This window comes from Chlorocebus sabaeus, chromosome 2, assembly GCF_047675955.1.
Source record: "Chlorocebus sabaeus isolate Y175 chromosome 2, mChlSab1.0.hap1, whole genome shotgun sequence".
Classification (NCBI taxonomy): domain Eukaryota; kingdom Metazoa; phylum Chordata; class Mammalia; order Primates; family Cercopithecidae; genus Chlorocebus; species Chlorocebus sabaeus.
In genome coordinates, this window is record NC_132905.1 from 25,531,334 (window position 1) to 25,657,992 (window position 126,659).

Below are 126,659 nucleotides of genomic sequence, written 5' to 3' on the forward strand. Positions count from 1 at the left end.
GTTTCAAGTGGTCCATTCACTCCTCTATGTGTGATCTAGGCCTGAAGGCGCTCATCTGGCTCCAAGATGCTCTACACAAAGGGGGCAGTGGGCAGCAGGGGATGATCTCTGCATCTCCCCACTTTGCTGACTGTCTAGCCCTGGTAGGGCTCAAATTTTCTGCAAGCAGAGGGCACAGCCGGCACTTTCACTCCCATAACGTAAGTATCTATCTCCTCAGCAATTCCCAGCCTCTGAAAGGTGAGCCTCTATTGGCAGTGTTTTAATTATACAAGCTCCTTCCAGCAGAGAAGGCCAAATATTTTTCTTAAAATTAATCAAACTTTGAGTATTTCATGAAATACTCATTTAATGTTCAATTAAACTACAGATCTAAATTATAAAGGGCAACCAAAGCCAAGCAGACATCCCCTGGAAGGGTAAAATTCACAGCACCAGTGTAGGAGTAAACCCCCAGCCTGTATCCAAAAGCACACACAAAGTAATTAGATAAGAATCTCCTTAAAATTTAATTGACTAAATGTATTACATTCAATATTCCATGGGCTTCTGGACAACGGATCGGCATAAATACAAACAAACCTCTGGACCTTCTTCCCTAACCGACGAAGATGAAACACAGGAGGCAAGGGGCACGGGTACACCTTCATATTTACACTTTGCCTTTACTTTACAGTTCAGTGCCAGAAATATTTACAGAAAATACAATAAGAAAAAGAGCATGTCTTGGCAACATACTGAAATTCATACAAACTGTATATATGATTTCAAGCAAATAATGATACTGCTTATTTTTTAGCCACAACTGCCAATCCCTTCAGAGGAGAAAGATGTCTTGGTCACTGTAAGAGATGAGGACTTGGGAAACTTGGTTTGCTTCAACAAGTATTTATTGGGCGCCTACTATATGCAAGGCACTGTGGAATCCCAAATTACACCTTTTCCCTCATCATTAAAAAAAGAAAAGCATCTGAAGAACATGAATTGATATTCTGAGAAAAACACTGTAAGTACATGGCTTCTTTAGCTACTAAGAAACCCATCGTTTGATTCCACTTCGTACAGATGGACCACCTCCAATCTCTCCAATTCAGGAAAAGAGGCTGTCATGGAAATCTTTAAAACAGACCATCTGACTCCAATCAATCGTCATTTCATGTAAACACAGCAATCAGTTCTTTTCAGGAAGACAGAACCTGAATGGGCTTTAAAATGCTGAATAGAGAACTACAGCCAGCAGGAGTGTCAAATTACCTCCAATACGTGTTTCTTTCTTTCTTTCTTTCTTTTTCTTTTTTACCAACTACCACAAAACACATCTTTGAGCAAGGCTAACTTTCACTTTGGGTAAAGCTCCACCTTCCAGAAGAAATGACTCTGCCTCTCTAGAACCCAGTCTGAAGACTCTGACAAACACTTCCCTAGTGTATGGAGAAAGTAACTATTCATGAAGGCCTCATACACAGAACCTGCAGGTAACCAACAATACAGGTCAAAGGTGTGGGTATTTGTATTTATCAATGAATCCAGAGGAAAATGGGCTGCCCTGAAATAAAGGATATGGAAATGAAGGAAAATGTGCATGAGTATGCGTGTGTGTGTGTGTGTGTGTGTGTGTGTGTGTGTGTGTGTGTCTCATTAGTTCTTTCAAAGGCCCAATGGATGGAAGAGAGTCTCAGGAGGAAGCTCTAGACAAAAAGGAAGGCTAGCTAAATAAGGAAATGATTAACAAGGTAAAAGCCCTCCTCACTGTCCTCAGTGCTCCCAACCAGAGAGGAGCAGAAAAGCTCCCTCCTGCAACTTAAGAAGGCAGAAGGGCAACCTTACTTACCACCTTCCTCTTCACAGAATGCCACACTCATCCACCCCCTGGCACACCCAACAGATACAGCAACTGAACTGTTTAAGCCACAGACAAAAGTGGTCCTGGCTTTCCCCCAGAGGCTAGAACATATGCTGGCAAATTTATCAAATGGACTACAAAATATTAATATTAGGTGCTAAATATGTTCCTCTGGTGCTATTCTACTCAGTGACTTTTAACACAGGCAAGTGGGTGAACACAGTGACCATGAACTCAGATCCATACAGATGGGATAAAAATTACCCCCGGCATCGGTGTTGATATACCTGAAGTCACAGACCCCCTCCAGGAGCCAGCCGAGTCCCATTGACGAGCTAAGGGTTCTTAGCACACCCTCTTTGGGCAGATGTTATTTTGAGCAGAAGGAACCAGCGCCTGGTAAGATACGGTATGGTTATCCCATAGTCCACTGGCTCCATACACACTGGGAGTTTCATGCCTTCAGGGGCTGCACATCCCTCCTTCCCTGGAAGACCAGGGAGTCTCCCAGATCACAAATGCATTCAACATCATTGTTTATGTATCAAATACATTGGAATTACAAAGAGTTGCCAGAAATTAGAGCTAACTGAAGGATCAGCAAGTCCAACCCTCATACACACACAGCATATTTTTCTGAAATTAACTATGCCAAAGGTAAAAGTCTGATCTGAAGAATCATACTGAAGAAGTACATCTACATCAGTTATTTTTAACCTCTGCAATGTTGTAAGTTACATGTTAATTTATAGCCTTCTCTGCTCACTTCAACTAGAACAAGAGCCCATTTTCCCCTCAAAATGTCAATCTAGAATTACCTTGAAAGTTATCAAACCTCATCTTGTTCCTGTGAACCACTAGAACATTTTTTAGGGTAGAATTGGCTCATCTTTATCCCGTATGCCCTCTCCCATGCTACCATCTGGAAAAATCAATTTATTGCCCAGCTTAAAAAGAAAATCAACTATTGAATAATAATACTATAACCTGAATGGAAACTGGAGTCATAGAAAGAGGAGGTTATCTTTACCTGAGCTTAAAACAAACATGAAGAACAGGTTATGGCAAACTTTAAACCAAGAGCTGCTATGCCCATATTTCTTGCTTATAGATGGCAAAATGCATATTTCTGGAATAAGAGACCTTTGCACAGGGAATTAGGTCCCACTCTATCCCTGCCCCCTAAGTAACCCACCAAAACATCAAACCAAACAGATCGTCGCAGCTCTGACCCATAGTCTACTGACATCAGAGTTCAAGGGGGAAAACACCCCTTACACAACTGTGATCATTTCTCTTTGGACTTTAAATATCACTTATTTTCTTAACATAAAATAATCTTACTAAAGAAGAAAGCACATGAGAATAGGATAAATGAGCAGTGTATACTGTAGCACTGTAACAGGAATCCTTGTAAGGATGTTCTGGGTCTGGCCACCTCAAAAGTTTTATCCCTGCAGAAAAGTAGCAGCGAGGTAACAGAAGTATTTCCAAAACCTGGCAGGGATCTGTTGGCTGGCAAAGTCCAGAAAACATGACAACAACAGCCATTTCTAACAGTAGCCACCCAAAGAGATGGTCACTCATGTTTGTCAATCATGAGGAAATCCAGTAGTTCTCTGGGATATCTGAATTAGTAGCGCTGAGAGGCTATTCCTGAACCCCATTTTAGAATCCTTCATAAACTACTGCAGTTTGCTGCTTGGTCCTGAAATAAGAGACAATGGATGAAACCAAATAATTTTCAACCCTTATTGTGAATTTACATTTCTTTAAATGATATTTAATCAATGAATCACAAATGTTTAACCTGTCATTATGTCACCCCGCTGGACAACAATGGAGAGAGTGGGGGTATCACTGCTATCTTAAAACTTTTAACCCCACAAACTTTATTTGTATCCCCATTAAAGGACAAGGCCATGCTCCATTTCTGATCTGTTCCTGGGTGGCCCAGAAACTGAGGCTTTCAGACAGATCTGTGCAGTGATGAGAAGGACAACTTTTTGAAATGTGGAGAAAAAAATATGACATATTTTAATGTCAGGCTTCTTATCTGAGCAAAAAACATGTATCATCTTTTCTTTTTGTCAGTGTGACAGCTGGATGACAAGAAGACCTACAAGTGAGTAGAAGGCTGTGACTTCTTTCCTTCTCCTCCATGCTATCAACATGAGTCTTTAAATGTCCTGGAAGATTCTGAGAAAGATTTTAATTTTGAATACAACCTCCTAAAAAGTGAGGTATAAAACTATCTTCAACTTCTATATTGCAAATTTGTTGATACTACCAATGCACGTGTTTAACTGAGATGCATAAAAGCCTTTCTCCTCAAAAGGCTTATGTTTAAATAAAATTGTCACCTTTAAAAGAAAGTTTATGGCTAAAATGTATATCATCATGATCAGCAGGAATATGATTGTGTCTGGGAGCCCATTTCACTAGACAGCCCGAAGTCTTCTATCAAATGGGTTATAATGTGTTTCTTCTATTCTGGTGATTAAACAGTAAGCTCTTGGGAGTGATTTGTTTTTATTTTTACAGTGATCACCTATCAAACTGTTCTGCTGTGTTACAGTTCCCGAACTGGAGTTCAACAGTCTTAGAAATTCAGGGGTCTAAGAACTGCAGTTCTTGAGTCCAACCTCCTGGAAAAGTGAAGTATAAAACTCTGGCTCCAACTGTTTGTTCCGGTACTTGTTGACAATGTCGGTGATTTTCTGTTTCCGGCGGACATGGGGTGGACTGTAGGAGTCACTCTCCAGTCTCTTCCTTCTACAAATGTTAATTACAGTCTGCCTCACCAGAAAGCCTTGAAAATAGAGAGTTTTAAAATAAATGTTAAAAACTAGTCACTTAGGTAGGTGAACTATAAGTATTCAGGTGAACTACCCTCCGCATACTCAAACTATTTCATTCAATTTGCAAACTTCCCATCCCCAGAGAGATAGACATAGTGCCAAGATAAAACTGTCACAAGAAACACACAATGACAGGAAAAGGAGAATAAAAATCTAGTCTAACAACCTATTTTCCGTCCTGGATGACAAAGAGCTGTCTTCAATATTTTAATACTAGAAGTTGGTGAGGTTTTACTTACACTTACTAGATTAAGGACAGATTAAAAAAGAACAAAACATGCTCCATTTTTAACAAGAGCCAGACTATTTCCTACATGTGGAAACTATTAAGTAATTATCACCATTTCCTTATTTTGACTTCTTTTTGGTTTACAAAAACGATAAAGAGAAAGAAAATGTAACTCTTCAGCCACATATGAAGACCTTACCAAGAGCTCGCCTGCTGACAATCATCCCATCCACAAGAGGGATGACCATGTTAAATTTTCCAGTGGCTCCTTGAATTTTTATCCGGAATAATCCAGTGTTTAAAGGGTGGATGAAGATGACAGGAACTTCTTTTTCAAGAGTCGTAGATCTTAAGAAAAGAACATTTTTATCTCAGACACCCAAGAGTTGAAGTCCCCCACATACAGCCTAAGATTACTAAAGGGACCTGTTGCTTGGCAGTGGTATGAGAAAAGCCAAGGGGTCAGTCTGCTCAGAATCTGCTTTCTGGGAATCTATGCTGCTGCCCCCTATAACACCTAGTCCTAAAGGTTCATTACTGGCTCAGGCTTTCTAAGCTAACAGAAAGGGGTTGAAAAAATATATATACCTGGAAAACCACTAGGGACACTGGGTGGAAGGAGAGGCCAGAGAACTCTATTGCATGGAGTTAAGAATCCAGTAACCACCTATGGGACTTTCACTTTAGTTCCTCTTCTTGTAGGGAACAAAAATGTGGCCAGCCAGAGTACAGGGAATTCCAGCATAGTCAAGGCTGGTAATCCCAGAGCAGAAGCAGGAACACAGCTCTGGCCCATTACAGGAATCCCTGATATAATTTTTTTTCAGGGTGGGGAAGGAGGTTGGGAGAGCCATTAATCCAAGCCAGCTGCAAGTGTCCTTCTCAGCTATGGTGATAAATGGCCACATTGTGGCAGGGCCAAAGCCCTCACAGCCTCTGGCCAGGCAGCAGATGCTAAAGTCGGCAACTGCCTCTATGGAGGGGTGAGTTACTCATTACACACCACGGATCGGCCAACCCATCCAGTATTACATGTTATTTGTGATGCTACATGTTGGGGTCTTTTTGCAACCCAATGAGTTTTCTTTCTATATAGGTAAGGTGATTTTGGCCAAAGCAACACTGAATCAATGTTTCAAGACATTAAAAAAAAAAAAAGAAAAAGAAAAATCAATCCTCGAGTAATTCTGTCCCCAAGACAAATTATAAACTTTGCTAATCTACCAATAAAATATACATTTTACTGTCAAATTGTATTACAACCTTTGACCTAAAAAGATGCAAACTTGAGAGGCTGAGGTAGGAGGATCGCTTGAGCCCAGGAGTTTGAGACCAGCCTGGGTAACATGGTGAGACCTTGTGCCCAATTTTTTTTTTTTTTTAATTAAAAAAAAAAAAGGTGAAAACAACAAAGACAGTATATGATAAGTCTCTTCTAATTAGTTCTAGAAAAGTCTACTCATGACTATTCTATAGTCTCTTCTTTAGCAAGTTAGTGTCATAAAGAAAAAAGGACTGTTCCAGATTAAAAGAGATGGAAGGAATTAAAACCAGATATACAGTCCTGGAGTGAATTCTTTACCAATTGTGAAGAATATTTTAGTAAAAATGAAGAAATTTGAATGTTGCCTATTAGATAATATTAAGAAAGTATTACTAACTTTATTATTGTGATGTTATGTTTAGCTATCTGAAAGTGTTCTGACTTTTCAGATGCATACTGATGTATTTGGAACATAAAGATACCTGTAATTTGTTTTAAAACACCAAAGCATAAAAAACATGGAAGTTTTAAGAATGACTTGCCCTCTTTTAGAAATTTAAAATGATAATGCTAAAATAAATCATCTTGACTGACTTCATTTCAACAACAATCATCTAACAATACTAGAATAAATTCATCTTATATGCAATTTGAATCAGCTCACATAACTAAAAGGAACTTAAAAATATCAAGTTTGAGGGTATCTCTGTGATGAGAGAGATGCAGGGCCAATGCATTTGGGGTCAAAGGCCTGGATTCAGGAAACTTTCTCCTGCATTTACTGGATGTGTGATACTAAGGAATAACTTCTTTGAACCTATTTTATCCCACGAATAAAACAGGGAAAATAATTGTTAAACTCTTAGTTATAAACCAAAAACAAGCAAGCAAACTTTGAAAACTACAAAGCCTATACAACTACATTGTTACCATTCTTAGAATCAGATTATTCTTTTTATTCTTCTTGTGAATGGGCAGGTAAAACAGAAATTTTAACCCAATTATAAAGTTAGTATTACATTTTGCTTAGAAACATTTTTCCATTAATTAGCTCATATGATTTAGGATATTTTAGCTGCTATTTGGCCACATTGTTTTGGCCAATTTAACTCCATTATTTCAATCTAATATTGCTACCCTATTATTAAGGTCTTTATTAATATTTAATTGCCTCTACTTCTCCATTTTTCTTTTTGCTCTAGATAACTGTAAAATAGCAATTAATTTTACTATTAAAACTCTTGCTAAAGCACCCAACATCACTAATCATCAGGGAAATGCAAATCAAAATCATAATAAGATAGCACCTCACTCCAGGTAGGATGGTCATTTTCAAAAACACCAAAAGAAACAAGTGATGGCTAGAATGTGGAGAAAAGGGAATCCCCTTGTATGCTATTGGTGGAAATGTAAACTGGTGCAGCCACCGTGGAAAACAGTATGGTTCCTCAACAAATTAAAAATAGAATGTTCATATGATCCAGCAATCCCACTTCAGGGTATATATCCAGAGGAACTGAAACCAGGATCTCAAAGAGATAGCAGCACTCCCATTTTCACTGCAGCATTATTCCCAATAGCTAAGACATGGAGGCAACTTAAATATCCATCAACGGACGAATATATAAGGAAAATGTGGTGTACACATACAATGAAATATTACGCAGTCTTAAAATGGAAATCCTGCCATTTGTGACAACATGGGTGAATCTAGAGTACATTATGCTAAGTATAAGGCAGGCACAAAAAGACAAATTCCACATGGTATCACTTATATGACAAACCTAAAATAGTTAAACTCAGAGAAGCAGAGAGTAGAATGCTAGTTGTCAGGAATTGGAGGGAGGGAAAAAATGGGGAGGTATTGGCCAAAAGGTGGTACAAAGTCTCGGTTATGAAGGATAAGTCCTAAAGATCAACAGTACAGTGGCTATAGCTAATAATACAGTATTGTATACTTAAAAATTTGCTAAGAGGGCAGATCTTATGTTAAGTGGTTCTTATCACAAAATAATAATAATAATGAATTAAGTGGGCAGGAGAAAACTTCTGGATATGGTAGAAGTGCTCAGGAATAGATTGTTATGATGGTTTCATGGAGATATACTTATCTCCAAACTCATCAAGTTGTATACATTAAATATGTATAGCTTTTAACATGTCAGTCATACCTCAATAAAGTGGCTTTAAAAAAGTCCATGCTATAATAATTTGATAACCTTGTACATTGTATACAAACTTCTTTGATCTTTTTTCTCTATTTTTATTTCTAATTGTCCACAACTCTTTTGTTTCATAATTCTTTATTTATTGAGCTGCAATCAATATATTAAAAAAAGACATGCTGTTGAAATTCAAGCAAATAGAGTGTACCTCAGTGAAGTGCTACTATTTGCAGTAGTTTCCACACCAGTACTGATCTCTGTCATCAGCTCTGAGAGGGGAAAGTTTTCTGGAAGAAAATAATGGCATTATAATTAGTATCTCCCTCATTTTCCCAAAGAGATAAACAGGAAATCTAATTTTCTAATCTCGTCACATAAATGAGTGGTAAATATATGGATTGTGCTGTCCTGAAATATCATCTTAATTATTCTCTACAAATTAAAAAATCATCTCTCAAGACATTTTTTTAGCTAATTTCATCTAAAGCAAAGAGTTTTAGAAAATACATTCTGTGATCTTTGAGGGCTTGGTTGAAAAGTAACTATTACATTTTCCCAAAAACTCTGGGCTGGATGGGATTTTAGGCAAAGTATATAATTCTAATGCTCAATGTTGCTTATGTAAAAATCATGAGAAACTTACCCAGAGTACAACTCTTAAGGACAAACTAAGCTTTATACTAAAACGAGACAGTAGAGCATGTGGGTGGAGAGAGGGTAAGTGAAGCGCTTCCCCTTCCCCTTTCCAAAGGTCCTGGGATGACTGAGACCAACTGGCAACAAACCACTGACTGTGATGCCAACAGGAATAACTAAAAGCTTTGCATCTACTAGTCTCGTCAAATCTTCACAACTACAAAAAAAGTACCAGGATTTAACAGAGGAGTAATCTAAGGCTTAAAGAAACTGAGTAGTGGAGCTGGGGTGCAAACCCAGGCTTGCTGAACTCCAGGACTAGCTCCTGGCCACACCATGCTTATATACCCACTCCCTGTAGACATTTAGCAAGTCATTGTCATACACTGTCATTTTATTTATGGACAAAGTCCTCATACAGTACCTATATCATCATAGCGTTCCACCCAGACTACAGAAACTCTTGTCTCAGGTCCAAGGGGAGGAACAGGGCGACCCTGAGGCAGCTTCCTCATTCTGGAACTGGGACTGAGCTATATGAAGAAGACAGAGAGTGGGAAAAACAACAGCAACAAAAAACTGGCTTAATAAAACTACCCAGTCATTCATTTGTCAAGGTGCTCAGTGATATAAGTATCAGGTCATAGAAAATCACTTTAGGAAAACATGTATACATTTGCAACAAAGCTCTTCTTTGGCTCCTGTTCATCAGTCTTAACCTAGGACAAGAAAATGAAGGCTTAAAATTGTCAAAGAAAATACAAGGAAGGAATACTGAATAATAATAATTTGCATTAATAAAAACAAAATTTACACGCAGTATCTTAATGAGGGCTTAAAGGATTTGAGTCTATCTCTATTAGGGCCAGAAAGCAGTATGCTTCCCCATCAGAGCAACATCACCACTTGTCTGGGGATCCTCATCTCTAAAATATCCCATCAGCAAGTTATTCCCAGATCCCAGAACAAATGTCTCCTACTGCAATTTATGCTTAATTCCTTTTTCTCATCAGTAGAAAGAAAAACAAGTTGTCTGGGCCTTCATTATCATGCAGTGTGCTTCTGGCTTCCCGCCACCCTAATCAAGTCTAAGTTTCACTGCAAGGTTAACAGGACTGTGTGGCTCCCCTTTAGCAAACTGGTACCCTGAGTTGCACTTCTTTTGAGGCATACAGCAGAGCTAAGTTGTGCTAAAGCCCTAAACAAAGCTCATGTGGACAGAGGGGAGAATCTCATACTTGAGGTGAATTTTAAAATTAAAACGGCTTTATTAGCACAGAAATATACATGTCTTTACCAGATGACCAGAGTCCATGGCAAGTCCCCCGGATGCTTGTATCTACTCTGACATTCACAGAAAATGGCCAGACCAAGAGATTTCTCCCAAACTAGTGACAGATATCTGGCCATATTCACAGACTACTTTCTTAGCATCAAGGCCCCTAATTAGCTTTGACTCTGACTTCTTCCATGTCTGACGTCTAGCCCTAGATTTAAAGAGCTCCTGTGATTAGGTCAGGTCTACTTGGAAAATCTCCCTTTTGATTAACTCAAAGTAACGCAATTAAACCCACAAGATCCCTTTGCCAAATAATGTAACATAATCATGGTTATCCTATCATATTCACAGGTTCCACCCACATGCAAGGAGAAGACATTGTACACAGGCAAATGTTGCTGGGGGTTATCTTAAAATTTTGTCCAACACCCTGACGCTTTTCCTGCAGTCTTGCTAAACTCACTTCAAATAAGATTCCTCAGGGTTTTCTACTTACATGACCACGTCATCTGCAAATACATACTGTTTTACTTTTTTGTTTCTAATCTCTACGTACTGTGTTTCCTTTTGTCTTATTTCTCTATGTAAGTCCCTCCTCTACCACGTTGAATGTAAGCGGTGAGAATAGGCATCCTTGCCTTGTCCTCCATCTCAGAGGAAAAGCATTCAAGAATAATGTATAATGCATAAGTATAATGTTAGCTGTAGGTTTTTAGTAGATGCTCTGTATCAAGTTGAGAAAGTTCTATTCATAGTTTGCTGAGAACTTTTCTCATAATGAGTACTGAATTTTTGTCGACTGCGTTTTCTCCATGTATTGATATAACCATATGGTTTTGCTTTTTTGTTTGTTTGTTTGTTTAGCTTGTTAGTGTCTGCAAAGTAAACTATAAGTGAGAAACAAAAACATGGTGCATTATCTGGGTTCTAAGGAATAACTATGCTGGCATTCAGAAAATATGGGCAGCTCACCACTGAATTCTAGTTCTGTTCACAAATCTCAAACAAAAAATTTTTTTAAAGTATTAGATTTGGCTAAAATCTTGCATTGTCATGCAATACTGACTGCTCATCTCTAAATTGTATTCTGTAAAACCTTTAAAAAAACTCCTGATTTTCAAATCAGTCTACTCCAGGGACTATTACACCACCTGGCCTTTTTTTCCTAAATCAATTTTAAAGGTAAAAACCTCCCCATATTCTCTTTTAAGTATATACTTACATTAAAAGTAATTTTCACTGTGGAAGGAAGCCAACCTAAACTCCTGTACAATGGAGGAACGCCTTTAAGTCAAGCTGACACTTCTGTCTTTGCTATGATTTGTTCTAAGTCAATCTTCCTACACTTCTGACCTGATCACAGATAAAGAAGTAATATTCGCTGATAAGGTAAAAAAAAAAAAAAAAAAAAAAAAAAGATAAAAGCAAAAAGCTCCTCTTCTAGTAAGTGCTGTGTTCCTCACTCAGAATATTTATCCATCCACTCAGTTATTCTCCACAATGTTCCTATATTTATATGGTCAGACTTGTTTAAGATGAACATTGCAAGATTAAAGATAAAAAACATGTAGTTACTGCAGTAACTTTAGTGGATATTTCAGGGACAAAATTAAAACCTTGGTTTAAAAAGGAACAGATGAGAGAATCAAGTATGGGATCAGAATGGTGAAATCAAGAGAATCCACAAAGGCTGTCTCAGAATAAACTATCTGTTGCAGGCTGAAAAAGAGAAAATCATGAGAATTTTATTTTTAAAAATTAAGTTACTAAGGAATCAGTACTCTGATATAATTACTCTGTGGGTTAAAAGCTTTTCAGGCAGGATTCTATAATTACCCTGATTTCACTACAAAATTTTGGAGACCTATCAACAAAGTAACTTACCCTCTGTGAGGAATTAAGATTGTCTGTATGATTGGGGAAAAGCTCAAGTGTCAGGGATGGCTGTTTCAGAATTCCTGGCATAAGATCCATATTTGAATCACTATCTTGGTCCGAGATGTTACTTTCCAATGAATCAGCTATGGGGTAGAGGAAAACAAAGCAACTATAATACATACCACTTATTTGGAGCAAGACTGTTAAAACTAATTACGCTCACCAGTCTAACTGAAATCACTTAAAGCATCACTTCTAGAGCAAGGGCTGACGAACTTTTTCTGTAAAGGATCAAGTACTAAGTATTTTAGGCTTTGCTGGCTATACAGATCTCTCACATATTCCTCTTTGTATTTTATTTATAACCCTTTAGGAATGTAAAAACCATTCTTGGCGGCATTTGGCTTGTGCCACTGTGGTTTGCCAGCTCCTGCTCTAAAGGATAAACAAAATAAGACTAGAAAATATTTGACGTTTCAGATGTAGAATATAATACATGCCATTATTACTCTCTGAATCATTTTGATTATATATTCAATCATGTAGCATTGTGCCAAATAGGCACTGGGACATCCAGAAGCTACAGAAGATCTAGTCTCTATGATTAAGAGCAATGTGGTTAGACATAAGTACACAAAAAGTTATCCTCCACCCCATCTAAAAAAATCCCCAAATATCAGAAATAGGAGGAAGCTGAGTTGGAGTGGGCACAGTTGGCATAGGAGATGTTTCACAACAGAAGACAAAGACCCAACTGCAGGAGCTTTAGTGTAAGGACAAGGCTCTAGCTCTGGGAGGACTTGTCTGGTACTAACAGGCTGGGCCAGAGAAATTAGGCAGGTATGTCCCCAAAGAGGACGGACAGGTTCTGGCTTCTGGAATTAAAGTAGTAAACCAGAACCTTGACAGGAAGCCCAACAGCCGCTATAATTCAAACCTAAACCGTAGAAGGTCCAACCTTCCAGCGACACAGCTGGCCCCAGAGAGTAAGACAGGGAGGGGCCTAGAGTGGGAAATCAAGGGTCCAAGGACAAAGGTTAGGCAGCTACCAAGGTAGGGCACAACAAAAGTCGTTAGTCTGGAAATGAGACTGTGAACTCATGATGCATAGTATCCCATCCTAAAAATGATCTCAAAGAAGAAGGTGAAGTTTTCTATCTACTGCCTGACCACCTACTCGGTCAGGCTTGAACAAACAGGCTTAACTTGCAAAAACCAAAGGTTCTGGGCAAAATAAAACTGTGAGTTCAGACTAAGAAGTAATAATTACTCCCAATTCTTAAAAAGAAAAGTCTTGGACCATCATCTTTTCTAGGCTGCTTAAGTTTCTCTTGCTAAGAAGAATGGCCAGATGCTATCATGAGATCCTTCCCGTTGTAGGATTCTATGTGGTTCCATGCAAAGGCTCTCAAAAAGTAGGTGAGGGATCACTCGTAATTATAGAAAGAAATGAACTGGAAAATAAGCCTAGTATTGATTAATTAAATTAAAGAAAGCATATCAGTTGAAATGGGATTCCTTCACTTTTTAAAGATTATCAGAGGGTCAGTCTGCTTGTCTTTAACTACTTTCCTTAAAAAGTTGAGAAGATACCTTGTGCTTCTGCATATTCTGTTACAATGCCTTAGAAGCTAAAGAATGCCTTAGATCACTTCAAAATCTCTTCCAAAGCAGTAATATCACACAACCCAGGAATATAAATATAGATCCTAAAACAGGACCATGCAAAATGGTCTTACTTAAGGACTCCACAGGAGAAGGAACCACAAAAGCAATTTCCGTAAGGGCATCAGCATAATACAGCACCTTCTTCTGTCCATTGAAAATGCTAGCTCCAATATCTTCAGAGGAAATCACTTCTTCTGGGAAAAAGAAACACCACATTACTGCTTCAAAAAGTAGAAAAAAACCAGTATCATCTCGCTACACAAAATGTTAACTTGTTAATAAAGTGATAAATAGAATATATGTTTCCAGCAAGAACCAATTAGTATGAAAGAATAAAATATAATGCTTATTAGATGTCTTTATTTTTAAATCATAAAATCTTAATTTCATAATTTCTCAAACGACTGTATATCAGACCACTTCTGAGTAGCAGGGCTTTTATTTCATGTGTATGAAGCAGATTAAGGGAGCAGTCCTTTGGATCCGGTGAATAAATAATCAAAAGGAAGACCATCCCAGTACCTCAGAAGGGAGTTGGGCCAGAGAGACAGGCAGGCAGGCAGGCAGGCAGGCAGGCAGGCAGGCAGACAGACAGAGAGAGAGAGAGAGAGAGAGAGAGAGAGAGAGAGAGAGAGGAAGAAGAAGGAGGAGGAAAAGAAGAGGAGGAGGAGGAGGAGGGAGGAAGAGACAGAGAGAGAGAAGTTTTAGAGTACACATGTGCGTTATCTCTGGACTCTTGCTGTTAAGGCATTTCTATCCCTGGTCTCTCTATGGCTCCTCAAGTTGGCCTATGTTCCACCTTCCTCAATGGTCAGTGACACTGTATAAAAATGTACAGCCAGTTTTAGTAATAGCATCTGCTCTAAGCCAGGAAGACTGAATTAACAAAAGAAACACTCATGAGAGCTATATAGTTCTCAATTAAAATGAACTCAGTGTCCTACCAGCAGTACATAAAAGACCAACAATCTGACCAAAAATTGGACAGGGGAAATGAACAAGTACTTCTCAGGAAAGAAATAAAAATATGATAAGATATGCTCAAGCATTATTAAAAATGAAAAATTTCTCACCTAAAAAACTGGAAGATACCTAATGCTGGTGAAGATTTGGCAAATAGGGAGCTTTAGACAAGAGGTTAGCAAACTTTTTCTGTAAAGGACCAGACAGATAACATTTTCGGCCATAGGGTCTTTGCCACAACTACTCGATTCTGTTATTGTAGCATGAAAGCTATCACAGACAATGTGTAATCTAGAGTGTGACCGAGTTCCAATAAAACTTTATTTTCAAAAACTGGGCTTTCGTTTTCTGACTCCTGGTGTGGGCTCCAGGCAGGCACTTTGTATCTGCTGTAGTAGATGCTGTGGTTACTATCCCAACAGTCACTCTATCCACCCCTATTCTGCAGCAGGCAAAATGTGCATGTGGGACTGACCTCTGATACTAGTTCTATCTTGTCTGTATCTCTCTACCAGAGTCATTCTTTCTCGCCACAAGGACAGGCTTGGGATAGTCTAATCACCATATAGTTCCGCATTCGGGGAGTAGGGGCTTCTGAGATCTGGCTAATCTCTCCTCTTCAGGCTGCTGTGGTATGTGAACGTAAAGCCTGGAATTGCCTTTCTGCACTATTAGAGAAGCCAGGCTGGCGACAAAGCCAAAATATGGAGAGCAACACTAAAGGAAAATTGTAAAGAAATAAAACAGGAATGCTGATCAAATGACACCAAAGCTTAATCAACCTCTAGAATTTTCAGTTACATGGGCAATAAATTTTCCTCAAAATCTAAGGCAGTTTGGGTCACGTTTTCTGATACTTGCAACCATAAGTATCCAACTGATACATTTATCAAAATGAAAAATGTGCACTGGGCATAGGCATTATCCACTTTAGAGAGGTAATACTAACTTTCCAGTGACCTCAGAAGCCCAGGAACACAAAGCATTAGCCAGGTTGGGCAAAGGTCTTAAGTTTAAATTTATACTTGCTCTGGTACTTGTTATCCTGATTACAGTTCCTCAGAGGATCTGAGGGGATGGGCAAGAATCCTGAGAGATGGTCAGCTGTTTACTACAAAGGTTTTGGTATAATATCCCAAGAATCTAACCTTTAAGTATGACTCTTCTGATAGCCACAGTCGATAAAACACACTGGTTAATAGAAAACTACTTATCAGACAAAACATGCTTGTTAGGAAGCTGTCTTGTTTGTATGGATGACCTATATTTATTATACCATTTGTATAGAAAATTGAATCTTATGCATATTATAAAAAAGGAACTTATCAGCATTGTAATAAGCCAGTCATTTTGTATTAATTAACTCTATCATTATGTGTATATATTTCATATACACTGAAAATGTCTAGAAGAATATATAAACTAGTATTAAGTTACCCTGTCAGGACTGGGATTAGGGGAAGGATACTTTTCCTCTATATACCTCTGTTTTTTAGAGTCAGGGAGTTGCTCTGTCACTTAGGCTGGAATGCAGTGGCATGATCACAGCTCCAACTCCTGGCCTCAAGTGATCCTCCCACCTCAGCCTCCTGAGCAGGCAGGACTACAAATACGTGGCCCTCAAGCCTAGAAAATTTTTTCATCTTTTGTAGAGACGGTGTCTTGCTATGTTGCCCAGGTTGGTCTTGAACTCCTAGCCTCAGTCGATCCTCCCACCTGGCTTCTCAAAGGCAGGCATGCACCACTGCACCCAGCCTGGTTTTGTATTTTTAATCAGACTATAAATCACAGTAAAGGGGGAAAAAAAACAAGACTAACAAAACAAGCAACAACTGACATTTGAAACACTGTGAGTTTTACCTTGTTGAGATCCTTCACCATCATCACAACAATTAATAGACCAACTGGTAGAAACATGCCCAGTCCAACCAGGGTGTCTGCCCACATCTACTGACCAGCCAAGGGAAAGCAAAAATTCTAGGAAATGTGGCTGAACAGTTCTGGAAGACTCCACATTCTTCAAAATCTGAAATACATACCAATCATCAGCTATAATGAAGGAAGAAAAATAATGTATCAAAATAAATCTTCATAAAAATTGGTTAGCTTTGAAGCTTCTGACAAATAATGTCCAAGTTCAGAATACATTTGAGGATATATCACTATAGAGAAAATGCATTCTCCAGAGTTAGACAGATTTGGATTGGCTGAGCCTTGGGCAAATTTCTTAACCCCACTGCCTCAGTTTCTTAATCCATAAAGTAGAGATAATAACAATGGTTATGAAATAATGCAAGAAAAGCTATGAGCTCTCTTCCTAGCAAAACAATTACTGAACCAGGCATGTTTACTAAAAGATACTATGTCCTTACCTTCATGAAGTTTACTGTCTGGTTAATGAGAAACATTACATAGGGATGCAACTATTTAACTATAAATCTTGACAAAGGCTATAAAACCTACTAAAATTCAATAAACATTAGGTGTAATTAATAAATGAGTATGGAAATATCCTTTTCTTAGGCCAAAGAAGAGAATTTCAGGAAAAATGAAGTGGCCACAAAGTTCTCTCCTCTTCACTAAGCACTAAATGTAATGCGTGCGCTTTCTACTGGTCTCACAAAGAGTCCCTCACTCTAAAACAGTGCTTCTCATCTAGGGATGATTTTGCTTTTCGGCGGACATCCAACATTTGGAGACATTTTTGGTTGTCATAACTGGTGACACACACTACAAACATCTAGTAGTAGAGGCCAAAGATGCTGCTAAATGTTCTAAAATACATAGGACAGCCCTCATCACAAAGAACTTATCTGGCCCAAGATGGCAATAGTGCTACTCTTGAAAAACTCATTTCTAAAGGAAGGAAAATAAGAAATTCCTTTGCAAATGAAAAACGAAAAGGGGAGGGTGGAGAGCAGAGTGTATCAAAATCATCTGGGAAATCACGTAAAAATAAGGTTCTCTTCGCCTGCTCTAGATCTTCTACATTAAAATCAGCAAACGTGGAATCCTGGAATCACTATTTCTAAAAATTCCTCCAAATAACTATGATGCAGCCAGTCCACAGATCACTGATGTCATTCATACAATGCTAATCTATACCAAGATCATATAGAGGCCTGTGAAAGTCAAAATGTAAGAAGTTACATCCATTACATCTGACCAACTGCAAATCATCTCAAAGTCATTACCTCTTAAACACAAAACCAGTCTATTTTTTTTTTTTCCTTTAGAGACGTAGTCTTGCTCTGTCGCCCAGGCTGGAGTGCAGTGGCACAATCTCTGCTCACTGCAAGCTCCACCTCCCGGGTTCATGCCATTCTCCTGCCTCAGCCTCCTGAGTAGTTGGGACTACAGGCACCCGCCACCACACTTGGCTAATTTTTTGTATTTTTAGTAAAAACGGGTTTTACTGTGTTAGCCAGGATGGTCTCGATCTCCTGACCTCATGATCCGCCCACCTCAGCCTCCCAAAGTGCTGGGATTACAGGTGTGAGCCACCGTGCCCGGCCTAAAACCAGTCTCTTTAGAAGTGAACCTATTTAGTTTACCCATATCCCTTCACATTCTTATGGGTGCCAAGAAACTGACTTAACAACCATTTCTAGTTTTTGCAATTCAAATTTTTATCTAGAAGTAAAACTTTTAAATAAACAATTTTTGAAAATTTAGTCAAGAAGCAATAAGTGAATCCAATTCAACTTGCATGCCACTTCTGGCAGACAGAAATTAATCTTAATCTACCCTGTGGCTAGGGAAGACAGGTCTCAGACATTCCAAAGGAGGTCTCAGGAAATCTTCATTAATTCCTAGTTACCCTCAGCTTCTAAACAGCTAGGGAAACTGGACTGGGTTAGGAGGTGCCTCAAGGGTTTGTATCTTCTTGTACAGGTAGGAGAAAGTGGCTCCATTATTCTCAAACAAAGAATGCACTGACTTCCTTCAAAACAGATCCCCACCTCCAGAATTAATCAATTTTACTGAGGTTCTTCTAAAACACTTGAGTCCATTGGTCTCATCTCTGGCTACCACCAGCCCACTTTCTCTTAAGCTCCAAGTATATTAGACCCCATAATGAATTTTATGAAGATAAAATACTCTCTTTACCCTGAAGAATTTATACATTATTATTACTTTGTCAGTGACAATCTGCTTCTGCCTCCTTACCTACAGTTAATGCACACCTTAAATACCAGCTAGAGTATCTTTCCCTCCAGGCCACCTTCTTAAAACCAGATTAGGTTTTCCCGCTATTGCTCCTAGAACGTGCTTTAACGATCCTATTAGCACCCTTTACAACGGTTGGTTGCTTATTTAATCATCTGTCTTCGCCTCTATGCAGTTTTAGGGGGCCAGAAATCTTACAGATTTTGTTCACCTAACAACAGACACTTATTAACTTTATTGCCTCAGTAACAAAAAAATAACTTTCTCATAAATCAGCATTCTTTTCTAGGAGCTCACAAATCATTTGAAACAGTGCTTCTAAACATTTGGAAACTTTGGTAAATTTCTTTAGGCATGCTAATTTGATTAGCTGATGGTCTTAAAATGACTACTACAGTAAAATTCCAGGATCATGCAGTCACAGTGCCCTACACATCTGAATACTACATTTTACAAGTCTTCCTTCAGTTTTTTCCTATAGTCAGTAACTTCCTGCCTATTCTATATTTCAATTATTCCTTTTCAAAAAACACTTCAAGTCTCCTGCCATTTTGCTCTCAGTTTTCCATTCTCACCTATCTTACATTTTTCTTCATCCTTCTCCTAGTCTCTGTTACACATATCCAGGTATGTTTTACTTAGTCCCTCTGTTTTGTTTTGTTTCTGAAACGGAGTCTCGCTCTGTCGCCCAGGTTGGAGTGCAATGGTGCAATCTCGGCTCACTGCAACCTCCGCTTCCCGGGTTGAAGCAGTTCTCCTGCCTCAGCCTCCCAAGTAGCTGGGACTACAGGTGCCTGCCACCACACCAGCTAATTTTTGTATTTTTAGTAGAGACAGGGTTCTACCATGTTGGCCAGGCTTGTCTTGAACTCCTGACCTCAGGTGATCCACCCACCTCGGCCTCCCAAAGTGCTGGGATTACAGGTGTGAGCCACCGCACCCGGCCAGTTCTTCTGTTTTTCTCCTTTATTTCAGGTGTTATTTCCCCCACTGCACACCACGCACTCCTCAACTGAAATGATTTGTTTCTGAAATTACTAGGAAGGTGAGCTGCTTCTCAAAAGGGAAACTGTTACTCGTTTCTATATCCTGGCATGCTGAGCCACAGGGAAGATGTTCAATAAATATTTGTTGCTGTTGTTTTAGTCTTCTTGAGCCTTACTTTAACTTTTTATGACTACCCTTCTTTATTTCAGTTTATTTTGTCTTATGAATCTGAATTCCTTAAGGGGAAGAAAGATATCCTACAGCTCCTATTTAAATCACATTTCTTAAGGGTCAAAAGACTCAGGACTCCAAGTATCACAGTTTTGGTTAATTCTGTTTTCAAACTGGTTCATAGCAAGTCTTTAGGCATCGAGTATAAAACACTTCTTACCATAGACAAGTACATACCATGTAAAATTTTGTATATGAAAACGAAAGTTTTTAAGGAATGCGAGTCTCCCTCAAATTATCATGACCAGAAAGGCACTGAAATGTGATAGCAGTCGCATCTCACTCCTGCTGGAGCTAACTAATAATTTTGAAGCTGCGTGCTATATGGACTCTAGACTGCATGTCACCACCAATAGTTCATAAACAAACCTAACAGTGCTGGACACCACAGCTCATATCCTACAGTTCAATAATTTATATCCACTCACTAATCAATGTTATTTCTGTAAACCAATGAGCATTCCTGAAAAACAACTTTTGTAATCATCTGCTCTCCTGGCTCATCCTTTTTATCTTTAAAAACTTGAGACTCTCCTTTGTCCTTGGGAGAACTTTCCAGCATTTCCCATTTCCTCAACTCTGGCCCAAATAAACTCTCCATATTAATTTTGCCTCAATTTTTTTCTCTAGACGTGTATTTATAGTACAAAAATATACCAAAAAAAAATTCATAACTCTTACCTCTTGGTTCGTTTTCTGACCTGGCTTCATATAGAAAATAAAAACTGTGTCAAAAGGACGACATGGCAAGAGATCCAGATACCCTATGTCATCAAAAAATCCAGGTATCGTGGAATCAAGTGCAATAAGGTGAGGAGGTAGACGACTATTTGCAGGTTCCTGCCACCAAAAGAAGAAAGGAGCAATTATTACCTATTTTCTTGCATTGTTATAATTATAAAAACAATACTTGCTCATGGTTTAATAAAAATTAAATTTAAAAATGTAGAATAGTAGGAATAAACACAACCATAATCCTAAAGAAATTATTTAACATACTTCCTTTTAGTTCTTTTATTTGCCTCTTTTTAAATTAAAGACAACTGAGATTATATTGTGTATATAATTTTGGATCCTGTTTTCTCTACAATATTGTGCTTTCTAGAACTTACCTTTAATGTACTTTTTTTCTCATTCATTAATGGTGAAATGTGAAATGGTACAGCTACTTTGGAAGACAGTTTGGCAGTTTCTTACAAAGCCAAACATACTCTTACCATGCAATGCAGCAACTGCACACCTTGGTATTTTCCCACATAATCCACACAAAAGCCTGCATACAAATGTTTATAGCAGCTTTATTCATAATAACCAAAATGCGGAAGTAACCAAGATGTCTTTCAATAGATGAAGGGATAAATCAACTGTGGTACATCCATACAATGGAGTATTATTCGGCAATAAAAAGAAATAAACCATCAAGTCAAAAAGACACATTAAATGCATACTGAATGAAGAAACGTTAAACGCATATTGATAAAAGTGAAAAAAGCCAGTGAGACAGGACTATATACTGTATGATTCCAACTATATGACATTCTGAAAAAGGTAAAACTATAGAGAAACAGTACAAAGACCAGTGGCTGCTAGGTTTTGAGTGAGGAGTGAAGAGGGAGGAATGAATAAGTGGAGTACAGTGGATTTTTAGGGCAGTAAAACTATTTGTACAATTGTAATGGTGGACACATGTCATTATACACTTGTCAAACCCCAGAGACCTGTAGAGCACAGAGTGAACTCTATTGTAAATCACCAGCTTCGGTTAGTAATGCACCAATATAAGTTCATCAATCATAACAAATGCACCACATTAATGCAAGATGTTGATAACAGGGGAAACTGGGCTGTGGGGAAGGTATATGACAGCTCTCTACCCTTTCTGCTCAATTGTTCTGAAAACCTAAATCTTCTCTAAAAAATTTAAGTCTACAAATTTTTCAGAAATGCATGTTTGTTTTGTTTTCCTCTTAATCCCCTATCTTCTTTGAGATTTTGATCTTGCCAAACAAGGTTCTGCTAACCACAGCATATCTTTCAGGAAAGCATCCTCCAGAGAAAGCAAGAATGACTGTCTTTCACACTGGCAAGGATTGCGTCTAACCTTCTAGTCAATTATATAACATTCCTAGCAAGGTCTAGGGCAATATTCTATAATCAAAGACATTAATATTTCTGTAGTCAAACAGAACTGTATTCACACTAAGTGACATAAAACTACAAACAGCCTCATGTCAATTCAGGTCCAATTTTGTCACTAAATGAATTTACTACAAATATATAAAAAATTTTCCAGTTTTCAGTTTTTACTTTGAAATCATAGATAAGGAATTGTGGACCTGAAGCATGTTGTAATACACCTTGTAGACCAGAATGTCCTCATTCTTCTTTTTTTTTTTTTAAAGTAAGGTATTTCCTCAGCTTGTTCTTCTGTATGATCTTCTAATCTAGGAACATAACATTTACATATTTTATATCTCTTAATAATTTTTAAAAGTTTCTTCCTCTAGGTCTTGTACATACTTTGTTAGGGTAACTTTTGTCAATATCACGGCTGTAAATGGGGCATTTTTGCATTGTATTTTTAACTGAATATCATAGACATAATTACTAATTTTTGTACTTTTGTGTACAGCAATCTTAATTCTCATTTGTTTTAAACATTTTATTGATTTTCTTATGGTTGTCAAACTAGAAGTCATATTACCTACAAACTGTCTTCTCATTTCCAATGATTTTTACCTCTTAGTTTAACATTTCATTGACTTTCCTCATTTTTATACTGTACTGTAGTTACATAAGAATTTATCATTGCAGGAAGGTACTCATATCTTTAGTTTGCAATTTCCTGCTAATCTATAATTATTTAAAACTAGAAAGTTTAAAAAATGTCATTGACTAAAAAATTCTCGTTGTTAAATAGTAGTCAGGGTAGATAATTTTTACCTCTGATCTTAACAAAAGATTCCTCTAGTTTGCTCCTGGGTTGTCATTTAGATAAATCTTTTAAAATAAGAACCTACACTAGTAGTGCTGGCTTAGTTTGTTATTTTTTAAAAAATCAGAATATGGGCCGGGCGCGGTGGCTCAAGCCTGTAATCCCAGCACTTTGGGAGGCCGAGACGGGCGGATCACGAGGTCAGGAGATCGAGACCATCCTGGCTAACACGGTGAAACCCCGTCTCTACTAAAAAGTACAAAAAACTAGCCAGGCGAGGTGGTGGGCGCCTGTAGTCCCAGCTACTCCAGAGGCTGAGGCCGGAGAATGGCTTAAACCCGGGAGGCGGAGCTTGCAGTGAGCTGAGATCCGGCCACTGCACTCCAGCGTGGGCGACAGAGCCAGACTCCGTCTCAAAAAAAAAAAAAAAAAAAATTCAGAATATGATTCCAGTAAATACTGACTTACTGTTTCACTGACTGAACTGCTAATGGGACCAAATTATTTTCTTAATAGCTTTATTAATATTTCCTGATAATTAATTGCTAAGTTGCTGGGATAAACCTTACTTGATCATGGAAGACCATTTACTCAACATGCTATTAATTCAGAACTAAGTCTGCTAAGCATTCCCTTTAATACTTTTGTAAATATATTCATAAGTAAAACTGGTTTGTAGTTTTGTATGTATGAGTTGTCAAGTTTTAGTTATTAGAAATATTCTAAGGTTCATAAAATAAACCAGGTAACTTTATTTTTCCTATGTTCTCATACAGATGAGAAAGCATGAGAATTATTTTCTTAAAAGCTTAAAAGTTTCAGCTAGAACAGATAACAGAAGTGGAAAACTATAATCTCAGAGACAAGACTATTACGGCCTTTCTTGTGTCCCTGAAGTACATAGGAAGCATTAATTTTCTTCTAGTATATTTTTATTTACTGCTTCTACTCTGTTCAATTTTCTCCACTAGGAATATCACTAATGATTTGTAAGTTGCATCTTTTTTCCTTCCCTTCCATATTTACCACTATATTTCTTATAATTTTCCTCTCTCTGCTCTTCTATTTTGCATTTTAAGTTTTTATGTTCATACTGCTGCATCAAACTCAATTTTCTACCAAAAAAAAAATGCAAAAAACACTTTCCCTCTATATGCTGAAATACAAAATCAAATAGCAATGTCCCCATTACTTTCCTACAAAGCTAAATGGCCTACAACCAGGTAGTTCCCAGGGAGTAAGGGCAGGGGACAACTTATGCAATAAGCAACTTCTTGCTTGGCAATCTTCAGTTGTACTTTTCAAAACAAACAGGACTTAGAATAAATTCCAAGTCCACCTCCAGACAAGTTATTTCACATTTTTGAGCCTCTATGTCCACATCTATAAAACAGGAATAGCATCATTTGTCTTGTAAATTTTTTTTTTCCAAGAGACAGGGTCTCACTCTATCAACAAGGCTGGAGTATAGTGGAGTGACCATAATTCACTGTAACCTCGAACTCTCAGGCTCAAGCAATCCTTTTGCCTCAGACTCCTGAGAAGCTAGTATTATAGGCGTGCCATCACACCCAGCTAATCTTTAAAAACATTTTTTTGGAGAGATGGGGGTCTCACTATGTTGTCCAGGCTGGTCTCGAACTCCTGGCCTCATATGATCCTCCTGCCTTGGGCTCCCAAAGTGCTGGGACTATAGGCATGAGTCACCGCACCTGGCTGTAAAATTGTTTTAAGGCTAATGGAATTAAGAAGAATGGCAATATTTACCTTATAGGCTGGCTTACTTTGTGCTAAGTACTATACCAAGTATCTTCCACGAGTGAACACATTTAATCTTCACATGATCAATGAGATGGATACTTTTATCACCCTCACTTTATAGATGATGAGGAACTAAGACAAGATGAGAAACTCACCAAAGACCACATAGCTGGCAAGCAGTGATTCCAGGACATAAAGCCAGACAGTTTGATCTTACAAACTGGACAATATAAGAAGTGCTTGACTTACAAATACTACAGTATTAACTTCATTCTCTTCTAAAAGTGGCATGAAAGAGCAAAGCTAATTGTAGCTTATATTTTTAGTAATAATGCTTAGTAGGGGAAGATTTTTAACATTCTTTTTCTAATTATCTATAGATTTCATTAACATGGGTACTGCATTATCTAGGAAAATTCAGAGTTAGGTGTATTATCAAACCAGACCCTCAGACTCAGAACTCTGAATGCATTCATGGGGTGACCTGTCCTGGAGCACAAACTATAACCTACAGCAGCACAAAATTTCATTTATTTGTATGCAAGGTAAAATTTTAACCTGGTTTTTTTTTTTTTTTTTTAATTTGCTTATATCCTCATAAAAATATTTTAGCTATTGTCAGCTGAATGTTAACTTGTGAATATATTTATTCATAAAAGTTCATGAAAATTACCTTCAATGCTTCTAAGGACAAAAATCCAAAGTGTGAGAGGAAAAGGCGGGCTGTTTGGAATTCCTGGGCAGGAGGCGGGGGCTTGCAATCCGTAACTGGGTCAGGAAAGCTTTTCTTCTGCAATTCCTCCTCACTCTGTTGCTCAAGGTGTATTTCATAAGCAATCTGCTGGGCCATGCCACTCCTTAATTTTTCATGTCTCTCTTCTAACTGAAATAAACCAAATATTTCATTTTTTGAAAATGTTATGAAACTAATAAGGCCAATCTTAATTTTTTTTTTTTTTTTTTTTTTTTTTTGAGACTGAGGTCTATGTTGACCAAGCTGGTCTTGAACTCCTGGACTCAAGTGATCCTCCTGGCTTAGGTTCCCAAAGTGCTGGGATTACAGGCATGAGTCCCACTGTACCTGGCTAAGTTAATCTTAATTTTAAAATGAAAATAAAGCTATAAGCAACAAAGAAAATGAAGATAATTTTCAGTGATCAACACTGATTCAGTTCAATACAGAGTATGCCATTAAACAAACATGGTTCAAGGTTAAAACAAACACCAAAAAAACTTCCCTATACCTTCAACAATTGCTTCTTCATGTTCTCACTGTAAATGAAAACGTTCAGTCTCTGGTTCCCTTCAAATAGGCAAGAAAGGGGGTAGAGTTGTCACTCTCACCCCTCGCTTCCAGATCACTGTCCATCTTCACCCTGACGTGCTCCCTGTGTTTGGAATTCCTCATCCATATGGATGACATGACTGTACTCTTAGAAACTCCTCCCACCTTTTCTTCTGATCAATCCTTGTTTAAAAATTCCATCCCCTGGTGAGTGACAATCCTTCTAACAACCTGGCTCAGGATTCTACAAGCTCCTCAACCTTCACAACTTTGGCCATCCATGAAAACAAACTTGAACCTGAGATGTGCCCTGCTTTCCAGGGCTGTTAAGTCTGAAATTCCCTCTCCAATCATAAGCCCCTTGTGCAGCTCCTATCCCTTCACTTCCTGAGCTCGTGCTCTACTTTTGCTGTGGGGCACTCAACCCCTCCCCCTGCTTTCCCACTTCATTAGCATCCTTCTGGCTTTATCTGCTTCCCAACTAAGCTGAAGCCCCCACATCTAACAGCTAAATACCTTGTCCTTAAGCACATTAAACGGCTGTGTTGAACCTTCTCCTTCCAAATTTCCACACCTGTCAATCTCCACACCAGTCAAATTCTTATGCTTCCAGATCCCAAGGACTTTTGAAGAAAGTCAGCAGAGTGAGTTAAATAACTTCACTGTAGATAATGCTACTTAACCTCAGCTGGACCGCCTGGCAATTTTTAAGAACTGCCTTGGATCCCCTATTACACTGCCAAGAACCAGGATTGAAATTTTCATAAACTTCTTCAATTTCCCTCCTTTCCTCTCTAAATGTCTCTGAACCTTCACCTACTCTCTCCTTCTGTCTTAGAAGTATCTCTTTTCTAGACTATACTCTTGACCCTACTGCATCTATTACTTGTAAGTCCCACTGCCCATCTTACAGTGTTAGCCAGACCCCTCTCTCCTGGTTTCTTCCTTCAATCTATAAGCATGTTCATAATCCTCACATCCTTGAATGTAAAAAAATATTTTAAAATTAGCCTTTTCTGGCCGGGTGCAATGGCTCACGCCTGTAATTCCCAGCATTTTGGGAGGCAAAGGCAGGTGGATCACCTGAGGTCAGGAGCTCGAGACCGGCTTGGCCAAATGGTGAAACCCCGTCTCTACTAAAAATACAAAAATTGGCTGGGTGTGGTGGCGTGCACCTATAATCACAGCTACTCAGGAGGCTGAGGCAAGACAATCACTTGAACCCGGGAGGCAGAGATTACAGTGAGCTGAGAATGCGCAACTGCACTCCAGTCTGGGCAACAAGAGCAAAACTCCATCTCAAACAAAAAAAAACAAAAAACAACAAAAAAAACCTAGTCTTTTCTTTCCTTAATGAGGCCATTTCCTTATATAATATTACCCATTCTGTACCCTTCCCTTTACTGTTAACAGTGTGATTTCTATTCACTGCGTCTCCCTCAATACATTCACTCCCCAGCCCTTTGAACTCTCCCTCCTACTGTACACACCTGTTCTCAAAGGTCACCTAAATTTCATGCCAAAATCCAGGGAACTTTTTCTATTCTTTCTTCTCCCTGGTCTCTCCAGCACTGGCTAGTGTAGCTCTTCCTCCATTCCTGCTCTTCTGTTCTCTCATGTCTTGATATACTTCTGTCCCCGACTTCTTAAAATTCTTCTCCCTTCACCTAAGAGCCAGTTATCTTAATTAACTCTCTAAATTAATCTAAAGCCAAATACATTTTCCCCATCTTCTCAAACCTATCCTCTTCCTAATGTCTATATTTCTGTAAATGGCACTGATATTTGTCAATCAAGCTCAAAATCTAAAATTCTTTGGTTCTTTTCCTTCCCTCATCAATTCAAGACTGCTTGGATCTGCCTCCACAATACATTTTATATATTAAACTTCCATATCAGTGAAATAGTCCTCCCTTTCTTATGAGGACTTGGATTGTCGTAATAGTCTCTGAATTGGTCTTCCTTCTCCAAATAACTCTACTAACAGAGTCTGATCATGTCACTACACTACTGAAACCTACCATGAACAGCCAGGCAGCCCAGTGACAGCTCCAAGAGATGTGCAGTTCCTTTCGATCAGCCACAATCTATATTCGTCTTAAACATGGCAACCTCCTGGATGATGGAGACCCATGTCATCTTATAAATCATCTCCAACAACACTAAAAGCATTGGCTTGACCATGGAAGTTGTAAGAATGTTTCTATTCGTCCCCTTGACGACACCTAAAAATAATGTACTTACTTCTTCAGTGACTATTTCATGCAAATCTGGAATGCTGAGATCTGCTTTCACAAAAGGAATCTTGTCCACCTCTTCAGGAAATGGCCGATGTTTCACAGAATATTTAAATCCAACATCATTTTTAGGAACTGGGCGAGGTTCAGGCACAAAAAGCTGTTAAAACAAGTATCATTTTGTTTATTATATAGGGTCCAACATCCATCTGTAATGACATGGATTTCCCTGGTCTCTTAGATGGCTGTGTTTCCCTAGGATTACATGTCACAAAAACTCACCCAGAACCTGCAAACGCTACAGATAACAGTAAAGGGAAGTAGCCTGTGCCCCTATGTACTCTATTTTTCTAAAAATATTCACCGACTTCTTACAGATCTCATGACTGACAAATGGGCTGTGGACTTCTACTGCTGCAAGCCCGAATCTCCCACTTTCAGCGGTAATCCAGTGGGTAAAGCAGTTTGGAGCTTTAAGACTCAAACTTTCTTCCCCAGGGGCTCTCACATCATTCCATATAATTAAAGACAAGTTTGGCTTCACTGGGCATCTCTAGAAAGTGATTTTAACAAGAACCTTAATATGGCTTGAGAGTATGGGTACCAAATCTAGGTCTTCATAGCTCCAAATCCATGCTTTAATATATACACAGTGAACCCTAAACAAATTTTAGCTCCTTTCCTGGTCCCCTTCCTCTTCAGTCTTCAATGCTAACTTATTAAATTACAGAGTTGTTGACAGAATGTGATCTGTACCCCCAAGAAAAAATAGACAAGTGTTCCTTAGTGGGTGAAAAACACATCTCATCTAACAGAGACATCTAAGATATTAAATGATTTTAGGCACATGCTCCAATTTTGTGGTGTCTCTTAAATGCTGGTGAAATATTAAATCATATTTAAAATTTTTAGAAGCAGAAGTAAAAGCTTACAATGTTATAAGTGAAAAGAGCAGAACACAAAATTACTCAAATTCTATTCAAGTGTTATTGCTTATGAAAAGAAAAAAATGGGAATGAAATCCAGTAAAATATTAGCAGTGGTTATATTCCTCTGGGTAGTGAGTAAAGGTGATTTAAAATTTCTTCGTTATCTGAATTTTCCAACTTTTCAAGTATTATTCACATAATTACAAATGTAATAAAATAAACTGCACCCCAAAAGATTTCATTAAATTATACACAGCATATATGTGTGTGTCTGTGTGTGTGTGTGTATATATATATATTTTTTAAATTAGGCTGGGTGTGACAGCTCACATCTGTAATCCTAACACTTTGGGAAGCTGAGGTGGAAAGATCACTTGAAGACAGGAGTTTGGGATCAGCCTGGGCAACAAAGACCTTGTCTCTACAAAAAATTTTAAAAATGCGCTGGGTGCAACGGCATGTGCCTATAGTCTCAGCTACTCAGGAGGTTGAGGCAAGAGGATCACTGGAGCCCAGGAGTTTAGGCTGCAGTGAGCCATGATTACACCACTGCACTCCAGCCTGGACAACAAACAAGACCCTGACTCTTTGGGGAAAAAAAAAAAGTATACACTATATTACCGATTACTATATAAGAACAAATCATATAAAACAATGTGAAACTAAGTCCTGTTGCTGGACACATCAGAAGTCCCGCCAAATTTTTTTCACATATGGTATATACCTGACTTTTATTATATGTAAAATTACATGGAAAAAAACTGGGGCCATTGTCCACAACAGTAATTACTCCTAAGTAGATGCCAGAATGACCTGCAAAGCTTTTTGAAAAGATACCTGCCTTGAAGATGTCTTTAAAGAGTAATTGAGTAAATCTGGAATTCTAGGTTCCTAGATGATTCTGATATGAACCCACTGACTGAGAATCTGGCTAGGGATCAAAAATATTTATTTGATCTGTGTTTTCTGTTGGAATGTTATCTAACCTTTAAATTACAAAACACACACACACTTCCCTGTAACTTCTGATGATACCTTCTGATTTGCTTTTGCTCCTCTGGGTAAAAGACAAAGCTGTTGTGCCCAAGCAAGTCTTCCAGACATCCCCCGGACCAGCACAGTGACAGAGGGGAAAAAATCATCTAGAATAAAATATGTATATAAAAGTTTTAATTTCAGACAACAACCATTTAAAATAAACTTGTTATCAACTGCAGAGCTTCTCACAATCAAAGGCCCAACAGTGTTTCCTAAGCTTTGATCTTTTGTGTACCACCTCTGTGGTTTCTGCCATACCCATGTACTCTAAGTACTATTACTTTATATCAACCACTATTGTGCATCTCTAAATGGAAAATCATGAATTTTGGCATGCTAATTATATAATTTTAAAGCATATGCTTAAAAAAACATAAAATTACGTTCACTAATATATCAACTAAGATCATCTCACATACCTCCAGTGGTACATGTACACATTTGTGGGAAACACTGTTCCAGTAAATACTCTTAACCTCCCAATGTTGGGAACACTTTAAGTGCAGAAAGATAGACTGGATGTTTGCAGTGTTAGTGTTATATTTGCCCATGCCTTTGTGTACCACTGCCCACCATAGGCAGACACTGTTCCATCTCAGCAGAAGTTCAGGGGCATGGTGGGGGTTAAAAAACACTCAGAATGGACTTCCTGAGTGACCCAGATCCTTCTTTTTATTCTTCCGTCTCAGGTGTGGGAGTCAAACGTCTTCAAATTTCTCTACAATTTCTTATTATTACAATAAACTACTAAAATGTCCTTGTAAATCTATACAATTCCAACTGCTTATATTTTTGGTAAACTTCCTATGCAATGAAATTATTTGGAATGAAAGTAGGAGAGTCTTTAAAAAGCTGGAAAAAGGCCAGGAAGCCTGAAGGGGACACTGGGATTTTGCAGACTCCTCAGCAGATGGCTTGGGAGTACAGGGCTGGAGGAATCATGAATAGGCACAGGTTAGGAAAGAAACTCAAGCAAGCTCCAGGTCTAGGGTAGAAAAGGATGAAATGCCTGTAGAAAAGACTTGGGAGTAGCACTTCTGAAGTTAGGCAGTAATAAAACGCACCATTCTATTTGATATTAATGTCACGGCATCTCACCACAACACAACAGAAGGTTATGATGGTATTCTTTTCATCTCAAACTACAGGGAAATGTCTCACTTTCACTTTATGGATTTATGAGCTCCTACTCATATAATCAACAAAATTAGCACAGGACTCTTCACCTTTACAAAGGCAAGAAGGCAAATCTTTAATCACTGAGCAAGTCCTATCACTGCACAACAACAATAACAGAAAGGGACAATACAGGGTTTAGAAAATCTGGGCTCTAGTCCCAAGTAACCCTGGGCAAGTCATATACCCTCTGTAAGCCTTGAGTTTTTCACTCATAACTAAGGGAATTGTGTACCAAGTGATTCCATGGGTCACTTTATACCCACATATTCTGTAACCTTCACTCTCCTTCCCCTTCCCAGCAACAACGGTCTGAGAACATGCTTCTTTTACATACTGGCTGATGCCAATTACCATCAGAAAAAAAAAAAAATGTACTTGTGGATAGTTTGGGTCACAGTTTTTATCACATATTATGAGATGGCTTATAACTGAGGGGGAGGGAAAGGAGGAAAACAGTGCATGTTGTGTTGATGGAAAATCACTGCAGGGTTTTCAGTAGGGCACTGCATGGTCATTTGTAGTTGAGGATGAATACCATGGTGGCAGCAAGTAGGATGGAGGTAGGGAAAACACATGTTAGAACTGGCAAGGGGTTTGGGGGTTGGAGGAATCACAGTAGGTAGGAAACAACTGTAATAATCTAGGTGAGAAATATTAAGGACCTGCACTTGGATGTATCGGGAAAATACAGAGGAAAGGAAAGATCCAAGGGTCCCTGGGAAGATGGAAACTTAGAAACTAATTACATAAGTGAGTAACAGGAAGGAGCAGGTAAAGATAACTCCTCAAATTTCTAGCCTATGTAGGTGGCACCAACAATTGATATAGAACATGAGGAGTGAGAGGGAGGGGAGCAGAGGGGCAGGATCCAAAGTTTAAAGGGGAAGAAAAAGTGACAAAGATAAACAACACAATGGATCCCACTAAAACATCACCTATAAAACTACAGAGCTAGTTCAGATGCACATCAAGAGCCTTTAAAAGACTCTATCTAATATGTATATTCTATTTTTTGGCCTCCTATTTTTCAAGTGCTATCGTCCCACAGCTAGAAGTCCTTCTGACCTACTTTGAATCTGTAGGCTGTCCTTCCCAGAACCTGGAAACAGTTTCATGGTACTGGTAACACTGATTAAGCAGTAGAGAAGGCTCAAAGTACTAAAACTTACTCTGCTCATTTCCAAGAGGTTGTTCCAGCATTGCCAGGATGACACTGTTATCCAAGACAAAGTACCGGAAACTATGCTTGTTTATGGTTGGCAGCCTGGAGTATTTAATCAAAGTGGTCTCATTCACAAGACTACAAGGAGAGGCAGGACCACTAGGTGAAGGAAATGCGCCGAGCAACTGCATAATGCTACGGAGAATGGAAAAGATAACAGTTAATTCCCAAAGCAAAATCTTCAGTTTACCTTGTGCATCAATGTATCCCCTTTCACTCTTCTGAATTTTAATGGACCACAGCCATGCTTCTTGACAGGTCAGATTTACTCCTTGTAGTGAATGCCATGGCATACTGTCCAGATTCTCCCCTCCAAGATTAAAAAGCCCTTTACCCCAGATGCATATTTGTATGTCTATTTCAGAGACATTTAATCTGCCTTTCCAGTCTGGTCCATATCCAGAAGAGAAAATGCGGTTAAGCTGGTATAATTTGATCTCAGTGACCTACTCCCTTACAGGCAACCTATTTGATTTGACATCTTAGAATCTTGCATGGAATACAGCAAGCTCATATTCCACATGCTTTTTTTTTTTTTTTTTTTTTTTTTTTTTTTCTCTTTTTTGAGGCAGTCTCGCTCTGTCACCCAAGCTGGAGTGCAGTGGTGCGATCTTGGCTCACTGCAAGCTCCGCCCTGGGTTCATGCTATTCTCCTGCCTCAGCCTCCCGAGTAGCTGGGACTACAGGCGCCCGCCACTACGCCCGGCTAATTTTTTGTATTTTTAGTACAGACGGGGTTTCACCGTGTTAGCTAAGATGGTCTCGATCTCCTGACCTCGTGATCCGTCCACCTCAGCCTCCCAAAGTGCAGGGATTACAGGCGTGAGCCACCGCGCCTGACTCCATATGCTTTGCGACAACCATCTCTATCCCATTTTAGAAAACCAAAGCCATATTTTCTCATTATTGATCTCCTGGTGTTTAAAAGCCATATTTTCTCATTATTGATCTCCTGGTGTTTCTATTTTCTGAAAACCATTAGAGGCCTGAACTAATGCCAAGTTCTCCTGGTCCCTGAAGTTCTGCAGCAGTGTTCCTTTTAGGAGGAGAGGAAATGGAAGAAAAATAATCTGTTGAGCAATGTTCCTTTCCATTGTTAGAGATCTTTGGGTTCACACCTTAGAGTGAAAGAGGATAGGCCATTCAAGCTGAGATTTGAGATGACAAATGTGTTGTGGAATACTGGTTTTCCAAATGAGATGCATATGAAGGGGTGGATGATATTAGAACCACAAGATAAAATCTTTGTTTCAAGATACTTTGTTTCTGTGCTACAGTTCCTTCATTTCAAAATGGGAATAATAATGGTACCTATCTGATGGAATTGTTATAATATTATGTGATATAATATCATATCACAACAATTCACATAATATCCTAACAATCCTATTCTCACAGGTACCACTATTATTCCCATATACCATTATTACTCCCATGAACTTGTAGATAGATTTAAAAATCCCTGTGGACTTGAAGGAAATGTTCTGACAATGTGCTTTGGGAGTCTATCTGTTCAATATTTTTTCAATATTTTTATCAATGTATTTAGAACACACAGGGTATGCTCATTAAATGTGCAGTTGACCAAAAGCTGAGCTGCAGAGATAATATACCATAGAAACAGTTGAGATCCAAAAGAATCTTAAAGACTAAAAATAATGAGGTAAATCTTAGATGAAGAAATTTCAGGTTTAAATGTAAAGTTCTGTGCATTACTTTCAAACACTCCCAAACAAGTACAGGATGAGAAAAACAGATGAAAGGTAAACGTGTGAAAAAAAAACTCAAGGATTTTAGTTGACTTAATGCAAATCACCAAGTTCTCAAAAATGCAATGCAGTCTGAGTACATTTTAATGAAAACGTAATATTATACAGAGTTTAAAGATCATTAAAACATATCTAGAATATTGTACTCTGCTGGGTGCAAGTGGCTCACACCTATAATCCCAGCACTTTGGGACGCCGAGGCGGGTGGATCACCTGAGGTCAGGAGTTCGAGACCAGCTTGGCCAACATGGTGAAATCCCATCTCTACTAAAAATATAAAAATCAGCAGGGTGTGGTGGCACGCCCCTGTAGTCCCAGGTACTTGGGAAGCTGAGGCAGGAGAATTGCTTGACTCTGGGAGGCAGCAGTTGCAGTAAGCCAACATCATGACATTGCACTCCAGCCTGCATGACAGGGCGAGACTCTGTCTCAAAAAAAAAAAAAAAATAATAATAGAGTATTATACTCTGTAAACCACCTGTAAGAGGCGCATAGTCAAACCTATGCCAGTTGAGAATAACCAGGATGATAAAGGTACTTGAATCTTTGTAATATTTAAAAACAAACAAACAAACAAACAAAAAAACTGAAAGTAATGGCAGAAGCGAACCAGAGAGAACATGAGGACTGCTTTTGGATACTGCTACTGCCTGGACAAAAAGGATTTAATGATCAAAAGTATGAATCAGAACCAATGCATAGAAGTGGGAGAGATTTTAGCTCGATGTAAAGTATCAAGTTTTTAACAAAATGAAATAGGCAAGCTTGGGGGTTAGAAAATCTCCAAATTAGAGGCTAAATAACTTGGTACACATGTCTTAAAGGTGACAGGCAAAGGGACTGTTGAAATGACTTACAAGAGCCCTAATCCTGAATTTGTATTAAGTGTACACAGAGGGGAAAAAAAACCTAACCAGCTAATCTGTACTCCATAATTTTCTACTATGTGTTCAGCATTGTGTTGGCAAAGAGGCCAACGTGCTCTCTACCAAGACTGGGGAGACAACACTAGCACGCATCACACATAACCAGGTACAATCATGACAGTATAAAATTCCATGCTGTGCATTAGGGTCAGAGAGAATGAGCACAGAAGTGCAGAAAAGAGTCATCTTTAGAAGCGGAATAACCAAAGGCCCCATGGAGGTAGCTAGATTTGCTATAAGCACTGAACAGTGGAAGATGTAGCCAAAGGAAGAAAAAAGAGGTCCTGAAACCCAGGGGAAGAGCATAAACAGGTATAAGCACAGCCAGTTCATAGCCACAGTGCTCTGTCAGGCCTGACAACGGCAGAAGAGACAAGCTGCAAAGCAGTGGTGGAAAAGATCAGATGGTGCCCTTGGAAACTAAATTGAGGAGTTTAGACAACAAGGAAGGAAACAGATCTACTCAAGGTTTTCAATCATTCAAGCAGTAGAATCAAAATTGTGCTTAAGGATGATGAGTTTTGCAATAGAATAAAAGATGAACAAGAAGGGCTAAGAGATCAAAAATAGGGCAACTGGAGGTGAGGAGGGCCTGGACCAGGATGCTATCCAGGTTGGAGAGGATGGAGGAACTACTTTACAAAAATAAAATCTGTTTAACTCAGTCACTGGCTTTACATGGGGTATGACAGAAAGACAAATCAGACAAACAGCCAAAGTTCTGTGTTTGCATAACTGGCAAACAGCAATGATACTAACACAAAGCAGCAATTGTGAGAGAAATCTGGTTAGGGACACGTTTCATGACGACAGTTAAGACTGAAAACTGGAGATACCATTTGTCGAGTTGCTAGCAGAGACAAGACAGCTGAAGAGAAACAGGTAAGCCATCTAGCTTACTGGTGAGGTTGAGAAGAAGCATCCCAAGACTCTACTCACCCTGAGCACATATGCAATCCTCACTGCCAGTCATGCACTCATAGAACACCCCATCCAGGCTAGGACAGAGCAAGCTTATTTTTGCATAATGAGAAATGTCCCCTCCTTTCTCTCCATATCCTTCTTACTCTTCAAGACATACATCAAGTTTTAGTTCCATGACACCTTTTTTTTTTTTTTTTTTTCCTGAGATGCAAGCTCACTCTGTCATCAGGATGAAGTACAGTGGTGTGATCTTGGCTCACTGCAACCTCCGTGTCCTGGGTTCAAGCGATTCTCCTGCCTCAGCCTCCTGAATAGCTGGGACTACTACCACGCCCAGCTAATTTTTGTATTTTTAGTAGAGGCGGGGTTTCACCATGTTGGCCAGGATGGTCTCGATCTCTTGACCTTGTGATCCGCCCTCCTCGGCCTCCCAAAGTGCAGGGATTACAGGCATGAGCCACGGTGCCCGGGCCTATGACACTTTTAAGGCTCCCCTGGCCCACATATGGTCTTCTTTCTGAACTTGTATTACTTCTAGTATTCATCATCAGCATAAGCGCATGTTTCAGTAGCTGTATTCACATTTTTTTTATATTATTTTCTAGCTATTTGCCAAACCTCCATAAAGTCACCGAAAGTCCAGTATTTGCATAGTGAGCAGGACTAAATGACAGGAAGCACTCTTCTAAAACTTCACTGAATGACTTAAGCCCACAGGAACAGAAACAAATCCAACTTCATTGTGCATGTCCCAAGTAAGCAACGGGCCACTAAACTCGTAGAAGATGCTGGGATCTTGGTAAGGGCTGACTTACACACAAATTTTTAAGCGGTTTTGCCTGCTTTACTAAGACCAAGATGCCCCAGCCCAGACTGACTTGCCACTCCTCCTTTCTGCTTTTACATTTTCTGAGCCTTCATCTGCACATGTCCTTTCATGAGCCTCATCTTTCCCTGTGTACTATGGTTCCACCTAATCTTTACTAACTGTTCCATTCAGTCCACAAATGTGGCTAAGCTGCCTTCCTTCCCTCTTTCCACTATGCTCACTTACAAGCCAAACATAAACTCTCTCAACTTTCTCTGCTACTCTTTTTCAAGATACCAAACTCCCTGTTTTTACTCCTTTACTACACCAAAATGCTCAAAACAGCAGTCTTGGTGCCTTCTTACCCACCCTGTACTCTGGCTTGCGGCTCAAACTTGACCCATCCTCTCAGAGTCAGGTCCAATGTCATTTTCCCTAAGAATGTTACTCTGACTTCCCCTTATCTGGAAGTATTCATTTCTTCCTTCCAACTCCCTAGCATTTTATTTATACCTCTTCTCTTGGAGGACTTATTTTCCACCTAATATTATAGCTATTTGTGTTCATATTTTATCTTCCCTACCAGACAAGATGGTAGACATAATGGTGACTAAATCAGATTTATCTTTATGATCCTATTCTCAGTTCTTAGGAGAGTTCATAAGTCTTGGTTGAATGAACCTATACTATGTAATATAAATGGTATAGCAGAGAATACAGACCACCGAGCTGTAAAGCAGATCTAATAGTGTAACTACAGAGAGACAGACACCATCTCTGGACTTAGCATCAAAGTGAGGGGGTACAGTAAGTCTAGCTCTAACACGGTATGACTTGAATTAACATCAAATGGTATAGAAAAAGAAGAACTCAAACTCTCAATCCCAAGTTCCTAGTTTCTTTTGGTCTAAAAAACAGGTAAAAATATATATATAGATTTTCTTTCCATTTTATTTCTGGAGAAAAAGTATCCTAAAGGGGCTGCATAACGCAATGCTGAACAATCGGGAAGGAAAGGAAACAACATGGATCACTGCTAACCCCATCTAGTTCCTAGGCACAATCCCTGCACGGTCACTTCCATACCATGTTAGGGTGGCTTCAGCAGCATCCTTTACCCTCATAGATGCAGGGTTTGGCTCCTTATCTCCTTTGTACTTGACCTCTTGCTCGCTGTTCCTGGACTTACTTCCTGAGATACCCAGTTCCACAATCTCCAGTACTTCCTTAAGGCAGTCCTAAAAGCAGGAAAGGCAGATCAATTTTTGTAACACATCTTTCTCATGAGAAGACAAGGAAATCCATCCACATGCTAGCAGTGGTTGTGTTTTGGTAGAAGGGCTCCAGATTCTTGCTAATTTCTTTAATGAGTATATATTAACTTCATAGTAATACAATAAACTTTACACCCCCACCCCCCAATTTCTCTTTAAAGAACTAAATTTTGGTGTTTAGAGTGTTAGATAAATAAATTCAATTCAACTTTCTTGTTAAATTACCAAAGACTGCAAATCACAAAAGCACAAACCAAAGAGATTAAATAATAATTCAGTTAAGCCCGGGATAGTGTAACCACAGAGAGACAGACAGCATCTCTGGACTTAGCTATCAAAGTGAGGGGGATGGTTTAAGACATATTATTAATATCCAAAGGAAATCTTGTCATTGACATTTTTAGGTAATTTCTGTTATTATAACTTCAGAAGCCATAATGAAAATGACTAAGATTTAATCAACAATATTATTCCTTAAACTACATAAAGGTTTCCATAAATATCGAATGATCTCTCCTTTTATTTGCACTATAAATTCCTTATAACACCTGCTTCCCTATAAGGAAGACATTACGTGGAACAATGGTAGGGAACGTGGACTAGTTATCTGCGTCCACTTGAGAGTGAAGAAATGAGTATGGAGTAACATATTTCCATAGAAGCAACCTTTAAGACGAGCTGTGCTCTAGGTTTGCAGCCTGGCAATCATCTGCCCTTCTTTGTTTGGTGAAGGGTGACCAAAGTGCCTACTAGCTATCTCCAGGCTACCATCCTTTCAAGAAACAACAGTCTTGATAGTTCAGATAAATTAGTCAAGGTCCCATTTTTCTAAAGAATTTCTCTATGACTTAATTTGCAACCAAATGTAAGCAAAATGAACAGTTTTCAAGTTGTACCCAAAAGGACAAGTGTTTCACTGTAATCTAACAAGTATTTTCAGTTTATAAAGTGTATAATACTGTATTTAAATTTAGATATTCTCTTTCAAAAGGCATTTTGCTAGCACACATTTTGTTTTTACTTAAAGGTTTAAAATAAAATAAACTCACCTTTTCATCAAGCATATCAGGGTGCTCTGTCAGCCAGACACAGAGACACTGAAAAGCTGCCACTATCATGGAGTGCAGATCCCTAGAGTGAAAAGGAGCTGGCCGACTACACTGATACACAATGTAGCTGCACACAGAACTGATGGCTCGCTTCCGGTCTCCTGAGTCAACCATCACCTTTACCTAAGCATATTCATTTGGAGAACAAAAACAATCAGCCAGGAATTACTGTACCAATTTCAAAGCATTTGCACTGAAGCTTGACCTATTTGACAATGTGATACACTACAGGAAGCCTTGCTTTTTTATATTATGTATATATAGGAACAGATTATTTCAGATGTATTGTAATACTCCCCCAAAAATAGTGGCATTTTTCAAGTGCTGAAACAGTATTTCATTTTAGCATAGTTTTTCATGCCCTAAAACCCAAACCCATTGGGTACACCTGTCCATCATTGCCAGAGACTGAAAGAACATGGGCACATTTTTAAACCCCTAACCCAACCTCACAGTGATGCTCTAGGTTCTGCAGAAAGTTCTGTGCAGCTGCTCAGAGGCATAACTGTCATACAGTAAATTGCCCAATATTTCAAGTATACAATTGGTCAATTCTGACGTAAGTATGCACCTGTGAACTATCACCACAATCGACAGTGGATACATTTATCACCTCCAAATCTCTTCATGCACCTTTGTAATCCTTCCTCCTACTCCTCTTTGCCCCTCCCCCTAAGCAACTGCTGATCTGCTATCACTATAGATTAGCTTGCATTGTCTAGAGTTTAAAGAAATAAAATCATTTAAAAGTCATACAATATGTACCTTTTTTTGGTCTGGTTTCTTTCACTCAGCATGATTATTTTCAGATTTAGCTACACTTTTGGGTGTATCAATTGTTCATTCATTTATATTGCTGAATAGTAGTCCATTACATGGATATACCACAATTTATCTAGTTACCTATGAACGGACATTGGGTTATTTCCAGCTTCTGGATATTATAATTACAGCTGCTATAAACATTCATGTACAAGGTATTTGTATCAATATATGTTCTCTTATCTCCTAGGAGTGGAATTATTGGGTCATATGTAGGTGTATGCTTACCTTTTTAAGGAACAGCCAAGCTGTTTTCCAAAATGGTGGTTCCATTTAAAATTCCCATCAACAGTTCCTCCACATCCTCACCAACATTTGGTATGGCCAGTCTTTTATACTTCAGCCATTCTAAGAGATTTGCAGTGGTATCTCATCATGGTTTTAACTGCAATTCCCTAATAATTAATGATATTGAGTATTTTTTCATATGCTTATTTGTCATCTGTATATCGTCTCTGATAAAACATCTATTCAAATCTTTTGCCCAATTTTTAATTGGGTTGTTTGTTGTATTATTAAGGGCTTTTGTTGTTGTGTTTTGTCTTCTTAAAAGATTTGATTAAAAGTCTTTACAAGGCAACATCCAGACTCCAGATCCAGCTGCCAAGGAGACCCTATTACGCAGTTGGGGCTGGGTAGAGCATGGCTTCCTAATCTGTCCTGAGATGGGCATGGTGAATAGTATCTCATTTTTAGGGTCCACAGTGCTCATGTGGTCAGGCAGTGGATTCTTAAGGCCAATCTTACCACTTGGGCACAGAACGTATGAGCTTCACTCTGACGCCAAGCAAACCCTGTCTTATTAGCACATGGTGGATGGTGGTATCAAAGTAGCAGTTAACAGGGTCCCTGCTGTGGATCATCAGATGACACACAAAGTTCATGGATTCAGTTCTCTGTCCTTAGAGTTTCCCTGACACCATGAACTCGTAGCCCTTGCCCCACTCTCCATAATGAACCATAGCACACTACAGAAGGCTCTCCTCACAGCAAACCCTAATAGTGGTTTACAGCACAGACTCTGTCTGGGCAACGGCATAGAGAATTCTTTTAGGCCACCTTTTCAGCATAAAGCTTTACCTGCCCTCAAGGAAGCCAAACCTCTTCTGAACTACCTCGGCCAATTCACAGATCCGGTGGTTCTTTTCACGAAGAACATTCTGCATCCTGGAGGCTAAGGTAGTGATTTCTATCCTGGTTGTTACAACTTGGACCTTAACCCCAGAGTAGTCACCTTCTGCAAGCTTCTGAGTGAAGAACTCGCTCAGTTTATTTCTTAAGATGCTATCAAACTTCCTCTTCTTAGAAATTTTCACCGCCATATTGCTGCTGTGCACCACCAAAAGGAAAGGCTATTATTGAGTTCTGAGAGTTCTTTATGTAATCTGAATACAAATCTTTCATCAAATATATGCTTTGTAAACATTTCCTCCCAGCCTCTGATTTGTCATCTCATTCTTTTAACAGTGTTTACTAAAGAACAGCAGTTTTAAATTTTGAAGTCCAACATATCAGTTTGTTCTTCTACAGCGTAACATCTAAGAAATCTATCCCAAGGTCACAAAGATTTTCTCCTGTTTTCTTCTGAAAGTTTTGTAGTTTAGTTTACACATATTTATGTAATAGAGACAAAGTCTCACTATGTTGCCCAGACTGATCTCATCTTGCCTCAGCCTCCCAAAGTGCTGGGATTATAGGCATGAACCACCGTGCTCAGCCAGTCTGAGTTAATTTTTGTACATAGTGCAAGGTATGAATCAAAATTTTTTGTTTTTAGTATATGAATATCCAATTGTTTTATAGTACCTCTGGTTGAAAAGACTATCCTTTCTCTTTTGAATTACCTTTGCACCAAAAATCAGATGACCACTTATGTATGGATATACTATTTTCTTCCACCAATCAATTTGTCCACCCCTATGCCAATACCAGTCTGTTTTGATTTACTGTAGCCTTACAGTAAATCATGCAATCAGGAAGTGTTAGCCCTTTATGAATTGTTAGGCAGGTCCAGAGCAGTGCTCCGTCTAGGACTAATTATTCCTTACTACTGAGTGTACTAAAGGTCACAGGAAACAGTACCTTGCTCTCAAAGACAGCAGTGCGGTCCTGTGTGTCTCACAAATGGCTGTTTTTTATTTTCTGTACCAGTAAGTGCTTCTCGCAAAATTATGATGTCCATTCTGGAGGATCTTTGAGGTAAACTCTAAGTGGTGGTAAGAACACCTTAGGTTTTATCGCTTATTTTGTTTCATATGGCTTAGGTAAGTCACAGCCTCTGACACCTATTCCCACAACTAAAAAATGAGGATTTGAACCGTATCATCCCAGACAGTAGCACCTGTTCATCAGCTTTTTGTTCACAAAATATTTTCTATATTTCCTCAATTATATATTATATGTAAGATAATCCTGCTCATCTTACTGATAAGAAAACACTTAGACGTTAGAGAAAATGCAAAGAAAGTGAAACTCTCATACGTTGGGAATGTAAAATGATTCAGTCACTATGAAAAACAGTTTGGCAGTTCCTCAAAAAGTTAAACATAGGGTTACCATATGACCCAGTAATTCTGCTCCTAGGTGTACATTCGAAAAGAATTGAAAACTGGTATTCAAACAAATACATGTACATACATGTTCACAGCAGCACTACCTGACAACAGCCTAAAGATTAAAACAACCCAAATGTCCATCAACTGATAAACAGATAAACTGGGGTATATACACACAATGAAATATTATCCACTCATAAAAGGGAATACAGTTGTGACACATTCTACAACATAAATGAAACTTGAAAACATTATGCTTAGTGAAAGAAACCAGACAGAAAAGGTCACACATTGTATGATTCCATTTATATGAAATGTCCAGAATAGGTGGATCCATTGAGACGAAATGCAGACTGGTGGCTGTCAGAGGAGTGGGGTGGGTAGACTGAAGCAAAACTGCTTCATGGGTATGGGGTTTCCTTTAGGGATGATAAAAACATTTTAGACCTATAAGTAGAAGTTGCTCAACACTGTGAATGTGTCAAGTCACTGAATTGTTTTTAAATGGCTAATTTTATATTATACAAATTTCATCTCAAAAGAAAGAATACACTTAGAGAAGCACAAATGACCACCAAGTTCTAAGTTTCCACAAAACTGAAATAATGGCTATGAAAGAAATCTGAAAAGTGTAGCTAAGGCTGGGTGCAGTGGCTCACACCTGTAATCCTATTACTTTGGGAGGCCAAGGCGGGTGGATCACTTGAGGTCAGAAGTTCGAGATCAGTCTGACCAACATGGTGAAACTCCATTTCTACTAAAAGTACAAAAATTAGCTAGCTGTGATGGCGTATGCCTGTAATCCCAGCTAGTCAGGAGGCTGAGGCAGGGGAATTGCTTGGAAGCAGAGGCTGCAGTGAGCCGAGTTTGCACCATTGCACTACAGCCTGGGCGACAGAGTAAGACTCTGTCTCAAAAAAAAAAAAAAAAAAAAAAAAAAAAATGTAGCCAATTTTCACTTATCTCTGATAATGGAGGATGGCAGAGCCACAGGTAATCCCAAATGGTATACATTAGGATAACCATTTTTTACAAAATCAATATGTATTTTATTATCATATGCAAATAAATAAATGACAAGTATTAAAATGTTTCCTATAATTTAACAGTAAAAATCTCATTCATACTCTTTGAATCTATTTTAAAAAGTAAAGTTCATTTCATAGAATATCACTTGGAGGCTTAACTTTGCACACTTTGGATATAAACTATGTTTGAGTATGATCAACACTAAAATACCCACACAAGGGGTCAAGAGATACAGAAAAAAGAACCACGGCCCAAGGCTGTTGGGTTAAAACAAAAGGACTGTCTTCCTCACCTTTGCAAGGCCAGAGAGGAGCTCTAAAGCTGCCAGTGATATGCTCATGTCTTGGCGCCACTGGGAGTTGAGTCTTTGGGTGACGAGATGAATGCTGCGAATCAGGAGCCCAGCAGCTGAATCTGTATTAAGAGCTAGGATATAACCCCAATGCCACATCCCACAGGGAGGGAAAACAACTAAGCATTAGTAACGAGAAGCACAGCATCCACTAGGCACAGACCACAGCAGCCACAGTGAGAACGACGGGCACCCACACAGTGCTACGTTCCCCACCCCACTGGATTGAGTGCCAAGCCCAACTACACAGTGCACAGGCATATGTGCTAGACCAGAGCAGCTTCTAGCTCCTGGTTCATGCACTTTCACACAACTGTGGGATTTGGCAGTTTCACTGTCATTTTTATAACAACGTAAATCTTAAAGTTTCTAAATTATCAACTCATAGAGAGGTACATTTTCAAAAAGAGTGATGAAAAGGCTATCAATCATTTCCTTCAAACTTTATAGAGGAAAGAATTCTAATTTTACAGCCTCCTCAGATGCTGGGAAGTACTCTAAAGCAAGCATCTGTTGAAATTACTTACAGGGTTTAAGCCATCAAAACTCACATGCAATGCCTTTTCAAACACACTTTAACATTTAATTCTCCAGGATTACTTTAATACTTCTAAAAAAATTAAATAACCAAGCCACCGTATTTTTATTTGGGCTCCAATCTATATTTAAAAGCAATCACTAGTTAGCTAGTAGGAAATTAGGAAAAATTAAATAAGGACAAATTAAACTGAATTTATAAAGAAAGCTTTAGGGACATTATACCTGTCGATCCTATCAGAAAGAGGGCAGTGACAACAGAAAAAGGAATGATCATTAAAGAGAGACACTCATGCGACACTAACACAAATCAGGATTTCTTAGTAAAAAATAGTTTACGACATTACAAGCAGAGCTCACTAACACCAGTTCAAAATGCTAAAACAAACAATAATCACTTAAAACATTTATATTAGAACACATGCAGTAATGAAAAATTTCTCTTTTTCTTTGTTTTTGTTTTGTTTTGTTTTGAGATGGAGTCTTGCTCTGTTGCCCAGGCTGGAATACAGTGGCGCAATCTTGGCTCACGGCAACCTCTGCCTCCCGGGTTCAAGCGAGCCTCCTGCCCTGACCTCCCGAGTAACTGGGATTACAGTTGCCTGCCACCATCCCCAGCTAATTTTTGTATTTTTAGTAGAGACAGGGTTTCACAGGCTGGTCTCGAATCCCTGACCTCAGGTGATCCGCCCACCTTGGCCTCCCAAAGTGCTGGGATCACAGGCGTAAGCCACTGCGCCCAGCTAGTATTGAAAAATTTATTTAGCTTAAACATGTTTTAGAAAGCATGAAAAATAATTTTCAACCTATAGAATGCCCAAATCTACATACACAGTGAATAAGATAATTTAAATAACTTCTTCACAAATATAATATTTAAATGTGTCAAATATCCACATAATGGCTTTATATATCTGACATGTTCAAGGATACTTATTGCAAACTTAAACCATAGAAACATGCCTCATGAATTCATGAACTCACGAACATGGCTCATGACATGCCTCATGAACCTCATGAACATGGCTCATGAACTCTCCAGATGATTAAAAAATTAAACTCCCATCTAAGAATCTAGATATAACTCCAATCTAGTTGGATAAGTGCTCACAGATTCAATACACCGTTAGTACTTGTGCAGAAAAACATAAAGGTACCCACAAACTCACAGAACCCATAAAACAACTGCCCAAGGTAGGGGACAACCTTGTATAGGATGCTTGGCTGGCAAATGTTTTAGTTGGCAGGACAAAAAATAAAAATGTTTCAGGGCTAATGAATCTCGTGAGCTATAGTAGGGGGTACACAGGTTTTAACATGAAGACACGCTTTCCTCTGGGCTGCTATCTAATACATCCCCCATCACCCTCCTTGCCACACTGCAATAACTGCCTTATTGGACATCTCTGCCACTACACTGTGAGCTCTGAGGCAGAGCCCACATCTTATTTGGTTCTCTACCACCACACATAGTAGAGAATTCAGAAATGTTTCCTGATCACCCATTACCATCAATTATAAAATCTAATATACTACCCCAAATCTAATATACTACCCAAAAGCTATACAGTTAAATTAAAAAGATTTGTTTTCTTTTTCTTAGCTTCTTAAGACTGACATCCTCTCTACTAAACTAAGGTACATAAAAAACATGAACATTAAAATTTTTAATGTTTTTGTTTTATAAATGTAAGCATTAAAATCATTCTGTTAAACTTTGAATTTCAAAAGAAACATGACTAACCATAATCTCTTAAGAGAGCTTGAGCAGGTCTCTCACTATCGGGAGTCGTGGGCTCCGTGCTTCCACCACTTGTTGAACTAATACCACTATTGGTGCGACTATGACTCTTCAGGTTATTTTCTCCACCACCCTAGTCAAATGAAAATGAATCAAGTGTTTGAGGGTTACATCACAGTTTACGAGTATAAATAAAGGTCAATCATTAAAAACCATGCTGATAAAGCAGAATGTGCCAACTGAATAGTACAAACTGATAGTAATAGATAGAAACTGACAAGGGATTAAAACCACTGTGGTATTTTTTTACATAGATACATCTACTGGAGGGTATGAAGGGTTTGACTACTACAGGTGCCCATACTGGGGTCTTCTTTGCCACTATTTACAAAGGGCTGGCCCAGCTTTTTCATCTTTACTAGACTTCACTAGATTCCAGGTCCTTAAAAAAAATACCCTAGTGCCTCCCAAGCAAAACTTCAGAACAGAAATATAAGCTTAAAAAGCATGAATAAACAAACAGCAACTTTCAAATATAGTTATATCAGAAAACACAAACAATAAAATACCAGGGTTACTATTAACTCCCATATGTATAGGGGCTAATAAACCTATCTGTTAGACTTCCCTCATTTTTCCCCCATATGAACATAGTTCATTATACTAAGATCAGTAAATTATTATTAACCATCTACTGAGATACGAATGTAATTTCCTCAATAATAATTTGATCACCCACCCTACATCTACTCAGCTTACTACATATACCCAACTTACCCCAGTATACCCTATTAACCTCCCCATTCTCTTGCCTCTACTCTAAGTATAGGGATGATATATCTTGAAGACAAAGCAGAGAGCACTGGAAGTCTCTGAGAAGCATTTTTGATTTAGAAGCATTGGTGCTTTGAGGGACCTGCAAACTTAGGTCTAGAGGGGTTACAAAGAATTGATGGGAAAGAAAAAGTTAAAGTAGTTGCTTGCTGGCTAGGACTTTTCCTAGGTTATTCCACCAAGTTTGCCACCACAGCAAAACAAGTAAGAGTTTAAGTAGATACTGTTCAGAAATAAAGACTGGATTTAGCTGTAGTTTCTCTCATACAGAATCTCTTGGGAACCTGATGTACAGCTGATGAGGCACTGAAAAGTAAACCTCAAAATATATGTTATTTTTAAAAAGAATCCTTCTGAGCCAATGAGCAGGATTTACAAACTAAAGGCCTTTAAAATTCACAAAGATGGACGTTTTGGAATTTACATAAAATCCAAAAGTGATATTCTCTGACAGATTACATGTATGCTTCTTACCATCTCCATCTGGCAACCAATGGCTTCCAAAAGTGCTGAATCTTGAACAATATTTAACATTGCCCCTGCAATAACAACAAAACAGTATTTTATATAAAATACACAAGAACACTAAAATGGCTAAAACATTTTATATGATTAATAGTAGAGATAAGAATATAATTTTGGTTGAGCATTCCTGAAATACCCATGAAAGTACAGTTGGCTCTTAAACAACATGAGCTTGAACTGTACATATGCAGGTGTTTTTTTGTTTTTTGTTTTTTTTAATAGAGACAGGGTTTCATTGTGTTAGCCAGGATGGTCTTGATCTCCTGACCTCGTGATTCGCCCACCTTGGCCTCCCAAAGTGCTGGGATTACAGGCATGAGTCACTGCGCCTGGGCCATATGCAGATTTCTTCAATAAACATGTTAGAAAGCTTTCTGGAGATTTGTGACAATTTGAAAATACTCCCAAACTGCACAGCCTAGAAATATTAAGGAAAAAAAAAAAAAAAAAAAAAAAAAGGCCAGGCACAGTGGCTCATGCCTATAATCCCAGCACTTTGGGAGGCCAAGGTGGGGCAGGAGGTCAAGAGTTCGAGACTAGCCTGGTCAACATGGTGGAACCCCATCTCTACTAAAAATTACAAAAATTAGCCAGGTGTGGTGGTGTGCACCTGTAATCTCAGCTACACAGGAGGCTGAGGCAGAAGAATTGCTTGAACCTGGGAGGCGGAGGTTGCAGTGAGCCGAGACTGCACCACTGCACTCCAGCTTGGACAACAGAGTCAGACTTCATCCCAAAAAGAAAAAAAAAAAAAGAGAAAGAAAAGAAATATTTAAAAAATTAGAAAAAGTTAAAATTGGCTGGACATACTAGCTCACGCCTGTAATCCTAGCACTTTGGGAGGCCGAGTCAGGAGGATCGCCTGAAGTCCTAGGAGTTTGAAACCAGAGTGGGCAACAAAGCAAGACCCTGTCTCTAAAAATAAATAAAAAATAAAAAGCTAAAATTTATCAAAAACTTACGTACACAAACACTTACAGACCATACATGATGCCATTTGCAGTCCAGAGAAATGTAAACAAAGTTGCAGTATTAAATAACTGCATAAAATTAACTGTAGTACACACTGTACTACTGCAATCATTTTGTAGCCTCCTCCTGTTGTTACTGGGGTGAGCTCAAGTGTTAATGAGTATCCTGCTTAAAATATAATGTGATGTTAACCATCTCCATGTGAGTAGTTCATCTCTCTCATAGACTGAATACTGCAGTATCCATGGTTCTCACATATTTTCATCATGTTTACTGCAACACCATGAACCTTGACTAACACCATGGGACCCATAGGAAGTGCCACTAGTGATGTTGGAAGTGCTCCCAAGAAGCAGAGAAAAGTCATGACATTACAAGAAAAAGCTGAGTTGCTTGATATGTACTGTATATTGGGGTCTACAGCTGCAACTGTCCAACAATTGAGACGATTTATCTTATAAACAATTTATGGTATCAATAAATACAGTACTAAAAATATATTTTCTCTTCCTTATGATTTTCTTTTTTTTGAGACAGAGTCTCACTCTGTCACCCAGGCTGGAGTCCAGCGGCATGATCTCAGCGCACTACAACCTCCACCTCCCGGGTTCAAGCAAATCTCTGCCTCAGCCTCTGAGTAGCTGGGATTACAGGCACCTGACACCATGCCTGGCCTTTTTTTTTTTTTTTTTGGTATTTTTAGTAGAGACAGGGTTTCACCATCTTAGCCAGGCTGGTCTTGAACTCCTGACCTCATGATTCACCCACCTCCCACCGGCCTCCCACAGTGCTGGGATTATAGGCATGAACCACCACGCCCAGCCTTTTTTTTTTTTTTCCGGAGACGAAGTTTTGTTCTTATTGCCCAGGCTGGAGTGCAATGGCATGATCTCAGCTCACTGTAACCTCCGTCTCCCGGGTTCAAGCATTTTCCTACCTCAGTCTCCCAAGTAGCTGAGATTACAGGCATGTGCTACCACACCCTGTTAATTTTTGTATTTTTAGTAGAGATGGGGTTTTACCATGTTGGCCAGGGCGGTCTCGTGAGCCACCCGCCTCGGCTTCCCAAAGTGCTGGGATTACACCATGTATTTCTTAATAAAATATTCTTTTCTCCAGCATACTTTATTGTAAAAATTCAGTATATATTAATAATATTCAAAAATACAAAATATATGTTAATCAACTGTTATTAGTAAGGTTTCTGGTCAACAGTAGGCTGTTTTTAGGGAATCAAAAAGTTATATGTGGATCTCAACAGCTCAGGGTGTTGGCAAAAAACTCCATTTGTGAGTCTAGAAAATTGTGTCCACAATTAATGGCTTTTGAGACTTATGAAACCCTAAAAGCTTTTTGCCCAGATACAGACAATTCCAGTCACCTATTAATTAGGTGTCTCTGGATAAATATGGTTCTTGGCCACTGTGACCCATCTCTTCAGGATCTCTCTCTCTCAGTTTTAGAGGCCTTTTAGAAACCATTTCATGGACTGTGTTCCTGTTGGAAGGACATACACCCCACCTCCTCAGGGGCATGAGGGCTTAAACGGAATGTCTGATCCCACTTTTGAACAGGTAAAAATCTAAGATGCTAGGAAGAAGCCTAATTCTTGTCTTGCTAATGAAGAGAAGAAAGCAAGCCTCTCACCACTGCCAAGGTCAAAGCATTCTCAAAGATCAATTGCTCCATAAGTAGGGAGTTCTAACTGCCACCCAGGTTTGTGGGCTGGGATGGTATTTGCATTCACATAGTTCAGTGGGTACTCCTGTTATGTGGCTGAGGAAAGCCCTACTTTCCTAAGAGCTTCCACTGTCAAGGGTGGTGATCTCAATACCCAGGGTTGCACTTCAGTGGCACTGAGACACAGAAGCAACAATTGAAAACCCTTTGCTTGCAAATGTAATACATTGCTGTTTACCCAATTTGAACATCAGATTAGAGGAAGAAAAGAAGAATTCCTCTGTTCATCAGGGTCTCTCTGAAGATTTTCAGGGAGATAAGACTGTCTGTCCCTTAGTGCTAACAATAGATCTGTCAATCAACAAATACCTTATATTTTAAAAAACATGTAAAAAGGGGGGAGTTCAAGCATTTAAACAAACAAAATAATTTCAGGTTCTGTGCTGTGAAAAAAATTATGAAATAAGATCATCTTTAGCAAGGTCTGTTAGGGAAGCTCTCTCTAAGAAGATGATGAAGAAAAGCTAAACAAAAATCTAGGGAAAGAACATCCCAGCAGGAGGGATACAAAGTAAGGTTCTGAAGAAATCATGAGCTACTATGTTCAAGAGAAAAAGGACTAGGAGGAAAGTACAGACTGACGAGACCTGTAAGTAACGGGCAGGAGGAAGAGAAAGAGGCAGGAAGAAGAGGGGCAGGAGGAAGAGGAAGAGGCAGGAAGAAGAGGAAGAGGCAGGAGGAAGAGAAAGAGGCAGGAGAAAGGAGGGCAGGAAGAAAGGAGGAAAGAAGAGAGGGATGGGAAGGAGAGGCAAAGAGTGGAGAAAGGAGAGAAGGGAGAAGAGAAAGAAAAGCAAAAGCACAAATAAAATGGCCAACCAAGACAACTGTAACACTTTACTTCCCTCATCTCACCGCTTTAAATTTTCTTACATTAAAAAACTAACTGCCTCTGATTCAGAATAAGTAGAGCTACATTAGGTTTAGGCTCCAGTCACTGACTGCCGACTCCTCATCAGGCCTGCAGTCAACAGTACTGGGTTTCACTTACAACATAATGTGTGAATACAAACCTAATATCATTTGGGTATTGTTGGGGTCCGTTTCTGTTTGCAAGGCACCTATTAATATATTCACAAGTCTCAACTTCAGGGACAGAAAAGTTATTGGTTTATCATAAGTCGAGCTGTCATCATTACTAAACTTTCCTTCCAGGACCACCTATGGAAAAAGCAAATAATATTTAACATCAGCTGTTGCAGCTCATGAGCCCATGTGGGAACAGCCAGAGTGGAGGAACAGATCAGTCTAATGAGAAAGGCTTTCAGTCTAATATTAGCCACTGTGCTAACTCTGTCACTAACACTCAATATGTTAATAGATGTCCTCAGCCTGTAACTGCTTGAAAACTGGTAGAAAAACTGACAGAGGAAAAAAAAAAAAAATCACAAGTCAACTTTGTTAATTCACTTGAAATAACTTGAGTGAAATAACTTGAGTTGAAAAATAAAACATCCCCTGTTCCATTTTTAACATTCGATTTGACTTAAATTAGTACACAAAACAGAATATAGAATATAAAAAAACTTTAACAAAACATTACCTCAGATTTGACTGTGCCAAAATGATGAGGGAGGGGCAACAAAGAAAGTAGGATATTAATGGAGGATCTTCGCAATTCTGTTGGATTTACATAGCTTTTGAATTTTGAGAGCTCTCTGCCAAAAAATAAAAAGATATTAGTATTTTTGAACTAAAGTACATTAGCTACTGCCAAATACATATAATGCCAATTTTTCCAAATCCTAGCATTGTGTATATGTGTATTGTGTATTTCTAAGTTAAACTGTTACTGAATTAAACTAGAAGTTGATCGATTTCTTTATCTAAAATGTAAGGCCTACTCTACAAAGGTAAGACCTCTGTGATGGAGTTGTTCTCACCCTTCTACACCAGGCCAAAAACAATTCAACAAGCCCACGGACAAATCAGAACTGAAGGAGTTCAGGGATGAGGTGCGTTTGGACACACTACACTCATTAAATGTGGCCTGAGTTCTCTTGGACTATGAAGACGACTAGACAGGATACATTAGGAAACTGGGGAGGAAGCACCAACAGACCAGGCCAAATCAGACAGTTGATATAACAGCAGAGAATGATAGCTTACCTGTCAGGCAAAATGGTTTCAAGAGCTGAAATAAAGTAAGGAACCACAACATCAATCCCTTTCAAGTCACAGCAGAACAAAGGAGGAGAGTTTAGAATAACGCTGGCCAAGACAGGATGGCACACATAATCATTTATCTGCAAACCTTGAATTAAAAGCATGTAAAATCTAGGAAAGCAAGAAAAAAATTTTAAACAAACTGCTAATCAAAAGTTTTCATAATTATTATTTGCTACATAGTTATCTGAAAGTCTATTTCCACTCTTCACTATTTTTACCCTTTAAAGAAAGGGCATTATTGGAATTACTGGAATTTACTAGAATTTTACCCTTTAAAAGGTATTACTGGAATTACTGGAATTTTACCCTTTAAAGGGTATTACTGGAATTAAAACAATTCTGAATTATATACACTAAGACCCAAATCATCTTTCTTAATGAAGAAAAAAAACCATTCATGTCTATTGCACCTTCTCAAAGTTTAAGTCTTGCAACTCAAAGTTCCAGGGGCCTGCAAATAAGGCAACCAGAACAAAACAAAATAATAGGCTGCAGTACTTTTCAATAAACTGGGGGAATTGCTGAGTTAAATTCCATAACAGAAAAATGTTGCAACATTTAGTAATTCCTAGGGGGAAAAAGTATGTTTTCATTTTTGTCCCTTCCCCATTATTTTTGGGGGGACAATGAAAGAAAGAAACCTGCATTTGATCTTCTGTATTCATCATGAAGGTCACCTGAATAAGATTCCTTTTAGGAATATGCCTGAATATACCTTAGTTTTTAACTCCACCCCCAAACTCTAATCAACTTACTAAGCATTCAATCTCCCATTACTCAAGAGCAACTATACTGTTATACTCTTCTACTGTGAGGCGAGTTTCTCTTCTCTGCAAAACTCTTCAGAAACAACTTCATCACTTACTGGTTATTGCTTAACCCATTTCAATCTCTCTCCCTAGAACTCAACTAAAACCACACTAGCAAATAACCAATGGGCTCTTGATTGCTAAATCCAAGAGACATGATTAATTCTTAACTCACTCTGCCTTTTGAAAGCATTCAACCCTTTGACTACTCCCTTGTCTCCTTATGCTTCCCTGATTTCTATGACCATTTTCTTTCACAGGTCCTCTTACTCTACCTGCCTCTTAATGATGGTGTTCCTCAGTCTGACAACCTTAGTTCTGGAAGCTCTCTCTTTTACTAACCTGATTTTAAACACTTCTTAAGTCACTAAATATAATCAAATCATTCTAACCCACACCTCTCAACTGAACTCCAGATCTGTTAGCCAAAAGCTTACTGGATATCTGGATGTCTACTGATTACTATGGTACTTCTGTGCACAATATCTGGCACAAAGTAGGACTTAATAAACATTTGTTGACAAATATCCCATAGCCACTTCAAATTCAATCGATTCAAAACTAAACTGATCACTTGCCCTCTCATGAATCTATTGTTTTAGTTTGTCCTACTACCACCCATTCAGTCTTATGGCTCAGTCAGAAAGTTCATGGTGATAGCATTCTCCCCTACTACTAGAGTACCATTTAGGATATCTCCCCAGCCCAGAGTTCCTGAGAAACGTGCCCCCACAACAAGGGGGTGAGCTCTAACACCCTTATGTGACCCACCTACACAACTGTAGCTGACTAAACCAGAGACAGGCAGACTAATTAGATCCTCCTTCCCAGGAGTCTATAATTAAAATTCAGAGATACTAATTGGCCCTGATGGTCACCTAGACCAAGGTCATGAAAACTGGGTACTTTTTAATTATTTATTTATTTATTTTTGAGACAGAGTCTCACTCTGTCGCCCAGGATGGAGCGCAGTGGCACAATCTCGGCTCACTGCAACCTCTGCCTCCTGGGTTCAAGTGATTCTTCTGCCTCAGTTTCCTGAGTAGCTGGGACTACAGGGGAGTGCCACCACGCCCAGCTAATGAAAACTGGGAACTCAGAAGCACACTACAATATGAGAAAATGATCTGCAGAGATGAGAAGAATGAAGCAGTTCTGGGAGACTAGGAAGACAGAGAGAGAGGAATAAAGTTGTTTCGGTCCTTGAGTATCTGCTCTTCATGAGGTCATACTGCATTTTCTAACCTTAGAATTTAATAAATATAACTAGCTTCTCACAACTTACTCTCCTTTTACTTAAGTCAGATTGAGAAGGTTTCTGTTGCTTAAAGCCAAGTGCCTATAGTTAAGATAACCCTGCCTAGTTGCCTGTATATACCATTCTTTTTCATATTCATAAAATTCTGTACTTAGTTCCCTCTGATAGGGTCAGTTTAATTCTATCTCCTGAGAACCTAACAAGTATGCAGATATCTAAATACTCTGTTGATATTAACCTCACTTCTGCACCTGTGTGAATGATCAGTAAAGGAAGGCAAAACAGTGTCAAGATGAACGGGAGGCCATTATGAGTTAGTTTAGGAGAAAAGCGACAAAGTCTAAAGTATAATGGTGGATAGAGTGAAAACAGCAATCAGAAAGAGGGTTAAGGAGCAGAAAGGCAGGAGTTGGCTGATCAACTAAAGATACAGAAGAAGAGGATTCTAAAATGATTCTTCATTTCTGCCCTAAGCAACTGAATGGATGGCAGAGGCATTAACAAAGATGGCTGAAGCCATAGATTTGGAGAAGATGACCCTAACCAACTTCCTAACACAGTCTAAACACTAACCATCCTTTAAAATTCCAGCATAATCATTCAATCCTCCATAACTCTTTCCTGAATCCCCTTGGAGTAAATAAATGTGCACTGCTTCTTCCCCTGAATGCCCATAGCACATTATCTGTACCTCTCCCATCAACATCCTATTCCTGTTGATCATTGTCACGTGTGCACATGGCTTTGTTTGTGGCTCTGCCCAGAAAATAAGCTCCTTGGAAGCAGGATTTACAGCTGACTTATTTCTGGACTGCCTACATGCAAATACTTTGCTAAAAATTTGTTAACAAATTATTGTGGTCCTTCAAAATCTCTCCATATTAAAAAGATTCAAATAAGATGACATAAATAGCACTTCTAAAACAAAAAGGGTCTTAAGGGTCTTTACCAAATCAGATGAGACAGGTAAAATGAAAGATTTCAGGCAAATGTCGATCACTTACAGACATCTGTAGGTATTTCTGACCAACATTCACTCATCGGTTCAGTCGGCCAAGCAACGCAACAATGGCTTCACTATCAAAACTATATAAATGAAAAAACAAACAAAAATTCCAAGACCTGGATAAATAAGCTGGCAGAATCTCTTCTCCAGTCTTCTTGCTACAAAAAATCCTACACAGTGTCCCACAAGCCTCAGCTCTTCCTGCTTCATAGTTATCAGGAAATTCACTTGCATCAAACATAGGATTGGAAACCATGGTGTCTGTGGACATTTGTGACCCTTTCCGTCGAAACTCCATGCTAGCTTGTGTTGTAATGGCTGGGGAGAGAAAAGGAGGGTTTTATTATATTTGCAATATGCCGAGTAGGCTCATGGGACCCTGGACACAAAGATCAAATGTTGGTGTCATTAAATAGCTACTTGAATCCAATAAGTGCTTTTGTTTAGCAACTATGTCTTAATGTTTTTAAAAAGGGCTCTCTGAAATCTTCTTTGAAAATAGGTTACAATTAATTTACAGTGGCATTGTCAGTTTAACAGATTGTACAAGAAGCATTTTTCAACTGAATTTTTGATCAGCAGAGTACATTTGTATATATCTGTATCCATATACAGATATATAATACAGAATTTGGCTTTTCTATTATTTCTTTTCTGTTTTTTCTTCCCCCTACACAATGATGCTTAAACGTTAAGAAAAATAGCTACTGCAATTTACACATTACCCTAGATGGACATCCTAATTAAGTGGGCAACCCTATACCAGTCTGTATACTTTAGGGAGAGGGCAAAGTAAGGATGAGAAGTGGGCAGGGAGAAAAAGAGAGCATTCCCACAACCCACCCAACTCCAAAACACACACCAAAGAATCGCTCAACCAAGCAAAATGAGAATGAATTTTAACAACCACAGACAGCAGCTAACTTGAGGCTGATAAATCAGAAAATTGGATTGATAAAAAAGATTATCATGGTCATTCGTTATCACTGAAACAGAAGCCCTTTGAAAGTTGCTTTTATTTTTAAAAGATTTCACAGTGTATTGAAAATCACTCTGAAATCTTTTATTACTCTACATGAAATGCTTAAATTATTTTATAATAGATTTAATAGAATGCAGAGTCAAGCATAAATCTTTATGCAACTTCCCATGAGCCATTTTTAGTCCTGAATAAGCTATCCAGCAATAATACATTTGAAAAACACTACATGCAGAATGCATACAAATCAAACACTAAATCTGTATAAAAATAAGCTTAAAGCTTTAAAAAAAAAAAAAAAAAAAAAAGCCAAAACACAGTTAGTGCAAAGTCCTGGAATTCATGACATGACCAGACTAGTATACAGAAATAATGGGACTGATTCAGGCAGATTAATTTGCTTTTGCCAACAATCTTCCCCATTCAAAACACAGAAAAGTATTTTTCTTCCCAAGTGCAAGAACTACAAGAGACAATGACAATCAAATTTTTAATGGAATTATGAAAAAAATAAAAACATGACTGCAATTAAGGAGAAGCTTCTGGTTCCTACTTACAAGATTTATAAGAAAGAAGAATTTGGATAAAAGATGCTGCAAGATAATAGAAATAAATGGAAACAAATCAAAGGACAGTAGTAATTATAAAATACTTTAAAGATGGTGAAATTTTACAATAAATTAAGAAGCTTTTTAGCTTTTTAAAAGTTAAATTAAAAGCTTTACGATACCACAAGCTAGTTCAAAAACACAGGAAATTGTGCATTCAGGTCCAAAATTATGATTTTTGTATCATGCAAAACAATGAACGAAGAAAATTACACAACTACAAAGAATTGAGGTTTTGAAGTGCCCATAACGTGCATTAAAATTTTAGTTCATTAACCCTTCCCAGCTCAATGTTACTTTTACAAAGCACAGTGTACTGTCATGTAAATCTAAAGCTAACCAGTTCAAAGAAGCAAACACTTTAAGTTAGAGGTGAACTGCATGGCAGAATTCCTTGATGGCAGCCAGTACTTAAAAACAGTTAATATACCCAAGCCTCCCACCAGACTTGAGACCTCAAGATTGGCACCTAGCATTCTAACCCCTTTAACTATTTGGATACCTCATATCTCCTGGGTAATGTAACAGCCTTTATCATCTCTGAACACAATGAGGAGAAAAGGAGCTTCTATCCTCTCCCCAGCAAGGAAAAATTTTAAAGTAAGATGTTGTTCACATATGATTTGAAGTCTGGTTTTTATCTTCTGGTGCAAGAGGGTGAGCAAAGCTGTTACAAACTCCCTGGAGAGCAAAAAGATCTATAAGTTCCTTTTAAGCAAGCCCACCAACCAAGCAGCAGGTTGAGCCATTCTAGATTCATGGATTTCAGCGTCAACAGCTCTATACCCAAAAGTTACATTGTAAGAATTACATCTTAACAAAAATAAAAAAGAAAAACAGGACTGATTCATTCTAGAAAATGCAAATTAATAAATATAAACATGGTACAGAAAACTCAAAATATAAAGTAAACGAACATAAAGACAAGCATAACCCAAAAGTCGTCTTTTAAAAGTTTTCACTTATTGTAAGTAAGCACATTTACCTATCCCAGAAGCACTACTTTCAAACTGTGAATAAAATTATAATATGAAAATGGCAGAATATAAAGTGTCTGAATTTGAACAAAATAAAGCAAGCAAAGATATCCCTAAACTCAAACATGGCATTCTCAAATTATATTCCTAGAAATCTTAATATTCACAATTTTTCTAAATTAAAGATTTGTAAGAACATTCTAAATAATTACATGTGTATAATGTTCACAGACATAGACCCTGGTTCTGAGATGATAGTAATAATAGCTAAGAATTATAATAACAGCTAAGAAACCATTTCTAAGAGAAAGCAGAGACCCTTCTGGCCATTGTATTAGTTTTATCCTTGGAATTAACAGTCTCCCTAGAGATACATCAACTAATGTAAGTAGACGTCTTTTTGTCTTATTTCCAACCCCAGCAGAAGAGTGCTTTCTTACCAAACAACCAATACACTCATTAATGCATATATCACAGTACCTTGCCCATAGTAATAGCAGCTCAATAAATGTCAGCCATTGTCATTTTTTAGCTAAGACATATTATAAATATTCAAAACACTGTACTACCCCACCCATCCATCCTGCACCCTATGCCAAATATAATGGTTAAGATGACAAAAAAAAACCACCAGCTCTTCTTTAGACAGTTTCTTTTTTATAATAAAATCTAAATGAAGATATCAGGGTTGAGTTATTAATTCTCCACCAATCAATCTTATTAAGTTAAAGAGCAAGTAGTATTTTTGAAAGTGTGCCCTTGAAATAAAGTTCTCTAGACTACAAATCTGAGAGGTTACAGTATAGTGTGAAGCAAAAATTTTCTGATGTTTACATGTACTAATGAGTGAATGGCTGTCAAAATTGAAGAAAACACTTCCTGTAATGTAAATTTCCAGTTCGAATTTTTAATTCTTTATATAAATTGTATTATCCTGGCTGACATGAAGGGAACTTCCAGGTCACCTACTGAAAGAAATCTGATTCAACAAAATGTGGCTAACCTTAAGTATGTCTAAGAAAACCAGACAAAAGGCCAAACCTCATAGAACATAGACAAAAAGAACAGGGAGGAAATCTTCTAAAGTTCTGTTACTTCAGCTGGAAGGGGTTAAGCACAAGACACTGCTTGATCAGAAACAGAGAGCTTTTTAAGATACATATTAATCTTGCAGGTAGGAAAGACTAAAAAGAAAAAGAAAAAGGAAAAGGAAAAAAGTGGTAACATATTTCTTGAGTAATATTTACCAGTCATGCTGCTGTCTCTGTTTATCCCATTATGAAGTTTACAGTGAACAAATGCTGCATCAAATAACCACGATCCAAAGAGATTCAAGATGCTGTTAACCTTTGGTCTCCGAGGGGCAGGCAGTGGCCGGGGTTCTGAACTAGTCTGATTTGGACTTGACAGAGGAGAGGTGGAAGACGTCTGGTGCTGAACTTTAGAGGCATGAGCAGTACTAACCTATTAGACGAACACAGGAACACACCCATACCAATGAAAAGTTTGAGAAAATAGTAAGACTTTATAAAAAGAATGGCAGATTAAAAAGCCAACCTTATATAGCTTAACAATGGTGATATAAACTCTTACTGTGCTTGTCTTCATGGTGGCCTTATTCACAGTAACAGCCCGGTGCCTCCGGTTATGTGGTGGGGTGGTATTGACAGCAGCACTTTGAGGCATACTTAATCTATTCACGGGTGTTGGGGGAGCACTGTCTGATCGGGGTCTAGAAATACCTTAAAAAAAAAAAAAAGGCAAATGAAATTATTCTTCATAGGTCAAAATATGTGATAAGAAAATTTTTCCCAGCAACCTAGTGAAGGCTTGGGACACATAGACTATAGCAGAGATTGCTAGTTGCCTCTCTATCTATTCACTGTTTCTTCCTGAGTAACAGAACACAAACTTTAGCTGGACATGGCTACCCAGAAAAAAATGGCTCAATTTTAAAGCTCCCTTTGCACCTAGATGTGGCCATATTTTGACCATAAAGAAGTTGGTGACTGTTGGGTAGGTCTTCTAAGAGATCTTCTTAAAGGACCAATTATATGCAGACTCTCCTTCCTAATTCCTGGACAGGATGTATGGAACTCACTCAACCATCATGGCCCATGAGGCACTGTGCAAAGAATGGAGAGCCACCAGATGGAAGGGCCTTGGATCCCTGCTGGTGATGGAACCATTATACTGGCCCTGTACAGCCTAGCCCTGGATTTAACAGATGTGAAAATAAGCTATCTTGTTTGTATTAGGATTTTTGGTTGTTAAGTGGCAGCCAAACTTAAACAGAGCTAACATATTAACTGTACGTTAATAAGCACACATAAATATTTTAGAAAATGACAGATACTATAAATCACTGCCTTTCAACAGGTTAAAATTTTGACTTTTCATATATCTAAAATAAATGTGAAAAACAGCTTAAAAGTATGGCTCACTAAAGGTATAATTTTGCTTTTTAAAGATATATACGAGAATGGTCCCAAATGCATTTTCATCTGCATTTTCTTGGATAGCTAGTATGCATGAACACTCTTTTCTTTTGCAATCATTTACTCTTATCCTTTGTCCATTTATCTACTAGCCTAATTCTTGTTCTTAGCACCTTGTTTGATGTATCAGGTGGGTGCAAAAGTAATTGCAGTTTTGGCCACATTAAATGGCAAAAACTGCAATTACTTTTGCACCAACCTAAATATTTACATAAAAACGATAACCCTCTGGCTATTTTATTTGTTGCAAATAATTTTTCTTTGCTTGTTATTTGTCATCAAATCTGTTCATCTTTTCCTTTGGATGTTTTCTAATAACTCGTAGGGTTAGCCTCTAGAGTTATCTAAATGAAGCTCTTCATACATCTAGCAACATACACAAAATTCACCTAAGAATGCATCCACCAGACAGCTGATTCCACGCATGGCACGAAAAAATATTTGAGGCAGATGTTTAAGGCAGGGATACTGATTCAATTCTTGCGGCATTCCGCTCACATTCAAGAACTGTTCCTGAAATTTGGGAGTAGAGCTTATAATAGCTGGGTTACTCAAATCCACAGGATTACTATTAAAAGAGAGAAAAGAATTAATCACAAATTTAGAAATTTCTATAGCAATAAAATACATGTAATCTAATTTAAGAACAGGACTGTTTGTGCCTATTTCTTTGATTCAGAGAAGAGACTGATTTGTATTTAACGGGTTTAGTGATTCAAATATCAACACTTCTTTACAGAAGATCTGCAGTGTGGTTACATGAACATTGCCTATTCAGAGCATGAGAATCAAAGTAAGACTAGAAAAAGTTTTAATTTTTTAAGAGTATACATAGACACTTTTTCTAATATGTTTAGAATTAAGCAATAGAAGATGGACATGGTGGCACGTGCCTATGGTCCCAGCTACTCGGAAGGCATTGAGCCCAGGATTTCAAGGCCGAGGCTGCAGTGAGCTATGATCATGCCAATGCACTCCAGCCTGAGCAACACAGCAACACGCCATCTCAGGGAAAAAAAAAAAAAAAAAAAAAAAAAAAGAAAGAAAGAAAGAAAAAGAAAGAAAGAAAGAAAGAAAGAAAGAAAGAAAGAAAGAAAGAAAGAAAGAAAGAAAGAAAGAAAGAAAGAAAGAAAGGAAGGAAGAAAGAAAAAAAAAATTAAGCAACGGAATGGTAAAGCTATGTCAACAAGAACTCCAAGGAGAAAATTTTACTTTAATATTAACATTTCCAATTAAAAAAAAAAACAACTATATTTGAAAATCAGGATTAGTGTTATAGTTTTATGCTGTGTTCATGTGTATGTTCTAAAGCCATACATTTCAAAACAATGTATTTGTGTTTAATTACATTTTATGTACAGTTTGAAATATTTCCATTAAAAACACATTACAATTTTTCACTCAAATGGTTTGCTTAGCATTCCATTAAGAAGCCTCTCCAATTCAAAGTAATACTGATAATCTAAAGCCGGTAAACAGAATTTCCACTACCTACAAGGCAAAAGAACTAGTTGAGAAATAGGAATCAGTGATCTATACATGCTCTGCCTTTGAAAACCTCTTTTTCCACCCACCAAAAGAATTTCAAGTAACTGTAATTGGGGAAAGGGGAATGTGTATGCATGTAAGAAAAATGGGGTTCCAAGCATACTGTTTCCACAGAACTGTACTAGTCCATCCAGTAAGACAGAGGAGGGGAGATTCGTCTCTACCAGCAGTGCCTGCTGGGGGCTGTAGTTCAACTATTCAGAAATTAGAAGAACAAGGAGTAAAGCTGAAATGGAACTACACCTAAGTCCAGCAGAGCTTGGTTAAATTCGTGTCTACGACACATCCAAAACTGGAGAGAGAAAGGTTCATACCAGTTTCTCCAAAGGTAAACCAGGAATGATTTTATTGGCACCCAAATATTTAGAGAACAGATTCAAGAAAGTAAGTAAAACTTGAAATGAGAATGGGTAACAAAGGATATGAAAAACTAAAAGAAACTGCATTCTGGCAGTTCCAAATGCCCTGTGTACCTGATGCATTTGGGGAACCTGTTAAAAATCCAGATTTCACCTAAATGTACTGAAACAATCTCCAGATGGGGCCTAAAGGGCAGGTGGGCATACACAAGTCCAAAGACAAGCATTTGAGAACACTATGGGAAACAAAAATGAAAAATATTTTTTTGTTTTTCTGGAAAAAGATAAATCACTAACATACAACACAAAATATTGATGCCTATCTCCCCATCATATACAACCTTCATCCTAGGAAATTTGCCAACAATCACAAATAATCACAATCATAAATAATCCTCACGACCTGCCAGTCACAGCTTATTTAAGAAAGGAGGCAAAATTGTCCTAAAGGAGGTATCCAGATGTCTGCCATAGACCTAATTAATGAAGATAATTTGATCCAATTTTCCCTTTGGAGAAACTAAGCAAAGGGAAAGCCCCCATGAACTGAAAGGACAAGCACTGAAGTCAAGCAGTATCACAGCTATTTACACCACTGGGCAGTTATCAAGAGACTGCATGTCCCCCTCTCAAAGGCAGGAGGGAACAGGGACTCAGGAGGAAGCCTGCTGGAGAAAGCGAACAATGCGCATGCACAAGAGAATCAAAAGAGCAAAGAGAAGCAAATGACAGTGATTTGTCCCGAGGCTGCCTTGATTCCTCCCCAACATGAGAAAGGGTTGCTCGCTGCTTCATAGAGCCTGGTAAGACTGCTCTGTTTTCACGTAATCTCTTTTTCTCACCTGCATTTGCTTAAGTAAGCTCCTATTTTTGCCACTGAAAATAACTCTAAAGTACCACAGTCAGCTCAAGAAGAATATCTAAGAACTACCTCTAAAAAAGACTCTAGAACTAGAGTTTTGCTGTTCATTTATTTCAAACTTTTAAGGAACATAAAACTTTGACACAACAGACCATAAAAAAGGATAGGAAGTTTTCCTATCCAATTCATCAAAAGATAGAACTACAGACAATTCAGAAAAACACTAAAAGAAAAGCATTCCATCCATAACCAAGCAAAACTTTTCTTTCAGGAATGATAGATGGTTCAACATTGGGAAATTAATTAATATTTCACATCAACAGATGAAAGAAGAAAAATCACTTAATTGCTTAAATGGATCCAAAAATATTATTTGAAACAATTCAGTACTACTCCTGACTTTATTTATATTTTAATTTTATTTATTTATTTTTTGAGACAGTCTTGCTCTGTTGCCCAGGCTACAGTGCAGTGTGTATGATCTTGGCTCACTGCAAATCTGCCTCCCAGGTTCAAGCAATTCCTGTTCCTCAGCCTCCTGAGTAGCTAGGATTACAGGTGCACCACTATACTTGACTAATTTGTTTTTTGTTTGTTTGTTTTTGAGATGGAGTCTCGCTCTGTCGTCCGGGCTGGAGTGCAACCTCTGCTTCCCAGTTCAAGTGATTCTCCTGCCTCAGCCTCCCAAGTAGCAGGGATTACAGGCATGCGCCACCACACCCAGCTACTTTTTGTATTTTTAGTAGAGATAGGGTTTCACCAAGTTGGCCAGGCTGGTCTCGAACTCCTGACCTCAAGGGATTCGCCCACCTCAGCCTCCCAAAGTGCTGGGATTACAGGCATGAGCAACCATGCCCAGCCCGTTTTTTGTATTTTTAGTAGAGATGGGTTTCACCATGTTGCCCAGGCTGGTCTCGAACTCCTAAGCTTGCCACCCGCATTGGCCTCCCAAAGGGCTATTATTACAGGCGTGAGTCACCGTGCCCAGTCTTTATTTTCAAAAATTTTTAATTGCCTCCCAGCACTTTGGGAGGCCGAGGTAGGCGGATCACGAGGTCAGGAGATTGAGACCATCCTGACTAACACAGTGAAACCCCGTCTCTACTAAAAAATAAAAATTAGCTGAGCATGGTGGCAGGCGCCTGTAGTCCCAGCTACTCAGGAGGCTGAGGCAGGAGAATGGCGTGTATCTGAGAGGCGCAGCTTGCAGTGAGCAGAGATCGCACCACTGCACTCCAGCCTGGGCCACAAAGCGAGACTCTATCTCAAAAAAAAAATTAAATAATAAATAAATAAAATTTTTGATTGTTTAGCAAAGCAGGAGCATAAAAAAGAACATCTAGTATCGACAACCAACATCCTACTCAAAATTCCATATGTTAGAGGCATTCTGAAGAAAATCAGAACCAAAAAAGGTACCAAAACAGTATCACTTTAATTCAACAGTGTTCTAGAAGTTCTGATGGATGCAGTAAAATAATATACAGAAATAACTGTAATAATAGCAACTTTCAAGGACCTACTATGCACTAGGCATCATACCATTTTACATGCTTTTTCTTCTTCAATTCTTATAACGAGATGGTACAATCATTATTCCCATTATGTAGATTAAAAAGAAACTGAGGCACAGGGATAATAAATTGTTCAAGTTCACAAAGAAAAAACTAGCAGAATTTGAACTCAAGTCCAAGTCTTACTGCATCCAAAGTATTTTTAATTAGTCACCAAAACAAGTATGAATTATTAGAAAAGAGACACTTCTTATTTGCAGGTATGTGTCCATATCTCAGAAGAATCAGTGAAATACTCAGAGCTCTTTTAAATGCCATATATAATATACAAAATAACATGAAGTAAAAAATGTTCTTTACAGCAGTAATAACCATCTAGAAGACAGAATAGCAGAAAAGAGTTAGCTTTTCACAACAGCAGCAACAAATACCTAGAAATAATGGTAAAGAAAATATTTAAATATTTGTGAAGAAAACTGTAAAACATTTCAATAAGATATGCAAAATTCTGAAAAAAGAAAAAGACATGCTTTTAGAAAGGCGGACTCAATACCAGATATCAGCGTTTCCTAAATATAAATACAGACTTAATACCAGTCTCATCTTTGGCAGAGTCTGGCTAGCTGTTCACAACTTTCTCTTTTCTTCTCTGTTCTCTTGCAATTAAGTGTGATGTGTGTCTGAGTTCTGGCTAATGGAATATGAGTAACAGTGATTTATATTACTTCAAGGCCTGACACATAAAACCCTCCCACAAAATTTTCCTTGCTCTCTGTTCCCCATCTGCTAGCCAGATACGAAACTCCTGCTTATAACACTGAGGTCCTAATGGAGTCATCTGTTGAAGATGAAAGCGCCTCTGCCAGCTGGGTCCCTGAACAACTATGTGAACAGAGCCAGTCCTGATTCCAGACTTTATAAAAGATTTTCAGGTTCATTTGCTAAAGCAGAACATATTCCTTACCCTAATAAATACACAATCCAAACCCCAGAAGATTTCGTTGAGGTTTTTCCTTCTGTTTGCTTATGTTTTGTAACTTGAAAAATTGGTTCTAAAATTGATCTGAAATGTTACACAGGCAAGAAGAGATAAATACTCTAAGAGAAGGAAAAAGAGAAAAAGACATTAGACCTACTAAATATCAATAATATTATAAAGGTAAAATAATTAAGAGTGTGACTCTGACATAAAAATAAATGAAGAAATTAATGAAGTAATATGTGAACTAAAGATTAATTCCAGGCCAGGCACGGTGGCTCGATGCCTGCAATCCTAGCACTTTGGAAGGCTGAAGTGGGTGGACTGCTTAAGTCTAGGAGTTTGAGACCAGCCTGGGCAACGTAGGAAGACCCTATCTCTGCAAATTACGTGCGTGCGTGCGTGTGTGCATGCATGCGTGTGTCTGTGTGTGTATATATATATAAAGACAGATCCTGAGGTATACAAAAGAACTTACTATTACAAAGGAAACAACATTGGAAGAAATCATAGGTGACTATCTGATCAAAGAACACAAAAGAAATAGAAAATGATCACAGAAAGACATTTAAAAACTAAGATCAGTGACAGCTGAAAAACACAAACTAGAACTACAAAATGGGAAGAAATGATACAAAATGATTAACATACCTAACTTATAAAAAGGTCATAAAGAGTAATTCAGAATCACCGATACACAAATAGAAAAATTAGGCTAGTCAAACCAGAAAGAGAAGAGATGCAAGGAAAAACTTTAAGAATCAGTTTACAACAGAATAAATGTCCCACAGAGCACACGAATGGGGCTGGAAGAGGGACAAGGAAAAAGTGATGAAGCTGAACTGAAAAGAATTACTGTATAAAAGACAAGGACAGCAGGATGTAGCAGTATACCCCTCTGCAAAATTTTAGGGTGTATCTCCCACTGAAACTTTAAACAGTCGCTTGGAGGAGGGCTCTGAGAGGCAGACTGACCAGTCAGTGCTGGACACAGAGAGGAGCAAAGCAACCTCCAGTCCCCAAAGAATGTGACAAAATCCCAAGAGAAAGATCATCAGCCAGGCTGCAGCAACAGGCAAGAGAACAAGTGCGGGATCTACCACAGGGAACATGTTCCTAGAGAGTGTAAACCAAGAGTGGCTGAGGACAGCCTAACCCTGCTGGGACAGGGAGAGCAGGAGTCACAGGATAGAAACGTGCTTGTTGTCTAACAGGGTTCCATTTGATGAATGGTGCTTAGCATCCACATTCTGAATTCAAACAAGAGACTTACAGCATGGTTCCTGCCCTAAGACACTTACTGGGTAAACAGTACGTGAAATAATAAAATAACAATACCTTAGCATATGTAAAAAGCGAAACCATGTCTGTGCAACACACTCATTATCCATTTCTGGAGGGATCAGACTGGCATCTTCATCGGGAACTTTAAATGGAGGAAATGAAGGCCCATATGTAAAGCGTAGCAATCTAGAAAATAAATGCACACCACTGAGTCCATTTCTTAACAGATTGAAAAATACACTCAAGCACAGAAACATGAAAGAAAATAGATGAAACATGTGTACCTCACATAAGTGAACAACACATATGGAAACTCTCATTCATAAAACAGACAAACTGAAAGAGGATTTCTAGTTTTTTATGTTTGGGACGATGAATATGCTAATTACTCTGATCAATCACTATACATTTTTAATACATACATCAAAACATCACTATGTAATCCAAAAATATGTACAACTATTATGTGTTCATTTAAAAAAAAATTTCACATTGAAAACAAACTGGAGACTTCCAAGATGATTTCTAATGGAAAGAAGCTGGGAAGAAGAGAGTATATGCTGGTGTATATATTTTATATGTAATACACATGTGTTATTATTAGCATCTTCTTTACAAGATACACGAGTTTTTGGGGAAAATAAACAAGTATACCAAAAAAAGAATGTTTTAAATTATTTAAGATACTTGAAGTATTTATAGATAATAATAAATTTAATAATTTAAGATACTAATTTATAGAAAATTATTTAAGATACTTAAATTAATTATAAAATAAATATTATTAAAATACTGCTACTTCCTGCTATCCCTGTCTTTTATACAGTAATTCTTTTCAGTTCAGCTTCATCACTTTTTCCTTGTCCCTCTTCCAGCCCCATTCGTGTGCTCTGTGGGACATTTATTCTGTTGTAAACTGATTCTTAAAGTTTTTCCTTGCATCTCTTCTCTTTCTGGTTTGACTAGCCTAATTTTTCTATTTGTGTATCGGTGATTCTGAATTACTCTTTATGACTTTTTTATAAGTTAGGTATGTTAATCATTTTGTATCATTTCTTCCCATTTTGTAGTTCTAGTTTGTGTTTTTCAGCTGTCAGTGATCTTAGTTTTTAACTGTCTTTCTGTGACATATGTTTATATATGTGTTTCACATGTATGCATTACATATTACTTATAAATTATAGCTATTTATATACAATTATACTTATATAATTATATAATCATATAATATTTAAATTTTTAAAAAAGATTCACCTCACTGCAAATTTCTGCAATATAACTAAGTTATAATAGTTTTACATGAAGTTTAGAATTTCTGATATACCATAAAAATAACTCAACCACTCAATTACTTAATAGTAATATTCTAAATGTATTAAAACTATTCAAAGCCCTTTAACTCAATTATTCTCTATCTAGAGATAATATAATCAGAATACATATAAAGACTATGTATAAAGCATTCATATCACCAATATTTTTTAAATAAAATAATGGGAACAACATAAATATCAAAACAGCAGGGGAAGATGGGAGGATTGCTTGAGGTCAGGAGTTTGAGTCTGCAAAGAGCCATGACTGCACCACTGCACTCCACCCTGGGCAACAGAGCAAGACCATATTTCAAAAAAAAAGAAAAAAAGAAAAAAAAAAACAACGCTGGCACAGTGGCTCACGCCTGCAATCCCAGCACTCTGGGAGGCCAAGTCTAGTGGATCACTTGAGTCCAGGGGCTTGAGGCCTGCTTGACCAATATGCAAAACCTCATCTTTACAAAAAATTCAAAATTTATCTGGGCATGGTGGCATGCACCTGTAGCTCCCAGCTGCCCCAGGAGGCTGAGGTGAGAGGATCACTTGAGCCTAGGGAGGTTGAGGCTGCTATGAGTCCTGATCACACCACTGCACTCCAGCCTGGGCAACAGAGCAAGACCTTGCCTCAAAAAAACAAAAATAACAACAACAATAACAAGGCAATTATTAAATGAATTATATTCCAATTATATAATGGAAAACTACAAAACCATTAAAAATATGATCTCAACAGCTATTAATGAGAAAAAGTATGTGTAAATAAAAGTGACAAGAATCAGACATCAAATGAAACAAGCAGACAATATTATATAGAATAATTTCAAACTGGTATTTTTAAAAAGGGAACTAAATGGAAAAAATACATTAAAACGTTAACATGGGTTGGCTCTAAATGATAGGTATTTGTCCCTACAGTTTCCAAATTTTCTATTATAAGCATGTAATGTTATCACAATCAAGATAAAAGCATTACTTAAAAACAGATTCATAATTTTTTTAAAGCAATTGTCCTGCCTCAGCCTCCCAAAGTGCTGGGATTACAGATGTGAGCCACCACTCATGGCTAGATTCATAATATTGATGTTGTCTGTGATATATGAGAATCAACAAAATATTCCAAAGTTTCATTTTTTAGTTTAAATAATAATAAAGATCTAAACATTTTATTAACTCAGAAAAAGAGAAGTCTACCTTCTGATACATAATACTACCTACAAAGTTTTTGTTCCTGTCACCCCCTCTCTTTGCCCCCAGTCAAACTTGAATGAGATCAAGACTCTAGATCTAACTACCAGTTTACAGGAAATACAGCGGGGCAGAGGAATATGTTAAATTAACAATGTGGACGTAATTGGAAAAATACAGAATGTGAAACACTCTGTAAGACAACCCAGTTTCTTCAACAAAAAAAATGCAAAGAAAAATAAAGCAGAAACCTAGGCCTGGTGTGGTGGCTCAGGCCTGTAATACCAGCACTTTGGGAGGCCAAGGCAAGAGGACTGCTTGAGCCCAGGAGTTCAAGGCCAGCCTGGACAACATGGAGGAACCCCATCGTGATCAGAAATATAAAAATTAGCCAAGCATGGTGGTGTACGCCTGCAGTCCCAGGTACTCAGGTGGCTGAAGCAGGAGGATCACTTGAGCCTAGGAGATTATAAGGCTGCAGTAAGCTGTGATTGCACCATTGCATTCCAGCCTGGGTGACAGAGTAAGAAACTCTGTCAAAAAAAGAGAAAGAAAGACAGCAGAAACCTATACAGTTGTCCTTCAGTATTATGGGGAATTGATGCAGGACACCCCTCAGATGCCAAAATCCATGGATGCTCAAGTCCCCTTACATAAAATAATTTAGTATTTGCATATAACCTACACACACCACCTTATATACTTTAAATCATCTCAAGATTACTTATAATACCTAATACAATGCATACACATCCCTTCATTCGCACAGATTCAGTGCAGTACTCAGTGGAAGGCAAATTCAATTTTTACTCTTTGGAATTTTGTGAAATTTTTTGCCAAATATTTTTGATTTCTGATTGGCTGTGTCCATGGATACAGAACCCACAGAGGACCAACTGTACCTGAAAATTTGAACATCGATTGGCTAACTGATATTAAAGAATTGTCAACTTTTTTAGGTGTGATAAAGGTATTATATTTTTTAAAGAACCCTTATCTATATCTAGAGTTATACAGGTATACCTTGGAGATCTTGCAGGTTGTTTCACACTACCCTAATAAAACAAATATTGCAAAAAGCAAGTCATGCACGTTTTTTTGGTTTCTCAATGCATATAAAAGCTATGCTTGGACTATACTGTAGTCGATTAAGTATGCAATAGGATTATATCTTTAAAAATCAATGTACATCCTTAATTTTAAAATATTAATATTTTACTGCTGAAAGATGCTAATAATCATCTGTGCCTTCAGCAAGTCATAATCTTTTCCCTTTTTAAAACTTTCCAACTTTTATTTTAGATTCAGGAGGTACATGTGCAGATTATCTGGGTATACTGCATGATGCTGAGGCTTGGGGTACAAATAATCCCATCATCTGGGCTTTTCAACACTGCTCCTCTTCCCCCATCAGTAGTCCTCAGTTTCTAATGTTGTCATCTTTACGTCCATGAGTTTTACGTCCAATGTTTAGCTCCCACTTATAAGTGAGAACACGTGATACTTGGTTTTCTGTTCCTGTGTTAATTCACTTAGGATAATGGCTTCAAGCTGCATCCACGTTGCTGCAAAGGACATAATTAATTCTTTTTCATGGCTGCATAGTATGCCATGGTGCATATGTGCCACATTTTCTTTACCCAGTCTACAACCGACGGGCATCTACGTTGATTCCATGTCCTTGCTATTGTGAATCGTGCTGCAATATATAAGAGTGCATGTGTCTTTTTGGTAGAATCATTTGTTTTCTTTTGGATATATACCCAGCAATGGGATGGCTGGGTTGAGTGGTAGTCGTATTTTAAGTTCTTTGAGAAATCTTCCAATTGCTTTCCACAGTAGCTGGAACTAATTTACATTCCCACCAGCAGAGTTTATAAGCATTCCCTTTTCTCTGCAGTCTTGCCAGCATCTACTGTTTTTTTGACATTTTAATAATACCCATTCTGCCTAGTGTGAGATGGTATCTCACTGTGATTTTGATTTGCATTTGTTTGATGATTAGTAATATGGAGCATTTTTTCATATGTTTGTTGGCCACTTGTACGTCTTCTTTTGATAAGTGTCTGTTCAAGTCTTTTGCCTGTTTTTTAATGGGGTTGTTTTTTGCTTGTTCAATTGTTTTAAGTTCCTTATAGATTCTGGATATTAGATCTCTGTCAGATGTATAATTTGTGAATATTTTCTCCCATTCTGTAGGTTTTCCATTTACTCTGTTGACAGTTTCTTTTATGTGCAGAAACTCTTTTGTTTAATTAGGTACCACTTGTCAACTGTTTTTGTTACAATTACTTTTGAGGACTGAGTCATAAATTCCTTCCCAAGGCAAATGTCCAGAATAGTGTTTCCTAGGTTTTCTTCTAGTATTCTTATAGTTTGAGGCATTACATTTAAATCTTTAATCCATCTTGAGTTAATTTTTGTATATGGTAAAAGGTAGGAGTCCAGTTTCATTCTTCTGCATATGGTTAGCCAGCTAACCCTGCACTATTTTTATTGAATAGAGAGTCCTTTCCCCGTTGCTTGTTTTTATTGACTCTGTCAAAGATCAGACGGCTGTAGTTATGAAGCTTTACTTCTGGGTTCTCTATTCTGTTCCATTAGTTTATGTATGTTTTTGTACTAGTACCATGCTGTTTTGGGGATTGTAGCCCTGTAGTATAGTTTGAAGTTGGGTAATGTGATGCCTCCAGCTTTGTTCTTTTTGCTTTAGGATTGTTTTGACTATTAGAGCTCTTTTTTGGTTCCAATATGAATTTTAGAATAGGTTTTTTCCTAGTTATGTGAAAAAATGGCACTGGTAGTTTGATAGGAATAGTGTTGAATCTGTAGATTGCCATGGGCAGTATGGTCATTTTAATGATATTGATTCTTCTAAACCATGAACATGGAATGTTTTTCCATTTGTTTGTGTCATCTAGAGTCATCTTTTCACTGGTAGAGGGTATTGCCTCATTGATGGCTGCAGACTGATCAGGATGGTGATTGTTGACGGCTGGGATGGCTGTGGCAGTTTTAAAAACTAAAACAATGAAGTGTGCCACATGGACTGACTCTTCTTCTCACAAGAAAATTTATCTGTGGCATGCAATGCCATTTCATAGCATTTTACCCACAGTAGAACTTATTTCAAAATCAGAGTGAATCCTCTCAAACTCTGCCATTACTTTACCAATTAAGCTTATGTAATACTCTATATACTTTGCTGTCATTTCAACAATGTTCATGGCATCTATACCAGGAGTAGATTCCACCTCAGGAAACTACTTTCTTTTCTCATCCATAAGACTTCTCATCATTAGTTTTATCATGACATTGCAGCAATTAGTCATCTCTTTCGGCTATACTTCTAATTGTAGTTCTCTTGCTACTTCTCCACCTCATCTGCAGTGACTTCTTCCACTAAAGCTTTGAACCCCTCATAATAATTCATTAGGGTTGGAATCAACTTCTTCCAAAGTCCTTTTAATGATGATATGGCAGCTATAGCCTTACAAAACGTACAGTTGACCCTTGAACAACATAGGAACTAGAGGTGCTGGCCCCTCATACAGTTGAAAACTCTATGTATAATGTTTGAGTCCCCAAAAACTTAACTACTAATCTAATCAGAAGCCTTACCAATAACAATTAACACATATTTTGTATGTGTATTATATATGGTATTCTTACAATAAAGAAAGCTAAATAAAATGTTACGAAGAAAATCGTAAGAAAAATCAGACGCAGTGGCACACTCATAGTCCCAGCTACTTGGAAGGCTTGAGGCAGAAGATACTGTGTCGGTACAAAAGTAATTAAAATAGGGCAAAAGCTGCAATTACTTTTGAACTAACCTAAATAGCTTGAGCCCAGGACCTTAAGAGTGTAGTGCACTATGATCACACCTATGAACAGCCATTACACTCTAGCCTGGGCAACCCAGCAAGACCCCGTCTTTAAAAAATTATTAAAAAGGGCCATGTACAGTGGCTCATGCCTGTAATCCCAGCACTTTGGAAGGCAGAGGCGGGGAGGCTCACATGAGGCCTGGAGTTAGAGACCAGCCTGGCCAACATGGAGAAATCCTGACTCTACTAAAAATACTAAAAAATTAGCTGGGCATGGTGGCTCACACCTGTAATCCCAGCTACTCAGGAGGCTGAGGCACAAGAATCACTTGAGCCTGGGAGGCAGAGGCTGCAGTGAGGCGGAGGTTGCAGTGAGCTGAGATCATACCACTGCACTGCAGACTAGGTGACAAAGTGAGACTCTGTCTCAAAAAAAAAAAAGTCGTATAAAAGAGAAAATACATTTACTAACACTGTACTGTGTTTACTGACACCATAAGTTTACGTCATCTTTTCACAAAATCAATTGTCTGCCTGAAATGGCAGGTGACCACAGCTGCAGACCTCAAATGACAGAACACATCAAGCAATTCAACTTTTTCTTGTAATGTCATGAGTTTTCTCTGCTTCTTGGGAGCACTTCCAGCACCACTAACGGCACTTCGTATGGGTCCCATGGTATTATTTATTCCAGGTTTACAGTATTGTATTAAATATGATGAAAAATAAATGAAAACTGAGACATCACTTTTTACTGAGATACACTATTTACTGGAGAGATTAACTGCTCAAGCAGAGATGATTAGTGTCACATGGGGTTTTAGGTGAATATTCACACCACTTGAGCTCATTGCAATAGCAACAGGAAGTGGCTACAAAATTATTACAGTAGTATAGTATGTACCACAGTTAATTTTATGCAATTACGATTTATACTGTAGCTTTTATGTTTACATTTCTTTACCTGTTGTTTACATTACTGCAAATGGTATCATGTATAGTCCATAAGCATTTGTATGCATAAGTTTTAATAAATTTTAATTTAGTATAACACATTTGTGTATATTTTATGGTAGTAAACAATACAAGACTAACATGTACATATATTTTATGCACATAACATACCTTTTTTTTCTTTTTTCAATATATCTAGGCTACATGGTGCATATTTTTTCAAATTGTCTCAAATCTCAAAAAAAAGTTTCCACTACATATAAGTGGACCCATACAGTTCAAATACATGTTGTTCAAGGGTCAACTCTATTTCTTAAACAAGATTTGAAAGTCAGGCTGGGCGCAGTGGATCATGCCTGTAATCCAAGCACTTTGGGAGGCTGAGATGGGTGGACTGTTTTGAGGCCAGGAATTTGAGACCAACATGGTGAAACCCCATCTCTACTAAAAACACAATAACTAGCAGGGTGTGGTGGCACACCTCTGAAATCCCAGCTACTCGGGAGGCTAAGGCACAAGAATCACTTGAACCTTGGAGGCGGGTTCTACAGGCACAAGCCACCATACCTGGCTATTTTTTTATTTTTTGTAGAGACAGGGTTTTGTCAAGTTGCCCAGGGTGGTCTCAAACTCCTGAGCTCAAGTAATCTGCCCATCTCTTACTCCCAAAGTGTTGGGATTACAGGCATGAGCCATTGCACACAGCCAGAATAAATGTAACATCATTCTTAGTATATGGGCTGCCAAGGTGAGCACAAATTTAACATCATTCTTAAGGGCCCTAGGATTTTCCAAATGGTGAATGAGCACTGGCTTCAGCTTGCCAGGCACTGACTTCTCCTCTCTAGCTATAGAAGTCCTAGATAGTGTCTTCTTCCAATACAAGACTGTTCAATGCACACTGAAAATCTGTTGTTTGGTGACGCCACCTTCATCAATGATCTTAGCTAGATCATCCGGATCACTTGCTGCAGCTTCTCCATCACACTCGCTGCTTCAGCTTGCACTTTCACGTTATAGACATGGTTTCTTTCCTTAAACCTCATTAACCAACCTCAGCCTGTTCCTAAGCTTTCTTCTGCAGCTTCCTCACCTCTCACAGCCTTCACAGAACTGAAGACAGTTAGGCCTTGCTCTGAATTAGGCTTTGGGTTAAGAAAATGTTGTGACTGGTTTGATCTCCCATCTAGACCACTCAAACTTTCTCCATATCATAAATAAGCCTGTTTTGCTTTCTTATCATTCCTGTGTTCAGTGGTATAGCATGTTTAATTTCCTTCAAGAACTTTTCCTTTGCATTCACAACTTGGCTAAACATTTGGTGCAAGAGTCCTAGCTTTCAGCCTATTTCGGCTTCCAACACACCTTCCTAAATAAACTTAATCATTTCTAGTTTTTGATTTAAAGTGAGAGACATGCAACTATTCCTTTCACTCGAACACTTTGAGGCCATTATAGTTACTAATTGGCCTAATTTCAGTATTATTGTGTCTCAAGAGTGGGAAAGAGACGGGGAACAGCTGGTCAGTGGAGCTGTGAGAACACAAACAACATTGATCGATAAAGTTCACCATTTTATATAGCTGTAGTACGTGGCACTCTGTAACGACGACAATGGTAATATCAAAGATCACTGATCACAGGTCACCATAACAGATAATTGTAATTTAAAAGTCTGAAATACGCAAGAATTACCAACATATGACAGAGGCACAAAGTGAGCACATGCTATCGGAAAAATGGTGCCAAAAGACTTGCTTGATGTAGGGTTGCCACAACCCTTCAATTTGAAAAAAAAAAAACAACACATGGTACCTGTGAAGCTCAATACAGTGAAGTACAATAAAACAAGGTATGCCTGCATATTAAAATCAGGATTTAAATGAAAAAATAAGTGTGAAAAAAATGAACCTAAGAGTGTACTTACAAAACAGTGATGGCATTATATATAAATGGCAAAAAGGTAAAATTGTTATTATAAAAAAACTGCCTACCTTGGTTACAAAGTAGCATTTATAGTATGGTCCCATTTCTGTAAAATTATATATAAATATACATGATAGGATTTCAGGAGAACTTTTCTATTGTACCACTCTATGGTTATGTTTCTTTAAAATAATGATTATGCATATTTTAGTAATCAAAATAAAAGTGGATTTTTTTTTTGTGGGTGAAGTAGGGTATAACATTTATCTGTTTCTCAAGAATGCCTGATTATTCTGAAAGGTTTTAAACAGGCACTAGCCAAACTGTTATATCTATGTTTAAAAAGTGGCTCAATTCTGTATCTAAAGTACAGTAATAACAGACCCAGCCTTTGTTACAATGTATTCCATGAATGCCAGAAAGCTGCCTAAGGTCAGACAGGGGTTGAAGGAAGGTAGGGCAGTGACAATAACCTACCTGGAAGTGAGCGCACAAATGACCTTGCTCCACTGCTCCACCACTGCTGGGTGATGCCTCCAGTTAGCCACCATCTCCTTGGCTGTTTTCCAATAAGGAGGTGTTGGGAAGCACCGAGTGCAAGCTAGTAACCACACCTCAAAGAGAACACCAATCAACTTCTCTGCTAGATTCTCAGCAATGCCACCTTACCAACGAAAAGAAAACACATCTTTGGCAAACTTATTTTTAAAGTAGAATCTTTAAGTCACTGATGTGGGAGAACTGGTCAAAAAATTAAAATAAGTGCAATGTTAAGTTTCGACTTTCAAATAATCATTTAATAGTTAAAATGAGAAGTAATACTTAGGAGTTCCTGTGCCCAAAATCATAGATACATCAAAAAATTTCTACTTTGAAAGATTTCAAGTTGTCCTGTTCAATTCTTATTGAAGGTCTTAATCCTCCAGCAAAGGGGACAGGCGGACACAGGGGAGAAGGTAAAGGATGACTGACTATGATGACTGACTACTATGAGTCAGTTTCTATCTCAAATAGTTCATACAAATGACCTCATATAATCCTCACATTAATTCTGCAGGATAGGTATCTGTAATACCTAATACCAACTACTAATTATACCCATTTTGAAGATGAGAAAACTTGATTCAGAGAGTTTAAGCAACTTCTTCAACTTCATGCAGCCAGTAAGTGAAGGAATCACAACAAACACCCATGTCTTTTTACCTCCGAACTTTGCCATACAATGCTCCAAGTATTTGAAAGCCACCCTTCAAGGTGGGGGGAGAGAGAGAGAGAGACAAATAATGGAGCAAAAGGACTGGTGTTGGGAAGGACAGAGCCTTAACCATGAAAATGGGGCTGTTCCCCTGTTCTAAGTCCTGGAACCAGGTGGAAAAACAGCAGTGGTCTTCACACTGCACAGCTCCAGAAGGCAAAGTTGGGACTCACAGGAAAAGTTATAAGAATGTGTGTTTCAAATGAGCAAAACCAAAGTTTCAACAACAAAGAGCCCAAGAAGGGGATGAATTGTCTGCCTCATGCTGTTGAGATCCCTGGCATGAGGAGTAAGCAATAGAGAGCTGATGAATCAATGACTGGCCAGCTATTGTCAATACCAGACAGAGTATTCCTATCATCGCATCCCTTCCCACACTGAAATTCCATGCTTCCTTTTAGCTATTTCCCTGAACACTGCATCTGTGTGAGAACACAAACACAGTCACGTGTGTTAGTAAACAGAGTATACCGATGAATAAGCAACAAGAGAACTTGGAACTAGATGATCAACTTATAGTTTATATACATTGTGCTATATACAAAGCAGGGATTCTGAAATACACTGTAAAGTCATAAAACTGGAGGCATTTTAATGGCTAGCTAATGAATGGCAAACTGGCACACTTCCAAATAGAACAGTTAGAAGACTTTGGAAGTTTCATTTGCTGAGTAAAATATCTTCTGTCACTATCAAGTTTTCAGACTCTACTTTGATAACTACTTTGTAATACATTATCTATAGGCTCTAATTTAATTGGTTAGTTGTTTCTTTTTTTTTCTTTTGAGACGGTGTCTTACTCATGGCCCAGGCTGGAGTGCAGTGACACGATCTTGGCTCACTACAACCTCCACTTCCCAGGTTCAAGCAATTCTCCTGCCTCCGCCTCCTGAGTAGCTGGGATTACAGGCGCCCACCACCACACCTGGCTAATTTTTGTACTTTTAGAAGGGATGGGGTTTCACCATGTTGGCCAGGCTGGTCTCGAACTCATGACCTCAGGTGATCCGCCTGCCTCAGCCTCTCAAAGTTCTGGGATTACAGGTGTGAGTCACCATGCCCGGCTAGTTGTTTCTTATATAGGCTCTATCCTAACTTTTTTTTTTTTTTTTGAGACAGAGTTTTGCTCTGGTTGCCCAGGCTGGAGTACAATAGCATGATCTTGGCTCACTGCAACCTCTGCCTCCTGGGTTCAAGTGATTCTCCTGTCTCAGCCTCCCAAGTAGCTGGGATTACAGGCGTCCACCACCACGCCCGGCTACTTTTGGTATTTTTAGTAGAGATGAGGTTTCACTATGTTGGCCAGGCTGGTCTCAAACTCCTGACCTCAGGTGATCCACCCACCTTGGCCTCCCAAAGTGCTAGAATTATAGGCATGAGCCACTGTGTCCGGCCTATCCTATTAAACAAGCTACTGTTCCCATCATTATCAAACATGCATAATTCATTGAGTCCCTCCCTATATTAGCAAAATCATTACTGAAGGTAAAATAACTTCATTAGTGCTAAAGTTATATTGTGCCTGAGGGTTTCCATTCTAAGAACTGTTCATCTTCGTTTGTAAACCGTTATGCCAAAATTTAAATCCCAATGAGTCTACCACTCACTGAGTTTAAAGATGAACTGTATTTGGAGCTCGGAAATAAATCAGAAAAATAAATAAATAAATAAACAAACCTTGAACAGTTGGTGGGGCCAGAAGTATGTCATTAATCTGCAGAAGAAACAACAGTAAGACTTCCCAGGTTTCTCGGGCCATGAGAGATGACTCACGGGCCAGTTTCTGAATGGCTCTCAGGACCTGTAAGCATAGTCGAATCTGACTGGAACCCTGTTCCTGTCTGAAGAAGATAGACAGATATCACTGGCAAGCCTGGAGAAGAGACAGCAACAGCTTCAGGACAGGTGACTTATGGATGTGGCAAGCAGTGGTCCAATGAAGCTCCCTAATATTATCAGCAGAGAGGGCTAGGCATACCATCTTCAGTTTAAAGCTACTTCTTACTCATCGTAAAGTTCAGCACTCTGGGTTCTAAACCTACCACTCCTATGAGAACTGGAAAGCTTCTGGGAGGAAGGCGGGAATACTAGAACATAAACTTCACTTCTGGATTTTCTATGTCTAACACATGCCTAACACATAATAGCAGGCACTCAATAGGTTTTTGTTGAATTAACAAGTAAATACCCACAGCCACCCTTGCTGCTTACATTTAAGCAGAACGACCTTGGTATTCTTGTTTAATTTTTTAAAACATATATTTGCAAGAATTCTACATGTGATTTTACAGTGCTCATAGTCCCTCTGAAGCTAAGGTCTATTAGAGAAGGGCCTAAGGGCCAGAAGGAATAGCCTAATAGGTCCCCAAAATTGATGAGGTATGTAGGCATTGCTTCAGAAATAAATACCTGCTACTGCTGCTCTAATTTTAGAAAAAGACACGTAGCCAGAGACGGAGGCTCCAAGGTTCCCAGGATACCCTGGAACAACAGTTTTAAAACTCACTGCAGGACTGTTTTTTCCAAAGGAAATCTCATAAAGAAGAATTATCTATATAACAGATCAAAGTATTTTGGCTAGGATTGAGGATGAAGATAGAGGTCCAGGCCCGAGCCCTTACCCTCACTTTCCAAAGTAGAACAGTGAGAATTTGGGAATAGCAGGAAATCCACTGTATTAGCAAGTGGTAAGCTGGCCTCCAGATCTCTTATGGGAAACCCAAAAAAAGTATCTAATATTACTGAAATAAGTCTTGAGGCCAAGTTTCTACATATTGTCATTTGTCACAAAGAACTGATAGAAACGTATCTGAATCAGATTGGGGAGTTTCCTCAAGAAATTCCAGAAAATGAAGTGAGTTCCCTTAGAACTGTCAACCCAACCTTAGAATAGAGATGCTCAGATTCTGGGCTATGATGCGGAAAACCAGTCACTTACCCTAGAGTTGAAAGCAAATGACACCACTAAGTTTTCCCTAAAGAAGTCAGACCTAAAGCAAAATGATGAGAAAATTGCCTAGGAAGAGCCAAGCACCCTCAGAAGTGGGGAGATGTTCCACATTCAGCTAAAGGTGGATCTAGTCCAGGTAAAGCCCTAAGGTTTAAGCTTGTGTCTACTGCTCTGGCTTACTTGAAGAAGAATAAAAAACTAGGGCCAGGCGTGGTGGCTCAAGCCTGTAATCCCAGCACTTTGGGAGGCCCAGACGGGCAGATCACGAGGTCAGGAGATTGAGACTATCCTGGCTAACACGGTGAAACCCCATCTCTACTAAAAAATACAAAAAACTAGCTGGGCGAGGTGGCAGGCGCCTGTAGTCCCAGCTACTCGGGAAGCTGAGGCAGGAGAATGGCGTAAACCTGGGAGGCGGAGCTTGCAGTGAGCTGAGATCTGGCCACTGCACTCCAGCCTGGGCGACAGAGCGAGACTCCGTCTCAAAAAAAAAAAAAAAAAACAATATCATAGCCCCAAACCTAATCAAGTAATATAAGAGGAAGTCCAGAATAAGAAATAAAAATACCACTAATGGCCCTGGAACTGACACTCTTCCAAGAGTGCATGCCTCCTACATGGTAATTTAGGCCTACCTACCATTTCCAGGCCTACCTACCATTTCCTGTCCAATGACAGGAAAGGAAATACCTGTTCCTCAGGTACTGAGGCTCCTCCTCACTCAGAAGGCCTAAATTTAGATGCAGGGTCCAAAGTTCTAAAGCTAACAAGGTAACCTTTACATAAAAACAAACAGAAGATCTAAACACCAGAGATCTCCTTTTCAAAAATATCAAGTTACTTTTTAAAAAGTAACTTGTGATCTTCAGAAAAACTGCTTTAGAACAGTGGTGGTGAATGATGGCCAATGGGTCAAATCTGGCCTGCTATCTTTTATTGTAAATAGAGTTTACAAATCTGGCCTACTATCTATATTGTAAGTGAAGCTGTATTGGAACACAGTAATGATCATTCATTCACATACTGCCTATGGCTGCTTTCATGCCATACCAGCAGAACTGAGTAATTACATCACTATATGACCCACAAAACCTAAAATGCTATCTGGCTCTTTGTTAACCCTGCTTTAGAACAATAATATGTTTTTTTAAAGTACAGTATAGTATATGTGAGCAATTAAAACCTTAATCACCTTTAAAAGGTGATTTACTCTTCGCTCAATCATAAAAAAAAAAAATCAAACTGATGGGCAAAAGAGAAAGGTTACATTCATTCTGACATAATCTCTAGCAAAATGGTAAAGGCATTTCCCTCTATTTTGAGTGTCAGTTTTTATAAAAACAACTAATTAAGTAAACTTAGATGACAGTTTTGTGAACTATCAGAATCAAATAAACAACTAAAACTTCAAATAATGGGAGATGAGATCATAACACCAATACCTAGCACTGAAAATATTCAGCTAAGTTTCCTAAAACATTAGCCAGGAAGAGAACTCTAATTCTCAGTTGAGTAGCCTCTCAGAATTTACTAACACTTATGCATGCACACTTTTGAGAAAACAAGGTAATTACCAAATAGCAAAACCATTTATAAGGTAGTCATGTATCTCAAAAGAGAAAAAGCAAAGGCGCAAGCCTAATTAACTCAAATGCCATTAATTTTTTTTCATCAATACAAATTAGCTGAGCACTGAGAGGTACTAGGCTTACAAAGAAGAGACACAGTGACAATACTACTCATGAGACTATCCCAGGCATGAAGAAAAAGCCCAGTAGTCTCCTAAAAAGATAACAAGAAAGTATTAAAACTATTATATCATTTTAGAAGAACCTGCTTATAAACAATATTCTAAGTACTCTCAACTGTTTCCTGGTTTTTGTTGTTGTTGTTGTTGTTTGTTTTGTTTGAGACAAGAGTCTCGCTCTGTTGCCTAGGCTGGAGTGCAGTGGTGCGATCTTGGCTCACTGCAACCTCTGCCTCCCAGATTCAAGCGGTTCTCTTGCCTCAGCCTCCCATGTAGCTGGGATTATAGGCACATGCCACCACGCCCGGCTAAGTTTTGTATTTTTAGTAGAGACAGGGTTTTGCCATGTTGGCCAGGCTGGTCTTGAACTCCTGACCTCAGGTGATCCACCTGCCTCAGCCTCCAAACGTGCTGGGATTACAGGCATGAGCCACTGTGCCCAGCCTATTTCCTGTTTTTAATTCCATTTGAAATCAATAAATACAAGCAACACGCATTTAATTCACACCTAAGGTAAGTATTAAGTACTAAAATACCAGTACTGCACCAGATACTGTGGAAGCCTAAAATAGAGACAACACAGTTCCTGCCTTCAAGTTGGTTAGATGGGGAAAGGAGACACACATTTTAAAAGATAAGCAACAAAACAGCAAGAGATACAAGAGTGATACAGAAAGTATCACATAGGTTCAGAGAAGGTGTGAGCGCTGTGGGCCTGAGTGGTTAGGTAGGACTTCTCCTCACAAGGCGGAACTAAAGAACCAACAAGAATGAGATGTGGTGATGGAGAGGAGGAGGAGGAAGAAGACAAAAAGACATCATGATGGGGAAGATCTTTAAGAGGTCTTAGAGGAATGTCTGACTTATGAGTCTGACTAAAGAGCAGCATTCATGCAGAATTAAGAACAGCTAGTTTGGTTAGGGGCCAGACTACACCAGGCATTTCATGCATGGTATGCTGTTTACACCTGAGCCAACAGACCAGAGTTCCGGAGAGTTCTCTTTTTTAATCCAGATTTTCCAAAGTAATCTTCCTTCTATATTTAGAAAGTTAAAAATTTACAGAGCTGGTTTTCAAAATCCCTCACTGTATGACAGAGCAAAAGCTCTAACCAGAACTTTACCAAAGGGAGATTGCCCTACTGCTCCTTGAAGGTATCCTACATTATGATATTTAAGGCCCTTGCCTAAGAAGATGGAAAAAAAATTAGAAACAAACTATCAAGAGTAATCTTTTGGCTTACTACAAAGTTGCCCATAATTGTTTCAAGTGTCTTCATTCTCTCATAGGAAAGATGCCTCTTAAGGTAGATACATCTCCCTTAGTTGTGTTTAGCCTAAATGGAGACAAGAATTGTGATAGGCAAAAGTATATATTTTTTTGAGTAGAAGGGAAAGATGTTACAGTATTTTAATATCTAAGAGGTATGAGATTTTAGAAGCAAAGCCAAAAACTTGTAAAGAACACATACCTGTTAAAAACTCCTAGTAAACATTACATAAGCCCATCTTTCCTAACATTCACATTAATACAATCTTTAATTGAACACACAAAGTCACTGTTCAGAGGACTAACAATGAAATCAGCTCCTATACTACAGTAACATTTATGAATATTTTACTATGCCCCTGATAATGGGCCAGATAGACAGGTACAGCTTACCTTGGTACAAAAAGATTTTGTAGGTGTTTTAGTATACTTTGAACATATTGATTAGGCTCTTTAATAACTGGCAATGGAATAGAATCTTTCGGCAACACTAAAGCCATAATCCAGTCTGTATATACATCAACGCAATATTTTACAGTCTCTCCATCCAATGGAAGGGTCAGTCCATAGCAAATTACTTCCATGGTCCATTTTACCTAGACAAAAGAAAATATCCATACAGAATTATTATACATGCCTATCTCAGTAGACTGATTTCAAATGTCAATCTCTTTTATTGCCAAAAGCCTCTAAATTGATATTCATCTCAATGTAAGTATCAGATTTATTTTAGATAATGCATTTTTCACATATCAAACATACAATTTCCCAAGCAAAAGATTTAAGAAGAAAATAAATTACTTATTTTTGACTATCAAGCCTATGCTGGTTTTTGCCCTTTAGATATTATTATTATTTGCTCTGTGAATTAAAAAGTAAATACAGGTCACTTCAATTTTCCAGAGATTAGAGATGCAAAAATAGAACATTTTAGAGTTTTTTCTCCACTTAATTTATGTGTAGCATTTAGAAAATCACATAAAGTCAGTCACATTCCACCTCCAGATTATGCAAATGAACAAACAAGAAGATGAACTGTTTGACTCTTATTTTACAACTGTTTCCTCTGCCAAAAAAAAACAATACTTAAAATGAAGAACAAATACAGCTGAGAAAGGACTGAAGCTGGGTAAGATCTTAACAAGGCATTTAGCCACACTGAATGAGTCCCTGCCTCCTCACCTAGCTGAATCACATCCTAAGGACTGAGAGAACTTGCCTAAGAGACTGCTGAACCACTAGGCTGCCTGCAGTCATAATTGTAGAGATTAAATAATCTGGCCCAAGTCACTGGTTTATAAAAGGTAGAGCTGAAAACTTGAATCCTGGTCTTTCAACTAGAAGGTACCACTGGGCAACTTTTTCCAAAATGACTTTGGCACATTAGTCTACTATTATTCTGTCATGTGGTATCTGGACCAGTTATAAATCCAGCCATTCTACCATCATCTGAGCTATATGTCTCCATCTATGAGAAACCCCAATATACAAAAAAAAAAAAAAAAAAAAAAAAAGGAGGAAACTGTATTCCAGACATTGCAAACTGGAAAGTTTAAGTGAATTCCAGACAAAACTTTGAGACAAATTACTAAGCAATCAGTGAACACTTACAAAAGAGAAGCATGATTACCAAGACCCAGCCTGCTCAAAAAAATCAAGTCATGCCAAATGAGCTTCATTCCTTTATTAACAGGGTTACTATTTAGAGGGCTGACAATGGTGTAGTCCTTGCAGTTTACAAAGCACTTTCATAAATATCACCTAGCCATCACAATAACCCTGTGTAGACAGGGTAAACTATCCTTACTTTATACATAAGAAAACAGAAGCTTAGCAAGATTATGCAATTTGGCACCAGTCACTGGTTTATAAAAGGTGGAGCTGAAAACTTGAACCCTGATCTTCCAACTAGAAATTTGAAGCTATTCTCACCATGCCATTAACAGAGTTCTCCGGCAAATGGGTATCTGGGTGTTAGCAAGAAATTTGGGCAGACCCAGGATCTCCTTGTGGACAAGATGGAGACATATGGCCCAGAGGATGGTAGAATGGCTAGATTTACAACTGGTCAAGATACCACATTACAGAGTAACAATAGATTAATGTGCCAAGATCATTTTGGAAAAAGCTGCTCAGTGGCATGCCAAAGGCTCTGCCAAGATTTTAACTTAGGGGGAAAAAAAAGAAAAACAGTGTATGCTGATCATCTGTAGATATCACAAAGCTAAAAAGGATGGCCAACTTGCTGGACAGAAATTCAGGATTCAAAAAGACTTCAATGGCTTAAAACCAAAGTTAAATCTAACAAGATAAATATATATATTACATTTTTTAAGCTCAAAAGCAACTACAAAGGTTAAAGGTCGGAAATATATGGTTTAACTGCAATAAGTGCTAAAGAAGCCTATAACAGCACAGTGAAGCTGTGACAAATTTGGAGCAGGGTGTAGCAAGATTTAGCCACATAATAGAAGAGATTCTAAAAGACATTGCAGGTCCCTAATTATCAGATGAAAAACCAAGAAGATATCTTTGGTGGTATCTTCACACAATCGTTTAATTTTATAATTCTAGGCCGGGCGTAGTGGCTCACACCTGTAATCCCAGCACTTTGGGAGGCCGAGGCGGGTGGATCACCTGAGGTCAGGAGTTCAACACCAGCCTGGCCAACATGTCAAAACCCTGTCTCTACCAAAAATACAAAAATTGGCCAGGTGCAGTGGCTCACACCTGTAATCTCAGCACTTTGGGAGGCCAAGGTGGGCGGATCACCTGAGGTCGGGAGTTCAAGACCAGTTTGGTCAACACAGAGAAACCCCCGTCTCTACTAAAAAAAAATACAAAATTAGCCAGGCGTGGTGGCGCATGCCTGCAATCCCAACTACTCGGGTGGCTGAGGCAGGAGAACTGCTTGAACCTGGGAGGCAGAGGTTGCGGTAAGCCAAGATCACGCCTTTGCACTCCAGCCTGGGCAACAAGAGCAAGACTCTGTCTCAAAAAATAAATAAATAGGCCGGGCTCGGTGGCTCACGCCTGTAATCCCAGCACTTTGGGAGGCTGAGGTGGGCAGATAACAAGGTCAGGAGATCAAGACCATCCTGGATAACACGGTGAAACCCTGTCTCTACTAAAAATACAAAAAATTGCCAGGCATGGTAGCAGGGCGCCTGTAGTCCCAGCTACTTGGGAGACTGAGGCAGGAGAATAGTGTGAACCCAGGAGGCAGAGCTTGCAGTGAGCCGAGGTCATGCCACTGCACTCCCGCCTAGGTGACAGAGCAAGACTCTGTCTCAAAAAAACAAAACAAAAAAAGGTATAATTCTAGAGGACACAGGAATTCTCATCTCTCTTCAAGGGTGAGAAAGGAGAAAAACAAGGGCTACACCAGAGCACCTCCATCTACTCATGTACCATCTCATCCCAGGAGAAGGCAACAAGGGATCACAAACGCACCAGGAGGAGAAGCACTAGGGTCTGTGCTAGTCCTCAGGGATAAATCTAGGGTCCTCTGAAGAGAGAAAAATGTTCCTCAGACTGAAGACCTTTACTCTTCAGAGACCCATGGCTGAGGGAGGATAACTGCCCCTAGAGCTGCAAGTTTTAGTCATATCTAAGTCTAATCTCTCCTTCACAGGAAACCAAAAACCAAACAGAAAAAAAGGGTCTGAGACATAGGGTACAGGTTTTGCGAAACGTGAGGCCTGAAGGTTACATGAGCTTCTTCAAGACAAGGGACAAAGTTTTAATCCTGCGTCTTAGCCAGAATTTATACTAGCAAGCTCCTCTACCACTCCATTCTCAGGGCCCCTTCACGACTTCCCAAAAGCAACTTTTTAACTTCAGCCTAGGCTGCTGAACCCAAGAACAAAGGGCCAGCTTCAGGACAAGTCATTCCAAGACCCCCTATCTTTAGAAACAGTAAACACCCAGCCTGGGCAACACAGTAAGAACATCCCTATAAAAAAATTGTTTTTAATTAGCCTGGCGTGGTGGCACGTGTCTGTAATTCCAGCTACTTGGGACTCACTGGGATGGAAAAATCATTTGAGCCCAGAGAGACTGAGGCTGCAGCGAGCTGTGGTCATGCCACTGCACATCAGCCTGAGTAACAAAGCAAGACACTGTGTCAAAAAAAAAAAAAAACAGCAAACACAACCCCAATTGCAATCACCTAGGCTTAGACCAGAAGGGCTTGGCTTCTCTGCAGCACTCTTAAACCTGGAAGTCAGAAAGGGGTAGGTAGGTATGGGGACAAGGGAGAGCTTAAGCACAGCATATGCATAGCCTGAAAACTCGACATGAGTCTTCAGTCAGGGGCCATCTAGAGGTAGGGATGAGGTCTTCCAACCACACTCTAAATGGAAATCAGAAGACTAAGCCTAGAGCTTTGGGGAAAGGGTTTGACATTCAAGTCCCTGTCTTGGCCTTTAGCTCAAGTGGAGAATTCACCATAACTAGTAAAAAGTCCCAACAGCAAAACAGTACAACTCATTCCTTACAACCTCCACAAACTCCGAGTCCCAGCCCTCAACTCAAACAAGATCAAAATTGAGAAGTCATACTACGTTGGGCAGAAATCCATTAAAAAGCTGATGGTATTCTACTATAGCTCTTTTCAAAGAAAAAAGAACAAAAAAGTTAACATTAAACAAATTCTTCAAGAACAAATGTACATTTTCATATAAGAGAATGAAATTCAGAAACACTTACTTCTTTGTCAGTTTTTAACAAACTCTCACTACCAGCCACTGAAGGGGTACCTAACACCTGCCCAAGAGGACGGACTACAGCATTTGCCACCTCTCGTCCAACGCTCTCTGGATAGCTGTGCAGCACACTGGTATGGCCTTGATCATTCTGAATCACCAAATGCAGTGACCTCCACTCAGAGTACATCGTGCCACTAAAGTACAATCCAAATGGCACCTGAAAAGACAAAACAGAAATGCATGTCAAATTATACTACTGGAAATTAACAGAAATAAATAAAACAGATGTATAGACTTTCGGCATGATAAAGAATGCTGTAAACATCTTGCCTCTGAAGACAGAAAAAATATATCTAAATGTTTTGAGAATATCCCAGAACCTCAGGGTAAGATTAGGTAGGAAGGCAGAACCTGCAGCTCTCTGAGCACCTCCCCAAAAGAGCCCTCGGAAGCCCTGGGGCAGAGCTGGAGAAGATGGCCATTGGGCAGGGGAATAACATGATCAGATATGGGACATTCACAGCATGAGGGAACCCTCCACATGGTTCCAGGACAGAAAAACATGGGAGAATGGAATGTCCTAAGTAGGAAGGGGAGACAACAGAGAACTTACTAAGACCCAGGTTTTCAGTCAACAGTTTCAGAGTACCTACTATCTGCTGAATACATATCCCTACAATTTCTCAGCACTGTCCTCAAATTACACTTAAAAATTCTTTGAGACTGTTTCATTCTCTGAAACAGTGGTGCTGAAACTACCAGTACTGGAACACTGGGAAGTCACAGTGTTCTTTAGGAAACATATTAAAAGCTGCCACTTATTAAGCATTTAATACATACTTACATACTACTCATATAATCACTAAAACAATCCTATGAATATTCAGTAACACTATCCCTATTTCACAGATGAAAAACTGGAGCATAGAGAGGTTTGCTTCTTACCTGAAGCTTTAAAGTTATAACATGGTAGAGTTGAGTTTTTTTGTTTTTGTTTTTTTGAGACGGAGTCTTGCTCTGTTGCCCAGGCACACTGGAATGCAGTGGCGGCCATCTCAGCTCATTGCAACCTCCGCCTTCCAGGTTCAAGCAATTCTCCTGCCTCAGCCTCCCAAGTAGCTGGGATTACAGGTGCATGCCACCACGCGTGGCTAATTTTTGTATTTTTAGTAGAGAAGGGGTTTCACCATGTTGGCCAGGCTGGCCTCGAACTCCTGGCCTAAGGTGATCCACTGGCCTTGGCCTCCCAAAGTGCTGGGAATACAGGCGTGGGCCACCGCACCCAGCCAGAGCTAGGTTTTGAACCCACATCTGTTGGGCTCCAGGGCATATGCTCTTAGCCATGATATGTGCTGTCTCTCCCTATTCTAAACACTCTCCAACGCAGGTACTTCTACCTATTCTGTACACGCTCCATAAAACGATATCTAAGTCTACTGCACATAGGAGGGACATCAGTTGCAGAAAACATATCTGTATGTGCAATGTAAATATTACAACCATAAATCCCATACTCATAAAGAGGATAAATGATGGTTAGCCCTCTCCAATTCATTTCTGTTAACTTCTACTTTCTACTTGTGCTGAAATCTGCCCACCGAGCAGTTTAAGGAAATTCAAGGTTATAATTAATCTTTAAAAAGTTCTATCCCTAAAAGTTACCTTTTCCTCAAACTGGGAAGAGATTAGCATTGTTTAATTTTATCCTGAGAAACCTTATCCCAGCTCACCAAACATCAAGAGCTTATGACATTTTTCTAAGACTAACTCTATTTAAGTATAAAGAAAATTTTTAAAGAATTTTTTAAAAAAGAAGAGCATATGGCAGGGCACGCTGGCTCATGCCCGTAATCCAAGCACTTTGGGAGGCCAAGGCAGGCGGATCACAAGGTCAGGAGTTTGAGACCAGCCTGACCAATATGGTGAAACCCTGTCTCTACCAAAAATACAAAAATTAGCCGGGTGTGGTGGCGGGCGCCTGTAGTTCCAACTACTCAGGAGTCTGAGGTAGCAGAATGGCGTGAACCCGGGAGGCGGAGATTGCATTAAGCCAAGATTGTGCCATTGCTCTCCAGCCTAGGTGACAGAGCGAGACTCCGTCTCAAACAAACAACAACAACAAAAAGCATATGACATTTGAGAATCACAGAGCTACAGAATGAAAATCAAACTCTTTAGTATGAGAGTCAAAGTCATTCACAGTGTGGTCCCAAACTACCTTTCTTTCTCCTTTCCATACACAGGAATCCATATACTTTCCCTCTCATCCGATTCAATCTACTCAGCTTCCTCTGGAGTCTGAGGGACTCTGGGCCCGGGTACCCTTCAGCGACCCTATAAGGATCTTGTAATCTCCTCCCTTCCCTTCCTCCTCCTCTGGATCTTTCTCTGAAAACGGGAAGGCAGGAGGAATGGGCCATCATCTAGTAAGGCACCCACAATTCAAAGGAAGAACAGATGCATCTGACTACTAAAATTGCCTCAGTTGCCTCATGATGTATAAGGAATTCTCCCAAGGATATCCCGGTGTCCCCCTGAAATAAGCACTCTCAACAATATAAGGGGGGAAAGGGAAAGTTCTGATAGAGAGCCATCACCATCAAAAGACAACTGATTCCCACACGTTTTTTCCTTGCTTTTTAAAATTAACATATATACACATAAATACTTATGTGTATACTACATATATATACATATAGTATACTTATGTGTATACTACATATATATACATATAGTATAAATATATACACACTGTATAGTCTCTTACACAAATGTGTAAGAATATTATACTACAGGGGTTTTAGTTTTAGTGTGGTTTTGCACCCTTTTCATTTTTTGTTAGGTGTCATTCCAAATAATTTACTTCATGAACAGACAATCCTGTTAACATCTTAACATTCCCTCCTGTATTTTGTGCCACTCAAAACTGTAATTTTTTTTTTTTTTTTTGAGACAGAGTCTCGCTGTCACCCAGGCTAGAGTGCAGTGGCACGATCTTGGCTTACTGCAACCTCTGCCTCCCGGGTGCAAGGGATTCTCCTGACTCTGACTTCCAAGTAGCTGAGATTACAGGAGCATGTCACCACGCCCAGCCAATTTTTGTATTTTAGTAGAGATGGGGTTTCGCCATGTTGGCCAAGCTAGTTTCAGGCTCCTGACCTCAAGTGATCCACCCATCTTGGCCTCCCAAACTGCTGGGATTTCAGGCGTGGGCCACTGCACCCGGCCTCAATCATATTAAAATAACTTACATACATGGATAGCTAGAGATTGTACAGGTACCTCATGAACATCCTTCTAACTAATAACAGATTCGTTTTAATGGCTGGATAATATTCCATGGCATTTGTGTGGCCTAATTTACTCAACCAGTCTCCTAATGATATGCATTCACTTCATTCCCCATTTTTTTGTCACCAGGAAATAATGATGCAATAAACACACTTGTTAACATACCCTTAAGAAGCAGCAGCCTTTTTACTTCTGTGGAATAAGCTCTCAAGTTAAACTGCTAGATAAAACGGTACATGTATTTTTAATGTTATTAGGTCTTACCAGATTGCTTCCCAAAAAAACCCATAACAATTCCCGTTTACATTAGGAACAGATAAGAGCCATTCTCTCATTTCACCCCCTCCCTGCTAGAAATCAGCATTATTTATTTATTTGCCAACTTGATAGGTATAAAATAAAATTTCATTGTTCTAGCCAAAGATTTATTTTACAGCTTCCGGTCTTGAGTCTGGCTTAGAAGGTTTTACCCTCCCATCCCCTCCATCAATGTTTTTCAAACTGTGGGTCACAAAACTATCAATGTTTTTCAAACATGAAATAAATGTTTGATAATAAATAAATGTTTTTCAAACATGAAATAAATGTGAGTCATGAAATAAATGTTATGGATAACATTTATTTTAATTAGATGGTATACGATGTATGATAAAGGCATCACACAGAATAAAGGTAAGCAATGTTTCTGTGAAACTTGATTCCTTTGTAATATATGCATATGTTCTGGATCACAATGGAAAATGCATTTTTTGTTATTTTTTTCTTTTTGTTTTTTTGAGACGAAGTTTCGCTCTTGTTGCCCAGGCTGGAGTGCAACGGTGCGATCTTGGCTCACCACAACCTCTGCCTCCCGGGTTCAAGTGATTCTCCTGCCTCAGCGTCCTGAGTAGCTGGGATTACAGGCATGCACCACCACAACCGGCTAATGTTGTATTTTTAGTAAGGCGGGGTTTCTCTGTGTTGGTCAGGCTGGTCTCAAACTCCTGACCTCAGGTGATCCGCCCGCCTCAGCCTCCCAAAGTGTTGGGATTACAGGTGTGAGCCACCACGCCGAGCAGAAAATACATTTCTTACACGTCTTAGTCCAAATATTTGAAAACATAACCCTAACGTGAATATGTAGTCTCCTAGATTTTCCTGCAAGATAACTGCATAATTTTTCACACTTAACTTGTATATTCGTCTGGAATTTACTTCTATAAGTGGTGTACAAAAGGTCCGATTTTACTTTCTTCTAAATGTATGGTCAGTTGTGTCAGCATCACCTCTTAAAAATACATCCTTTATGCACTAAACTGAAATACTAATTCTGTCATATATTAAATTTTCATTTATTCTAGAATCTATGAGACTTCTGTTCTATTCAACTATTTGTCTATTCCCATGCCAACCCATAATGATTTAAGTTCAGTGGTTTTATAGAATGTTTTTTCCAAAACTTTACTGTCTTTTCTAGACATTTATTCTTCAGTATACAATTTATTATTTTATCCAAATCAAAAAATCAACAATAAAGCCTTGCTAGAATTCTAATGGGAACTGCACATACCACCTTGCCAGCCTCGTCTTCTACTGCCACTTTCCCACAAACATCCCAAACAATGGCCACAAAGAACTACTGATTGCGCAAGCCCAGCAAATTCTTTCTTACCCTAGGTCACTGGTTATGCTGCTCCCACTGACTGAACTGCCATTCCCTGCCTTGAACCACCTTATGAAGTACTCAGCCTTCAAAGCCCAACTCAAATGTCCTCTCTTTGGTAAAACCTTTCTTGACTCCTTAGACCAACTCCTCTCAGCTGAGTGCCTATTACCGGATGTTCATATAAAGCTGCCCATTAGCTCATTTGTTAGTGGTGTAGAGACACATTCACCACAAAAGTGTCAGCCTTTTTTGAGTGGGGACCTCACCTCCTGAACCTCTGAGTGCCTGGCACACAGTGGACATTGAACATGTGTTTGAAAGTGCCGAGGTTCACCAATGGGAAAAAGGAAGATATCAGAAGGTATTCCCTCTATTCCACTAAAGTGTGTCCAAAATTTTGTATGTTATATTCAAATAAAAATTGAAAAATGTTCATTTGTTTGAAGCTAACTACTAGTAAAAATAAAAGTTGGATGGTTTTCAAATATTAAATAAATATTTAATATTCAGGGTCCATCACAGCACATTATTGGAAGAAAATAGGTTTTAAGAAGGAAGAAAAAAAGGACAAACTAGCTCTCAAACTCTACTGTACACTTAAGAATCATTGGGGGAGGAAAGGGTCTAGCTGAAAATGCAGATTCCTAGGTCCCATTCAGAGAAACCTCAATTCTGCAGGTCTGAGCTGGGGCCTGAGAATCTGCATTTTTAAGAAATTGCCACTACCCTCCCAATTCTGAAGAGAGGAATATACATTATGAAAGACCAACTGAAATAGGTTTAATAGCTCTTAAATCCTTCTGACAAACTTTTTTAAGTTTTTAAATTAAGAAAGTTTCATTCTCTAAATGTATTAATGTTTAGATGATTAAATGAAAACAAAAAATGCTTTCAAGAAACATGTAAAATAGAAAGATATAGGCCAGGCGTGGTGGCTCACACCTGTAATCCCAGCACTCTGGGAGGCTCAGGTGGGTGGATCACCTAAGGTCAGGAGTTTGAGACCAGCCTGGACAACATCATGGTGAAACCCCATCTCTACTAAAAATACAAAAATTGGCTGGGCATGGTGTCACACACCTGTAACCCCAGCTACTTGGGAGGCTGAGGCAGGAGAATCACATGAAACCGGGAGGGGTAGGTTGCAGTGAGCAGAGATGGCGCCACAGCACTCCAGCCTGGGCCACAAAAGCAAAACTCCATCTCAAAAAAAAACAAAGATATAGAAAGGATACAATGAAAAAGCTGAACTAAAACATCAAAATGTATGTAACAGAGAAAAAGCTAAACTTTAACAAAATGCAGACAGACAAAAAACATTCAGACAAAAAAATGCATTATAATTACAGATATATTAAGTAAAACAATGAAGAGAACATAAACATTAGAAACAAACATGGAAGAAACACAAAGGCAACTAAAGTATTATTTTGTACCTATTAAACTAACAAAACAAGTGATAAAACTCACCTCTGGCTCACACCTGTAATCCCAGCACTTTGGGAGACCGAGGCGGGCAGATCACCTGGGGTCAGGAGTTCAAGAATGGCCTGGCCAACATGGCGAAACCCGTCTCTACTAAAAGTACAAAAATTATCCGGGCATGGTGGTGGGCGCCTGTAATTCCCGGCTACTCAGGAAGCTGAGGCAGGAGAGGCTTAAACCTGGGCGGCAGAGGTTGCAGTAAGCTGAGGTCGCGTGCTGCACTCCAGCCTTGATGACAAGAGAGAGACTCCGTCTCAAAAAAAGAAAAAACAAAAAACTCAACTCTGATGAGGAGGTAAGGACCCAATTGAGAACTTAGGGCAATGATCTTTAATAGAAAAACCTGTTACCTAGAGGCACTGTGGAAATATTAAGTGTACTTTTGGTTAGCACAACGATTGGGGCAGGCTCCTGGCATTACAGGCAGAGTCAGGAAATCTAGAAATCCTGTACTGCATGAGACAGTCCTGCACAATGAACAATTATGCTACATCTCACATGACTTTTGAACATCTGCTAGAAAATCACTGTCTAAGACTAAAAATTAACTTTATTTACATATAAATACAAAATATATTGTGATATTTTAATAGACTGAATTTTCCAATAATGCAATTAATCACGTAAATTGAGGAAGACTAAGCTTCATTATCTTTAGAACCAAGAACTGTTCACAACCCTAGAAAAATCACATCACCAGGCCAGGTGCAGTGGCTCACGCCTGTAATCCCAGCACTTTGGGAGGCCAAGGCGGGCAGATCACCTGAGGTAGGGAGTTCAAGACTAGCCTGACCAACATGGAAAAACCTCATCTCTACTAAAAATACAAAATTAGCCAGGCGTGGTGGTGCATGCCTGTAATCCCAGCTACTTAGCAGGCTAAGGCAGGAGGATCACTTGAACGCGGGAGGTGGAGGTTGCTGTGAGCCGAGATCACGCCATCGCACTCCAGCCTGGGCAAAAAGAGCGAAACTCAGTCTCAAAAAAAAAAAAAAAAAAAAAAAGGAAAAGAAAAGAAAAATCATATCACCAATGGCCAAGCCACTTGTAGCATTTGAACTGCTAATATCCACATTTGTGTCAGAAACACAATAGCAGGGACTACATATATACTTATTTAGCCCTTATTTCAAGATGTCAAACATAAAGAAAAAGTGTCATATTAGTGTCTTACTTCTCAACTTATAAGCAGACAAAAGAACCTGCCTACTTCATTGTGCCCTCTAGGCATAGTTGTACATATTTTTATTGAAATCCTAATTATGACAGTAATTTATGTTTTTCCTTCATTAGAGTTAGAAAGTTTCATTGATTTTTTATAAAAATCTGTGTGTTGGTAAGCTTTATATATATATATATAAAATTTTTTTTTTTTTTGAGACAGGGTTTCACCCTATCACCCAGGCTGGAATCCACTGGCACAATCACGGCTCACTGTAGCCTCGACATTCCAGGCTCAAGTGATCCTCCCTCCTCATGCCTAGCTAATTTTTCGTATTTTGGGGAGTTTCACCACGTTGCCCAGGCTAGTCTCAAACTCCTGGACTCAAGCAATCTGCCCATCTTGGCCTCTCAAAATCCTGAGATTACAGGTGTGAGCCACCATGCTTGGCTAGTAGGTTATATATTATCTGTTAATTTCAGGATACAAAGGTATTTAATTACCACATAAAATCTGAAAAGATTGAAAACGACCAATGTAGGAAAGTAACATATTAAGTAGTGAAGTGGGTAGAGTGAGTGCTATGGCAAAGGAGAATATACAAGCTCTGTTTACAGCTATTACTCAGTTCTAGCTGTCACCTGGAAGGAATGCAGAGCCAGACTCACCAGATAATCCAATTTTTGAAGAGACACAGAAAATCTGGACATTTCTAAAAGTCTCCTACTCTTTTTTATTTTTTATTTTTTGAGATGGAGTCTCGCTCTGTCGCCCAGGCTGGAGTGCAGTGGCGTGATCTTGGCTCACTGCAAGCTCCGCCTCCCAGGTTCACACCATTCTCCTGCCTCAGCCTCCTGAGTAGCTGGGACTACAGGCGTCCACCACCACACCCGGCTAATTTTTTGTATTTTCGGTAGAGACGAGGTTTCACCATGTTAGCCAGGATGGTCTCGATCTCCTGACCTCGTGATCCGCCCGCCTCGGCCTCCCAAAGTGCTGGGATTACAGGCGTGAGCCACCACACCCGGCCGAAGTCGCCTACTCTTTAAATGTTATCAACTAAACTCAAGATAAAAGATAAATTTTTTTTTAAAAAGTGGGCTAAAAAAGAACTTATCTATGGTCCAATTTATGCCTCTGATCACAGATAAAGGCATACACTAGTTGTGGTAACTAAATTAGCAAAATCCTTGTGGAAAGAGGATAGTGAAGTGTATACTCTGTGTATAAGCTGTTGGTACCCCAGAAGTCACCCCAACCCACTTTTGCTGCAGGGGCTGGGCTTATAACCCAACTATGGAGGTCCTACAACTTCACTTTACTTCATGGTGGTTGCTGTTAGAGAAAAAAAGGATGAAGGCAAAGTGCAGTGATAGATTTGGTAGAGGGAGTTCCATTAGGCCCAGTATCGTCAGTGGCCAGCCTACTCTTTTTTTTACCTTTTCTTTTTTTTTTTAGATGGAGTCTCACTCTGTAACCCAGGCTGGAGTGCAGTAGCGCCATCTTGGCACACTGCAACCTCCGCCTCCTGGATTCAAGCAATTCTCCTGCCTCAGACTCCCAAGTAGCTGGGACTACAGGCACCTACCACCACACCTGGCTAATTTCAATATTTTTAGTAGAGACGGGGTTTCACCATATTGGCCAGGCTGGTCTCAAATTCCTGACCTTGTGATCCACCTGCCTCGGCTTCCCAAAGTGCTGGGATTACAGGCATGAGCCACTGTGCCCACCCAGCCTACCTTAAACGCACACAAATAAGAACCTCCTCCTGCTGTTGCGGCTCAGGTTATCCAAAGCAACAAACCTCAGAGATCTTGGAGAACATTACTTTCAGGAGCCAGAACTGCCGCACCACCTAGGCCCTCCTAGGCAAGAATGTTCATAACTGCATCAACCTCTCAGGATAGCACCATGGCAGAACCCTCATGAGTCTTGATCACACTTGCCATGTCTTAGTCCACTTGCCATGGGGCTGTTTGTAGTTCCCTCCTGTTAATAAGTTGGCACGCTTGTAAGGCAGCTCAGGCTGATATGTCATTTTCCTAAACATTCACCCAAGGATAGCATGAATGTTTTGCCAGTACAAAGCAGAAGACACAGAATGCCTTGACATGGTAATCTGACTTAAGTTTATCCTTACAAAACAGCTCAATTTTAAAAAACGTACAAGATGCTCACTGTAGTATTATATATAAGATGGGGAAGAGGGTGTAATTTAACTTCCATCAATAATGGGAAAATTTCATAATTAGGGCATATTAATTCTATATACTATTATGTAGCCATTAAACACTGAGATTACATAGAAGCATAAAAACATACATGAGAGTGGTTAAGAGCCAGTGCTCTGGAACTAAGCTTCATAGATTCAAATCCCAGCTCTACCTGCAAGCTGGGTAATGTTGCAAAAGTTACTCTACTTCTGTGTTGGAACATCCTCGTCTGTAAAACGGGGATAATAGTAGAATAAGGTATGGTGGCTCACGTCTATAATTCCAGCACCATGGGAGGCAGAGGTGGGCAGATTGCTTGAGTCTAAGAGTTTGAGACCAGCCTAGGCAACATGGAGAAAACCCATCTCCACAAAAAACACAAAAAAGTTAGCCAGGCATGGTGGTACACACCTGTTGTGTACACATCTGTTGTCCCAGCTACCCTGAAGGCTGAGGTAGAAGGATCACTTGGGTACTGGTGTTGGGGCTGCAGTGAGTCATGACTGTGCCACTTCACTCCAGCCTGGGCTATACAGCGAGACTCTATCTCAAAAAAAAAAAAAAAAAAGCAAATAGATTAGGAGCCTACACATTTTGTTGTGGTGGCGATTAAAGAATCACATATGTAATCTGTTTGAAACATGCCCTTGTCCATGTAAGCAATCAATAAATATTAAATAGAGGAAGAAAAACATATATATTATAATTACAACTAGATAAACACAAAGGCCAGATGTGGTGGCTCACGCTTGTAATCCCAGGACTTTGGGAGGCCAAGGTGGATGGATCACCTGAGGTCAGGAGTTCGAGACTGGCCTGACCAACATGGTAAAACCCTGTCTCTACTAAAAATACAAAAATTAGCTAGGCGTGGTGGTGCGTGCCTGTAATCCCAGCTACTTGGGAGGCTGAGGCAGTAGAATGTCTTGAACCTGGGAGGCTGAGGTTGCAGTGAGCCGAAATGGTGCCACTGCACTCCAGCCTAGGCGACAGAGCAAGACTCCGTCTCAAAAAATAATAATAATAATAAAAGTAAACATATAGCTGTGACTAAAGATTAGAAGGATGGTAGAGAAATGCAAGTACAGTTGACCCTTGAACAACATGGGTTTCAACTGCTCAGGTCCACTTACATATGGATTTTCTTCCATTTCTGCCATCCCTGAGACAGCAAAACTAATTCCTCTGCTTCCTCCTCAGCCTATTCAACATGCAGATGATGAAGATGAAGACCTTTATGATCCACTACCATGTAATGAATAGTAAATATATTTTCTCTTCCTCATAATTCTTAATAACATTTTATTTTCTCTTACTTTAAAAATATGGCATATATATACAAAATATGTATTATTTGACAGTTTATGTTATTGGCCAGACTCCTGGTCAACAGAAGACGATTAGTAGTTTTGGGAGAGTCAAAAGTTACATGTAAATTTTTGACTGCACAGAGTCAGTGCTCCTAACCCCTATGATGTTCAAAAGTCATGTAGTTTTAACTTAGTGGTAGAAATGTTGGTACAACTTAATGTAATATGTTTTCATTACATCTTCATGTCATAGAATTGGAAGTATATGTCAGCATCCTGACTATACATGTGAACATTCAGAGACACTGGCAGGGACCATCAAGTAGACTTATCCAATAAACAGCTATTAACCATCTATTTTGTCCAATGCAGTGTTAAAACCATGAAGAAGAAAGATTAATAGGACTTGGTTCCTGTTTTCAATGAGTTTATGGCTTAAGTAAGGAGATTAACATTTATACATTGATATGGTTTAGCTCTGTGTCCCCACTCAAATCTCATCTTGCATTGTAACTCCCACAATTTCCATCTGTCATGGGAGGAACCCCGTGGGAGGTGACTGAACTATGGGGGCAGGTCTTTACTGTGCTGTTCTCATGACAGTGAATGAATCTCACGAGATCTGGTGGCTTTTTAAAAACCAGAGTTTGCCTGCACAAGTTCTCTCTTTGCCTGCTGTCATCCACATAAGATGTAACTCGCTCTTCCTTGCCTTCCGCCATGATTGTGAGGCTTCCCCAGCCACAGGGAACTAGGATTTCTCCATTAAACCTCTTTCCTTTGTAAATTGTTCAGTCTCGGGTATGTCTTTACCAGCAGTGTAAAAACAGACTAATACATACCATAAATAACTACAACATAAGTTAGAACATGAAAATGTTGAATGTGATATTTTTTAAAACTATAGGCAAGATATCATGGAAGTTCAAAGGAAAAAGACTACTTTTGATTGAAAGATAGGCTGAGCTGGAAAACAACAGGGTAACATCAGGGAAGACTACAGATACAGACCATATGAACTGTGCATTGAAGGAAGGGTATAATTGAGGTGGTAAGACTGAGGGTAAAAAGGGGTAGATAACGCTGGGCTCAGTGACTCACTCCAGTAATCCCAGCACTTTGGGAGGCCAAGGAGGGTGGATCACAAGGTCAGGAGATTGAGACCATCATGGCTAACACGGTGAAACCCTGTCTCTACTAAGAACACACAAAATAAATTAGCTGGGCGTGGTGGCATGTGCCTGTAGTCCCATCTATCAGGGAGGCTGAGGCAGGAGAATGGTGTGAACCTGGGAGACAGAGCTTGCAGTGAGCCAAGATTGCGCCACTGCACTCCAGCCTGGGTGACAGAGCAAGACTCCGTCTCAAAAAGGAAAAAAAAAAAAAGAGAGGGGGCAGATAAAAGAGAAAATAAAATACATAAAAGAGCCAGGCACATTGGCTCACACCGGTAATCCCAACACTTTGGGAGGCTGAGGCGGGTCAGGAGTTCAAGACCAGGCTGACCAACATGGTGAAACCCTATCTCTACTAAAAATACAAAAACTAGCAAGGTGTGGTGGTGTGCGCCTGTAATCCCAGCTACTCAGGAGGCTGAGTCAGGAGAATCACTTGGATCCAAGAGGCGGGGGTTACAGTGAGCCAAGACTGCGCCACTGCACTACAGCCTGGGTGACAGAGCCAGACTCCGTCTCAAAAAAAAAAAGAAAAGAAAAGAAAAGAAAATACACAAAAGAAAGGACACTTGCTTCAGGTAGCCAAAAAAAAAAAAAAAGCACCAGAAACTGAAAACCCAGAGTGAAAGGAAAGAAAGCTATATGTAGAAGGTGGTAAAGTTTCAAAGGTAAGCAGTGACCAATTTTGAAGGACTCTGAATGCTAGGATTGAATAGTCGTAATTAATTCAGTAAAACTGGAAGCAGAAAATGAGCAAAAGTTTAACCTTATCTTAGCCGGGCATGGGGGCACACGCCTGTAATCCCAGCTACTCAGGAGCCTGAGGCATGAGAATTGTCTGAACCCAGGAGGTAAAGGTTGCAGTGAGCTGAGATCGCACCACTGCACTCCAGCCTGAGCAATAGAGCAAGACCCTGTCTCAAAAAAAAAAAAAAAAAAGAAGAAGAAGAAGAAGAAGAAAGTTTAACCTTATCACAGGCATGACACATCAGAAACTAAATTTCCATTAAAGCAATTTGATGGACGTGCAAAAGATACACTGAAGGGATAGTAGAAGGGCAAACTCCAATGTGGCTACCATATAGGCTAAGGTTGAGGGCAGTCAGGGGGATAACGGTGAAGTGTCAGGCACTGTAGTGAGATATGATAATATAACTGAAGTTAGATGATTAAGGACTTTAACTGCTATATTAGGGATCCTGAGTCTCCTCCCCAGTTGGCTGTCTGCTATCAACCTGAGCTGCTAGCAGAGAAATCTCTACCTTCAATGCTCCAGAAGTAAATATGATGAGAACGGGAAGAAGTCAACAGTGCTCGCCTGCAGATCCCTTAATTTCCTTCCCAACTCTATATATGTACTCATTTTCTAGGTATTCTCTCTGGAGGTTCTGTGTGCTGGGTAACAACTTATGGCTTGTAAGCACCACCGCAAAATAACATGCAAGTTTGGTCTAAATGACAAATTACCAAAATAATCAATACAATGGTGAACACTCTAAGACCACAGCCTGACATTAATTACATCAGTTGATTCAACCAATATTTATTACATGCCTTCTATGCAACCAGCACAGAAAATAAACAAGATCCCTGTTCTCAAGGAGCTTCAAGTCTCATTACAAAGAACAATTCTTTAAAACTTTGTAAAGTACATCCAGACATCAGTTATTTCATTAAACAAACATTAAACACCAGCTACATGTCAAATTTGTCCTAGGATTTAGGGATGCAACTATAAACAAGACATGATGGCTGCCCAAAAGAAAGTTTCATAGTGAGGAAGACAAGAGAAATCAAAGATGACACCATGGTACAGTAGTATTCAATATGGTAACTGATGAGTTATGACAGCAGCATAATACAACAAAACAAACTACTCGAGGCTGGGCGTGGTGGCTCACGCCTGTAACCCCAGCACTTTGGGAGGCCGAGGCAGGTGGATCACTTGAGGTCAGGAGTTTGAGACCACCCTGGCCAACATGCGAAGCCTCATCTCTACTAAAAATACAAAAATTGGCCGGGTGTGGTGGTTCATGCCTGTAATCCAGGACTTTTGGAGGCCAAGGCGGGCGGATCACCTGAGGTCAGGAGTTCAAGACTAGCCTGACCAACATAGAGAAACCCCGTTTCTACTAAAAATACAAAATTAGCTGGGCACGGTGGCATGTGTCTGTAATACCAGCTACTCAGGAGCCTGAGGGAGGAGAATCACTTGAATCCAGGAGGCAGAGGTTGCGGTGAGCCAAGGTGGCATCATTGCACTTCAGCCTGGGCAACAAGAGTGAAACTCTGTCTCAAAAAATAAAATAAAATAATGATAATAATACAAAAATTAGCCGGGTGCAGTGGCGGCTACCTGTAATCCCAGCTACTCAGGAGGCTAAGGCGGGAGAATTGCTTGAACCCGGGAGGCGAAGGTTGCAGTGAGCTGAGATCACGCCATTGCACTCTAGCCTGGGTGACAGAGCGAGACTCCATCTCAAAAAAAAAAGAAAAACTACTTTAGATCCTGCTTGAGCACAATGTACCTTTGCATAATTGATCACTTTCAAAGAGCTTTCACATGTTACTTCATTTTATTCCAATAACAACCCTAGAAGGTTAGCTAAGACATACGTCACTAACCACTAGGTAAGGAAACAAAGCAAAGCTATGACTTGCTCAGGATCACATCAAGCAACAGCAGATCTGGGACAAGAAACTCCACCTCTTGCCTCAAAGTACAATGCTGCTTCCCTTTGTTCTGACTCCATACCTCACCATATGACCTTGGACAAGTCAACTGGCATTTCTCTTTTTGAGACAAGGTCTCACTCTGTTGCCCAGACTGGAGTGCAGTGGCACGATCTCGGCTCACAGCAGCCTCTGCCTCCCAGGCTTAAGTAATTCTCCCACTCAGCCTCCCAAGTAACTGAGACCACAGGATTGTGTCACCACGCTCCACTAATTTTTTAAAAAATTTTTACAGAGACAAAGTCTCATTATGCTGCCCAGGCTGGTCTCAAACTCCTGAGCTCAAGCAATCCTCCCACCTCAGCCTCCCAAAGTGTTAGGATTACAGGTCAGCCACCGTACCCGGCCACCTGGCATTTCTTTGTCACAGTTTCCTCATCTGTAAAACAGGGAGAATACCTGCAGTGCCTATCTAGAGTGACCTGGGAGAAGGATCAAATAAAGCAACCTAAGTTGACATCCTTTGAAATGTACCAATGGAAGGTATACATTATAAGACATGCCCATTTCGCTTGAGAAAAAGAGGATACAGGGTGCTAAAACACTGGGCAAATAAATAAACTGTGCTGGATTTTAAGGTGCACCAAATTAATCCATATTAACCTCATGACTAATAAAGGCAAAGGGACTATACTTCATATTTCTGTTGTAGTCCGATTGACCCCATAAGGCAAACATCAATAAAGCTGGCAAAAAAGGAATGTATTCGCCTATGTACCAGATGCTATTAGAGATCCTAGTAAACACCTGAATTACAGGAAAGAAAGACATGTTCTGCCTGCATCTCTCCTAAAACATGGAAAATGGTAGTTTTTGGTAATCTACCCAAAGAATATTTGAATACCCTGTCTGCCCCCTACCAGCACCACCACAGTTCTCATCGTTTATGCCTCAGATCTTCTCTGTCCAATACAGCAGCTATCTCATGTAACTATTTAAATTTTAAAAACGTTTAATTTTAATAGTTTTAAGTTTAAACTATTCGAATCAAACACCACTTCCTTAGTTTTTAAAGTGCTTACGAGTCACATGTGGCCAGTGGCTACCATATTAGAGCAGATAAGATTTAGTTCCATGATTGCAGAAAATTCTATTTGACAGAGCTGCTTCAGATGCTACACTATTATTTTTATTATAACTTTGATTACACTCGTAGAGGACAGAGGCCATGTCTTATTTATCTTTGTATTCCCAGTTTATATAGCTAAGTGCATTTCACACACTAAGTACTCACTATACAGACAATCCTCAACTTATGATTTTCAACTGACCAGGGTGTGAAAGCAATATGCATTCAGTAAAAACTGTACTTTGAATTATCCACATAACCATTTTGTTTTTCACTTTCAGTACAGTATTCAATCAATTACATGAAATGTTCAACACTTTATTATAAAATAGGCTATGTGCTAGATAATTTTGCCCAACTGTAGGCTAATGTAAATGTTCTGAGCATGTTTAAGGTAGATGAGGCTAAGCTATTCTGTTCCGTAGGTATATTAAATGCATTTTTGGCTTACGATCCTCTCAACTTTGATAGGTTTATTGGGAAGTAATCCCATAGTAAGTCGAGGGGCTTCTAGATATCTGAGTTTCTCAAACACAGCAGATCACTCTCTCCCCTTCCCTATCCCATGCACACACACAGACATGCAAACACAACAATACACAAGACAAACTTTCTCATGGGGCAGGGGTCTGGGGTGAAAGGGGACACTGTCCGGAGGAAGGAGGCCTGCTTTCTAGCCCTGGAGGTGTTAGAAGCTAACCATGTAGCCTTGGCCAAGTTACTTTCCCCATCTATAATAAAATGAAACTCCATGTGCCTTAATTTTAAAACTTAAATCATCTCACACCAAAGAAAATCAAGTATTCTGCCCAAAAAGTATTTGCACATGTCAGGAAACACATCTGCTAACACTGATAAGTACCTTGTATTAAACAGAATCCATTTCTAGGTCCCAAACTATCATGATTAGAGTCACTTTTGTTCTCTAAGCATGTGGAATTGTTTACCTTTACTTTGGGGCACAACTACAGACTTAAACCTTCAGCCTTAAAGATTGAGTTTCTTCCATGTGCTAAAGCAAGAACTGGATACTGTGTCCATATCTGATCAGAGACACAAGGACAAGTTTCTTGAGTATCTCAATTTAACATACATTGTCCCATCAGTTTCTATTAGTGCTAAGCCTAAAAACTGAGCAAATAATACAAAATGGAACCAAGAAAATTTCTCTATAACAATCCTTATAAAGAATATTTTACGGGCCAGAGACAGTGGCTCATGCCTGTAATCCCAACGCTTTGGGAGGCCTAGGCAGGCGGATCACTTAAGGTCAGGAGTTCGACACGAACCTGGCCAACATGGCAAAACCCTCTCTCAACTAAAAATACAAAAAAATTAGCTGGGTGTGGTGGTGGGCCCCTATAGTCCCAGCTACTCAGAAGGCTAAGGCAGGAGAATCACTTGGACCCAGGAGGCGGAGGTTGTAGTGAGTCAAGATTGTGCCACTGCACTCCAGCCTGGGGGACAGAGCGAGACTGCATCTCAAAAAAAAAAAAAAAGAAAAAAGAATATTTTGTTAAATGTGTTTTTAATTCAGTCTACATACTTCGTCATGTTTAACCGCTATAAAAAAAAACCTTTATTGTCCAAAAACCTCTTCATAATGACCTTCACACACATATTCACTAACTTTTGCAAACCCTTACATGGTTTTAAGACCAACCAAGAACAAATCCAATCTGAACTGTCAGCCTGCCTTCCTTTAAAACTTGTAAATATAGCAAATGGGCAATGGCAGTTCAGTCATTCTGCAATAAATATGTGCTAAATTTGTCAATTCCTGTGACATCATTATTTTACTCTTCATTAAGTACTTATGTCATCTCTCCTGGTGAACAGGACCAACCAATACCAATGGCGATCCCATCTACTTGTATTTACCAAATACCAACAAGGCAGTGGCATTTAGTGGATGACAATTAAACACTTTTTTGGACAATGAAGTAAGGAACACATGCAAAGGTCTAATAGTAATAAAAAGACTTTCCCTACAGACTTGATTGCATCTGATTGTGATAGAATCAGACATTAAAAATCAAACAATGTTGATTGCACATGGTTAGTTACAGAGTGCCTTGCAATTGGTAAGAACTCAATGTGTGTGTTCCACTGCTGGACAAATTACTGAATATTCATTCGTAAGCAAAAAGAACAAAACTCTATAAGTTAGGAACTATCAAACATCTTTTACAAAAATGGAAATAGAGAAGAATCTGTTTGTAACATGATCTATCTATGACATAAAAGGACCCAAACATTCCACTGAGTAAAAGCTTTGTGAGTCTGTATGTCAAAGCACTGGAAGGAATACAGAGATGAAGAAAACATGGTCCCTGCCATAAAGCTTCTCATAATAGAGAAGTAGGGATAGAACTACAACTCAGAAAAATAACTGGTAAGTTTCACTACGATGTTCCTGAAGAGCAAATTGGAAGGACTCAAGGTGGGTGGGGGTCAGGGACAGAGGTATCTTGAAGGGAATGCTTAAAGCTAATGTAGCCAGAGACAGGAAGAAAAGGGTATGTAGGCCTGGCACAGTGGCTCACATCTGTAATTCCACCACTATGTCAGGCCGTAGTGGGTGGACTGCTTCAGTCCAGGAGTTTGAGACCAGCCTGGGCAACATGGAGAAACCCCATCTCTACAAAAAAAATTCAAAAATTAGCCTGGTGTGGTAGTCCCAGCTACTTGGGAGGCTGAGGTGGGAGGATTGCTTGAGCTCAGGAGACAGAGGCTGCAGTGAGCCAAGATCATGCCACTGCATTCTAGCCTGGGCAACGCAGAAAGACTCCGTCTAAAAAAAAAAAAAGGGGGTGTGTATATGTATATAGGAGAGAGCAGAAGTGTGTGCGTTTGGGTGGGGTGGCCAGAAAGTTCAGAGGACGGTCTAGGCAGACGAATAGCATATGTAAAAACGACACAGAGGTTAGAGACGCTACACCTGTAAGTATTGTATATTTAGTAAAATTCCAAAGAGTAGTTTGCATAAGATGCATACATTTTAAATGTTCCAGATGACTCAGAATCCCTGCAGAGAAAGTTACGTCCCACCCCTAAAGTCTTTCACAAGGTGTAGTGGTCAGTGAACCTAAAGATCTCTGCGGGTGGAACTTGCATGTTTAACAAACTCCCAGACAATTCTCCTGCACACTTAAGCTGGAGAAACAGAGATGCTTTTTGAGATGCAGAATTATCAAATTACATGTGGTTCCCAAACTTTGCTGCACGCTGGAATCACTTGGACATCTTTAAAAAACATATTGAAGTCTGGCTTTCACCTCCAGATATTCTGACTGTTTTGGTCTGGGATGCCACATGGGCATCAGAAACCTTTACAAGAGTCCCCAGGTGATTTTACCGTGTAGCAAAGTTGGAGAGCCACTGCCCTAATTGTTAAGCACCTGGGTCTCTGGAGTTGGATGCTTCGGTTCAAATTACTAGCTATGTGACCTTGGGTAATTAAGTCACCCAACCACCCAGGGACTCAGCTGCCTCGTCAGTAAAATGGGGACAATAATCCTACCTCATAGGGTTGCTATGAAGTTAGACGTGGTGAACGTAATGGCCTGGCATGATGCCTGGCGGATAAGAAGCGCTTAATGGGGGTTAGCTGTTTACTCTCATCATCAACTCTTCCTCATCAAAGTGTCACTGTGCAATGGGCAGCATCGTCCCCACTGGGCGGCAGCAACTCGCCTAACCTTTCTGCTGGACCAAATTCTTTGCGGGAGTTGTCTCGCTCCGCTCCAGACCCGCCCCCTCCCCCAGGTTGCCAGGAGAGCTTCGCCCGGCCGGGGAAGCTCCCAAGGATTAGACCGGGTTTACAGACTCGACAGCAACCGCCCACTCCAGGGCCAAGCTTTCCCCGCCCCAGTGGGTCTCCCAAACATTTGCAGATGCGCTTCCAAAGGCCGGGCCCCTGGAGCACCCAGAGCCAAGAAACAAGCTTCAGCCGTCCCTGGACCGCCGGGAGGGGAAGAGAGGGGAAGGAAAGGTGAGGGTCCGGCCGCGGCGGGGCCGACTGCCCGGTTACCTGAGGCGACGGGCGGGGCCCGCATCGCCGGGGCGGGCGCCGCCGCCGGCCGTACTCGGCCTTCCGCCTCACGCGACCCGTGCCATAGGGCCGGCGCTTTCACCGCCCTGGCCGGCCGTCTTCAGACGGTCCGTCAGTCCACCCGTCAGCGACTGTCCCAGGGCGCCAAGGGACGACGAAGGCCAGTCGGGCCAGCCGGCTGGGCTCTGCTCAGGCAACTTCCGACTGCCAGGGGCGGCGGCGTCAAATAACTCCCCTGCCAAGTGGGCCACTGCGCGTGCGCGGTGTGCCTAATCAGCGCTTTCTGCGGGGCTGAACCGGTGGCGTCAAATAATTCCCGAGACACAGAGCCGGAAGCTGCGCCTGCGCAGCTATCCCAGCTCGCCGCGCGGGACGCATTCCGTCCTTCCTTTCCGGATCAAGTGGAGAGGGAGGAGTGAAGTGACGAATGCGCCTACCTCATCGCAGCACAGAGGCGGCGCTCCACCTGGGTCCTTAGGAATCTTACGACATCCTCTCTACCTGCTTTTGGTACAGACGGAGTAAGGGGCTTCTCTGCAAGATTCTGGCTCCCACCCAGGTTCTAGGAATTTCTCCCATTCCACCATTACAGCACCCTTCCTCTGACATGATGTTCTTTACTCGCCGCACTCTTATTACACGGGCACAGCATTAATTATGAGCAGTACTCTATTCCAGGCTTGGTGTGGGTTACAAAGGTGAATCGAACATAAGATTTAGAGCCTCTCATTAAAGAACTGAATCTCATAGAGATAAGACAGTAATAATAATAGGAAGAGATACTACTTCGAGCACCTGCAATGCGCCAGGCATTTTGTAAACAGTACCACTTTCAATAATTTGCTTTCACTTCAACGAAGAAACTAATACCATTGGAGAGGTACAGCTTAAGTGCTTTGAGAGTGTAAAGGAGGAAACTTGAACTGAGAGAGAAGAGGAGGGAGGGATGGTGGAATTTTCACGGAGGACCTGGCCTTGAGGCTGACCTTGGGTATTCAGAGAGGGAGGGGTCAGGGTGTTGAGTAGAGGTGAAGGCACGGTTGTCTGAAAAGCAGAAAGGAGCAAAGAAGATTCTGACTCCTCACCTCAGTTAGAAGAGACTATGGAGGAATGAGTGATAAGGGAACTAGTATCCTCACAGAAAGGGTAAAACTGAAGAGTGTTTCCTCAGGACCACACCTCATCCCCCAGGAAAATAGCTACAGGAAGGAAGAGGGAAAAGAAGGGTAAGAATGTGCTAGGGCAGGAACGAGGCTATGTCCAGGACACTGGGGATCCAAGCAATACATTTCAATTAAACACAGTGTGACAAATTAGGTAGTAGGCTAACTCAAGATCTATTTCAACCACTCCCTTGCCTTTCTATACTACAGGGGCTGAAAAGCAAAGCACACAGCTCTCAGCCTCCCTTGCTGCTAAGGGTGGCAGTGAAACAAAGTCCTGACCAATAAGATGTAGGCAGAAGTATCAAAGGAAACCTTCCCTTCTTTCTTCCCTTGGAGAAGTTTGTGTCCTTCACTTTTCCCCTGCTTCATACTTGGAACTGGGTAACACCTGGGGGCACAGCAGCCTAGAGGCCATGAGGAGGACTGTGCTAAGGAAGGTGGAGGAGAAAGACAGGAGCCTGCTTGTTTAGGTCATACTCAAGCAGTTACACAAACCCTGTACTACCTTCCTGTCTTATGGGGGTGAGGGATCTTATGTATACCAGAGTGTGTTGAGTTTTCTGTTACTTGCAACCAGATGCATTCTAACACAATACTGAACACCTGTAACAGACAAGGGAGGGGTGACTAATTGGAAGAACAACGGGTGATGGGAATTGGAAAAGTGACAGGCACAGAGGATGGGAAAGCTGTCCAAAAGCCCTTGAGGAGATGATTAAAATATAGCTATCACCCTCCTAGTGGTTTCAATTCATTCCTGAAATTCTGCTTCTAAGTGGAAAGCTATTAAATTTTTCCCATTAATTAAAATGGGCGGCCGGGCGCGGTGGCTCACGCCTGTAATCCCAGCACTTTGGGAGGCCGAGGTGGGCGGATCACGAGGTCAGGAGATCGAGACCATCCTGGCTAACACGGTGAAACCCGTCTCTACTAAAAATACAAAAAATTAGCCGGGCGTGGTTGCGGGCGCCTGTAGTCCCAGCTACTGGGAGGCTGAGGCAGTAGAATGGCGTGAACCCGGGAGGCGGAGCTTGCAGTGAGCCGATATCACCACCGCCCTCCAGCCTGGGCGACAGAGCGAGACTCCGTCTCAAAATAATAATAATAATAATAATAATAATAAAATGGGCAAAATTGTGTTCAATTCCAACCTAAGGCGCCTAAGTATTGTTAACAGAAAAAATGTATTGATGCAACAGAAAATTATACGAACAATAAATTTGCTTAAAATATGTTTTTTACATAAAATGTAATGCATTAAGACTTACTGCTCTGGACAGAAGACAAGATTTAATATTAGGTGCAAGTTGATGGAGGAGAGATGCAAATGAGTCATTCTCTAAATGATGGTTTTTTTTTTTTAAGAGACAGGGTCTCGCTATGTTGCCTAGGCTGGCTTCAAACTCCCAGGCCCAAGCGATCCACCTGCCTCAACCTCTCAAGTAACTGGTACTAAAGGCACATATCACTGTGTCTGGCATAAAAGATATGTTTTTCCTGCACTCTTTGCTAATTTTTTAAAACTTTTGAGAGCTTCACTTAAACAACCTTAAAAATAAAACACACATACACACATATACCTCGAGGGAAAATTAAAGACTAAACATTAGAACACTTTGAAACATTTGAGAAAAGCACACATGTGTAATAAACCTAAAAGACACATGAGATGCTAGACATAGTAAAACATTTTGGATTCTCCAAACACAGTACACAATTCAAATTTGTTCCTCGGCATGATCTCTGACTAGAAACACCGACTAAATTGGGGAATGTCTTCGTCTGAAACTGTAATGTCAAAATATCATTTTGTATAGTACATTTGGAAAGGCACAGAATTGGAAAAAAGAGGAGCAGTGGTATAAGCTTTTGTGACACACTTTTTTCCAAAGATGACTTCACCAATCTCTTTTGTTGTATTTACCCTGAAAGCATCATCCTGGGAGATGCCATACCAATCTATATGACCCACCCCGTGGTTCTCCTTATGATGTAACTGACACTCCTCCCACTAAGAAGTGGAATCAATGTTCCTTCTCCTTGAGTCTGGCTGAGCCTGTGACCATTCCAACCCAATACGGCAAAAGTGATGCTATGTGATTTCTGGGGCTAGGTCATAAAGAAGACACAACTTCTACCTGGCTTGCTGCCTATCACAATACTCACTCTTGGACCCCAGCCACCATGTTGGGTGGAAGCCCAAGCCACATAAAGAAAACATGAAGACATGTTCCAGCTACCAGCCCTAGCTAAGTTTCTGGTGTCAGTCAGCATCAATAGCCAGATTGAGGAAGCCTTCAGATGATTCCAGTCCCCAGGCTTCAAGCCTCCACCCCCACCTAACACCAAGCTGAGCAGGGACAAACTAACCCTATTGAGAGCACCCATAAGAGATGTGGATCTATGAAAAATATTGAGCAGTCCATATAGCAGATTCATGAGTAAAATAAATATTGTCATTTACCCCAACCACTAAGTTTTGGGGTAAATTGTATGTAGTCACAGTAACTGGAACACTTTTCAAGAACCATAATTGAGAAAAGTTTGTAACTGAACAGCTGTATGTGAGATACGTCTGTGGCCATTTTTTTTCCTGGTTTTATTTTTCCTTCTTTTTTAATTGTGCAGTACCAGCTTGGGGCAGAAACAGTTGGTCAGACCCATTGCTGTTTCTCCTGAACCTAACACAATACTGGCATGGTGTAAGTGCTCAATGAACATGTGTTGGATGGACGGATGGATGGATGGATGGATGGATGGATGGATGGATGGATGAGGGGATGGACAGAAGCTTCATTGGCTCAGTGCTGAACCCACCTTCTTGCTCCTACTGTTAAGTCTTAGTGGATGGTATCCAGTGGTTGATGGTAGTAACACCATTAGAGTCAAGCAAGTGGGGCCCCTTGTGCCAGACCCTGTGCCTTAAAAGGGTCCTGCACTTTGGACTGTATTCCTCAAAAGTTTTTAAGTGCCCTCTGGGGCTAGCAATGCCATTTAGGAAGGGTGTCTCTGTCTAGACGAGATCCCACATGACTCTTGTTGACCACAGTTTTCTACCTTGAAATTTTTCAAGTCTCTTTCCAGTGGTTGGGACTGGCCAGGGTAAGTGGTGCCATCTAGGCAGGGCAACCAAGCTCCAGACCAAGTCTGTTCCCTGTGGGTGCCATTTGCCATTTCTCCTCTTCAGGGTGCTCTCCAACCCTCTCTCTTACCCCTACCCATCTCTCACACATACGTAGGCTCGACCAGATGCCCTGAGAAGCTCCAGAACTCATGTTTATGGAGTCATCATAGCCAGATCTGGTTCTGAGAGCAGCCTTGCAAGCAGCTCACTCCTGCTGACTGGCGTAGAATTTCTTTCATCAGATTATATGAGATTAAGCTATCAGAAATGGTGTTGACATGCTGATTGGGGGTAACTCACACTCACTTGGACACAGCACGAGTTCAAGGGTCTGAGCTCTGCAAATGCTTATGCTTGAGCTGCCTGAGTGGATATGTGCCTTGGCTTGTACCTCTGTCTTCAGGCCAGAGTGCCACCTCTGGCTTACGCAGCCAGGGTGATCTTGGGGAGGGGGATACACGTGGCAGGCATCCTTTACCTGTGCACCCCTTCCCCAGCTGGTTCCAGGGCAGTTACCTCACCGCTTTAGCAGACTCTGGATCACCTGTCAGTCTGTCCTCCAGGATTAGCCATGCCTATCTCCTCTGTCTTAGTCTGCTCGGGTTGCTATAACAAAATACCACAGCCTGGGTACCACAGCCTAAACAACAGATGTTTATTTCTCACAGTTCTGGAGGCTGGAAAGTCCAAGATCAAGGTGCTGGCCTATTTGGTTCCTGGTGAGGGCCCTCTTCCCTGCTTGCCTTCTTGCTATGTCCTCACGTGTTAGAGAGAGGAAACTTTGGTGTCTCTTCTGCCTCTTATAAAGGCATTAAACCCAGCCGGGCACAGTGGCTCACGCCTGTAATCCCAGCACTTTGGGAGGGCCAGGCAGGCGGATCATTTGAGGTGAGGAATTCGAGATGAGCCTGGGCAACCGGCAAAACCTTGTCTCTATTAAAAATACAAAAATTAGCCAGGCGTGGGGGCACACACCTGTAATCCCAGCTACTAGGGAGGCTGAGACAGGAGAATTGCTTGAACCCAGGAGGCGGAGGTTGCAGTGAGCTGAGATTGTGCCACTGCACTCCAGCCTGGGCGATAGAGCAAGCAAGACTCCATCTCAATAAATAAATAAATAAACAAACAAACAAACAAACAAACAAACCTATCATGGGGGTTCCACCCTCACGACCTTATCTAAACCTAATTACCTCCCAAAGCCCCACCTCCTAATACCATCACATTAGAGATTAGGGCTTCAGTGTATGAATTTGGGGCCGGGAGGTGGGGGGAACACATATTCAGTCTGTAACATCCACCAAGGATTTTTGAGATGTTGCTCCCCAACACCAACATACACTTCCTATTGATGTACTTTCACGCTCCAGTTGATGTGGTGACATTATTCTTTCATTGGTCTTAAGTCGTGGAGAATAAGAGATGGAAGTATCTTCCTTAAACAAGCTTGCTCGTCTCACTCTGCTCACAGGCCCCTTGCTCTGCTCCCTGCTAATGGTGGCATGTGGAAGGCAGGGGTGCAGCCATCATTGAAAGCAACCACATTATAGGAATGCAACGATTTGGACCTAAAGAGATCAAGATACGGTTGGAAGAGGTATTGTCCTACATTGAAGAAAAAAATTCCCAATGGTAAATTTAACATGACCAGAAAATAAATTATCATTCACCTTTTCCTGCATACTCTGGGCAGTATTTATATTTGTAGTTCTCATCAGGAAGGCACAGTAACTATCTTTGAGAACAAGTCAGCCACCCATGGATGATATAGCATCATACATAATGATATATCCAACATTAAATAAGTGTATTAGGGAACTGCTAAAGCAAGATCTTCAATAGTAACAGGTTCCAAACAGTGTACCTTTTTTGTGATGACAACATAAGAGTAAGCAGGAATGGCACATTTTACATTTAAAAAAAAAAAAAAAAGATGAAGAGATGGTTCCTGGACTAGAACAGAAAAGGCAGGGGCCATGCAAAAATCTTGGTCCTGGGCCTTGCACACTCCAGGACTGCCTTGGCTGGTGTCCTGCACTTCCCCCATAGCCTCCTCAAGCTCCTTTGAGCCCACTTCCTCCACTCTTGAGAACACCATTTTCCAGGTAGTTCCTGATTGTCAGCCTGAGCCCTCACTGGGCCCTCACTCGTACCCCAGAACACCCCCTCCAGTAGAAAAGGACCAATTTACACACACACTTCTCCTTCTTGGAGGGAGCATGCCTGCTGTTTTATTTTTAATGCCAGGAAACACATTTAGGGACCAAAAAATAAGGGCAAGCCACTGATAATGGATTGTTTTCTGAATACTGTGTGCAAAGGCTGCCATACATGTTTATTTTGAGAGCTCAGCATACCACCCTGTTTGCTGGAATCCCTCATTAGGCAGGCCAGTGTCACAGATGGGAAAGTCAACCTGGATAAGAAAATACCCTCAGTGCCTCATCCAACAGCCAAACCCCCAGTAGAATTCCATAGTAACTGGCCATTTGGGGCAAGTTAAGGAAGAGACTCAGGCTTTTAGCCAGAATGTGTTCATGACAAAAACCTAACTTATGCTAAAAATAAATAAATAAAGAATGATACTGATTGGAAAGCTCACATAATCAAATGAGGGGGAGGGCAGAGATCAAGGCCGACTTGCAAGACAACACCAGGGACTAGAATTCCATTGGGACTCCCCGTCCTGTGTCTCTGCCTCTCTCCATATACGAACTTCTAATCTTACACTCACTCAGCTTTCTTGCATATGTGAGGAATGCATCCCAGGTTTACCTCAGAACAAATTCCCATCCATCTTCCACTGAGGGTAGGCAGAACTGCCACCCTGCACAACTGCCACATATGTCTGTGCAGGTTGTGTACTGCACAACTCATGGGAGCACCACTCATCTATGGTTGAAAAGTAGAAATGCTAGGGATGCTTGGCTGAGCCAATGACACTGAAAATGCTTAATTTAAAGGAAATAAAATGATAGGTTTTCCTGGAACCAAAGGTAGTCCTTGGTGAGCCCATTCCAAGAGAGTTCAAGGAATCCCACCGTAGCCCATAATGACTGGCCTCCCTAATCAAGCTTTCAGGGAATAATTCAAAGGCATTGGCTCTGCAAAGCTTTATATCCCCAGGCTGAACTCACATCAAGGAGAAGACAGTTAAAACTGAGACAGCAGAGCCCATACAGGGCCTATTAGAGATGGAGAGAGGTTTCCAAGGAAAGTGGGGCCTTCTGAAAAAGGTAGCACACATGGCAATGCCTATGACACAGGAGCCGACTAACCTTAAAGTTACTTAGATATTTGCCAGGGAAAATGGTCACAATTATATTCCTGTGTGACTCATTTCACTATAGAAAAGCTGTCTGGCCTGGGCACGGTGGCTCATGCCTGTAATCTCAGCACTTTGGGAGGCCAAGGCAGGCAGATCACTCGAGGCCAGGAGTTTGAGACCAGCCTGGTCAACATGGTGAAACCACATCTCTACTAAAAATACAAAACTTAGTTGGGCATGGTGGCAGTTGGCTGTAATCCCAGCTACTCAGGAGGTTGAGGCACGAGAATCACTTGAACTAGGGAGGTAGAGGTTGCAGCAAGCTGAGATCATGCCACTGCACTCCAGCCTGGGCGACAGAGCAAGACTCTGTCTCAAAAAAAAAAGAAAAAAAAAAAAGAGAAAAGAAAAAGGAAAAGAAAAGTTGTCTGTCTTAGATTTGGCAGGGACGGTATTTTTTTCTTTTTTGAGACAGGGTTTCACTCTGTCACCCAGACTGGAGTGCAGTGGTGCAATCTTGGCTCACTGCAACCTCATCCTCCCGGGCTCAAGCAATCCTCCCACCTCAGCCTCCCAAGTAGCTGCAGATACAGGCACATGCACCATAATGCCTGGCTTTTTTTTTTTTTTTTTTTTTTTGAGACGGAGTTTCACTCTGTTGACCAGGCTGGAGTGCAGTGGTGCGATTTTGGCTCACTGCAACCTTTGCCTCCTGGGTTCAAGCTATTCTCCTGCCTCAGCTTCCTGAGTAGCTGGAATTACAGGTGTGCGCCATCATGCCCAGGCTAATGTGTTGTATTTTTAGTAGAGATGGGGTTTCACCATGCTGGCCAGGATAGTCTCGAACTACTGACCTCGTGATCTGCCCATCTCAGCCTCCCAAAGTGCTGGGGGATTACAGATGGGAGCCACTGTTCCCGGCCTTTTTGTATTTTTTTTTAGAGATGGGATCTCACTATGTTGCCTAGGCTGGTCTTGAACTTCTGAGCTCAAGCCATCAGCCTGGCCTCCCAAAGTGCTGGGATTAGAGTTGTGCACCACCACATACAGCCAGTATGTATGTGTATGTGTGTGTGTGTGTGTGTGTATGTAATATATATATATATAAAATGTTAAAATCCTTGCCCCAAACAAAACGGGCCGGGCACAGTGGCTCACGCCTGTAATCCCAACACTTTGGGAGGCCGAGGTGGGTCTAACACTTGATCCCAGGCATTCGAGATCAGCCTGGACAACATGGTGAAACCGTTAGCTGGGCATGGTGGCAGGTGCCTGTGATCCCAGCTACTTGGAAGGCTGAAGCAGGAGGATTGCCTGAGTGGAGGTTGAGGCTGCAGTGAGTTGTGATTGCACCACTGCACTCCAGCCTGGGTGACAGAGGAGACCCTGTCTCAAAAACAACCAACCAAAAAAAAAAAAAAAAAAAAAGAAAAACAAAACACAGTATCTCTAGCAGATCTAAATAAAACATAACATAAAACCTGATTTCCTTCAGCATCTCCAATGGAAATGGAACTTATTTCACAAAGCTAAAGTGGGAAAAGACCTCATTCCTTTTCTTTGTGGAATCAAATATAATCTGTTCTGTGTCTGCATTTTACTGCACTAGTGGCTCATTCAATGTCAGTAGTTACTGGGGCTCTGATTCCTCGGAGTGCTGCAAAAGTCCTGGAGAAATGCCAAACACACTGGGAAGAACTCTCTGAACTTCCATCTAACCTGTGTAATGAGTCACACCCTCCTTTACTGGTGGGAAATTCTTTCCCAATGAAAGCATTTGAGGCTATAAATTTCTCCTTTCTACTGTTTCAGCTATACATAGTACAAGTTTTGATAATATAGTATTTTCATTATCCTTCAGGTCTGAGTATTTTTAATGTTTGTTTTGTTTTTATTTAGACTTTATATTGTAGTGACATATTGCGGACATTTATTCTTTTTTTTTTTTTTTTTTTTTTTGAGATGGAGTCTTGCTCTGTTGACCAGGCTGGAGTGCAGTGGCAAAGTGGCAAGATCTCAGCTTACTGCAACCTCCACCTCCGGGGTTCAAGTGATTCTCCTGCCTCAGCCTCCTGAGGAGCTGGGACTACAGGCACACGCCACCACGCCTGGCAAATTTTTATAGTTTTAGTAGAGACAGGGTTTTACTGTGTCGGCCAGGCTGGTCTCAAACTCCTGACCTCAGGTGATCTGCCCAACTCAGCCTCTCAAAGTGCTGGGATTAAAGGCGTGAGCCACCACGCCCAGCCCATTTATTCCTAATACTGATGTGCTGGTATTAATATTTGAGACTTGCTTTGCAGCATAAAAGTTACCACATTCTATGCTGTAGACGATATTTGTAAATATTGTAAATATGCATACCCCAAAGGTGCTTGAGAAAAATATATACTCTTTCAGTGTGGGTATAGATTTCTAAATATATATTTTTAGAATAGCTATTAAAATCAAATCTATGTTCCAAATATTATGGTATGGAAAGGGAAAAATAAGAATTTCACAGCAGAGAAGTCTGGCAGTCACCACCTTCACCAAGTGATCAAGGTTAATGTCACTGATGATGAGTCACGTTGATACCATGTACCCCCGATATGATGTGATGAGAAGGGCACTTCACCTCTGGGGTGTTCTTCCCAGAAACCCATAGCCTCCAGTCTAATCATGAGAAAATGTTAGAAACACCTAAATTGAGGGCCGGGTGCGGTGGCTCACGCCTGTAATCCCAGAACTTTGGAAGGCCAAGGTAGGCAGATCCCCTGAGGCCAGGAGTATGAGACCAGCCTGGCCAACATGGTGAAAACCCATCTTTACTAAAAATACAAAGATTAGGCCGGGTGTGTTGGCTCACACCTGCAATCTTAGCATTTTGGAAGACTGAGCGGGGGGTGGATCACCTGAGGTCAGGAGTTCGAGACCAGCCTGGCCAACATAGTGAAGCCCCATCTTTACTAAAAACACAAAAATTAGCCAGATATGGTGGCACATGCCTGTAATCCCAGCTACCCAGGAGGTTGAGACAGGAGAATCGCTGGAAATCAGGAGGCAGAGGCTGCAGGGAGCCGAGATCACACCACTGCACTCCAGTCTGCATGACAGAAGTTGACTCCATCTCAAAACAAAACAAAACAAAACAAAATACAAAAATTAGCTGGGCATGGTGGCACACACCTGTAGTCCCAACTACTCGAGAGGCTAAAGCATGATAATCGTTTGAACTTGAGAAGTGGAGGCTGCAGTGAGCTGAGATTGTGCCACTGCACACCAGCCTGGGCAACAGAGCAAGACTCCGTCTCAAAAAAACGAAAAGAAAAAGAAAAATCCAAATTGAGAAACATTCTACAAAATATCTTACCAACACTTTAAAACTGTCAAGGTCATGAAAAACAAAGGAAGACTGAGAAACCATTCCAGATGGAGGAGATTAAGGACACATAACTAAATGTAATGTGCTATTCTGTATGGCAGAGAAAATGGACATCAATGGGAAAACTGGCAAAATCCAGATAGAGTCTGTGGTTCAGTTAATGGTAATGTACCAGTGTTAATTCCTTAGTTTTGACAAATGTGTCATGGTTACATAAGATGCTAATATTAGGGGAAGCTGGGTGAAGGGCATATGGGAACTTTTTGTACTAGGTTTTAAATTTTTCTGTAAATCTAAAATTATTCCAAAATCAAAGGTTTATTTAAAAAAAAAAAAAAAAAAAAGCTGCTCATGGCAGGGCGTGGTGGCTCATGCCTGTAATCCCAGCACTTTGGGAGGCCAAGGCGAGTGGATCACTTGAGGTCAGGAGTTTGAGACCATCTTGGTGAAACATAGTGAAACCCCATCTCTACTAAAAATACAAAAATTAGCCAGGTGTGGTGGTGCATGCCTGTAATCTCAGCTACTCGGGAGGCTGAGGCAGGAGAATCGCTTGAACCCGGGAAGCGGAGGTTGCAGTGAGTGGAGATTGCACCACTGCACTCCAGCCTGGGTGACAGAGCAAGACTCCGTCTTAAAAAAACAAACATCAATCTGTTTAATCTTCACCACATCCCTCTAAAGGAGATCACTGAGGTGCACAGAGTTTAAATCTTGTCATCAAAGTCACCCAGTTAAGTTGGACCAGATCTGTGACTCCAAAGCCAGTGCTCACACCACTCTGGGCTGCATGCCAGCCACACCAACCACCATTGAGCTCCTCCCTGCATCCTCCATGCTGCTTTTGCATGTGGACCACTCTCCTCCTTTGCTCAGTTAAGTCTACTTCCCTGAGTCCCAAGAGGTCAGGTGCCCTATTTACTCCTGCAGCACCTTTCCCTCTTCCTCCATAGAATTTCTCATAGTTTTTCAACAATTTATTCATTGTATCTTGTTTATCTTGATGAGATTATGAGCTAACAAATGTCTGTGTTCACTGGCGTGCATTCACAGTGCTTAGCACAGAGGCCAGCACTTTGTAAATAGGTAGTGACTGACTGGGCACACTAAAGTTAACTCCAGTAGGATCTGTGCTAGAGAAGCACACCCAGGACTCGGTGTCCTGCCTCCAAAAGGCTCTAGAACATGAGGTAGGATTCCATCAAGAATGTCTGATATATACCTGGCCCTGCTCTGCCAAGATGGGGGAGAGGGGATACCAGAGAATGGGGGATCCCAGCTGGAACAGCTTCATTAAGCCCCCACAAGATGCAGCAGCCTTCCTGTGAAGGAGGCATCCTTGAACCCTTTATTGTCTAAAGCTATGATGTCCAGTAAGATAGCTACTCGCCATATGTGGCTACTGAGCACTCTAAATGTGGCTAGTCTAAACTGAGATGTGCTGTATGTATAAAATATATACCAGATTTCAAAGATTTCATTTGGGGAAAAATCGTATTAATAATTTTTAATATTGGCCAGGCAAGGTAGCTCACGCCTATAATCTGAGCACTTTGGGAGGCCAAGGCGGGTAGATCATTTAAGGCCAGGAGTTCGAGACCAGCCTGGCCAACATGGCAAAACCCCGTATCTACTAAAAATACAGAAATTAGGTATGGTGGCACATGCCTGTAGTCCCAGCTGCTTCGGAAACTGAGGTGGAAGGATCACTTGAACCCGGGAGGCAGAGGTTGCAGTGAGCCAAGATCACACCACTGCACTCCAGCCTGGGTGACAGAGAGAGACTCTTATCTCAAAATCATAATAATGATAATTTTTAATATTAATTACATGTTGAAATAACAATATTCTTTGCTGTAATGGGCTAAATGAAATATATAAATATTACCAAAATTTATTTCACCTGCTTCTTTTTATTTAATGAGGTTACCAGGAAAAGTTTATGTATGTGCTCACATTATATTTCTAACTGGACAGCATTGTCCTACACTATAAGCTCCTTCATCTGCTTTGTTCAGACCCAAATGCCCATCTGAGAGCAAGGCCCAGCACATAGTGATTGTTCATACGTATCTGGAATGTGAATTCATATAACTTATTATCTATATACATTTATGCGATCCTCTTGAGGGCAACAACTTTCTTGTTCATCCTGGTATCTCTATTCCCAGCACAGTGCCTGAAAAATATTTTTCGGATGGACAAATGAACCTTCATTCTGTCCAGCTCTTCATTCTCCCGGCTCAATTCAGCCATGGAATCTCCCAGCCACTGTGTCACAGGTGCTCTGGTGCCAGGCAACAATTGCCTGGTAGGATTATGGCTCTTCTTGGTGCTAATCCTGGTTATTGGGCCACATTGGTGATACCCTTCTCAAGTTTCCTCAAGTTCTGGGGGTCTGGGATGACTCTTGCTTCAGACACAACAACAGTGGGAAGGACACTTGATATTTTGGTGTTGGCTAAAACATGGCTATTGTCCCTGTACGTGTCAGGTTCGTAAGTTCGATCTGCAAAACCATTGATTTAGATGGGGACTATTTCAACAAGTCTAAATAATAGGCAATAATTTGAAGCAGATGGAACAAATAGTAAAATATCCTAATTTCCAGTTTTCCAGTATAAACAAGCATCTGACAAGCTTGGTATGCTTATGCTGTTTATGAAATCAGCCTGAAACACTTTTCACTATTTAATACAGCAGGAAATGGAAAACTAGCTGAGCCACTCATTAGGTGTGAGACAGGTCTCTTCCGTTTCTTTGAGCCTTGGTTTCCTTATTTGTAAAATGGAAGATAATTAAATCTACCTCGCTGGGTTGTTGTGAAGATTAAGTGAGGTAATTATATATACAGGCTAAATACAGTGCATGGGATTTAACAGAATTTCAATCAATGGTAGCAGTGATTAACACCAACCCTGCTGGGATGTGTGCAAATTAGCAAACGAGAAAGAAGAAAGTATTTGTGGTGCCTTAACAGATGAGCCTGTCATAATGACATTTTATATTTGTTCTTCATTTTAACTATCAACAAGCTATATGTGCTCATCAGATAAAAACAGCAGACATTTATCAAGCACTCCATGCAAGGCAGTTACTATGTTATGCATTTAACATGCATCATCTTAATCATTGCTATTTGGGGGTAAATGCTGTGTTGATGGTCAAATCAGAGAGCCAGAAGCTGAGGGTCAGGGAGGGAAATAATGTGCTCCAGGCCCCATAGCAATTAAGTGACCACATCAGGTTTTTTTTGTTCATTTGTTTGTTTTGAGACAGGGTCTCACTCATGCTGGTAGCTGGGACTCCAGGCACGTGCCATCACACCCAGCTAATTTTTGTATTTTTTTTGTAGAGATGGGGTTTCACCATGTTGCCTAGGCTGGTCTCAAACTCCTGGGCTCAAGTAATCCCCCTACCTCAGCCTCCCAGTTTCGGGATTACAGGCATGGGCCACCTGCCTGGGTCTTTTGTTTTTTCTTTAAGAGACAGGGTCTTGCTCTGTTGCCCAGACTGGAGTGCAGTGGTGTGATCATAACTCACTGGAGCCTCGAACTGGGCTCAAGGAATCCTCCCTCCTCAGTCTCCCAAGTAGCTGGGACTACATGCATGTGCCAATGTGCCCAGCTAATTTAAAAAAATTCTTTTTTTAGAGACAGGGTCTCGCTGTATTGCCCAGGTTGGTCTCAAACTCCTGGACTCAGGTGATCCTTCCACCTCAGCCTCCTGGGTAGCTGGGATTCCAAGTACAAGCCACCTTGCCCAGCCACATCAGATTCTTAATGACTTCACCAGGCCCACCTGTCATCAGTTGTACCCACAGAGGCAGAGGGGCCTGCATGAGTCATTCCTGGTGCACACTATCAAGGCATCTGCGGCCTCATTCCTTATCCCAAAATGTTGACTGAGCACCTGCCACTTGTCAGGCATTATGTTGGTAAGTTTTTTGACTATAATGAGAAAAGACTCATTCTGCTGCCTTTAGTAATGGACACAGTAGTAGTGAATGTAAGGACTCTCAAAAAAAAAAAAAAAAAAAAAAAAGGGCTATGTGTGGTGGCTCACGCCTGTACCACCACCACTTTGGGAGGCCAATTTGGGAGGATCACTTGAGACTGGGATTTCAAGAGCAGCCTGGGAAACATTGCAAAATCCTATCTCTACAAAAAAAAAAAAAAAAAAAAAAAAAACAAAAACTAGCCTGGCCTGATGGCACACACCTATAGCTACTCAGGAGGGTGAGGCAGGAGGATTGCTTGAGCCCAAGAAGTTGAAGCTGTAGTGAGCCCAGATTGCGCCACTGCACTCCAGACTGGGTGATAGAGTAAAACCCTGTCTTAAAATAAAAAAATAATTAAAAACAGGCTGGGCATGGTGGCTTATGCCTGTAATCCCAACACTGTGGGAGGCTGAGGTGGGAGGATCACTTGAAGTCAGAAGTTTGAGACCAGCCTGGCCAATATGGTGAAACCCCATCTCTACTAAAATTACAAAAAATTAGCTGGGTGTGGGGGTGCACGCCTATAATCCCAGCCACTTGGGAGGCTGAGGCAGAAGAATCATTTGAACCCAGGAGGTGGAGGTTGCAGTGAGCCGAGATCACACCACTGCACTCCAGCCTAGGTGACAGAGCAAGACTCTGTCTCAAAAAATAAACAAAAAATTTTTTTAGAAAAGGAAGAGGAATCTTGGTCACATGGCCACACCTTGTAAAAATTCAGAAAAAACTGACCCCCAGGCCTCATGGCAAGTCAGAATACTGCTGACAGTCATGCCTGGAGGAGCACGAACGTGGTTCGGAAACTGAAATTTCACTCTCCATCTATGAGTTCTAGAAACTTGCAACAGGAGCTCACTTGCAACAGGAGCTCGATGTTCTGTGCTCCTAGGCTGCTGTTAAGACTTAGTTACTCTGTCTCTTCCTGTTTCTGCAACCAATTACTCAGTCTCTTGACATGCAGAACTCTCCCAGCAGAAACACTGCAGGGCTCGGTGATCACTGCTATGGTTCCTGGACCAAGGTGATGGGTTAGGCCTATCAAGGCTGTCCTTGGGTGACTGAGCTTACCTAGACCACTGAGCTGCAGTTGGAGGTGTGGGGGATGGGGAGCTGACAGGTGCAGAGCCTGGACTCTAGACACACCCTTCCAGGTGCTGACCAGTTAATCCTGGCTTGATTCAGCTGCCACCTTCACAACATGGTGAAACGTCCATAATCAGAAGCAGCATTGCAGTGGCCTCAGATGCCTGTTGTCTCCCCACTTCACTGAGCCTGGTATCTGAAGGAAAAGCTTCCTATTGTCCATGGTCCATGCGGTGTTGGCGGCTTGCACAGGCTGCAGTGAACGCCCAGCAGCGAGAGCTCCTCACTTTAGTCAAATCGCACCTCCTTGGGGAAGCCTTCCCATCTAGTCAATTTAAAATGCCACTCCCTCTGCTGGTCCCCAAACTTCCTATCTTGTTTCCCTGCTTTATAACTTTTTTCCTTAACATTTCTCAAACATTCTACCCATTTTAGTACTTTATGATATGCCCTTGTCCTCCAAAATGTAAGTACAAAGCAGGGATTTGCTCTTTTGCCTGTTTTGTTTACCAGTTCCTAGAATTGTGCCTGCACAGAACTGATATTTCACATGAATGGAAGGAGGGGCGGGGAATCCAGTCTGGGTGGAGGTTCCGCCGGCAAAGACTTCCTGAAGAAAGTGACACAAGCTGAGTCAGCTGAGCTTGAAGCGAATGATGCATTCCAGGCACATAGGCTGGAAAAATAACATGTGCAGGGACCTTAAGCAGAAGGGTGGCTGAGCCCTAGGGTGCTTGTGTGAGAAAAGGGTGGACAGGCAGGCCACAGGCAGAGTGAGGAGAGCCTCGCTGTCTCCTCTGGAGAATAGGAAGTCTAGGCTAGAGGCCAAGGGTAGGGTCGGGCGAGGGTGGCAGAGGGCAGGAGAAGAAAGACCTAAGAGGCTGGGCCAGCGATGAGGACGACATACAATTGGAAAGGAAGTTCCAGTGATTGAGAGGAACTGTCCTTTATTGAGCACTTCCTGTGTGCCAAGTGCTATGCTAAGAGCTTCTAACATATTAGTTCACTGACCTTCACATCCAGCCTGCAACCACTAGGATGCATGAAAATAGGGTGATAAATGAGGGAACCCTCCACAAACCAACCAGTCTGGGTTAGTAAGGAAATTTTTATGCTGGGGGCCAGGTCACGGTAAGTGATCTATCTCTATAGCTGACACTCTTCCCCCACTGCATGGCAGTCTCGCCTCTTCCCGTGTTTTTCAGTACTCCATCACTGTTGCCTCCTATAGAACAAACTAAACAGGGTGTAAGGGACCCCCGGGTTGCAGGATTGAGATAGTGGGTCAAGAAGACCATGAAAGAAAGACAACGAGAGATTAAAGGAGAAGGGAGTGGGGTGTAGACACTGGTCCTATTAGCGGACGGGAACCTGCTTAGCAATGAGACGGGGTAGTTTGCTAATGAAAGACAGGTCTACCAATTCAAGATACTAACCAGTGTAAAACTTCACTAAAAATAGTGGACTCAGAAAAGGGGAGAACTTTGACTCCCTTTCTTTGGTGGGGGAAATGTGGTCATTTCTCACTAAAGGACAAGAGCCACAGTTGGATAAAACTGGCCACAGAGAGGGGTTGCAGCAGGTGGGGGAATCTTCAAGAGAGCAAATCAGAGGTGTCAGGTGGTTCTCGGGTAGGAATAAGGAGGGGGACAATGCAGAAATAAGGCCCTTACCAGAAATCGCTGGCAGAGTGGACTCTTCAGCCCCCAAGAATGTCTCCTGCTGGCAGAGGTCATCAGAGATGCCTGAAAGCCTGGTTTCCCTCAACCCTAGTCACAGTGATTTCTTTTTTTTGTTTTTTTGTTTTTTTTTTCTTTTTGAGACAGAGTCTCACTGTTGCCTAGGCTGGAG

The 126,659-nt window shown here is 40.1% G+C and overlaps 1 protein-coding gene across 3 annotated transcripts; it reads right to left on the reverse strand.

Moving 5' to 3' along the window:
• Positions 1-485: 485 nt before the first annotated feature.
• On the reverse strand, positions 486-109,030 carry RALGAPB (Ral GTPase activating protein non-catalytic subunit beta). 3 transcript variants are annotated; one of them, XM_008017676.3, is made up of 30 exons: positions 108,783-109,030; positions 88,665-88,880; positions 84,348-84,550; positions 79,665-79,828; positions 77,210-77,396; positions 67,579-67,710; positions 61,368-61,546; positions 60,074-60,222; positions 59,728-59,944; positions 56,033-56,234; positions 52,784-52,951; positions 52,218-52,332; positions 51,688-51,835; positions 47,915-47,979; positions 46,610-46,739; positions 44,269-44,390; positions 39,511-39,693; positions 38,274-38,425; positions 32,708-32,895; positions 30,357-30,463; positions 28,400-28,552; positions 25,544-25,753; positions 20,856-21,014; positions 16,647-16,812; positions 13,895-14,017; positions 12,162-12,298; positions 9,423-9,531; positions 8,571-8,649; positions 5,133-5,281; positions 486-4,655 (listed from the first exon to the last, which is right to left on the reverse strand). In XM_008017676.3, the coding sequence occupies exons 2-30, from the start codon at positions 88,848-88,850 to the stop codon at positions 4,462-4,464; spliced, it is 4,476 nt and encodes a 1,491-aa protein (XP_008015867.3). In that variant the 5' UTR covers positions 88,851-88,880; positions 108,783-109,030; the 3' UTR covers positions 486-4,461. The 3 variants fall into 3 exon arrangements, with proteins under 3 accessions (XP_008015867.3, XP_008015857.3, XP_008015849.3); XM_008017666.3 differs by having other exon boundaries at positions 13,895-14,014; positions 44,269-44,402; XM_008017658.3 differs by having other exon boundaries at positions 44,269-44,402.
• Positions 109,031-126,659: the final 17,629 nt, after the last annotated feature.

Coding starts and splice junctions, on each gene's coding strand:
- RALGAPB (XM_008017658.3), bottom strand. CDS start 88,850: ATGTACTCTGAGTGGAGGTCACTGCATTTGGTGATTCAGAATGATCAA. Junction 38,426..39,510: donor CTGATATGCTTGATGAAAAG/GTGAGTTTATTT, acceptor TCCTGCTTTTAG/GACTGCCTTAAGGAAGTACT. Junction 8,650..9,422: donor GGAACGCTATGATGATATAG/GTACTGTATGAG, acceptor ATTTTCTTCCAG/AAAACTTTCCCCTCTCAGAG.